At 39.0% G+C, this 124,223-nt stretch overlaps 1 protein-coding gene, 2 long non-coding RNA genes and 1 pseudogene across 4 annotated transcripts; 3 read left to right on the top strand and 1 right to left on the bottom strand.

Moving 5' to 3' along the window:
• The first annotated feature begins 5,648 nt into the window (after positions 1 to 5,648).
• On the top strand, positions 5,649 to 63,685 carry LY96 (lymphocyte antigen 96). Of its 2 annotated transcripts, none has more exons than XM_020971046.2 (5): positions 5,649 to 5,869; positions 11,274 to 11,363; positions 21,080 to 21,211; positions 26,936 to 26,988; positions 29,471 to 29,598. In XM_020971046.2, exons 1-5 carry the CDS (start codon positions 5,758 to 5,760, stop codon positions 29,555 to 29,557), a joined length of 474 nt encoding a protein of 157 aa, XP_020826705.1. In that variant the 5' UTR covers positions 5,649 to 5,757; the 3' UTR covers positions 29,558 to 29,598. The 2 variants fall into 2 exon arrangements, with proteins under 2 accessions (XP_020826705.1, XP_078009481.1); XM_078153355.1 differs by lacking the exons at positions 26,936 to 26,988; positions 29,471 to 29,598 and adding exons at positions 61,762 to 61,824; positions 63,657 to 63,685 and having other exon boundaries at positions 5,650 to 5,869.
• LOC110197276 (serine/threonine-protein kinase VRK1 pseudogene) lies at positions 22,949 to 23,700 on the bottom strand (annotated as a pseudogene).
• A 6,260-nt stretch (positions 63,686 to 69,945) lies between the features above and the next one.
• Positions 69,946 to 92,712, top strand: LOC144456963 (uncharacterized). Its single transcript, XR_013486210.1, has 3 exons — positions 69,946 to 76,128; positions 86,475 to 86,626; positions 89,071 to 92,712. It is a non-coding gene; the product is annotated as an uncharacterized LOC144456963 (long non-coding RNA).
• A 338-nt stretch (positions 92,713 to 93,050) lies between these two features.
• On the top strand, positions 93,051 to 100,854 carry LOC144456964 (uncharacterized). Its single transcript, XR_013486211.1, has 2 exons — positions 93,051 to 93,192; positions 99,436 to 100,854. It is a non-coding gene; the product is annotated as an uncharacterized LOC144456964 (long non-coding RNA).
• Positions 100,855 to 124,223: the final 23,369 nt, after the last annotated feature.

Below are 124,223 nucleotides of genomic sequence, written 5' to 3'. Positions count from 1 at the left end.
ATGTACCAACACTCCTGCCACTTTGGTCTTAGCATTATGGGCTAAAGACCTATGGTGCATCTCAACTATTTAGTGCTGATAGAGCCGCATTGATTAGTGGGAAGGACGTGATCCTAGAGAGATGGCCTGAACACTTCCATAGTATTCTCAACAGACTATCATCAATGCTGAAGCCATTGACAATTTGCCTCAGGTTGAAGTCAATCCCTCTACAGTTCCAACTGAAGAAGAAGGTTTGGATGTTATCTGGCTCCTTTTGTGTGGCAAAGTACCTGATGCTGATTCTATTCCAGCTGAGATTTACAAAGTAGGGGGGTCCATTGCTCATACAAAAGCTGAGTTCAAGGGTGCCTCCATTGTCCATCTCTGTAAAGGGAAAGGAAATAGTGTTCTGTGATAATCACAGGGACTTCTCTCTCTCTCAGTCATTGCTGGCAAGATTCTTGCCAGAGACCTCCTTAATAGGCTGATCTTCACCTGGAAGGTGGTCATCTACCTGGAGCCATTGTGGCTTCAGAAAGGGCCAAGGAAGAAGTGATATGGTGTTTGCTCCCTGACAACTCCAGAAGAAATGCTAGGAGTAGAAGAGACCAAGGCCTTTGATATTGTCATTAGTGAGGGCTTATGGAAAATTATGTCAAAATTTGGTTGCCCAGGGAGAAGTTCATCATTGTACATCAATTTCATGATGGCATGCTTGCCTGGGTTCTGAATAATGGACAATGCTCTTCTGCTTTCCCAGTTACCAGTGGAGTGAAACAAGGCTGTATGCTTGCTGCCATGTTTTTTAGTATGATGTTTTTAGCCATGTTGTCAAATGCCTTCAATGAGAATGAATTTGATAAACATCAAGGTCAGCTACCGAACTGATGGTAAATCTGACTTTTAAAATAATATTGTAGGGGCAGCTAGGTGGAGCAGTGGATGGAGCACCGGCCCTGAAGTCAGAAGGACCTGAGTTCAAATCTGGCCTCAGACCAAACACTTGACACTTACTAGCTGTGTGAGCCTGGGCAAGTCACTTAACCCCAATTGCCTAAAAGCAAAAATAATAATAATAATATTGTAATAAAGAAAAATGTGAAACATTTGAAGCCATATAAAATAGTGTTAGCTTAATTATAAGTCATTTAGAAAGAATTTTTATTGAAAGCTAGATTTTTTAAAAAATTCTGAACTTCATAAACCAAAAAAAGTTACAAAGTAGAACAGATTTACATATGGAACTGCTACATATTGTTTGCAAAACCAGATACGCCAAAAATGATAACTTTGTAGATTATATGATGCCTGCTCAAACCTTTCCCTTTCAATTATACTATTTTTGAGGTTTAAACATGATTTCTACACATCTTGTTAGATCCTAACAATGATATTATGAGCTCAGTTCACCTCTTTTTTATACTTTTTTTTGCTAAGCAGTGGGGTTAAGTGACTTGCCGAGGGTCACACAGCTAAGTAAGTGTCAAGTGTCTGAGGCTGGATTTGAACTCGGGTCCTCCTGACTCCAGGGCCGGTGTGCTATCCACTGCGCCCCTTTTTTATACATTTCTGATGATATCCTTTATATTGCTTCTGTACAATTCTTCCCTAGCGATGTGTTGTCTACTCATGCCCTCCAGATACCCCTGAGTTATCCGTAGGTGATCCACAACTTTAATTCTTCAGAGACTTTGTTGTTCCATGACAGTCAATAGCAAAGAATGTTGCTGTTAGAAAGTTGCCTTTTTATTTTCAAGTTGAAGCTTAGGAATCATCAAAACTGCTGTGTAATTCCTCTAGACAATCCAATCCATTCTGCTTCATTCAGGACCTGGTACCATCCATGCACAGTGTCTGGCCAGAATATGTGTAATGATAGATCAACTCTGGTTGTCTATTCCATGAGGTATCATAATGTGAACAATAGACATTCATTCAATTGTTTTTCCCTGCATGTATAATCATATTGAATTCTTGAGTGATGAGCTCATTTAGGAGGTTTAGAAATATTCATGTGCTTAAAGCAATCTACAAGCACTTAATGAGCACCTACTGTGTACTAGGTGCTAGGAATATGAAAGACAGTCTCTGCTTTTAGGGAACTCACACTGCTATGGGAATTCAACGTGTTCACTAATACTGGATATAGAGTGAGGAGGGAAATCAGGAAAGGCACTTTGAAAGAAGCAGTTACTTGAACTGAGCTTTGAGGGAAGTTAGAAGTTCCAAGAGACAAAGTTAAGGAAGAAGAGTATTCCAGGTAAGAGGAATGGACTGCAAAGGTTTAAATGAGGGAGATAGGATGTCAGGTGTGGAGAACATCAAGTAAACACTTTAGCTGGAGTACAGAGTGTATGAGGAGGAATAATGTGGAATCAGCTTGACAAAGGTTGGGTCTGTATTGTGGGGGACTTTAAATGGAAAACAGGAGTTTGAATTTTATCCTAAAAGTAAGGCTTCCTACTCTGGGGCACGCATACGTGTCTCCAGGGGACATGGAAAGTTGTCAAGAGGGCACAAGTAATATGTGATTTCTGACAAACCAGTTTTATATTAAGAATTTGTGGGGGGCAGCTAGGTGGCACAGTGGATAGAGCACTGGCCCTGGAGTTAGGAGGACCTGAGTTCAAAACTGGCCTCAGACACTTGACACTTACTAGTTGTATGACCTTGGGCAAGTCACTTAACCCCATTCCCTAGCCAAAAAAGAAAAGAAAAGAAAAGAAAAGAAAAATAAGTACTGAATAAAGCTTTCTGAAAAAAAAAACGTGCTTATTTCCTTTCATATTAAATAGGGTACAGGGACTAAAGAAAGTTGGCTGCAACAATCATACAGAAACCTCAGTATATGGAGGATATAACCATTTATAAGGAATCTCCCTTTTATACTCTGCTGGACATCCTCTGTGACAGCAGCAAACACTTTAGACAAGTATAATTTGTGTTTTATACATTTCTTGACAATAGTAATTAGATGGTCACTAAAATTATTGCTGTTGCATCTTTCAAAGAATCTGATTCTGATATGCACGGACCTTCTTGGAGAAGAGTCTTTAAGGTCGTATTTTCCTTACCGAATTAAATGTTTTTTAAATAGTTAATAAGAAAATGAGGTCTTGTGTTCTCTACACCCTTTGGTAAGTTGTGTAACTTTAAAGATTTGTTTTGCTGTAGAATATTGCTTGTGAAAGCTTGCCTATTCCCTTCTTATTCCTTCTGTGGATTATACTCACAAAAATTATGTAAAGATGAGAAATAGACTTATGGGTTGGGAGTTATTGATATTTTGTGGTAATAAGGTCTATTTCCCCCTCACTTCTGGTGTTCTCTAAATGAATTTGAGAATCAGTACTCTCAAAATTATATACAACCCAGTGCCGAGAGTATGTCATCTAGTTAGTTGCTCTTCCTATTTTTGTTTTCTTCAGTAACGTTTAGTGCATATAGATTGTGATTCAGTCCAAATATGGGCAATAGCAAGCTGTTTATTATAGGTCTCATCTAGTTTTCATGTTTGATGTGGGCCCTCATTATTTCACATTCATGGATGAGAAGCAGCAAGTTGATATAGTGGATAGAATGCTAGACATAGAGTCAGGAAGATGTGGACTCAAATCCTGCCTCAAACACTAGCTATGTAATTTTGAGCAAGTCACTTAACCTCATTGTGCCTCAGTTTCCTCATCTGTAACATGAGGGGATTGGACTGGCTTTTAAGGTCCCTTCTACCTTTAAATAGTATATCTAGGTATAGGTATATATACACACACATGTATATGTGCACATATGTGTTTACATATACTTATGTATGTGTGTGTGCGTGTGTGTATAGCATGACTAGAAGATGTTTTCGTGTAGCTTGTAAAGTTCTGAAAACAATTCCAGAAGAGGATTTCCAAAAATAGTTTGAGCAATGACGTTTATTGCTTTGTACAGTATAGTCTCCCGAGAGGACTACTTTGAAGGAAGACACTCATTGGGATGTGTACATTCTAGCTAGCACATTTGTTTGTTTGTTTGTTTGTTTATTTATTTGTTTTCGGCTAGGCAATAGGGTTAAGTGACTTGCCCAGGGTCACGCAGCTTGTAAGTGTTATATGTCTGAGGCCAGATTTGAACTCAGGTCCTCCTGAATCCAGGGCTGGTGCTCTATCCACTGTGCCACCTAGCTGCTCCAAGCATATTTATTTAAAAAATTAATTCCATTCTTGTAATTCATACACCTAGGTTTTGTCTTATTTTCTATGTCCATAATTAAAACAACATAAAGTTGTGCATACCTGAACAGTAAAACTCTTTTTTAAAAAGTTAACTTGCCTATGTTTCTCCTTTGGCATGTTCTGGTTAATTCCCATCTTATGTGTGTGTGTGTGTGTGTGTGTGTGTGTGTGTGTGTGTGTGTGTGTGTGTGTGTATGGATGGATGTGTGTATGTGTGTATATGTGTGTGTAGAGTAGAAGGTGGGGAGTGTTTGCTCCAAATCTGTGACACAGCAATGATATGAGAAAGTCATTTTAAATCTGTAGTCTTGGAAAGTTGCCTGGGAACTTTCTCCCAGACATAAAGCTGAAAGTTTAAGTGACTTTTCCATGGTCATGTGCTAGTACATGTTAAAGTGAATGTCCAAAGCAGGAGTTGAACCCAGGCCTTTCCGACTCCAAGGCCATCCCTTTATTCACTATGTCAAACTGCTTATCCAGTTGCATCTACATATCTTTATTTTTATTGTTTCCTTCTTGAGAACTTTTTCATTTAAATGTACTATTTTTTTGGTTTAAAAAAATTTTTTTAAATGTACTTTTTAAAAGTAGCTAATTCCTTGAAAAGATACTTAAGGTTTTGTTTTTTTCTTGCTATGTTTCTAAAAATGAAGTAAGGATTTTGGCATTTAAAAGTCACAATTACTTCATTATTAGGTCTCAAAAAGAGTGTTTAACCCAATTTGCTCTGGCTTGCATGCTTTCTCAACCCTGAAGGTGGGCACAAGAAGCAGAGCCAGGCTTACTCATAAGTACTTAGCTAGATATATTGTCTATTCTCAGCAATTAAAACTATGTAGAAGGAGAATGAATTATTCTTTTCCACATTCTCTGGCCACTGTCCAAGGTCATAGGATTTAGAGCTGGAAGAAACCTTAAAGATCACTTAGTGATTCTACTCTGACCTCCTTTATAGGATGAAAAAATTGAGGACTAGAGAATTACAACTAATTGTCCCAGGAATAAAGAGAAATTAAAACTATCACTGCCTGTCTAATGTGATTGACAGTTCAGAGAGCTGGTCCTATTGGTGAAATGAGGGAGTGGGCACAGTCTCCTTTTCTTAAACCAATTCTTACCTTGCCCAATTTCTCTCTTCTACAAAATTTCTACATGCAGTTGTGACTATTAATTTCTGGCAATGGGAAAGATTTTTCTTTTTTAAAGCTCAGATCACTATTATTTTTAACATTTAGTTTCACTAGATATGGTGAACTGTTGCATTAGGTTTTTTGCACATTCATTGTTAAGTGGCTGTTCTTTGTATATGTAAAGATGACGAGCAAATATGTAGGCATTTATTTCCTTCCCTCTCATCTTACAGGAATTGCTTACTGGAAGGCAGTACAAATACTGAAAATCAGAAAAACAGGAAATAAAATTGAATAGGAAGCCAGAAATCATGTGACTGATGACTAAGTCAAACTTTTTCTTCTTACTGCCGGACAGGGAAGAATAAGATACTAATTCACTGCTCTTCTATTTTCGTTCTGAAAGCTTTGAAAGATACTTAATTATGTTTCAGACTGTGTTTTTCTCCACCCTGTTAACTTTCACATTCATTGAATCAGTGAAAAATAGGTGGACCTGCAACACCTCAGATGGAGAGATAACATACTCTTCCTGTGGTAAGTGTATTACAAACTTCACTCTATCAATTGTTTTGAACATGAGTTTTCCCAAGAACAATATTTAGACACTTACAGGGTCAGAGATGGCAAATGCTTTGATTGAAGAAAAGGACAGCCTGTTAATTGTACCAGCAGCCCCTAATCCTGGCTTTAAGGAAGTTTCTGTCCTTTACATGAGACTATTTTTTCCAATTTATGTTATGTTTGACCCTAAATGATAATTCCCCCTCCCCCTTCTCCCCTACTCCAAACTCCAGTGGTCAGCTTGCTGTATCTTGAGCTCAGTTCAAGATTCCATCCCATCACTATAATAATCACCTGCTGTTATTTTCCACCATCCCTCCCCAACTGATAGGTTTCTATGTTCTCCAGTGTCACTGACATGGTGGAAACATGGCTAGTTCTCCACCAGTCTTGATTTCTGACCTGGGCTAGGGTTTCTAGAGGCTCTGTGAACCTTCTTACAATCCCTAATTTGGTTACTCTCCTTGTTTTTTTGCCCTCCCCATTTTAGGAGAGTGAAGAAAAAAATTTCAGTGTTTTATAGACAAACAATAAATTGTTGACAAACTCTCCTCTCTAACCATTGCAACCACCCTGACTGGTCACCCTTGGCTTTGTCACTGACCCCGAAGGTGACACTTGAACGCTTCTAGGGATGGGACTTCCTGAGGCAACTCATTCATTCTATTTATTGATAGCTCTAAATTGTGAGAAAATTTTTCCTTATATTCCTTACATTCCTAAAAAAAAAAAGAAATATACTTCCCATAATTTTCACCTACTGGTTCCAGTTCTTCCCCAAATAGACAAATCGAACAAGCATAGTTCTCCTTCTTTATGGCAAATATTCAAATATTGGAATACAGGCAACTCTTTAAGATTGAAAATTGCAAGAAGGTACTGACCTACATTGTTAGAGGGTGTTTTCTCACCCAGGAGTTCCCTAATCATGAAATCACAGGTCCATTCCTTATCCCTATTCAAATTCACATCTCTCCTAGGTCTTCTTTTCTGTAGGCTAAACATCTCCAATTCCTTCAGTTGACCCTTTTCCTTTGGCAGGGTTTCAGATCCTTTCATTGTCCTGACTATTCTGCTCTGCATAGGCTCTGACTTAGCTGTTATAACATTTGATGTCCATAACTAGATAAAATGCCCCAGATGTTCTGCCTAGGCCAAAACATAGACTTATCTCTTTGGCTCTGGGCTCTGTGCTTCTGTAACTGCAGCCTAGGATTTCATTAGCTTGTTTGGCTACTGACTTTTAGAATCATAAATCTAGAGATGAAAGTCATGTTGACAGTGAGGGTTTTGCTGCCTTATTCTCAGAAATGGTTTGGAGGTAGGGGACAAAGAATAGAATAGAATGTTGGTCCTGGGATCAGGAAAACCTGAATTCACATCCTGCTTCTGACACTACTTTGTGAACCTCTGTACCTCAGTTTCCTCACTTGTAAAATGGCAATAATAATAGCATTTACCTAAGGGTGGTGGTAAAGTTCAAAGATAGTAACATATTCAAAGTGTTTTGTAAACTTTGAAGCACAATACAAATGATACCTATTATTATTGTTATTATTATTATTGTTATTATTATTATTATTATTATTATTATCATTATTATCATTACCATCACCATCTTACAGATCATTTGGTCCAAACTCCTCATTTTATAGCTGAGGAAAATGAGGTCCAGAAAAGTGAAACTCAGAACAAGTAAATAGCAGAACTGATATTTGAGGCCAGGACCTCTGGAACAGAACACACTAAGATTTGTAGATATTTTTTACATGACCTGCTTTCTAGCCACATATTCTCTCTGTTATATGTGCACAATATAAGACTCTCACAGAATCAAAGTGTTTGAAGGACCTCAGAGGCCATATACAACCTGTACGTGAAAGAAGTCTCCTCTGAGACATACTAATAAGTGATGAGATAATTTTTGCTTGAAAAACTCTAGTAAGGGAGATTAGGCAAATATCTTTCCCTAGATCACTTCCTGAAGCAGACCATTAGATCCAGTTGTTCTAATTTTCCTTGTAATAGGTATTGACCTGTTTACATCTTCTCATCTTATCCTCAAGGCAATGAGTTATCCTACTCTAATCTACTGTTTTATTAATCACCCCCTTTTAAAAATCCCTCCCCCTTCCCCCACTCCAGAGAAATAGAAGCTAAGTCTAGAATGACTAAGGAGAACAAAAAGAGACATCATTGAAGGTCTTCATCCATGGCTATCATGAGAGACTGACAAATACCTCGCTAAAATCTATAGCAATGTTCAATCAACCTGGAGAATAAGTGATTATGACAAATTGATAGAAATGGAATCCATATTTTATAAAATTAACTAGGAAGAAACTATTAATTTTCTCTATTTTACCAAGGAGTATATGGGGCTAGAGAATTGTGTGAATTATCTGCCCAAGATTCCCCAGCAAATTAGTGGTAGGGCCAAACCTGAAATCCAGTTCTTTTGGCTCTAAGTGGTTGAATTTAGTTCATCCACTAGATGTAATTTTTAAAGTGTCAAGTGAGTGCTATTTCTTCTCTCCAATTAAGAAAAGGGTCAAAGTGCAAAGCAGACTATATGTCACTGCACTCTTGTCCTCTAGGAGTAGCCTAACCCTGGCTCTGACTTGTATTGGCCCCACAAGCAAAAGAAACTCAAAGTCCTTATGCATGTAGGCAAATTTGACTTTATAATGTTACTGAGATATGGTAGAATAAAAGACCATACATGGATTATGGTTCTGGATGGGTATATCATATTCAAAAGAAAAAGGAAAGGTAAAGGGAGGAGACTTAGCATTTATTTTTAAAAGATATGCTTATGTGAGGAAATTCAGGAAAAAGAAGGAAACATGGTAGAGATCACTTGAGTAAAGACAAATAGAAGGAAAAACAAAAGTGATTTTTATCATTAGAATATACTATAGATTATGTGGAGGACTGACAAGAGGATATTATGTTTTCAATCTGATTTTCATGAACAGAGAGGACTTGGTTATTGGAGGAAGAAATGATAGGAACTCTAGGTGGGGAAGGGGAGAAATGATAGAGGACAGATTGGGGGTAAAAGTGGGGTGTGGGGACTAGGGAGAGGGTAACCAAAAAAAGGAAAAAGAATAGAAAACCATTAAAGCATTTTTAAAATGTGCAGAATAATATACTCAGGTTTTTCTTCAAACCACATAAATCTCTCATCTTTCAAAATGTGTAGAATAAAACAGAAGGAAGTCCAGAAAGAATCAAAGTAGGTCAGCTTTGAAAGTTATGTTTTTAATTCATTATATATATTTTTAAAAATTGAACTCTATATTATGGAAATCAGCAATGTCAGGAAAAATCATCTTTTTCCATTCTACTGTGTATATGGTGAAGTCCATTTTATTTGGTATTTGTAAATTCAGAAAAAAATGATAAAAAAAAAAAAGAAAGTAGATGTCTAAAACAAAGGAAGGTAAACAGACTTTCTCCCCATCCAGAAAGAAGTTTCTTTTTTTTTTAATTTTTTAAAAAAAATTTTTATTTTTTAATTTTTTTTCCATATGCTTTTGAGTTGAAAATTTTTCTCCCTTTTCCTCCCCCCCACCCTCCCCAAGATGGCGCACAATCTGACATAGGCTTTACATTTACATACCCATTAAACATATTTTCACATTAGTGAAGTTGTAAGCAAAAATTAAAACCAATAGGAGGAACCATCAGAAAGATGAAACAGAACTCAACAGAAGGTAAAAATAAGTGATAGCGATTCGACTTCCATAGTTCTTTCTTTGGATGTGGACAGTATTTTCCATCCCAAGGCCTCTGGATATGTCTTAGATCCTTGTAATGCTGAGAAGGGTTCAGTTTAACATTCTTAGTCATTGCATAACGTGGCTGTTATTGTGTACAAAGTCCTCTTGGTTCTGCTCACTTCACTCAGCATCAGACCATATAAGCCTTTCCAGGTTTTTCTGAAGTCAGCCTGTTCATCATTTCTTATAGCACAATAGTATTCCATTACATTCATATACCACAACTTGCTCAGCTATTCCCCAATTGATGGGCATCCTCTCAATTTCCAATTCTTTGCCACCACAAAAAGAGCTGCTATGAATATTTTTGTCCATGTGGGTCCTTTTCCCATTTGTTTGATCTCTTTGGGATATAGCCCTAGAAGTGCTATTGCTGGGTCAAAGGGTATGCACATTTTTGTAGCCCTTTGGGCATAGTTCCAAATTGTGCTCCAAAATGGTTGGATCATTTCGCAACTCCACCAACAATGTATTAGCCAGAAAGAAGTTTCAAGCTTCCACAAAGCCTTTTAGTCAAAAAAGAGAAAAGGAGGATTAGTCTGGTATGGAGTTTCAGCAACAGTTTCTATTCTATCCTCTGTGCCCAAATGGTCCCCAAAGCCTTGTTCCAAGAATTCTGGATCCTCTCTTTGTGTTCCCTGAACTTTTGTTCTCTCAGTTTCACAAAGTTTTCATGATCTCCCCGTTTCAAGTTCTCTATGCCTTCTATCTGGTCTGTTATTCTTTAGCCCATGATATTGCTTCCTATTTAATTTACTCAAGGGACTTGTTTGCTTCTCATAAAGGGATCACCTCATAAAGAGCTCCAATTTTATAGTTAATTTAACACTGAGTTATCAGTCTTTTCCCCCTCATTAGATACTTGGTTTCCAGAAGCAATTCCCTTCATGTTTATTAATTTTATCTGACAAAAATAATTTAAATGTATGCTTTCCATGTATCTTGTACAAAAGAATAATGAAATGAATAAGCTAAATAAGGTAAAAAAATAACAATGGTTATTTATTTGAATGGATTGATTCCAACATGGAATAGTCATTGGAAAAGCCATTTGGGTTTGTCTTCCTTTAAAAGATGGGAAGCAGAGTCACTTATTTATTCAATCATCCGTCCATCTATCTATCCATCCATTCAACCAGCATTTGTTACTTATCTATTTAGCTGACAGTACACTTTCATTTAAGACCAGGAAGTACAGAATTGAAATAGATCCTGGGAAGTATGAAAAGGAGTAGATAAAAATAAAAGTCCAACTCTGGAGTAAATCATGTTGTGAATAAGATTTAAAAAAAATTTTTTTTTTAATTTTTAGGCAGTTGGGGTTAAGTGACTTGCCCAGGGTCACACAGCTAGTAAGTGTCAAGTGTTTGGTCTGAATCCAGAGCCAGTGCTCTATCTTCTGCGCCACCTTGCTGCCTCTGTGAATAAGATTTTTCAAACCATCCTTAACTGTCTCTGAACTCTTCTCACAGTGAAGTTTTAAATTTAAAGACTTGCTGGGTGGGTATCTGGGTGAAATTGAGAACTTAAAAAGTTGTATTGATGAGAGGCAATTTATGGCAATTTACTGGCACTGTCTTTATTCCATTTAGATGACAAGAAGCCCATACCGACAATAAATGTTGAACCCTGTGTAAGCTGGACACAGACTAAAGGAAATCTGTCTTTTTACTACGTGCCACGTAAGTCCACCTCTTATGTTGTCTTTGAGTCAAAAGGGTACAAGAAACATCTTTGGTGATGCTTAAGGTCCAAATTGTGCCATTAAAATATTTTAAAATTTTGACACATACTTAATTTCTACTATATTTAGGTGTAAATTACTAGTTTAACAGTGAGCCAAAAGTAATAGTAAGAATGAAAATTATTTTGAGATCCATAGACTCATAAGATCTTAAAGTTAGAAGGGGGCCCCAAATATCCAATTCCTTCTTTTTTAATCCCTTCTTCAATTCAATTCATTTTAATTCAGTTAGAGTCTGTTCATTTAACAAACATTTATTAGATGCTACTATGGGTAAAGCACTGTGCTAGGTACTTGAGTAAAATGAAAAACAATTCCTTCCCTCAAGGAGCATATGTTCTATTGAGGATGGATATAACATATACCCAGATAAGTAAACATACAAAGTAATTTCAAGAGGGAGATCAGGAAAGGCCTTATGTAGGAGATAGCAACTGAGTTGTATTTGAAAAGAAAATAAGGATTCTAAGCGGCAATTGTGAGGAGTGTATTCTAGATGTGGGGAAATACCCATGCAAAAGTATTTTAGTAGGAAATGAGATGTTGCATATGGGAAATAGCTAGCAGGTGAGTTTGTCTGAGACAGGAGGTGTGTGTAAGAGAGTGATGTGAAATATTACTGGAAAGGCTAGTGAGGAGCCACATTGTGAAGAACTTTGAATGGCAGGCTGAGAATTTTGTATTTTTTCCTAGATTCTGCAAATACTCCAGATTTTTAAGTAGAGGAGTGACATGGTAAGAACAGTGTTTAGGAATATAAACTTGACAGCTGTATGGAGGATACTTTAGAGAGAGGAGAGGATGGAAGCAGATTGACCAATTTAGAGGCTATTATAATGGTCAGTCAACCCATCAATCGATCACCAAAGCATGATTAATCAGTTTCTATGTGCCAGGTACCATGCTTGATACTGGGGCTCCAAAAACAAAGAATGAAACAATTCCCACTCTTTTTTTTTTTAATTTGGGAAGACAATGAGATTAAGTGACTTGCCCAGGGCCACACAGGTAGTAAGTGCTATATATCTGAGGCCTGATTTGAACTCAGGTCTTCCTGAATCCAGGGCCAGTGTTCTATCCACTGCACCACCTAGCTGCTTCCCCAATTCCCACTCTTAAGAAGCTTACATTTTATCCTGCTAGACAACACGTACTTACATAATTATATATTGAATAAATATAAAGTAAATATAAGGAATACAATAAGGAAGTTAGGAAGAGAAGGGACTATCACTTGGGAGATCAGGAGTATAGGTATATAGGAGGCAGTGCTTGAGCTGTGTCTTAAAGAGGAAAGATAAGGATAATATGAGGTAAATGTACAGAGGGAGAACATTCAAGGCATGAAACAAAGCTAATCCCAAGGCAACGAGGCCATGGCTCTGGATTGGCATACCTTTTTCAAAAGAAAAAGGCAAGTAAAAAGGAGGAGTGGGTGGGAAATAGTATGGTATAGAAGATAGATAGATATAGGTATAGATTGGTATAGATAGAAATAGAGTGGGATTTATGAAGAACGGAGACAACAGTTAGGCTAGAATGAAGAGTTCAGCAAAAACAATAAAGTAAAATGGCACTAGAAAGATAGGCTAGGGCCTGGTTGTAAACTTTAAAAGCCAAATGGAGACATTTGTATTTCATTCTAGAGGTGAAGGAAGTCACTGGAATTTATTGAGTAGAGGAGTGACTTGGTCAGATCAGTGCTTGAGGAAATCACTTTGGCATCTGCGTGGAGGGCTGTTGTGATAATCTAGGTGAGAAGTGAGGAGGGCCTGAACCAAAGTTTCTGCTAAGTAGAGAGTAATGCATGTAGAAATGTCAAGAATTGGCAATTAACTGTAGATGTTGGGTGAGGGAGAGTGAGGAATACAGCATAAGGTCAAAGTTATGAGATTGGGTCTCTGGACTCTAGAAGAATGATGGCGCCTTTGACAGTAGTAGGGAAGTTTGGAAGACAGGTCCCTGTGCAGTGAAAGAGAATGAATTCTGTTTTGCATGGATTGAGTTTTAGATGTATCTGGGACATTTAGTTTGAAATGTCTAATGAATACTTGGTGTTATAGTTCAGGGAAGGGCATGGGGCCATTTGTAGCTCTGTTAGTTATCTACATAGAGAGGACAATCAAATGCATGGAAGTTGATGGGGTCACAAGGAGGGTATAGAGAAGGAAAAAAGGCAGCTAGGTGCTACAGTGGATAAACTTGCGTATACTGAGCCTGAAGTCATTATGACCTGAGTTCAAATCTAGATTCAGGCACTTACTAGCTGTATGACCCTGTGCAAGTCAGTTAACCACTGTCTCAGTTTCCTCAACTTTTTTTTTTAAGCAATTGGGGTTAACTGACTTGCCCAGGGTCACACAGCTAGTAAGTGTCAGGTGTTTGGTCTCAGGTCGGATTTGAACCCAGGTCCTCCTGACTTCGGGGCCGGTGCTCTATCCACTGCACCACCTAGCTGCCCCAAGTTTCCTCAACTCTTAAAATGAGGATAATGATAGCACCTACTGCGCAGAGTTGTTGTGAGGAACAAATGAGATAATATTTTAAAAGCACTTAACACACTGCCTGGCACATAGTATATGCTTAATAAATGATTGTTCCCTCTCTCTTAATCATACCCCAATGGACTGCCAAGGTACACCTACATTTAGAGAGCATGTTTTGGATGGAGAATGAGCAAAAGAGACATAGGAGTGGTCAGACAGACAGGAGGAGAACCAGAATAGAAAAATACATGAAAAATCAAGAAAAAAGAAAGTATTCAAGAGGAGAGTATGGTCAGCAGCATCATATGCAGCAATTAGGTCAAGAAGGGTGAGGCCTGAGAAAAGACCATCATGTTTAGAAATTAAGAGATGATAGCTCTGGAGGGAGCAGTTTCAATTGAAAGACACATAGGAAGCCAGATCACGAAAGGTTGAAGAGTAAGTGAGAAAAAAGGAGGGGAGGTCATGAGTGTAGACAGCTTTTACTACTAATTTGCCTGGGAAAGGGAGGAAAGAGATGGGGTGACAGAATGAAGTGATGATAGGATCTAGAGAAAGGTGGTGGGTTTTTTTTTAAACATAGGAGGACTTGAACATATTTGAAAGTAGTAGGAAAGAAAACCGTAGATAGGGAGATATTGAAGATTAGAGAGAGATGGGATGATTTTGAAGGCAATGTGCTGTAGAAGATGGATGGGGATAGTATCAAGGGCAAATTTAGGGGTGTTGAGCTTGTCAAGGAGAAGAGCTACCTCTTCAGACTCATATCTCCAAGATTCTAATTGTCTTTCTAGTGAGTCATTTGTATACTGTTAATTGGTTGTCATATCTATAAAGACTTAGGAACATTCCTGGTCAGAATTTTTTGTGTTTTAAGATAGGAGGAGAAGGCCTCTTGATTATGATTTAGAAAAGCAGCTTTGGCAATGGAAATTCACTGGAAACAAAATCCAAGAAAGCAAAAAGTAGTAAAAAAAAAACCCCATTACCTCAAATATCCATATACAAATACCTGAAATTAAGGCAAGAAACAAGAGCAATTGAAGGTCCTAATGCAAAGATGCAAATGCAGATTAAACTTCCTGTTTCACTGAGACTTGGGTTGGATAAAATCAGTGATTGGACCATGGCTCTGGATTGGCATACCTTTTTCAAAAGAAAAAGGCAGATAAAAAGGAGGGGTGGGTGGGAGATAGTATGGTATAGCAGATATATTTTTGAGGAAATGCAAAAACCAGAGAGAGGAAACATTCTAGAGAGTGATTTTACCTAGTGATTTTGTCATTGGAATGATATTCAGACCACCAAGAGAACAAGAAGAAATAATGATTTTGAGAACAGATCATATGCTTGGCACAGAGGTGTGATGAGTAATGATATGGGATTTCAGTTTTCCAGATATCTTCTGTCTCTCTTTCTGAAAAAGTAGAATGGTTAATAATTTTTCTACTTTCTTCAGTTATCATTTCACTCTTCAGAAGTTGGAGGAACCAACAAAGAGAAATTCCATCCTGAATCTGTATCTTACTAACAGGGAGGAACTAGTTACTAGGGTAGAAATAATGAGAATGCTGGGAGAAAGTGACCATTCCTTCCTAGAGTTGTGATAAAGGAGAGGAAATCTGAGTATAGTTGGTCACATACTCTAAATATTGGGAAATCAGGTTTCAAGGGGTTCAAAGGAAAAATAGGTAAGATTTATGTAGTAAAATACCTTAGCTGTAGTCAGCTGAAAGATGGGGAGATGATTCAGAATGAAATTCTGAAGACACAGAAATGAATAATTCTACTGAGAAAAAATGGAATTTGTGTGAAGAAACAGATGTGTATACATGGAGAACTCATCTACCAACTTAGATTTTTTTTTTTTTTTGGTTTTTGGTGAGGCAATCAGGGTTAAGTAACTTGCCCAGGGTCACACAGCTACTAAGTGTCAAGTGTCCGAGGGTGGATTTGAACTCAAGTCCTTCTGACTCCAAGGCAGGAGCTCTATCCACTGAGCCATCTAGCTACCCTCCAACTTGGATTTAAAGAAGAAATATACTGAGGACAGAAGCACACCAGGTAATGGAGGATGAATCCATGAGAATGTGGCATAGTCCTGGGAAAAGAGTGTAATGAATGCTAAACCTCAGAATGGAACTGAGCCTGGTGAGGGAAGTTAAGCTTACCAAAAAGTATTTTTTTAAGCTATGTTAGGAAAAGAAGGAAGATAAAAGAAGGGATAGAACTTTTGCTTGGGGAGAGATGGGGCAATGATAACTGACAACAGAAGGAAAATAGAGGTGCTCATCTTATTTCAGTTTTCATTGAAAAGGAGAATGACCTTTGTGCCAGAAATAAAGGAATAAAAATGGCTAATGGAGAGTGGATACCCAAGATTAGTAAAGGGATAGTAAGAGAGCACCTAGTTGCCCTTATTGAATTCAAATCATCAGGCTCAGATGGACTACAGTCTCAGGTCCTGAAGAAATGAGCAGATGTAATCGTTTAGCCAATGTTTGAAAGCACACGGAAAACAAGAGAGGTACCACAAGATTGGAGAAAGTCAAATGTCCTAATTTCTTTTTTTTTAGTTTAAATTCAATTTTATTCCATTTTCACATCAAAATTGTTTTATTCTTCCCTTTCCCCTTCCCCTTCTCCACCCATTGAAAAGGCAAGAAAAACACAACCCATCACAAATACGTAGAAAGTTTGGACACAATGGTAGAAATTCATAGCAAGACAAAATCTTACAAAGTTAGAGCTGGAAGGAAATACAACAACCTTTTCCAACCTCCTAGTTTTAGAGAGGAGGAGATTGTGGTTCAGAATAGAAAAGAAGTTTTTCAAAGATTATGCAAATAATAATGGCTGGTGACTACTTGTACCCAATTTTTCAGACTCCAAGTCTCTCCCACCCACAGAATTCAGTTCTATTCAGCTGACTTGGATGGCTTACCTCCATTTTGTAGGCTTCAGCAACCACCTTCATAGACATCTCTCTTCCCTGACTCAAGGTATTATGTGAAACCTTGAAATAAAGTTGAGCTGTCATCTTTTATCTCTCTTTTTGATGTCTCTATGGTAGCTCTAAACCTTATCCCAAGAATTTTCTATGCTTAAGATGTTTCCTTTACCTAATTTCTTTCTCTAAAGGAAAGAGGACATAGTATGCAAACAATAGACCTGTGAACTTGACTTTGATTGCTGGGGAAATTCTAGAATGGATCATTAAAGAAATGACTAGTGGACATCTAGAAAAGACAGTGGTGATTATAGAGATCCACCATGGTTTCATCAATAACAAGTCATATAAGACTATCCTTTCATTTCCTTTTTTGACAGTATTACTAAATTAGTAGGTGAGGGGAATATTGTGAATTTAGTTTGCCCAGATCTTGGCAAAGCTTTTGTTTTGATCTCATACTGTTCTTGTGGATAGGATGGAAAGATATGAATTACATACTAATTCAATCAAATGGATTCACAACTGATTAGATGGCTGAATTGAAAGAGTAATTGGTTTAATGCCAAGATGGTAGGAGGCCTCCAGTGGTGTACCCTGGGATCTCTGGTTGTTCCTGTATTGCTTAATAGTTTTATCAATGACTCGGATAAAAACAAAGATTGTATGATCAATCAAATTTGATGACACCAAGCTGGGAAGGATGGTTAACAGGATGGATGATCTTGACAGGCTAGAGCATTGGGCTGAATCTAATAAGATGAAATTTAGTAGTGATGTTTCAGAATAGTCCTATTCTTGGCTACAATCAACTTCCTAAGTACAAGATGGGGAAGGCATAATTAGATAGCAATTGTTTTGAAAAAGATTTGGAGGGGTTAGTGGACTTCAAGGTCAATATGAGTCAGCAGTGTGATATGGCAGTCAAAAAAGCTAATGTGATTTTTGGGCCTCATCAAGCATACAGAGAGCTGTCTTATTATCTCTTTACTAATTTTGGGTATCCGCTCTCTATTATTTATTTTATTATTATTTTTATGGCTGGATGATGATTTTTTAGGTAGTTTATACAGTCCCCAATCAGTGTGAATTAGGATTTCCAAGAAGTGGTCAAATTATTCAATTTCTCACTGAGTATTTCTGCTGGGCTGGAACCAATGCCCACATTTTACATGATTGTAATTTCAAATAATGTGAATTCAAATACATGTGAAAACAACCCAAAATTTATTATTTGTGCTGATTGAGATGTAGCTTTCATCCATAGGTTGGATTAGTTGAATGCTGAGATTGCTTGCAACAACAGAAAAAAATTCTGGAGAAGAAGCAGGGTGATAAGGCTATTTAAAGAAAGTGTCCTGTTTTTTTCTTGTTATCAAATGTAGTCAGGTTAGTGAAAACAACAACTGCTTGTGGTGATGGTGATTATCGAAGCCCTAGGGGCAACAGTGAACAGTGTCTTACTGGGATGAGGGGAATGGAAGGGAATAAATATTTATATAGGCTTTACTATGTGCTAGGCACTTTTTATAAATATTACCTCATTTGATCCTTACAACAACAACTCTGTGATGTAGGGGCTATTTTCAGCCTCATTTTAGTTGAGGAAACTGAGGCAAATAGATGTTAAGTGAGTTACCCAGGATTACACAGCTATATGTATCTGAGGTTAGATTTGAACACAGGTCTTCCTGACTCCAGGCCCAGTGTTCTATCCACTGCACCACTGGCTATGTGATTATAAAGACATTTCAGCTCTGGTTTTCTCTCGCTAAGCAGTTGTCTTCATGTAGTGACTGAGAAACTAGAAACTAGATATCTCATACCTAAATATGAAATAAATATAAGCTGAGAAAATATGGTTTTGTGCTTTGTCATAATATTTCCTTACCGCAATTAATGAGAGTGAGAGAGTATGCTGAGAACCCAGGAATAATAACAAATAAGTCCACTGTAATCCCAGCCATAAAGCAGACTATATGGTTGATAGATGGGTCAGTTACCTAATAAGATGTTTTTGAATTTCTACTTGGGTTAAGAGAAAAGATACATATTTCCTTCTCAGTAACACTATCAGGATTCGTTAATATTTTTATTCTGCCTTAAGCAAATCCCTTGTTTCCAACAATATTAATCTCTCAGTCAAGGTCTACAAGGAATGAGACCCTTCATATTCTTCATTTAGCTTATTGTTATTAAAACATACTTAATATTACCATGTTTTCTCAGGTGTACTCTGATGAAAGTTGAGAAATTATAAGTAATTTCAAACACAAAAGTGGCCTTGGATATTGTACCTTGTTAAAGTCCTGATTCTAATTGTGTTTGGATAATTGGTTCCTCCACTCTGGACTTCCTCTGATTCCATTTTATTGAAAGGGGCTTAGTCTGGGTTTTTAAAAGCTATACTGGCCCAGCACAAGCTCTGGATAGTCTTACCAAGCTAGAAGGCCTTCAAGACTTGTTCTAGTGATGAGTTAGGTTTGCTTGACATATGTGAACCAGTCTCATAACTAGGATGTTGTTCCCCTGTATCATAAATTCTGAGGATCTCAGCAACTGATAAAGCATGATATTACTTAGGTAGAGACAGTATGCAAGTTGTACCAGTTGAGGGAGTATGGATCCTTGACATATTGAAGGATGTACCAATAATGTGTTTAAGACAGATATTTTATTTGTAAACTCTTTGCAAATCTTAAAGCACTATATAAATGATAGTTATTATTGTTGTTATTAATAATAATAATATTTTGTCAGATAATCTAGATATCCTGGGTACCCAAACTGCAAAATAAATAGGTCTCTAGAGTGCCAACAATTCTGAGACTGTATAGACTGTATAGAAAAGGAAGAGGAAGGTTTCTGCACTTTTGCCATGTGTACCAGTTGAGTTGAGTAACTGATTCTTAGCAAAACATGTTGTTGCCTTTGGATTATTCATGGTAATCAGGGAGGGAAAAATGTATATATGAATTTCACAGAGTCCACAAATCTAACATTAGCTAAAAGATCTTCTCACCAACTCTTTTACCATGGCTAAGAGAAGACACAGAATTACTACTGTAACAGTGACTACTCTGTTCCCCCACTGCCTGAAGGCCAGATATGTTACATTTCAACTCTTCCCCAGGGTACTTAGGTATCCTTAAGAACATTTGGGGGTATCTAGTCTGCCATGGCTCGAGCCCTCACCAACTGTGTTCTCCAATTTTAGGATTTCACAGCACCCCAGTTCCATTTGACCACTTAACAATCATATTTGCTTTTACACGGGAATGTTTACTTCAAAGGTATAGTAAGAACAAAGATACAAACACACCCCTCTCCCCATTCTTTCAGAATAGCATACAGATACAGAGCAGTGTTCTCCCCAGGAGGAAGAAAGGAAAACTTTGGGAGGGAGTTAGTGCAAGGTAGTTACTTGGAGGGAGGTAGTTTAAGCATTATCACCCCCCCTTTTAAGCATTAATTTTCAGTTTATTAGATGAAACAAACTTTTTTTCTCTCTCTCTTTTTTTCCTTTTTTTGGTGAGGCAATTGGGGTTAAGTGACTTGCCCAGGGTCACACAGCTAGTAAGTAGTAAGTGTCAAATGTCTGAGGCTGGATTTCAACTGAGGTCCTACTGACTCCAAGACTGGAGCTCTATCCACTGTGCCACCTAGCTGCCCCCAGATGAAACAAACTTGCAATGTAGTCTGCATGAATACAAAATCAGCTATCTATAGCAAATGATAAGGAAACAAGATGAGGATGGGAGAGAAATACATTGAAAAAAATTCCCTTAGCATAAAACATTATTATAAAGTATTATATTGAATTGGTATATTATCCCCCCCCATTTTCTCTAAGTCAACAGTAACATTGTGTTAAATTTAATATATGCTTAAAAACCAAGCTATGCATAATAGAGATTCATGGTTTCATATACAGTATTTTTTCCTGTTCATTGCTAATGGAAATATTTATGTTTGTTAAGTTCATAACAAAACTATTTAAAAAGAATGGTTATAAATACTTTTTAAAATTTTCAATAATTAAATTAAAATTTAATTTTTAAAATAATTTTTTTGATTAAAACCTAGCAGAAGATATATTTCTTCTTTATTCTCCTATTTGTCTTGATATTTTTCTTCTTTTTATAGGCATAGAATGTATATTTTTCACTTCTAAACACTGTGTGATAATAGAATAATAGAAATACTTTTTTTTTATAGGGAGAGACATGAGAGACCTATATTTTAACATTCATGCAGTATTTAAATCAGCTGTAATATTACCACTGAAGAAAGAAGTCATATGCCATGGGGCTGATGGTAATTACTCATTCTGCAGAGTTTTAAAGGGAGGTAAGCATTTGTTTCATTTTATTTTTACTATATGAGGCAGCATGGTATGGGATCTAGAGAGCTAGCTTTGGAGACAGAACAACCTGGATTCAAGTTCTGCCTCCTTTATCTACTGGTTGAATGACCCCAGACAAGTCATTCTAACCTTTCTGTACCTTGAGTAGCTCTATAAGACTATAAATTGGTGAGCAGTTGCTGATCTGAACTAGTATAGGTAATTCCTTCTCCTGATGAAATCACAGATCTGGACTATCTAGAACTGTATCTATAATATGTCTATCTATATTCATCTATTTATATCTCTACCATTTCCATCTCTATCCTTATCTATATCAACATCATCTGTCTACATAGCCATATCTACATTGATGTCATCTGTATTTATATCATCTCTTGCTCTCTTTCTTTCTCTTGCTCTTGCTTTCACTCTCTGAATTCCCTCTCCCAAAGAAATCACAAGTCTTAAAGGTGTGTGTTTGTGTGTATACATCTGTATGTGTCTGTGTAAATACATAAATGTAATCATGGCTCCATCAAAGCACATAGCCCTTAGGAGTTAGCAAAACAATATTTCGAAGTACATTAAAATTTTAAGAATGTAATTTTAAAAAGAATATTGAATTCAGACATAGTTACCACTAAAGAGATAAATACAACCTGTAACATATATTTATACATGTATATAGTATTATATAATAGCTGTATATATACAAACATATATGTACACATATGTATACATGCATATGTGTGTATATATATATATCTGTGTGTGTGTGTGGTGGTTGTTGTTGTTCAGTTGTTTGTCAGACGTGTCCAACTCTTCATGACCCCATTTGGGATTTTCTTGGCAGAGATACTGGAGTAGTTTGCTATTTCCTTCTCCAGCTCGTTTTACAGATGATGAAACTGAAGCAAATAGGGTTAAATGACTTGTCCAGGGTCACACAGCTACTAAGTGTTTGAGGCCAAATTTGAACTTTCTGAATCTAGACCCAGCACTCCATACTGTACCATTTATCTGTGTGTGTATACACATATATTATATATGCATGTGTGTGTGTGTGTGTGTGTGTACACACCCACATACACACACCTATTGTTTCTCCTTTGGCATAACTGATTGAAGATTATTCTCTGCTCTTTCTATTTTTTCAAATTAAATTTTAATTTTTTCCATTCAGCAAAAATCTTCTTCAAAAATCTTCTTTTGAAGGGAGAGAATTTGGAACTCAAAGTTTTAAAAATGAATGTTAAAAATTGTTTTTACCTGCAACTGCAAAATAAGATACACAGGCAAGGGGGTATAGAAATCTATCCTGCCCTACAAGGAAATAGAAGGGGAAGGAGATAAGAGAAGGGGGAGTGTGATAGAAGAGAGGGCAGATCAGGGGAAGGGGTATTCAGAATGCACATTGTGTTGGGGTGGAGGGGAGGGGAAAGAGGGGGAGAAAATTTGGAACTCAAAATCTTGTGGAAGTGAATGTTGAAAACAAAATATTAATTAATTAATTAATTAATTAGAAAAAAATCTCTTCCTCCTAATTCTCTTCCCCCCCAACCAAAACTCTGTTACTTTTTACTCTGATGCTCTGTTTACTGTTACTCTGTTATTTTTGAAGTATTTATTTTAACAAAAATCTTGAAACACTCTTCAAAGACACACAGATTTAAAAATATTTCCACCACCCTTCCTCCCAAGATTCACATGAAAGTTAAACACAGTGCAAGAGAGGAGAAAAGAAACATTATTGAAAAAAGGAGAAATGAAGCAAATTCCATTTATGGGTTTATTGTATTCATTCTACTTTAGGACTGTATTTCTGGTTCTTAAATGACTTTGAGATCCCTCCAATATATTTTGATGTGAGATTTCCATTTCTTCAGCACCTGATTCTTTGCTTTATTCCACCTCTTTCTTTTGCTTCTTTGGTCCTATTTTTGTTGGCAAATCTCCATTTTCCAAGTTACACAAATCCAGTTTGCCATCATTCTTATTTCCTGTAGCTTTTAGCCCTTGCAAAAGAATTTCTTGTAAACTCTGATAATGATGTTTTTCTATGTAGCCCAATAATTTCGCTTCTTCCATAAATTTAGCAATTTCATCTGGCTTATTTTTCTCAGGAAAACATGTGTCCATCAAACTTGCAACATTTTCTTGGTAGCTAATTTTGGAATCTCTGATATAATAAGGATCTTTCAAATTGTCCTCCCAAGGGAGAAGGCTTCTGAGCCACTGGATCATGCAATAACCTAGTATTTCCAAGTCATCCATCATGATGGTGCCACACCCTTATGTGCATCAATACTTGTATCTTCAGTGTTTCCCTTTTAGGGTCTTTTTTGTATGCTTTATGAACTCCTTCTGGGCAATATTGGTAATTGAGGCCATAATGTGCTAAATATACCCGGTTAGGATTCTTATAGCTCAAAAGAAGATTTGAGGACTTGATATCTCCACATATATAGTCAAGCAAATCAGATTTCTGCATTGTCCATGTCAAAAGGCTTACATTCATGTCTCATTCTGTACCCTGAGTCTTTCATCTCTGTGTCAGGAGGTGGTAAGAGAAACTCACGGGAAAAGTAAATGATAGACTACTAGATCTGGAGTCAAGAAAATCTGAGTTCAAAGCCAGTCTACCATAAAGACATATACCAGCTGTGTGATTCTAAGCAAGTCACATACCCCCTTTCTACCTCAGTTTCCTCATCTATAAAATGAATATAATAATAGCACCTACCTACTAGGATTGTTGTGAGGATCAAGTGAGAAAATAAAGTGTTTTGCAAACTTTAAAGAAATATAATTAGAGATTGCTTTCAGGTCTGGGGAGATTGAGGACTTTATGGAATTTTTTTTTTTTGTGAGGCAATTGGGGTTAAGTGACTTGCCCAGAGTCACATGTGAATGTCATATGTCTAAGGCTGGAGTTGAACTGAGGTCCTCCTGACTGCAGGGCCGGTGTTCTATCCACTATGCCACCTAGCTGCCCCTAACTTTATGGAAATTTTCATCTTCTATCTCTGTACCTTTATATAAGGTGTCCCCCATGTCTGGAATGCTCTCTCTCCTTACCTCTTAGAATCCCTGCCTTCAACACTCAGATCAAATGCTTTCTTCTGCAAGAATGCATCTTCTCTTGCAAGGAATATCGTCTACATACATTTTTATGTACACATTGTCTCCCCTTTTAGAATGTAAGCATCTTGAGGGCAGAGACTGTTTCCCCCCACTTTTTTCTTTGTATTCCTAGGGCTTAGTAAAGTGCTTTGTGCAAAATAAGTGCTTAATAAATTCTTTGCTGATTAATTGGTTGACTCATGGAAAAGGTGGTGCCTAAGCTGGATGTTGGAGGAAGAGAAGGATTTTAGTAAATGCAGGTGGAGGAAGAAGAGAGCAACCCTAAAATGTACAGAGGTGAGAGAAGGAAGCATGAGATCAGGGAACAAAGAGTTTGTGCTTCTGTTTGTGTGGGCTATGGAGAGCCAGTTTTTGGACAAAAGAGCAACATGGTCTAATGTGTCATTAGCAAATTTATCTTGTCCATCAGACAATTATTTTTGCAGCTCTGAGATGGATGGATTGGAGAGGGGGAGATTGTGGAGGTGGAGAAATCAGTAAGGAGATTATTACAATGGTCCAAGCAGGAGGTAATGAGGGTCAAACTGGAAATGGTGGGTATGTGACATAAGAAAATAAAGGATAAGAAAGGGAAAAATCAAAGGTGATTCTAAGGCTTTGAACTTGGGTACTTAGGAAGATGATGGTGCCATCAATAAAAATAAATATATCCAGCAAACAGTTGGGTTGCAGGTCTGGAATTTAGTGGCAACAAGAGAGCTCTGGAAGTCACCTGCACAGAGGTAGTGATTGAAGCCATGGGAATAGAAGAGATTGCCAGGAGAGAAGATTGTAGAGAGATGAAAGAGGAGGGCTGAAGATGAAATATGGAGGGATTCCCCCCACTTAAAAAGTGGAGGAGGAAGAGAAAGCCATGATGGAGACTGAAAGGGTGAAGCTGAGATAGGAGGAAGTATCAAAGACGGAATGTTCAAAGACACATGCCGTAGAAAGTTCAAGAACAAGAAGTGAGGAAAAATCTTTCGTTTTGGCAACTGAGGGAACTGGAGACCTCAGAAAGAGCTTCTGTGGGGACAGAAGCCAGCTTGCAGGAAACTGAGAAGTGACTAGGTTACAAAGGAAGTGCAGGAAGTTAGCAAAGACTGCTCTTTGGAGAAGTTTAGCAGTGATGAGAATATGAGTCAGTTTTAGTCCTTTGTGTCCAGATAGTAAAATTTCCTTTGATTAACAAATGTGGATTCTGCTCAAACTTGATCCAGGGTAGCTAAAAACCTGGGAAACTTACTGCTGGTAAGAGATGTATTATAGAGGCAGGATTTAGAACAAAGAATTTGAGGTGCAGGCCTAGAGTTTCCTGTTGGCTCTGGGGTGCAGTGGAGAGTTCTGGACCTTAAGTCAAGATTTCGGGAAGACTCTCTGACTCAGGTTTTCTTCTCTTTAAAATGGAGACTAATCATAGCTCTAACTTTTTTTTTAGGATAAAAATGAGACAATATTTGTAAAGTACATTGTAAGCCTTAAAGTACTGTGCAAATGCTAGCTGTTATAATTAGCAGTCATGGGGCATCGAGGTGGCACAGTGAATAGAGCACCAGCCCTGGAGTCAGGAGGGACCTGAGTTCAAATCCGGCCTCAGACACATAATACTTATTAGCTGTGTGACTCTAGGCAAGTCACTTAACCCCAATTGCCTCACACACACAGACACAAAAATTTTAAAAATTAGTTAGCAGTGACACCTAGCTTTTTTGTTCTTGTTTTTCCACAACTACTGATTGGCCTGAGAGCCACAGTGGGTATTGTTGGATGACGGGAAACCCATGGTGGCTCAGATTTACACATTCTCATCTTTGGCAGAATCTCCTCATTCACCCAGTGGATTTTGATGGCACAGGATCACCATAAAGGGTTAGGTGGAAATTATCAGGAATTTCTAACCCTAAATCAGATAGTTTAGAATCTAGACAGAGGCTCTAATTAGCTGACTGTCTGGCTGTTGTGTTCTAAATCCAGTTGGTTCCTGGAGGCTAAGTCTCTGGGAACTAATAGATCATTCTTCTAAAGGAAAGGCTACTTTTGTTGGCTTGATGACTCTGTGTGTGTGTGTGTGTGTGTGTGTGTGTGTGTGTGTGTGTGTGTGTGTGTGTCTGGGTGAAGGGCCTATGTGCCAAATTGAAAGAGCAGCTTAGTCGGCAGACTATAAACTAAGAGAGATATGGCAGAGCCTAGCCCTGCTCTTTTAAGGAAAAGAGATAGCACCCCAACTTGAGGACTCCAGCTGAAGCCAAATAGGTAGCAGCAGTAAGAATAACCTAGGAGAGAAAGCAAATAATGCAGAGATACCAACCAGTGGGAAGCAGCAGAGACGAGACCTGTTACCCAGATGTAGACCTAGAGGAGAACAACCTGATGATATCACGAGAAAACACTGACAGCCCTGCAGAATCAGAAGTATGAGTTTGTTGTCTTTTCATTCATGGATCCTGGTCATAAATTTTCTCTATGTGTGCGCACATCCAATTTTGTCTGTGGAGGGCTCTGCTTAAGATTATAGCCTAAAAGATATATGAAAACTATGAGATCAGTTCACTTTTCTGCAAAATCCATGTTGTTTATTAATAATTTTTTGTTTTGTTTTGTAGAGACCATCAATACAACATTGTTCTTTTCCTTCTCATTCCTAAAGTTTCCTAAGGTATTTTTCAAAATAAATTTCAATGTTTCCTACTCTACTGGAATAATGTATTAAAAATATAAAAGAATTAATTTTGCACCCCAAAAATAGCCATTAAAGATTAATGTTAAAAAATTACCTTGTGGTGGTGTTATTAGGTAGACAGGAAGTGTGGTGTGATGTAGTGGTATCAGACCATTCATGAGGATCTTTGTGGGCCACATATTGACTTAGAAAACTACCTATTAACATTATCTGTGTTCTATTGTATTTTTATTTTTTGGTTAGTATTTCCTAATTACATTTTAATCTGGCTTGGGGTTCATTCCAGAGTGAGGTGATTTGACACCTCTGATGTAGTAGATGGAGTGATGGAATTAGAGTCAACATAGACAGAATTTAAACCAGCCACTGTCTATAAGCGATCTTCACTTAATCTTTTGAGATTTGAGATCATACCAATGTAAGATTGACAATGTGAGATTTTCTCTTTTGAAAGGTGTCCAACTTATTTGACTAAAAATGATTCAGGCATATATTGGAATCATACTTTATATCCAATCATTTTGGTATCAAAAAGTCTCAAGTCCATTTTATGTAACTTTCTATGGCACCTGAAATGATCCTGAATGTTTTTTATTGCTTAGTCTGATGAAAAAGCACAGCATTTTCTTACCAAGTTAAATATAATTTGTGTATGTATGTGTGTGTGTGTGTGTGTGTGTGTGTGTGTGTGTGTGTGTGTGTGTATGAAAGATTTTATTATTAGGCATAGACTGAGGCTTACACCTTTGGGGAAGAAATATACAACCTTAAAGAATACTGTAAATGTGGATGCTTATGTATGTATATATATATATATGTTTAGTTTATAACTTCATACATTTCTTACTTTAAGTTACTTTTCTTTGTGAAGAATGGAAATTTTCTTAAGTTTCTGGCCCTTGAGTCATAAATTATTCCTAAAGTTTTGAAATTCCAAAGAATTGGTGAAAAGAAAATGGTAAAAAAAAAGATACATATTTACAGCTTCCCTTTTCTTACATTATTCAATTTTAACAGCCTTGGGGTAGAGGTCCATTGCAGTTGCAAGTTCTCTAACCCATGCAACTGGAGAAAATTCCAGGACCTTGGGTCCCTAGCTGGAGCCATGGAAGAGGCAAGGGTATAACCTCTTGGCCTTGCCCTGAGGAGGTGGCAATCACAGAGAAGAACCAAGAATCTGAGTGGTAGGGATTACCTTCTGGTAATCCTAGCCTTCTGGTGGAGCTCCTGAACTCCACCCAGTGTCATGAGTTGGTGATCTCCTGAAGAGGTGGTCTCCTGGATCTCGTTGAGTTCAAGAGAATTAAAGGACTCAGGCACATAGAAAAGACAAAAGAGAATTCTTGGGTACTGTGAGATTCTTGGGAAGAAAAGCATCATGCGTGTGCCCCTGGAATTGAAAGAGCAGCAAGGGACTGTTATGATATGCTAGAATAAATGATCTTGACTTTGCCCCACTCCATTTCCTGAGTTATTTGGACAGTATAGGAACTCTCCTCTTCATTTTCAGATACATGGTTGAGAGTACATGCAATTAAAATGTGTTCTTGCCCCAGGGCAGACATTAGAATCTGCTAGTGTGGGGCATGGGAAGGGGGAAGCAGGCAGCTGTGTATATGCACTGCCTTCTCCCCACTCCCTATTAGTGGACTTCAGCTCTTTGGCTCTGTGGTCTATGCCCAACTCTCCCAAGCTCTCCCTGAAAAAGGAGAAAGGGCCAACTCAACAACCAAGGCCCCCATTTTTTTTTGTTTGTTTTCTTGTCAGGCAATTGGGGTAAAATGACTTGCCCAGGGTCACACAGCTAATAAGCATCAAGTGTTTGGTCTGATGCCAGTTTTGAACTCAGGTCCTCCTGACTTCAAGGCCAGTGCTCCATCCACTGTACCACCTAGCTGACCCTAGAACTTTTTTTTTTTTGGCAATTGGGGTTAAGTGACTTGCCCAGGGTCATACAGCTAGTGTCAAGTGTTTGGTCTGAGACTAGATTTGAACTCAGGTCCTCCTGACATCAGGATTGGTGCTCTATCCACTGCATCACCTAACTGCCCCAAGGCCCCCATTTTAGGGGAGTTACTGGATATTCTCCAGTTGCTAGTATTACTGGGTATATCCCAATAGCTATCTCCTAATTCTCTCAGTGAGGTTATCAGTGGATATGACCACATTCTCCCTAGGAAAAAAAAAAGATCAAAGCCCCAGACAAAGGTTAACTGAGTTGTAGTGTCATCAAGATGATCAATTACCTACATTTATTTTAAAATAAAATTTATGATCACTGAATGCAAAGATATAGTTTCAGCACTTTAGGAATTGAGAAAATTATGATTAACTCAGAATTGAAATGGTTTACTTTTAATCTTTGAAAAATGAAATATTTGGAGAATGAAATAGTTTTTTAGAAAAATGTATGCACATCATGTACTGTATTAATCATACTCCACATTCTCTGTTTTAGGGATTCTATATTCTTATTGCAGAAGCCTTCTCTGGTGGTATAGAAGACTCGCTTTTTTGTTGTAATATTACACTCAAACTCAAATAATAATTTTATTCAAAAAATAAATTGATTTTAGAAAAATGAAATGACTTTTTAATCAACAAATATTTATTGAGTAGAAGATACTGTAAAGGATATTAAAAAAGTATATGACATGCTCCAGTAGGGAAAAGATGAACAAATATAAAACATTTGGGAGAATAATATGATATAGCACATAACTAAGAAATAGGTTGTACAAGTTCTATCTGCAGATTCTTTATTTGTTCAGAAAAGAAAGAGATCAACAGTTTTAGATGAGATAGGGAGGGCTGAATAGATAATGTAGGGCTTGTCCTTGGGCTTTCAAGGATGGGATGAATTTGGATAAATAGAGAGGAAGGAAAAAGGACATTCTGAGAGAAGGGAATAGTGTGAACAAAAGTGGGAGTGAACATGGTGTATCATTTACAAATTTCAAGATTATAGAAACATAGATTTAGAACTAAAAGAGAGATTAGAGGTCATCTAGGCTAATCCCTTAAATTTATAGATGAGGGAACAAAGGTCCAGGGGAATGAAAGGTGTTGTCTAGATACACTTGCATATATATATTTATATATGAATATGTATGCACATGTATACATACATACATATGAATTATATATAATCTATAATTGCTTACATATACTATTGACCTCAGTCACCTAATCATCCTTAGATAACACATTTCATTTTATATATATTTAGAATATATGTTTCATTATATATGTACACTAAGATCTCTGTCCATATATATCTTAGTGTGTGTGTATATATGTGTGTGTATGTGTACACATACATAATGTAATAGAAAGACTATGGGACATGACCTAGATTTGTCATTTAATAAACAAATTAGAGGAGCATAGCAATTTCATGTACAAGAGACTGGCTGATGGGGGACCAGTCCTTAGAGCACGTACACTGTGTTTTGCTTACTGCCAATCCATGTGTAGGGTTTATTGAGCTGACTTCTAGAAGCCAGCTTATAATGGGAGGAACCCTGCCTGCAATTAAGAACATTTGAAGATATGCTGCAACTTTCTTGTCATCTTACTGTATGGTGAAGAAAAGCCTTTCTATTGGCTGCAGAGCTGGAAATGAAAAAGCATACAAAAGATTTTAATGGAGAAAATTAGTTTTTCTCTCTCTATTATGAATTTTGAGTGAGAGAATCCCATTCTTTTCACTTGAGATGATGTACAACTGTAAACACTTTGCCTCTTTGTATTTGTTTTTCCCAGTGCTTAGATAAGTATTCATAGAGATGGCATTGACTAGACTGTGAATGTGTAAGCTTCTAAAGGTTGGTAGAATTACCAAAGGTCTAGCAACTTAGCTCAGGAATGCACTAGACTTGTAGAATGACCTGCTTGACGCTGCCCAGAGAAGGATCAACCTGGGAGCTGAGACACTATATCCTGCAAGCAAAGGAGTGACTCATCCATTGGCTATACTGTAAGCTAAAGTGAATTTGGTGGTGGGGAGAATATAGGTACTACTTTAAGTCTGAGGCCAAGCTTCCCAGGGACAGGGGTGATAAAAGAGAGTGTGTCCCTTAGTACAGGGGGATGTATTCATACTCCTGTTATAGCTCTATCTCTTCAGTAAGTATCTCTTTGGAAAAGATACTTGATAACTGCTTATTGATGATACTGAGGAAATATCAACTGGTTAAATGATCCTGGTGAGACACTAACTTGGCACTGAAAAATCGATCAATCAGTAACGATTTATTAAGCACCTACTATTTGCTAGGCACTGTGCTAAGGGCTGGAAATGTTCTTGACCAAGAAGGGAAGAGGATAAACCTTTATTTAGTGTCTGGTATGTGCCAAGCATTGTACTAAACACTTTACGAATATCTCATTTAATCTTCATAACAGCCCTGTGAAGTAGATGCTATTACGATCCCCATTATACAGTCACATCCCCTGCTCAGTAAACTCCAGTGACTCCCTATCACCTCCAGGATCAAATACAAAATTCTCTGTTAAGCCTTTCCAAATCTGCCGCTACTCCTATCTTTCCAATCTCTTATACCTTATTCCTTTCCAGGTTTTCTTCAGTTCGGTGACAATGGCATGCTTGCTGTTCCAGAAACAAGACATTCCACATCAGTTCTGGTCATTTTCTCTGGCTATTCCCCATGCCTGGAATGTTCTCCTTTCCTAACTCCAGCTATTGGCTTCCCTGGCTTCCTTTAAGTCCCACTCTACAAGACTTTCCCAACCTCTCTTCATTTTAGTTCCTCCTCTCTCTTATTTATTTATTATTTATCCTACAGATAGCTTGTTTGTACATACTTCTTTGCTTGTTGTTTCCTCCATTAGATTGTGAGCTCCTTGAGGGCAGGGGCTCTCTTTGGCCTCTTTTTCTATCCCTAATGCTTAGCACAGTGTCTAGCACGTAGTATGGTGCTTAAATAAATGCTTATTGAAGGGCAGCTGAGTGGCACAGTGTATAGAGCACCGGCCCTGGAATCAGGAGGACCTGAACTCAGACACTTGACACTTACTAGCTGTGTGACCCTACACAAATCACTTAACCCCCATTGCCTCACAAAAAAACAAACCAAAAAAAAATGCTTATTGACTGATGAGGAAATGGAGACAAATAGCATTGAAGTGACTTACCAGGGTCACATAACTAGTAACTGTCTGAGGCCAAATTTGAACTCAAGACTTCCTGATTCATGGCCCAGTATTCTATCCACTGTGCATTTAGCTTGGGGTAGCAATCACTGGCTATTGATATTGAGAAAAATACATATATATGGGGTCTTGAGCCAAGAACAATAGGAAAATTCCATTGTTCTTCAAGAGTACCTCTAGAACTCTGATAAGAGAGATGTAGCCAATTGTGCTCTGTGGTCCCAATCTGCTAGTGCACATGTGGATCAGGAGAGTAAGTCCTAAGACTTGCTACATTTGGTTATATAAAATTAAGAAGTTTTTGCATAAACAAAATTAATGTGGTGAAGAAAAAAAGGAAGATAGTTAACTGGTGAAAAATCTTTGTGGCAAATTTCTCAGACAAAGATCTGAAAATGAAGAAATATGAGGTATTGATTCAAATGTATAAAAACAGAAGCCATTCTCCAATAGATGAGTGGTCAAAGGATATGAACTGGCAGTTTTCAAAAGCTGAAATGCAAGCTATCAACAATGCTCTAAATTACTAATAACAAGAGGAATGGAAATTAAAACAATCCTGAGCTTTTACTTTATACCCATTAGATTGGTAAAGATAACAAAAAAGGAAAATAATTTCTTGAGGACTTATAAAAGGACAGACACAATAATGCACTATTGGTGGAACTGTGAATTGGTTCAGCCATTCTGGAAAGCAATTTGGAATGATGTGACTCTTCTCCATGTTCTACTGTAAATTCGCCACAGTAGATCCATACAACATATTCAGCAGAATCAAGTAGCTCAGAAATGCCCCAGACCCACTCCCAAGTGCAGCCAGACCAGATTAAAAAGGCATTAGGAAATATTTAACAAAATGAATAAAACCAGAATTTGTTCAGTTGCTTTCAGTTGTCTCTGATTCTGTAATCTCAACTGGAATTTTCTTGGCAAATATACTGGAGTCGTTTGGCATTTCCTCCTCCAGCTGATTTTACAGATGAGGAAACTGAGGTAAACAGAGTTAAGTGCCTTGCCAAGAGCCATATAGCTACTAAGTATGTATCTGAGGCCACATTTGAACTCAGGAAGATGAGTCTTCCTGACTCCAGGCCTGGTGCTCTATCTAGTGAGTTTCTTTCTTTTTTTTTTCTTTTTCTTATTAAGCCCTAATTACTGAATGGGCATTGCCTCAGTCAAACTGAGACCTTTTAAAGATCTTAGCTTGAAAAGGCCAAGGTCCTTCACTGCATCCTGGGCCATCTCTAGTTGTCCTGATCCATATCTGGCCACTGGATCCAGATGGCTCTGGAGGAGAAAGTGGTGACTTTGCACAGCCCTCCCTCACTTAAATACAATTCATTTGTATGTCATGGCATCACCCTGATGCTATGGTTCTCTTTGAGAATGAAGGACAAATAACAATAATCCAGTGAGTTACCTAAATGCCCTAAAATACAATAAAACTTAATGTTACATTTGAAAACTAAGTCAATATGTGGCCCATATCCTTATATATAGGTTAGTGGCCCTGTTTCTGTTTAAGTTTGATACCATTGATCTAGTTGTCCTGACATTTTGTAGATATGAATGGAGCAAATAATCTATCCATGTTATCCTTCACTTATGTAACATGAACAATCTTTAAAAAAGAAATCAGAATTATTTTTTCATTCATTTTACCTCCTATAGGATGTATGCTGTTTTTTGCTTCTGCCTAAAAAAAACAACAAAGAACTTTGCTTTATTTCATTAAGATTCTTCCAGATTTAAAAAATATTTTTCATATTTGCCTAAATTGCATTATAGTTTTCTATTAGGCTAGGATTGAACAGAATACAACTGTTTTGAGAGGTGAAGGGATAAGTACAGGCCCATACAACCAGTAGGTGTCAGAGGCCTGACTTAAACTCAAATCTTTCTGCCTCCAAGGCTGTTCAATACACTAAGCTGCCTTTTAGTATTCTGCAACATTGATGGTCCTTTTTTTAAAAAAAAAAAATCTGATTTGGGTGGAGAACTCCTAGAGTAGAAACTCCCCCCACTTGCAGATATGCAACTCATTAGAGAGTTGATGGGATGGAGGGGGTGGAGGTGCATTAAATCAGTTATCCTTGATTAGGAAGCTATTATTTGTCAGAGGCAATATTTGAATGCAGGTCTTCCTGACCCCAAGGCCTGCTCTCTACCTACTATGTCATTCTTCCTTGTATGTATTTTTGTACCATAACCTAAGTAATATGGTCCTTATTATATTATGTTTTATGGACCTCTATATATAGTCTCCTCAACATTTAGGTTGTTCCCAGGATTTTTGCAATTACAAATATTGCTTGTTATGGGCACCTTTTAAAAGACAGTTCTTTAAAAAAAAAAACAACAATTTTATCTGGACTTCCAACAGTAAAATTGTTGAGTCAAATAGTATGACTATTTTTGACTGTCAGATTGATCTAAGAAAAAAAAAATCCAAAAAGGCTTTAACACTACAAATTTGAGATTCTGCCAGAAGTAAATATCTCTTTTTGGTTGTTCAAATTTGTATCTCTTCAAGTATCAATTAAGATTGGGGATTTTGTCTTTTCTTTTTTTGGGGGGGGCTGCTTTTTTCAAGTGATTATTAACAACCTGTTTCCTCTTTGAAAATTACCCCTTCATATCATTGAGGTTTAGGGGTGCTGGGACCCCAAAATCACAACATGCAGGTCCTATCCAAAAGAATTTGACCCACATCTTCTTCCAAAACATTCCTCATATTGGGCAGACTCTTAAGAGTCTGAACATTAGTAAGCTATTGGCTAGAGTTTAAGAATCTGAGCATCTCAATAGAGACAAGATGGACCTTATATACAGAAAGACCATGTGGCCAAGTAAGTAGTCTATGAGGTAATAGAACTCCAGGGACTTGGACCACTTGGCCAAGGGAGAATGGAGCCCAGACAGGATTAAAGGCGTGAAGTAGCCTGGGGCCATAGGGAGGCCAGACAATGGAGGGCTAGGCCATGTCAAGGGTGACAGAATTGGGAGACTAGGTGTAACCATAACGAAAGGCCAGTTGACGGGACCGCAGCCTCATGTGAACACCAGAGACCTGGCCAGTGGGAAAATCCAGGGCTCTTCCCCCTTGGGGTCTAGCTCCCATTCTCATCAATATCTTTGTCCATTTATTCACTGTAGAGAGAGAATTAAAAATGTTAGTGGTTCCTTATATATTTTCGATATCAAGTTGATTTTTTAAAATCTGTTTTATTTGCTATAATTCCCCTCCCCCCATTCTGTTCTTTTGGAACATGAGGCCTTTTTTGAGCCTACCAACATTCCTCCATCTGTCTTCTCAAATTATTGCATATCTAAACTTATATGTATAGCCATTGCTCCCTGCAAAGAATGCAAATTCCTTGGGATCAGGGTCTACTTCATTTTTGTCTTTGTATCTGCCATAGCCTGGCACAGTGCTAGACATATAATGCTGTCTATGCCCTATAGCCTGGTATAGTGCTGGACATAGTACATGCTGACTGATTGATTATGCCTAAATTTATTTTATGAAATCAAGTATCCCTTGTACCTGACAACTGCTTTTGTTTGTTTAATACAAACATTTCTTTTTCTTCCACAATTAAATGCTATTTTCCATTTTCTTTCTTTTTAAAATAGTTCTTTTTCCTTCTTTAGGTATCTTCTTGTACAGTTTTCAGTATAGTTTTTTTTCATGCATCTTTTTGCTAATGATATTTTTAGAATAACTATCCAGATCTGACTTACTTTACTTCAATGCTTCCTATTTCATTCCATACCTTAAAAAAAAATCTGTCTCAAAGAACACTTGCACTTGGGGATTTTCCTTGTCCTCAAAAAAATTTCCTCATCTAGCAGTTCATTCCCAAGTATGCAGTGTCCTACCCTCACCCCCTTCCTTCTCCTTTCAAATTAATCTTCAATCCAGTATCAAGTTCGTAGTTAGTTCACACTGGGGATTTCCATGATGATCTAAGAACTACTGGGAAACAATACTATATTGAAGTTATTAACCTACCCACAGACAGCAGGCTGTGCTATCTAGCACAAATTATTTCAAAATTATAGGCTTTTTCTGTAGTTGTTTTGTTTTTTTTCTGCTCTCTTGCAAATAAGTGGAGGTGATGGGGTGTGGCCCAAACAGCTTGCACCAAAGGGAATCTGACTCCCATTTGTCTACAGGTCCCAGCCCCTCATCTCCCTTTGAAAGCCTTAGCCTACCTTTTAGTCTTATTCAGATGGCCTTTGCCCCTCACCCTAAAAAGGAATCTGGCTCCTTATCAACTCCCCTTGTCAACTCCCCTTATTTCCCTTTGAAAGCCCTAGCCCCACCTTTTTTATCTCATTTTGATGCCTTTCAGTTCCTTTATTATCTATTCCCATTGTCTGTTCAATTCTCACCCAGATCCTATTCCCAGACCATTTTCCCAGACCCTTCCCTGGTCACCCAAAGTCACTTTAGTATATAAGATCTACCCTGGCCCCCATTCAGGGCTGAGAATCTCATGCCCAAAAGGCTGAGCTTTCCTCATGCTCGCTCTCCTTATGGGAGTCACCTGGCCTAAGTGTATTATCACTAATAAACTTTTCCTCTGGCTGGAAGAAGATTTGAGTTGAATTCTTTCAGGCAGGGCCTGGCATCGCGATCTTGGGGTTCCCAGCACCCCAAAACCTCTAGACCTCTTCAGAGGGACAGATGGAAAAGAAATCTGCTCCCTCACCTTCCTTTTTTTAATCCCTTAGAACAAAACTCAATCAGCCATTCTTCCCTAATATCGGGGAAAAGCAACAAAGCACCGATTCTTGTTCATGACACAGTCATATGACTCTTTGAAAATTCCCTTTGCCATCAGCATTCTAGTTTAATTCCTTAGAAAATAAAGCAATAAGGGAAGGCAGTCAGTAGGTCTATGAAAAACAAATTGACACTGATAAGTTACATACTCTAAGGTAGGAGAGGGGAACCTGCAAAACAGAACAAATTCCCTTAATAAAAGGATTTGTTCGGTAAAACTTGGGGACAGCAAAGGCTGCACCCAAGGACCTAGAAGGCTAGGTGGGGCTTTGAGGCCTCAGGTTACCCACCCCTACGTAAGGGAATGAGCTGTGGCTGAAATGTTTAAGACAAATCTGAATTCACTTATAAATCAATAAGGCCTGGAGACCTCAAAGGTCATCATTAGATCAGAATTGTGCTATTTGAAAATGTGAAATTCAGATTATCTCCTTAGCCCCTCTTCAGGTTTTTAATGATATAACCTTAGGGCTGGGATTTCCTTGAAGATCTACCATTGGAAAATCTCAAAAGCCCCCATTTGAATTCTTGTGTACACCAACAAAAATACAAAGCACTTCAAATTGTATTCTTTCATTTAAAAAATTAGCTTCTAAGGATGTTGTCAAGTTGGAAAAAGAAAGAAGGGTGGAAATTTCCAATGACAAATCTCTCCTAATTTTTTTTTTTGTCCCACTGATGATGGGATCTAGACCTCAGAAATGAAAAACCCTGGACTTTCCCACATGGCCAAACCTCTGGCATTCGCCTGAGGCTATAATGCCATCAACTGGCCTTTCATTGTGGCTACACCCAATCTCCCCTCCATTTTCTTGCCTCCTTATGGCCCCTGGCCATTTCCCACACTTAATCCTAGCTAGTCTCCATTGTCCAGGTCCCAGGAGTTCTGTTCACCCCAGTTTACTGGCCACTCCCATCCAGATCTCTTAGACCCTTCCTCCCATCACCCCAAACTACTTGGCCACTCCTAGATTCCTCCCACAGGCTTTCTGTATATAAGGTCCATCTTGTCTCCCTTAAGATGCTCGGAATCTTAAAATCTAGCCAGTAGCTTACTAATTTTCAGACTCCTTAAGAGTCTGCCCAATATGACAGATGTTCTAATAAACCTTGTCTTTGGCTGAAAGAAGGCATGGGTTGAATTCTTTCAGACAAGACCTTTGTGTTGTGATATTAGGGTCCCAGCACCCATGGAACCCCTAAACTGCATCAAGACCATGAGTTACTTTTCCACTGAAAAGTTTAAAGTACTCTACCAAGAACTTTCAAAATTATACTATACCTCAGGAGTAGGTAAATTTAATTCAGGTGATCATTACATATACTATTGTGGGCAAAAATCCCTCAGAAGAAATAAAGTAGCCCTCAGAGTCAATAAAATGGTGAGAAAAGCAGTACTGGGGTATAATCTCAAAAATGACCAAATAATGTGTTTGAATCCAAGTCATTTCAACATCACAGTAAAAAGCCAGAGTTAATCAGTTTTATGAAGACCTACAATATCTTCTAGAAATAACACTCCCCAAAAAGAAGTCATGTTCATCATAGGAGATTAGAATACTAAAGTAAGAAATTAAAAGATAATGGGAATAACAGGAAAGTTTGGCCTTGGAGTACAAAATGAAATAAGACAGAAACTAATAGAGTTTTGTCAAGATGACTTGGGTCATAAAAAGAACACCCTTTTTCAACAACCCAAAAGGCAATTGTATACATGGACATCACCAGATGGCCAGTATAGAAATCAGATTGATTATACACTTAGCAGCCAAAGGTGGAAAAGCTATGCAGTCAGTTGAAACAAAACCTGGAGCTGACTGTGGCTCATATTATGAGCTTCTTAATGCAAAATTCAGACTTATATTGAAGAAAGTAGGGGAAACCATTAGGCATACAGGTATGACCTAAATAACATCCTTTATGAATATGAACTGGAAGCGAAGAATAGATTTGAGATTAGATGGAGTGAGAAACTTGTGGACAGAGGTTTACAAAAATGTGTAGGAGGTAGCAACAAAAAATATCCCAAAGTAAAAGAAGAGCAAGAAAGCAAAATGGCTGTCTGATGAGGTTTTACTAATAGCTCAGGAAAAGAGAGCAAAAGTTAAAGGAGAAAGAGAAAGATGTACCCAACTGAATGCAGAATTCCAGAGAATAGCGAAGAGAGATAAGATTTTCTTAAACAAATAATGCAAAGAAATAGAAAAAAACCCAACAGAATGGGAGAGACTGGAGATCTCTTCAAGAAAATTAGATATTTCAAGGGAATGTTTTGTGTAAAAATGGGCATGATAAAAGACAAAAATGGTAGAAATTTAACAGAGCATAAGAGATTAAGAAGAGGTGGCAAGCATACTCAGAATAACTTTACGAGAAAGATCTTAGCATCACCAATAACCGCAATGGAGAGTAAAGTCAAGTGGACCTTTGGAAACATTGCTAACAATAAGGCTAGCGGATGTGATGGAATTCCAGCGGAGTTATTTAAAATCCTAAAACATGTTGCTTTTAAAGTGTTGCACTTAATATGTCAGCAAATTTGGAAAACTCATCAGTGGCCACTGGATGGAAAAGATCAGTTTACATCCCAATTTTGAAGAAGGGCAATGAGAAGGAATGTTCAAATTACCAGACAGCTGTACTCATTTCACACACCAGCGAGATTATGCTTCAGCTAGGTTTTAGCAATATGTAAACTGAGAATTCCCAGAAGAGCAGGCTGGTTTTTAGAGGCAGAGTAATTACAGACCAAATTGCCAGCATTTGCTGAATTATGGAGAAAGCAAGGGAGTTCCAGAAAACTATCGCTTTCTGCTTCATTGACTACACCAAAACCTTTGACTGTGAGGATCACAACAATATAACATGGCAAGTCCTCAAAGAGATGGGAGTACTAGATCATCTTACTTGTCTCCTGAGGAACCTGTATGCAGGTCAAAATGATGTGATTTGGGCTCCTTAGTGAATGGGATGTCCCAGTGAAGACTTCTCAGCGTAATTAAGGTAATGAGTTCAGAAGGTAGTGTGAGAAATGAACTCTCAGAAGTGAAGGCTCCTCAAAGGGTTAAATAATTCTTGATATTATTACTTTCAAAATCCTCCCCCACTTAGACCCTGTTTTTAAGCACTTAACAGAAAGAATAAGCCCTGCCCCACCCCCAACCTGAGCTTCCAGCCTCTTTCCTCGTCTTTGAATTTCGGGCCTAGAATGTAAGCTTCACCTCCCAATTAAGAGGATAGGAAGAAACTTTCGAGCTTAGAATGTAAGCCCACCCCCAGGTAAGGGGGTAAGGGATAGTGATGGGTGGAGGCTTGTTTGTGTGGTGGGCATAGATTTGCTTTCATAAGGCGGCCCTTGTTACTCCCTCCCTCTCTCTCTCTCCACATGTATGGAAGGAGCAGACAGCCATCTTGAGAGATTGTAATAAAGGTAACCTTTACTTTCCACCATGAGGTTTCTGAGTTTAATTTGGGTTGGGGTCGCTGTCCCACACACTAGGAACCCCAGAATGTCAGGATACAGGGTGGCTGTCTGCCTAGAATGGAGTCACACACACAACCTTTCTTTCAGTCAATTGACAAGGTTTATATTAATGCCAATACTAGTGGGCTCCTCGTGAACCTGCAACTTAATGGAGGTGAAACGATGCTAATATACAAAAAGGTCAAAGAAAAGAATCTGGATGAGATTAAGGAGTGGTGAGTAGCCTGGGGTGTGCCAGGTGCAACAGCAAAAGGAATATCAAGTAGGCTAATCAGGTGATCTAGATGGGATTAAGGAGTGATTGATATCTGCAAGAAGTCAAGGGTGACGGAGAGCAACAGTGAAAGGAATGTCAAGTAAATTAATTAGGTAATCTTGGTGGGCTGGGGTGTCCAGTTGCCTTGGGCGGAAGGGCCAGTGATCTGGGCTGCTAAAATGTTTGGGAAAATTCTGGGATTGGTTGCTTTTAAAGACATCGTCTTTTCCTTTTAGGAGTCCAGGTCTCATCACCCCATCAGAACAACTGACTGGTTTAAAATTGGAAAAGGAGTATGGCAAGACTGTATATTGTCACCTTATTTAATTTGTATGCAAAGTACATCATACGAAATACCAGGCTGGAACAAAGGTTGTCAGGAGAAATATCAACAATCACAGATATGGTCAACAATCACAGATATGGGGGCAGCTAGGTGGCGCAGTGGAAAGAGTACCAACCTTGAAGTCAGGAGGACCTGAGTTCAAATCTGGCCTCAGACCAAACATTTGACACTTACTAGCTGTGTGACTCTGGGCAAGTCACTTAACCCTAATTGCCTAAAAACAAACAACAACAACAATCACAGATATGCAAATGACTCATATTCTTGGGCTCAAAGATCACTGAAGAAGGCAACTGAAGCCATGAAATTAAAAGACACTTGCTCCTTGAAAGGAAAGCTATGGCAAATCTGGCTAGCAGAGACATCACCTTACTAACAAAGGTCCATATAGCCCAAACTATGGTTTTTTCATGAGCAATATATGAGAGTTGGACCATAAAGAAAGCTGAGTGATAAAGAATCAATGCTTTGGGGCAGCTAGGTGGCACAGTGGTTAGAGGACCTGCCCTGAAGTCAGGAGGACCTGAGTTCAAATCCCACCTCAGACCAAATACTTGATACTTACTAGCTGTGTGACCCTGGGCAAGTCACTTAACTCCAATTGCCTTAAAAAAAAAAGAATCAATGCTTTCATATTGTGGTGCTGGAGAAGACTTTTTAGAGTCCCTTGTTCAGAAAGGAGATCAAATCAGTCAATACTTAAAGAAATTAATTCAGGCTATTCATTGGAAGGTCAAATACTGAAGATGAAGCTTAAATACTTTTGCCACATAATGAGAAAGACAGGACTTATTGGAAAAGACCCTGATGTTGGGAAAGATTGAAGGCAAAAAGAAAAGGGGATGGCAGAGAATGAGATGGATAGATAGTGTAATGGAAACAACAAATATGGAATGCAGATTGGAGCATACTACTTTTCACTTTATTTTTTCTTGTTTTTTTTTTGTTTGTTTGTTTGTTACTTTTTTTATTTTGCGTTTTCTTTCACAATATGACTAATATGGAACTATTGATGGGGTTGGGATCTGGACCCCAGAAAGGAAAAACCCTGGACTTTCCCACTTGGCCAAATCTCTGGTGTTGGCCTGAGGCTACAATTTCATCAACTGGCCTTTCACTGTGGCTATTCCCAATCTCCCAATTCTGTTACTCTTAATCTAGCCTAGCCCTCCATTGTTTTACCTACCTATAGCCTACAGCCACTTCCCACCCTTAATCCTAGCTAGGTTCCATTCTCCCTTGGCCACATGGTCCAGGTTCCTGGTATTCTATTACCTCACTGTCTGCCCCCCCCCCCCCCCCCCCCCCCCGCCCCCAGCAAACTATTTGGCCACTCCTAGATTCCTTTCACAGTTTTTCTGAACATAAGATCCATCTTGCCTCCATTAAAATGCTCAGATTCTTACAATCTAGCCAATACCTCCTAGATGTTCAGATTCCTTAAGAGTCTGCCCAATGTGGCGGATCTTTAATAAATCTTGTCTTTGGCTGAAAAAAGGCTTGGGTCAAATTCTTTTAGGCAGGACTCGTATGTCGTGATTTTGGGGTCCCAGCACCCCGAAATCTCAACACTATGTTTGCTTGATTGTATATCCTTAACCTATATCAAATTCATGTATCAGGGAGGGGAAGAGATAAGGAGAAAGAGAGTTTGGAACTCAAAATTTTAAAAAACAAATGTTAAAAATTATTTTTGCATGTAATTGGGAAAAAATAAAATTATTTTTTTAAAAGAAACAATGAACATGAACTTGGACAAACTTCAAGAGATAGTGGAGGATAGAACAGACTAGCATGCTGTGATCCATGGAGTCACAAAGAGTCTGATGTGACTGAATGACTGAACAACAACAAACCTGAATAATCAGTTGCACAAATAGGCATATATATACATATACACATACACACATGCATATAAATACACATGGCATACATTAATATTCATGCATACATACAAAGTACACACATATGGCAAGAGACAGAATTTGGTCTTTCTCACTAAACCCTAATTCAGGGTCTCATCCTTTCTCCTCTGGTCTATTACAATTATCTCTTTTTTCAAAAATTAATTTATTTTTAGTTTTAAACATTCACTTCCATAAGCTTCTGAGTTTTAAATTTTCACAATTATCCCTTAAATGACTATCCTGCCTCATCGACCCTCCCCTCCCTCCAACCATCTTCTACACAGCTGACAAAGTGACATTTATAAAGCAAAATTTGGACATGTCATTGCCCACTCAAAAAGCTCTGGGGAGTTCCCTATTACCTCTAGAACAGAGCATAAAACTCTCCTGTCTAGTTTTTAAAACCTTTTGCAGGGAAATGACTAAACATAACTCCAAGAAGAAGGATGATGAATCATGCTAACCATTTCCTTATAGAGAGGTTGATGGACTCAAGATGTGGAATGAGACATATATTTTTTGGACATGGCCAAAAGGGGAATTTGTTTTGCTTGATTTTACAAATTTCTTACAAGTTGTTTTTTAAAAAATTTTTCAATTGGAGGGAGAGAGCGTTGCAGATATGGTTCTCCCTACCCCCAAAGAGAAAGGAACAGAAGGAAGGCCAGTAGAAATCACAAACAAGCAGGAAAGCATTGAAAGTTATATGTTGAATTAATTAATTATATACTTAAAAAGGAAAGCAAGCTCTATGTAATGGAGATCACAGTTTCATGTGTAATTCTGTTCTGCTCCGCTGTGCATATGGAAATGCTTGTTTTATTTTGTGTTTAAGAGTAAAAAATAAACTCCTTCATTATCTGGCTCCAACCTCTGTTTCCAGTTTGATTTCATATTATCTTCCTCACCCACTCAATTTCACATTCTTCCCCTTCACTTACTCTGTGATCTGGCCTACTGACCCTCCTGGCATTTTCCGTGCATGACATTCCCATCTGCTGCCTCTCCATATCTGCCATGCTCCCTCACCTCTCCCTCTAGGAAACCCTAGGTCAATTTGTTATTCTGAGGGCATCCTCTCCTAGGAAGCCCTGATATCTTCAGTATTGAGGCTTTTCTCAGTTCCATCCCCAATCAATTACTTTGTATATATTTTGTATTCATCTTTGTACAGGTTGTTTTCTTCCCAGAAAAATGTTTCATTTTTGTCCTTGTAGCTCCAGCATCTATCTCAGTGCCTGCAATAAAAATGCTTGTTGATTGAATTCTTTGTTTTTCCCCAGCAATGATTGTTGAAAGTGATTAAAGATAAGAATGCAAATGACTTTTTATTTTTGCAGGTGACATTTTTATATCCTTATTTCTTTATTTAATCTTGAATTTTACTGGCTTTTACTTTTTGAAAGCTGCAAGAAATAGTGCCTATAGAAAAATTTAGCAACAAAAAACCCTGTAAAGACTGAAGCCTTGTCGATAGTATGTATATATATGAGACTGTATGTCAGAGTATGTGTGCTATCATGGCATTTTATGGCATCTTTTTGTCTTTACAACCCTCATATATTACTTCCTGCCACATACTCAATTGATCAGTCAGATAGGCCTACTTGCTGTTCCTTATCCATGACACTGTATTAGAGAGACAACATGAATGATGAGTTTTGGAGTTGGAGTCAAGAAGACCTGGGTTCAAATCTTGCCTCTAACTTTTACTGACTGTATGATTCTGGGCAAATCACACTCTCAGCCTCAGTTTCTTCATCTGTTAAATAGTGTTGGACTAGATGGCCTCTAGCTCTAAATCTGTGATCTGCTTGTGCCATTACACAAACTAGAATGAGCTCCTTCCTCATCTCTGCCTCCTAGAATCTTTGGCTTCCTTTAAGGTTCAGCTCAAATGCCATCTGTGGAAAGAATTTCTGGTGTCTCCTCACACATCCCCCTCCCCAGCTGCTAGTGTCCTCCCCTCTAGGGTTACTTTATATCTATTCTGTATGTGTCTTGTATCAACTGACTTGCATTGGTTTGAGGGTCCCAAAGGTAGATTCTACTTACTACTCTAGGGGTTTAAGGAGAAACCTTGAGGGCTATATTTCTAGCCTCTTGAGCTCCCAGTGATTCTCATACTTTATATGCCATACCCTCTACTCTGTGATCCAGTGACACTGGGCTCCTTGTGGTGCCTTGAACAAGACCCTCCGCCTCCCAACTCTGTGCATTTCCATTGGCCGCCCTCCTTGCCTGGAATGCTCTCTCTTCGCTCTCTGCCTCCTTGTTTCTTTCAAGTTCCATCTAAAAATCCCACTTTCTGGAGGGAGCCTTTCCCAATCCCCTCTAATCCTAGTGCCTTCCCTCAGTTGATTATTTCCCACTTAGTCTGTGTATAGGTTGTTTGTACATACTTGTTTGCATGTTGTTTTCCCCGTTAGACTGTGAGCTCACTGGGGGAGTAAGGGACTATCTTTTGCTTTTGTCTGTATGCTCAGCACTTAGTATAGTGCCAGGAACATAGTAGGTAATTAATAAATGTTTATTAACTGACCACTAATAATGTGTCAGCCAGATTGAATTAACTTTTAGAAAATGAAATTGTTAAGAAGGCTAGCTAGCAATATATGGTACAAAATATTCCCCCTCTCAAACCTGAGACACACTCTTCCACAAACACAGACGGTGTCCGTGGGGAGAGCAGACTCTGATGTAGAGTACAATGGTAGTGAGGCACACGTGTAGAGAGCAAATGTGGCAGAATGAACTCACAATTCCTGTATGGGAAGTGTTTTTTCTCACTTTGTAGAGTCCTTGTGAAGTTCATCTTGGGTGTAGGTAGCTCTCTACCAGGCTCAGTGCCCTTTTCTAGAATCCATCACTAATCATTGGTGTTGCCACAAGGGGTTGTTTTCTCTGAAACTGCCTTTCCTCAGCTAAACTATCTCTTCCACTCCAGTTGGCCTTGGCGTGTCTCTTAGCCCTGATGCAGTTACTTCCATGGCTTTTCTCTTGTATGCCGCTCTTGGTTCTGGTGGATTCTGTCAGTGATGCCCTGCCTGCCAGGCCTCCTAGATCATTTGGCTCTCATAAGGTTGCCCTCAGGGCAATTCCTTCTTGAGATACTCATTCTCCTAAAATCAGGAAATAACAAACACAGACAAAGAGGGCCATGTGCTCAAAGCTTCCATGGCCAGATGGGAGACAGGGCAGCCTTCCTCCCCCCACCATGACTCCTAGACACATGTCAAAGCTTGACTAGAAGCCACACAGCAAATAGCAATGAAGCTGCAGGTTGCCTGTTTTGTGTACCCTCTGAATTCTGGCCCAGCAACCTCTGAGTCATCAGTTCTTCTAGGTTCAGCAGTCAATGACAGAACTCTTCATTATTATACAGTGCAAACTCCTGAGTCATCATGGAAAGAAATGGGCTTACCCCTAAGATTCCACATAGTCTCTTAGAGTACAGCAAGGCAGTGACTATCTGTGTATTCTCTAAGGGCTGGCCCTGATCTCATTACATTTGTATTCTCAGTGCTTAGTACAATGCCTGGCACATATAAGTACTTAATAAATGTTTGCTTTATTTGTTGATTGATTGGTTTCACTGTTCCTTTCGCCTTTGACAGATTTAATTTGGTCAGTTAGCTGAGACCTAAATAGGCCAGCATTTGGAATAGTTTTAGGGGTAGGCAGAGTAGGACAGCAGCTATGGTACATAAGAAATCTGGTTGAGAATTTCCCATACATTCTGGAACTGAGGGTGCGAGATCAAGACTTGGGCCTTTGTGGTCTGAAACCCAAGTTTTCCTTCCTATTGTAATGGAGTTTTGACACATGCTCAGACGACCTCAGATGGAGGCATCTACCTGGGAGACATTAGGGACCTACTTCTTGGAGAAAACATTCTTCTGTCTCTTACTACATGGGTGGGAGCAGCCTTTTCCATTGGCTTCTTAGCTGGAAGAGGATGTGCTTTTAAAACTACTAGGTTGGGATAGTCTTGTTCTCTTTTTCAGCAGTATCGGAAGGATGAAAGTCCTATTTACGGGCATCATGAACTATGCTGGGTGGAGGGAAGGGAAGACTTGCCCTCTCTTTCTTAGGCACTATGGCCTAAAAAACTGGTTTTGGTCTATTTCCTTTTTCAGTTTTAGGTAGACAGTGGATAGAGTCCATAGATCTTGGGCACCTTGGAGTCTTAATTGTAGACTGGATGTGACTACTAGGACATAGAATTTTGTGGGACCATGCTATGTAGAAACTGAGTTTAATTGGGAACCTAATCCCTGTGCTCTCTTCAGAGACTGAGGTGGTACAGGGGAACATCACGCCTCATGAGGTGTTAGAGGAGGGATGTTTGTATGTTTGTTCTTGCTATACTTTTGAAGTAAAGTTCCTTTGTAAAAGCTAATCTGACTGTTAAGTGGTTAAATGGAACTGGGCTACTTGGGGACCCTCTAAAGTGGTGAACATAATTGGTGGAGGGTTTAAGCCCATGACAGAGAGACTAGACACCCCCCAAACCCCCTTGGGTACAAGAGAATTCTAGAGGAGGGATGAAATTGAACAGACCTGGCCTTCAGGTAGTGGGGGTCAAATCAGTCAATGTTACACTAAAATACTCCTAATAGTATAATAAAACCACCATTTTAGTTGTAAGATAATGACTTATCATTATCACTTTAATCTCCAGAGTTCTTTGCCTAAGTCCTGAAAATTTTTGGCCTCCAATTTTGTTGTTGAGTTGTGCCTGCTTCTTCATTACTGCATTTGGAGTTTTTTTGGCAAGCATAGATACTGGAGTGGTTTGCCATTTCCTTCTCCAGATGAGGAAACTGAGGCAAACAGGGTTAAGTGACTTGTCCATGGGTACAGAGTTAGTTAAGTGTCTGAGGCTGAATTCGAACTCAGGTCTCCCTAACTTCACTCTAACCACTGTGCAACCTAGATGCTCTTGGCCCCCAGAGGATCTTTTTAAAAATACAGGTGGAGGGGGAGGGAATAACACCTTAAGCAGACATCACTTAGCAACTGAACGAAGACAGGTTTTCTACTTGAGAGCTAGGCCTTACGGAAATGAAGCACAAAATGAAGGTGAGGGGAAGTGAGAGATGATAAGTATATGTTAGGGTAGAATAGGGAGTGAGAGACACTGACAGAGGAAGTGAGATTCTTTGAACAGCCAATTTTGCCTACTTTAAAATTTTGTTGAGCTCTGGTTTTTATAGCTGAATCCTGAAGGTGTTCAGTACAAGTCTTGAGAGAAATGAAAAAGCTCAATATCTGGTCCAAACTTTTCATTTCAAAAAATGGGGAACTGAGGCCCAGAGGGTTAAGTGATTTTTTTCCAAGTCCATACAACTTGTAAAAAGCAGAACCAAATTTGAAACATAGGGGCCTATAATTTAGAGGCCAGGACTGTTTTCTCTCTATTTTGTCTCATGTAGACATGACTGAGAGACTTGGTGAGGGCCACAGGGCAAAAGATGTATGACAATTGAAGTCCAGTTCTAAATCTGTCACTCTCTGATCCTAAGTTGGAGCACTGTCATTGTCAGTGATCATTTTCAAGGGATGGTTGAGTATGTCAGCAATTTATTGTTAACATTTGTCATTAGCTTGCCATGATTATGAACCTGAACACTCTGAAAGCACCAATTTGCATATTCTCATTTCAAAATGTTAATTAGCAAAATGTACTACTTTGATTATTCTATGAGTCCATGATCTTGTCAACTGTATGTATTCCTTCCAACATTGCAAATTGCAATCCATCCATCCTTTCCCATCCTGTGATTTTTTTTTGGGGGGGGGGCCTAGGCAATGGGGTTAAGTGACTTGCCTAGGGTCACACAGCTAGTAAGCATTATGTGTCTGAGGCTGGATTTGAACTCAGGTCCTCCTGACTCCAGGGCCGATGCTCTGTACCGTGCCACCTAGCTGCCACATCCTGTGATATTTTTATCTATGTCCATGTACAGGCATCTCATAGAAGAGCTTCTCAATACAATGAATGCATTTCCTTGAGTTTTTGCGTATAATGGATACTAGTCAAATGCTTAGGTGGTTCATGTGCTATTCCTTATTCTCGGTAAGTAACCGATTTACCTTTTCCAGACATATATGATCTATATTTATATCAATCTTTCTATCTCATGTGACATATAGATGAGAGTCAGCATTGGGTAATGGATAAAGGCACAGCCTCAGAGTAAGAAAGACCTGGGTCCAAGTCCTACTTCTGATACATATTAGCTTTGTGACCCCGAACAACTCACTTAAACTTTCAGTGCCCCAAGACCAAAACTACAAATTGCAAAAGTTATTGACTAATTTTTATCCTCAATGCCTAGCACTGTTTAATAAGTGTTAGTTGATTGATCTGTATTGGTAATTTCTTCTCTGAGAGCTGTATATTCTGATGAAATAAAGGGATTGGACATATTTATATGTGCGTATGGGACAGCTAGGTGGCACAGTGTCAGGATGACTCTTCTTTGTGAGTTCAAATCTGGCCTCTAGGTGTGTGACCCTGGGCAAGTCACTTAACCCTGTTTGCCTCAATTTCCTCATCTGTAAAATGAGCTGGAAGAGGAAATGGCAAATCATTCCAGTATCTTTGCCAAGAAAACTCTAAATGGGGTCATGAAGTCAGACATGACTGAAATGACTGAACAATAACATGTTGTAATACATATTACATCACAGGGCTGGACACATATATGCATGTACATGCATGTACATATTTGTAACATATATTCAGACCTATAATTTCATTGGTGTAGGGAGCTCTCAGAAAGAAAATTCTATCTACTAATATAGATCAATCAATCACTAGAGTTAATGGTAGAGTCTACCAGAAGCTGTAGTAATGGCTTCTCCAGAATGCCTGATTGATGACAGAGTAAGCATCTATAGAGGCATGGAGAAAGACAATCATCTGAGGACATTGGCAGCTGCAGGGACTGTGACCCCTTCATGGTGGAAAAAAGTGCTCTTTATGAACTATAGAAGGGTGCTGATCCTCAGAGCCTAGCACCACATGTTCTCTACAGGTGTTCCTGAATGCCTTTGTACTTGTTTTTGAGCTCACTTTCCCTGAAGACCTTGTATGTACAAGGGGAGGGTATATTCCAATTTGGGGGCATTGTTTTGAACCCACTGTTTTTGCTATACCTTCTCTGTAAATCCTATCTCTCAAAACTAACTGATGCTAACTAATTGCTAATGGATAGTACACTAATAGGGGCTCAGAAGCCAAAGTACTAGAAATACCAACCCTTCATAGTTACCCCTAGAATTGTGAAGAGAGTTATAGTAAGCTGCTCCCTGGGGACCCAACGTGATAGTGTGTGTCCAGTTGAAAAATTAGCTCAGAGTGGCTGCTGCTGCTCCTCCTCCTCACCACGTGTATATACATGTATACACATATGTGTGCATTCCCATTCACACATAACACATACACACATACACACATGTATATAGATATGAGTATGACCTCCCTCTAATTAAAATTTTCTTCATTGTTATCTAGTAATTATATAATAGATAATTACATATATATATATGTAAATATATACCAATCTATAAAATAAAACATTGAGTATGTGTTTTTAATGTAATCTGTGGCTCAGAACTATAGTTCTGGGTTCATACAGATCCATTTCAGACTCAGGAGCTTTTTGCTGAAATCTCTTATGGCTTTTTCCCCAAATGAAGTTTCCCTTGGGAATATCATCTCTTGGCTCATGTCTAGGGCTTCACAATCAAAAGGTCTTCAGCTGCTGTACAAGTAGTCAGTATAAAAAAACAGCAAAATTAACCCACTGAATATGAAAGACTTTGTTTTACCCATCAGAAAATGCCAAGGACAAACATCCAAGAGCATAAACAATCAAAATAACTTTCTTTGCTTCTGAGGGAGCCAAAATCTCCCCTAAGGACCTGTGTCATTCTCTTCATTTCTAGTGCTGTTGTGTATTAAGGTTTTGCAGTAAGATGAAAGCACTCAGGGTGGCTAGACAGTCCAGCTCTTTCTTGCTGGAACTGCATAATCCATTTAATTCATTACATCAGTGAAGGCCAAGGCCTGGATTTGTTCTTGCCTATATGGCTCTAGCCCTTAATGTTCCTCAGCTTTGGCTACAGTTGGATTCAGAAACTCTCAAGTCAAAAGAATGATCAGGTACTAGAACAAGCTTGAGGGAGAAAAACATTTAGGTTAGTATATGTGAATTAGTATGTTTCAGAAGTAACTATAGGTGAAATGTAGGAGTTTGAACTACTTGGAATGGAATGTAATAGAATAAGCAATTAGATAGCACCTACTGTGTGCCAGGCGCTGCACTAAGTCCTTTATGATATTATCTCATTTGATCCTCATAACAATCTTGAGAGGTAGGTGCTTTTATGATCCCCATTTTACAGTTGAGGAGACTGAGGCAAACAGAAGTCAGTTACTTGCCCAGGGTCATATAACTAAGTGTCTGAGGCTACATTTGAACTTGGGTCTTCCTAACCCTAGGCCCAGTGCCCTGTTGACCATACCACCTAGTTGTCTACTTTTTTCTGTTTTCTTATCATACTAAGACAACTTCATATGCTGTAATCACCATCACCTTTTAATTATACTCAAGAGTTGGCCAATGATTGCCATGTGTGCCAGGAGGCTGGCATAGTGAACTTTCTTTCTAGTCCTTAGCCACTGAGTAACTCAATAGCTGCTGCCAGTTGCATCTGCCTGATTTACATTATCTCTATCCTGGGCTCGTAGCCACTCTCCCCTCCGTAGCTTTGCTTGAACTTAGAGAAACGATTGGAGCTCTGGGAGCTGTCATTGCCACAGGCACTATTACAACGTCTCATTTCCAAATTTCCTTTTGCCTACCATTATCACTTGGTTTGTCATGTTGAGAGATGGATTACCTTATTTGTGGAATAGTCAGGAGGCCAGTGTCACTGGATTGAAGAATAGTGCTGGGGAGTAAGGTCTGAGAAGACTGGAAAGCAAAATGGATAACTTTGATTACATAAAACAAAGCCAATGCAACCAAGATTAGAAGGAAAGTAGAAAATTGGGAAAAAATTTTTACCACCAGTCTCTCTGATAAGGGCCTCATTTCTAAAATATATAGAGAATTAAGTCAAATTTATAAGAATACAAGTCATTCCCCAATTGATAAATGGTCAAAGGATATGAACAGGCAGTTCTCAGATGAAGAAATTAAAGCCACCTATAGCCATATGAAAAAGTGCTCTAAATCACTGTTGATTAGAGAAATGCAAATCAAAACAACTCTGAGGTACCACATCACCCCTATCAGATTGGCCAGCATGACAAAACAGGAAAATGATAAATATTGGAGATCTGGGAAAATTGGAACATTAATGCATTGTTGGTGGAGTTGTGAACTGATCCAGCTATTTTGGAAAGCAGTTTGGAACCATGCCCAAAGGGCTATAAAAATGTGAATACCCTTTGACCCAGCAATAGCACTTCTAGGGCTATATCCCAAAGAGATCATAAAAATGGGAAAAAGACCCACATGTACAAAAGTATTTATAGCAGCTATTTCTGTGGTGGCCAAGAACTGGAAATTGAGGGTATGCCCATCAATTGGGGAATGGGTGAACAAGGATAAGAAATGATAAGCAAGCAGATTTCAAAAAAACCTGGAAATACTTGTATGGACTGATGCTGAGTGAAATGAGAAGAACCAGGAGAACATTGTATGCAGTAACACACATGCTGTGTGATGACTAAGTTTGGTAGACTTAGCTCTTTTCAGCAATACAAGGATCTAAGACATCTCCAAAAGTCACATGATGGAAAATGCTATCTACATCCAGAGAAAGAACTATGGAGTTTGAATGCAGATTGAAGCATACTATTTGCTCTTTTTTTCTTATGTTTTGTTTTCTTTTTTTCTTGTGGTTTTTCCTATTGGTTCTACTTCTTCTTTACAACATGACTTATGCGAAAATATGTTTAATAAGAAAAAAAAGAAAAAAGAAAATGACCCAATAGACAGGGAGAGGATGAAAATAAGTGAAAGAGTGGGAATGACAAAGGGGACAATCTGTTGGAGGAGATGGGATGAAATGGGATCACTTGTTCAAGTAGAAGAATTAGCCTTGGTAAGGAGTAAGGCCACTTTATTATGTGAAACAAGGTAATTAGGTATGGATCATCTCTCCGAGTCATCCTAGCACAAATGATTTGTCATTGATTTGAAGAAAGCCTATATCTGGTCCCTGGATATGCAAAGGAAACTCCATGAGAACTATATAACTTCCTGATTAATGGAAAGTGCCAGCTACTATCAGTAGAGGGGGAATTCCTTATTCAGGAATTCCCCCTCTACTGATAGTAGCTGGCACTTTCTCTTCAATTTATAATCCTAGAGAGTTGCCTTGGGCATGAAGAAGTTAAACAACTTGCCCAGAATCACACAGCCTGTCTGTGTCAGAGGCAGGTGAACTCAAGTCTCCCCGACTCTAGCTCTCTGTCCATTACAACAAGGCTGTGCCTCCTGGCTAATACTGAAAAGAAAAACATTTAGATTTTATTCAGTTCCTTCACTATCCTTCCCCTTTAATGTCTATATACAGCAGTGCTCAACTCCTTTCTCAACTCCCCAACAAAATTTCTTTTCTTGGTTTCATTTCCTTTGAGAATGCCCCAGCTCTGTCTTTCTGATTACCATATAAATCAATTCTCTGTGAGATAATTTTGACTTAATGTGTGAGCCCCTCGAGCTAAGAAGATATTTACATTGAAGCAGAACTAGTCAGGGAATATAACTTTAACTCAATGAAATAATTCTAATGTGGGAATTATAATAATTCCTTCGTAGGCTTGAAACTTTTAAATCGTCTTTGACTCTTCTCTCTCACTTCCCACATCCAAGGGTGTCTGTCCTGGACGCACAACGGAAACATCCTTTTTTATAATGCGGGAGAAGGGAGGAAGAAGACCTGGGGCAGCTAGGTGGTGCGGTGGATAGAGCTCCAGGCCTGGAGTCTGGAAGATTCATCTTCCTGAGTTCAAATCTGGCCTCAGATATTAGTTATGCGACCCTGGGCAAGTCACTTAACCCTGTTTGCTTCCATTTCCTCACCTGTAAAATGAACTGGAGAAGGAAATGACAAATCACTCTAGTATCTTTGTCAAGAAAACCCCAAATGCAGTCATGAAGAGTGGAAATGACTGAACAACAAGGACACCAACAAAGAAGACCTGGAATAGACTTGGACCTTTCCCCTTCATTAGAAAAAGATTCGATGGATTTGGAGCTCTTTCCCACATTATGAAAAGAATATCTCCTCCCCTCTTCACCTAGAGGCCAAATACCACTTTCTGGCCCCAGCACAAACCTGATTATTTCAGAATACAAGGGGAGAGGCAGCATTAGCATTTGCCCCTCCTGGACCTTCATTCCAGCACTTTACTGGGACACTTAAAGACATCATAGATGATTGTTCAAGTAATTCACCATTAGAAACTGGATATAAATAAGTCAGGAAGGGTCCAGTGGAAGAAGGCTTTTGTGTCGGGATCGTGTTGCTTTGAGGACAGAGTATATAGCCTGGTACTCATTAAAACAGCAGAAGTCACAGGCAGAGGAGGAACCTGATCCCTTGGCATTGAACACTTTAAAATATTTCCCCTTTAATGCTTTTAAGAGACTATTAGCAGTGCATAGAGAAAAGGAAGAAATGTGTTCCTGAAGATAAATATGAATCTAGTCAATGAACTAAAGATGAATTTCCTTTCAGATCTCTAAATTATTACTGAGAACCAAAAGAGAAAGCAATAATTCAGGATAAGGAAGAGAATAGCTTCTTTTTTTCTTAGGGATACATCAGTGAAAATGAGATCAGGTTGACTTCAAATGAAAAGAGTTTATACCATTATTCCTTTATTGTGCTTAAATTATTGAGTGTTACCCATCATTTAGGCTTCCACTCTCTGCCTTCCTCTGCCCCCACCTCCCTTGACTCTTGGCTCAAACAGACCAAGTTGGGGGTTGACCACGAAAGAGTTATTATCTTTCTTTGCCTCATTGCCCCCTCTCCAGATTGAAACTCTAGAGAAATCAAGATAAAGCTCAGGCATGGCTAATATCTAGGTTTCTCCAAATAAAAGTAACAGGTAACTCCCGTGATAGGTATTCATTGTACAAATGGGTATCAGGTATAGGCCAGCTTTTATTTCTTCCGCCACAAAAAATGCAGGTGATTACAAAACAAAAACAAAAAAAATCCTTCCTTCCCAGAGTCCATGAACAAACACAGAAACATAAAGCAATTCCAGTGACGTTTCAGACTTATTTGGTTTTCTCCAAGGTGAAGATGCTTTGTGGGACCATTAAATAAACACTCTCCATTTGCCTTAAACCTTTATTATTTGAGTAGCTCACAGCAGCACTATAGAGGTTTGGCCCCATCCAAATCTCCTGGCCCCCTGTGACGAATGTCCTTTCTCCTTTAGCTGCAGGCTAATCTGCTGTGGAAGCTACTCTTCTCCTTTTTCCTGTGAAGGGAAATGACCATTCTGGATTTCTAGTCTCTGACGTATGTTCAAAAAAGGAAACTAAAAGGCCATTTGAGTTCCAAATACTCCCTTCTCAAGCTTAGCTGAGCAAGCACAGGCTTCTCACCATGGACTTCCCCTGCATGCTGCCATCTTTTCTAATTCTGGGAGAGGGAGGTAGAGAGAAATTCTTTTCCTGCTCTTGCTATATTCTGGTAAGCAAGTCCAGGGAGTGGAAACAAGGGAAAAAAAGGGGTGAGTCATTTCATAGCCCACCCTTAATAGACCACAAAGTGGTTGTCCCCTCTACTAAGAGTCCATCTTCCTGAGTTTCCAGTTAACCAGTCATCAGCCAGCAGCCCCAATCTTGGAAGACCAATTGGTAATATGTCAGTGTTTAGATCTACTTCTATTGAAGGCATTCCTCAGATGGTTGAAAGTCTGTCACCTGTAATCTCATCAAGTTGATTTGGGGATTCATCAAATTGATCTCTTCATCAACCCCCCATTACACTAGGATTAACATAGCTCTGGTAACAAAAGGCAAAGATAAGGATGATTAAAAGCCTGAAGAAAAGCATCATAATAGCTTCTCCAGTGGCTGCCAAGAAACAATGCCTCAGCATGAAATGTGAAGTTATTAGGCACCAGATTATCTTCTAGTTTTAAAGGTTCTGAATTAATTGTGGCAACCCATACTCCCTAAAGCAGTCAGTCTTTTCATTGACTCACAGAATCTGAGTTGGAAAGGACTCTAATGGTCATTGGGCAGCTAGGTAGCATTGTGGATAGAGCACTGGCCCTGAAGTCAAAGGACTTGAGTTCAAATCTGGCCTCAGACACTTGACACTTCCTAGCTGTGTGACTCTGTGCAAGTCACTTAACGTGTTTGTCTTTACTTTCCTCATCTGTAAAATGAGCTGGAGAAGGAAATGGCAAACCACTCCAATATCTGCGCCAAGAAAACCCCGAATGGGGTCATAAAATCAGACACAACTGAAAACAGACTAGTGGTCATCTGCAGCTACGTATTCACCTCCTCTAGAACATTTGTTATATAAATTATGTAACGGGAAGTCGCTAAGGTAATATATGAAGGCACGTGGCTACAGTGTTGATTACTTAGCATCATGGCATTTTTTTTTTTTGGTGGGACAATTGGGGTTAAGTGACTTGCCTAGGGTCACAAAGCTAGTAAGTGACTGGATTTGAACTCAGGTCCTCTTGACTCCAGGGCCAGTGCACTATCCACTGTGCCACCTAGCTGCCCAGGCATCATAGAGTTTTGATCTAGAAATTACATTAAGGGATAATCTTTTCCAGTGCCTTCATTTTCATGTATTATTTTTCTTTGTGATGGACAAAATAAGGAAATAAAGAAGCCCTTAAATAGGGCTGGTGAGAAGGCTGGAACAGATAAAGAACAATTGAGACTCTATCTCTACCACTCTAAATATTTTCCCCATACAGTACAATTCAAAGTTGATGGTATGATGGTATAATGGTATGATTATGGACAATATATGTGGTTGCAGAGCTCTTTCTGTGACTTACAATGTTCATTTGGGTAAAGTGATAAGAAATCATCAAGGGAAACTAGGTACTTTTTTAAAAAAATCATAATCATCTCCCTGCTTATCCTGGATATCAATTCCCTGTTAGTAATAATAGTACATGGTCTGTAATGACGCCATCAGTGACTCAGTTCCCCTTTTCTTTTGTTTCCTCTTCTAAGGAAAATAGCCTTTAGACAATTATCTTTGAAAGATTAGTCTAAAGACTTTTCACCTTGGAAGAAGAAAGAAAAGAAAAACAGAAGTTGAGTAGAACAAAAATGCTTAACAGAGTTGAAATTTAAGTAAGAAAATAACAAGAAAAACACAGAATCTTAGAGTTGGAAGTGTCCTCAGAGGCCATCTATTCCAACACATGTTGTTGTTATTGAGTTGTTTCAGTCATGTCCAACTCTTTGTGACCCCATTTGGGGTTTTCTTGGCAGAGGTACTGGAGTGGTTTGCCATTTCCTTTTCCAGTTCATTTTACATATGAGGAAACTGAGGCAAACAGGATTAAGTGACTTGCCCAGGGTCACACAGATAATAAGTGTCTGAGGTCAGATCTTAACTCATGAAGAGAAGTCTTCCTGACTTCAGGTCTGGCACTCTATCCACTGATCCACCTTGCTGCCCATATTTCAACACATAATTGAACATAATTTGCCTTTGCAATCTATGTGGCAAATGGTCATTCAACCTTTGTAGAGTTCCAGTAATGGGGAACACATTATTTCCTGAGGCAACCTATTCTACTCTTTCAGTCTTCATCTGGATACATTCCAGGTTATCAATGTTTTCCCTAAAAGGCAGCACCTAGTACTGAACAAAGTGCTCTAATGTGACCAGGGCACAGCATAATGAGATTGTCATGTCCTTTTTTCTGGATTCCATGCTTCTTTTAATAATTATGATTGCATTAGTTTTCTTGAATAACACATCAGATACAGATTTGATATCTAAGAGGTCTTAACAGGCTTGCATGGTAAGCCTGATCTACTGAAAGAGGATCTAATAAGAAAAAAAAAACAACGTAAAGGGATCAAAAAAGAAATTGGCTAAATACAGAATGATGACTTAATTAGTAGGCAATAGTTCATGTGAAACATCTCTGAACTTGTTTAACTTACTCCCAACTCAATTTGAGAGAACTCTAGGAGCAATAGGTAGGAAAGAAGTAGATTTTGGCTCCTTGTAAAAAATAAACTTCCTAACAAAAGGAGCTGTTCCTAAGCTGGGGCAGCTTCTGGAGGAATCAGGTTCTCCTTTACTAGAGATCTTTCTAGAAAGGCTGGGCAATCACTTGCTGCAGATACTATAAAGGAGATCTTGCTTGGTCAGGTTGTCCTAGATGACTTCTGAAGTCCTTTATACTTTTGAAGTTCTGTAACAGGATGATATGTGGTAGAGAAAGCAAGCAAACAAACCAACAAACCCCCTGCCATCTTTGCTTACATTTAAGATGCTGGTATGTACACGTCCAGAAGAAGGGAGATAATAACCTTCTTCTTTGTCTTTGTCAATCCACATTTGGAGCACTGTGCTTTATTTCTAGTCACTATACTTTAAGAAGGATCCAATAAACTCTGGAAGGCAGCTATAGAATGCTGATGAGGATGGGGAGTGGACTGGAAACCATACCATAAGAAGGTCATTTGGAATAAATGAGCATGTTTAAAGCAATTCATCTCAGTTATTTAATTTTAACAAACAGAGAGAGATGATAGCCATTTTCAAGTATTTTCAGGGATTGTTATGTAGAAGAAACATTAGGTTTATTCTTTTTGCCTAGACAGAACTGGGAGTCATAGGTAAAAATCGAAAAGAGACAGATTCTAGCTCTATATAAAGAAGAAATTACTAATAACTAGAACTATTCAAAATCAGAATGGGCTGTCTCAGGACATTTTTCAACTAAGTGGTTGCTAGATGGTTCTGTTGTTACTCGTACTTTGTCAGACCACTCTGCTGGAATGATCTCACCATCTACCTCCTCACTCCTATTCACATGCTACTGAATGGAGCTGGAGAAAGTCACACAACCAAGCCAAATGGATCCTCTACAAATTTATGTTATGCTATATCCCTCAATTAGGGATAAGACTTTTTTTTAAGCCTTTCTTCTAAATCCCACTACTCTTAGTAACTATTCCAAATCTTATTTTTTCTCCTTAATCCTGCTAAGCTAACCTCTCCCCCTGACTATCATAGCTGAGGACCTTGCCCCATACTTTACTTAGAAAATAGAGGCCATTTATTAGGATCTCTCTCCTCTCCCCTTTCCTACCTTCAATAACTCCTTGACATCATCCACCATTCACTCCTTTACTGCAGTTTCTGATGAGGAAGCCCTTCTTGTCAATATCCCTTTGATCTCATATCCCCTCATCTTTCCCCTTAATTATTCCCTCTCTTCAAATTTGGGTGTCTCTCTATCAGCTCCCTCTAACACACTCAAGTCTCCTTCATCCTTCAAAAACCATCCTGACTCTACCATGTCCTCAAGCTATTATCTTACATCTAGTCTCCCTTTCTCAGTCAAATTCCTAGAACAAACTATATACAAATATTGCCTCCAAGTCCTCTCCTCTTACTCATTTATCAGATCAGCAGCAATAACGAAACAAGAAAATAACAATTGATGGAGAGGTTGTGAGAGCACAATCACATTGGTGTTTTGGTGGTGGAACTGTGAATTGATTCAATTATTTTGGGAGACAGTTTGGCATTATAGACAAAAAGTTCTTAAGCTATACGCAACCTTCCTTCGACCCAACAAAACATGTATGTGAAGGAGATCGGGGATAGAAGGAAAATACTTATATGTACACTTTTTGTTGTGGCAAGGAACTGGAAACAATGTGAGTGCTCCCTATTTGAAGACCAGTTGAACAAATGTCAATAAAAGAATGTGATGGAATCCTATTTCACTATAACAAATGAGGACTGTGACAGATTCAGAGAAATGTGAAAAGACTTGTATGAACTAATGCAGAGTGAAGTCAACAGAACTAGGACAATTTGTATGATGACCATGATAATATAATAAAAAACAACTGAAAGACCTCAAAACTTTGACTAACGTTGCAATTAATCATGACTTCAAAAGATTAACGATCAGGTATATGTCATACTTCTTAACAAAGATGTGATGGACTACAGAATCAGACATGCATTCTCAGACAGGGCAATATCTTGGTTTTCTTTGCTTGATTTTATATTTGTGTGTATATGTATATATACATATATATGTATTTGTCATAAGAGAAGGCTTCTTCTTGGAGGGAAAGAGCATCAATAAAGAATTATTTTTTAAAAAAGCATTTCCTGAGGGCCAAGGAAAGGTTAAATGAAAGGCAGCATGTAATAGGGACTGGCAGTCCCAGGCTTTCCAAAAAAGTCAGGTTGTCCTGACTCCAAAGACAAGCCTCTAGTCACTACATCATTTAAGTATGTAAGTGTAGGCAAAGAAAATCAGAGCATAAAAATCAAATATCTGTGCAAATACCATGGCTTCTCACTGTTGCCCAAATGATCCTGGAAGCTTCAAAAATAATGAACTGTGCAGATGGAAGCTGAATCACAACATAAACAAATTCTTTCCCATAAATGAGTAATGAACATTTATATAGCATTTTAGATTTGGAAAGTGCTTTGGGTAATTTAAATTACCTAGCTCTTCCAATTACTCTGTGGGGGAGGTGCATTCTGCTGTATTTTTACCTTTTACAGGAACTTGAGGCTTTGAGAGGTAATGTGACATTCACATTGTGGCTAACACTCAAAGTCTTGGCATTCTTGTGTCTAGTGCTTATGCCAGTGACTCATAGACATCCTAGAATCTTGAATGCTGGGAAAGAAATAAGAGGTCATCCAATCTAGCCTTCTTCCTACTTGAGAATCTTGTCTGCGACATTTCTGTCAGAGCTATCCTTTGACCAGACATTTCCAGTGATGGCTACTTTTCTTTTAAAAAAATTTTTTTCAATTAACAAGCAGCTATCCTCTTTTCCTTCCATTTCCCTTCTCTTCCTTGGAGAAGAAAAGGAAAGAAAAGCAACCCCTTGCAACAAAAAGTACGGTCAAGCAAAACACATTTCTACATTGGTCACATCCAGAAATGTGATTCTCATTCTGCATATTTACACCTTTTGGACATGAGATGGGCAGCATTCCATCCACAGGTGTAAGTAAAAGGATCCTCATATAAGCAACTCAAGGTAAAAAAGCATATCAGGTATAGGGCAGCCTTCCTTTCACTCCTACAGAAAATAATTGGACCACAGAATGGCTAACACTAGTAATTTTGACTGGCAAAATGAGATGGGATACAAGCATCAGAGGTGTTTTGGAGTCAGCTTGAACCAGTTGGGGAGAGTCCATCCAAATTTTCTTTTCTTTTTTTTTTCCTTTTGGTGAGGCAATTGAGGTTAACTGACTTGCCCAGGGTCACACAGCTAGTACATGTCAAGTGTCTGAGGTCACATTTGAACTCAGGTCCTCCTGACTCCAAGGTCAAAGCTCTATCCACTATACCATCTAGCTGCCCCCATACAAATTTTCAAAGTGAGTATTTATACCATGGAAATTAGCAAGCACAAATCAAAACTTGATTTATGATTTTGTTGCTTATCTTAGACTTAAGAAAGTGATGGAGACAATATTAATAATGCAAATTAAACCTTAAAGTTGTGTGTGTTTTTTTCCCAGAAAGCCAGTTGTTAAATATTTATCAGCACACTCCTCAACACTGCTTACTTTCAGAGCAAGAAGGTAGGATTTTTCTTTGTTAAAATCAGTATGGTATAATGGAAATTGATGATGTCTAGATTCTTGGGGTTCTGGGATCCCAAAATGGCATAGCAGGCCCTGCCCAAATGAATTTGACCCAAATCTTCTTTCAGCCAGAGACAAAGGTTTTTATTAGAGATAAACCATACAAGCCAGACTCTTAAAGAATCTGAACATTAGTGATGCCCATAAGGACGAGGAATTCTCAGCATTTAAATGGGGGCTTGGGTAGATCTTACATACACTGAAATAATTTTGGGTGTTTGGAGGAGGGTCTGGGAGAATGAACTTGGAGTTGAGGTGAGTTTAGGGAGAATTCCTATGGGAAAGTCTGCGAGATTGAATAGACAATGGGAATAGATAATGAAAGGTGGGAAATACACTAGGGTCAAAGACTAAGCTTCATTAGATTTTCAAAGGGAGATAGGGAGAGTTGATAAGGAAAGGCCTTGAGTGGAGCATAGCCTCAGGTAGCTGTTTGAGACCAGAGTGAGGTGAAAGAAAATTTAAGAGCTTTCTGGGGCCCATAGACAAATGGGACCCAAATTCTTTTTGGTACAAGGGGCAGAGGTCTTGGCTTGGGCCCATACCCCATCAGAAATGAGTATTGGGTTTGATTTTTCGCCTTTTCTTCTTCTTATTTGATACTGGGCAGGTTACTTCCCCTCCATGGGCCTTAGTTTCCCAGTTTGTAAAGTGAAAGGGGTGAACTAGGTGACCCTCCCTCCTAGGTCTAAATAGGTTATCTCTAAAAGAACATTTCAGGAACATCTGCAATTACAAATATGGATAAGAATGAAAACATCCTTTATATAAAATTCTTGCAATTTTTTAAATCAATATTTCACAATGTAAAGGGTTATATTTTTTCAGGAAAATTAATAAGGGCAGGTTTTGTTTTATCTGAATTTAGCACTATGTCAGGTACATAGTAAGTGCTTAATAAATACTTTTCATTCATTCATTCATTCATTCATTCATTCATTGTATCTCTTCTAATATAATACCCTGTGCACAGTAGGAGCTTAATAAATGCTTGTTGCTGTACAAAATTATTTAGATCTTTGTCTCTAAGGCATCTTTTTTTTTTCCTGAGGTTTTTTTTTTTGGGCAAGGCAGTTGGGGTTAAGTGACTTGCCCAGAGTCACATAGCTGGTGAGTGTTATGTGTCTCAGGTTGGATTTGAACTCAAGTCCTCCTGACTCCAGGACAGGTACTCTATCTACTGCATCACCTAGCTAACATCAGGCTACCTTAAGACTTCTGTTTTTAGGATAAATTTCTTTAATTGATCCTTATACCGCCTAGTATCAAGTCAATTCTTCCACCTCCGAAGCTACATAAGATACAAAGGAGTCATGGGTGCTAGATACATACATATTTTAAATTCTGAATGTAATAAACACTAAATAAAATCAACATTTTCATATTCAAAATAAAACAGAAAAAAAGATGATGCACAAAACCAGTGTCTTTTTTTTCCAGCCTCATTCTTTTTAACCTCTTTACAGCCTTTACCACTACTGACCACCCTCTCTCCCTGGATATTCATCTGTCTACAAGTTTTTGTGACACAGTTCTTCCCTGGTTCTGACTATTTCTTCAAGTTTCCTTTCCTTTTTAAAACTTATTTGAAAAATTTATTAGTTTTTATTCTGAACTTAACAAATAGCAAATAAAATGAACACAAATTTCCACATACTAAGTAGAATAGAAAAAGAGAATTGTACATGAATCACAAATGCCTATTATCTAAAGTTTTTCCTTTTAAGTATATAATAAATTCAACATCTAACTTTTTTTTTTGGTTTTAGGCAATTGGGGTTAAGTGACGTGCCCAAGGTCACACAGCTGGTAAGTGTCAAGTGTTTGGTCTGAGTTCAGATTTGAACTCAGGTCCTCCTGACTTCAAGGCCCGAGCTCCATGCACTGAACCACCTAGCTGCCCCAATATCTAACTTTCAAAGCTATTTTGCTTGCCTGTATTTCTTTTTGGCCTTCCTCCCATTCTCTTTTGTGCATTTAAAAATGTGTCACTAATCCTTTTTTTTAAAATTTTGACAATCCTATCACTAGTCTCTTCTACTTCCTCTCCAACTGGGGGGAAAAACCAACACAAAAACTCCCCAAAAAACCTTTTAACAAATATTCTTAATCAAGCAAAATAAATCCCCACATTGGCAGTGTCCAAAAATGTTGTATTTTACACCTTGAAAATAATAATTTCCCCAGAGGTATTGCTGAATAAATATCTCCTATTCATCTTGGACCTGTAATGCCTGAACAACTCATAGCAAGATTATAGATTGTTGGCAAGGGCCAGATCTCTTGGCCCCTTATCACATGGCTTTAGGCTTTTAAATGCAGGGTTATTTTGTTCATGGTCCCCTTTTCTGAGAAGCTCCTTGTTAAGGAAAATTTTTTCCTCTAGGAATCTGACTCAACCAGGCAGGAACTCTTAAATTATGGATTATCGATGAGGAAACCCCGCAAATAACCTCCAACTTGTGCTCAAAAAAAGGGAATCAAAAAAACAGAAGTAAGTATCTAGAAATCAAGATGTCTAGGAACTCCCAATTTCGGAGTTATCTCAGCAAGTGTAGGATAGGCCATGCTTACCATGTGATCCTGCTGTAAGTCATGTATCGGAGGTAGGGTGGGGGAATGAGGGAAGAGAAATCCTCTTCCTCCTCCTTTGCTGCACTCCATTCTGGAAATCCAAGGAAGTTAGAGTCATTGAAAAGAGTCCTAAGGAGGTTCTGTTTCTGGGAACCAAGATGGCAGAGTAAAAAGGTAGTCACTCTCACTCTCCCCTATCAACCTCTGAAAATCTAGAAAATATCACCCCAGATAAAAACCCTGGAACAACTGAACTAGAAGACGGAGAGCAGCAGTGCAGCAGCCCAGCAAACGGGTCTTCCAGTGCCTCAGCAAAAATAAGGCAAGCAGCACTGCAAAGGGCCCCAGGCAGACAAGCACCTGCAGCATTCATCTGAAGGGAGCTGAAGAAAGAAACCTACAGTCTTCCTAAAGTCCCAGCCTTGCTGATTCCAACCCAACACCAGGTAAGCTGCCAGAACCCTATAGCCTCCAACTGTCAACCAGGAAGAGATCCTGAAGCCCAGGTGGTAGAGCAGGCAAACACCAACACCTGGATCTTCAAATGCCTCAGTGAGCATGAGGGAACTGGTGGAAACCAGCTCAGAAAACCACCAGGTGCCTCAGTACTATACCTCAAAGGAATCTCCCAGTGCATTAGCAAAAACAAGGGAGGCAGCATTTTTCAAGGGAGGAGATGGATATTCAATGAAATAGGGGACTTCCAAACCTTCCTGATAAAAAGACCAGAGCTCAACGAAAAATTTGATCTTCAAGTACAGGACTCAAGAAGGACAAAAAGGTAAATGGGACAGAAGATACAATATGTTGTTAATAAGGGGGGGCTGTTTAAACCGCTACAAGGGAATATGAGACTTTCAACCCTTGAGAACTGTATTGTTATTATACCTTGTTAAAGGAGTACACATAAAGAGGGTGGATATTAGTTGACTTTGATGTAATGATAAAAAAAATCTAATCAAGTTTAAATAGATCCAAATAAGTGGATGAATCTGACTGACCCTAGAAAACTCAGAAAGGAGGAGGCAGACAAGGGTAAATTGCATTACAGGAAAAGACACAAAATCCTATTACAGCAGAGGGAAAGAAGGGGGGGGAGCATTGTTTGAACCTTACTCTCATCAGATTTGGCTCAAGAAGGGCATAACATAATCAGTTAGGTATAGAAATCTAACTTGCCCTATAGGCAGTAGGAGGGAAAAGGGGAAAGAAAAGGGAGGGGGAGAAGGAGGGAAGAAGCAGTAAGTAAAGGGGAAGAAAAGGGAAAGGGATAATAAAAGGGAGGGACTGAAGGAGGCGGTGGTCAAAAGCAAAACACTAGTGAAGGGGGAAAGGAAAAAGGAGAAAGAAAAGCATAAAGGGGGAAAGGATGGAGAAAAAGACACAGATAGTAATCATAACTGTGAATGTGAATGGGATGAACTCTCCCATAAAACAGAAATGGATTGCAGAATGGATTAAAAACCATAATCCTACAATATGTTGTTTACAGGAAACACATTTGAAAAAGAGTGACACATACAGGGTAAAGGTAAAAGGCTGGAGCAGAATATATTATGTGTCAGCTGAAGTAAAAAAAGCAGGGGTAGCAATCCTGATCTCAGACAAAGCAAAAGCAAAAATAGATCTAATCAAAAGAGATAAGGAAGGAAACTACATCCTGCTAAAAGGCACCATAGACAATGAAGTAATATCATTACTAAACATATATGCACCAAATGGTATAGCATCCAAATTCTTACAGAAGAAGTTCAGGGAGTTACAGGAAGAAATAGACAGCAAAACTATACTAGTGGGGGACCTGAACCTCCCCCTCTGCACTAGATAATCTAACCACAAAATAAACAAGAAAGAAGTTAAGGAGGTGAATAGAACATTAGAAAAGTTAGGTATGATAGACCTCTGGAGAAAACTGAATGGGGATAGAAAGGAATATACTTTTTTCTCAGCAGTACATGGCACATACACAAAAATTGACCATGTACTAGGGCATAAAAACCTCACAATCCAATGCAGAAAGGCAGAAATATTAAATGCATCCTTTTCAGATCATGACAATAAAAATTATATGTAATAAAGGGCCATGGAAAGATAGACTAAAAAATAATTGGAAACTAAATAATCTAATCCTAAAAAATGATTGGGTCAAACAACAAATCATAGAAACAATCAATAATTTCATTCAAGAGAATGACAATAATGAGACAACACCAAAAAGCAGTCAGTTCAGGGGAAGTTTTATATCTCTAAATGCTTACATAAATAAAATAGAAAAAGAGGAGATTAATGAATTGGGCATACAACTAAAAAAACTAGAAAAAGAACAAATTAAAAATCCTCAACTAAACACCAAATTAGAAATATTGAAAACCAAAGGAAAAATTAATAAAATTGAAATTAAGAAAACTATTGAACTAATAAATAAAACTAAGAGCTGGTTTTATGAAAAAACCAATAAAATAGATAACCTTTGGTTAATTTAATTAAAAAAAGAAAGAAGAAAACCAAATTACTAGTATCAAGAATGAAAAGGGTGAAGCTACCACCAAGGAAGAGGAAATTAAAACAATAATTAGGAATTATTTTGCCCAACTATATGCCAACAAATTTGACAATCTTAGTGAAATGGATACATATTTACAAAAATATAAATTGCCCAGATTAACGAAGAGGAAGTAAAATACTTAAATAACCCCATCTCAGAAAAAGAAATTGAACAAGCCATTGATGAACTCCCTAGGAAAAAATCTCCAGGGCCAGATGGATTTACATGCAAATTCTATCAAACATTTAAAGAACAATTAATTCCAATACTATATAGACTATTTGGGAAAATAGGTGAAGAAGGAGTCTTACCAAATTCTTTTTATGATACAAATATGGTGTTGATACCTAAACCAGGAAGAGTCAAAATAGAGAAAGAAAATTATAGACCAATTTCTCTAATGAATATAGATGCAAAAATTTTAAACAAAATACTAGCAAATAGATTGCAGCAACTTATCACAAGAATAATACACTATGACCAGGTAGGATTTATACCAGGAATGCAGGGTTGGTTCAATATTAGGAAAACTATCAGCATCATTGAGCATATCAACACAAAACCAACAGAAACCACATGATCATCTCAATAGATGCAGAAAAAGCTTTTGAAAAATACAACACCCATTCCTATTAAAAACACTAGAAAGCATAGGTATAAATGGAGTCTTCCTTAAAATAATAAATAGCATTATCTAAAACCTTCAGCAAGCATTATATGTAATGGGGACAGGCTAGAAGCATTTCCAATAAGATCGGGGTGAAACAAGGATGTCCATTATCACCACTGTTATTCAATATTGTACTGGAAACTTAGCTTTAGCAATAAGAGAAGAAAAAGAAATTGAAGGCATTAGAATAGGCAAAGAAGAAACAAAGCTATCACTCTTTGCAGATGACATGATGATATACTTAGAGAATCCTAGAGAATCAAGTAAAAAACTACTTGAAATAATAAACAACTTTAGCAAAGTTGCAGGCTATAAAATAAACCCACATAAATCATCAGCATTTCTATATATTACCAACAAAGCCCAACAGCAAGAGATAGAAAGAGAAATCCCATTTAAACTTACTGTAGACATTATAAAATATTTAGGAGTCTACCTCCTGAAACAAACCCAGGAACTCTATGAACACAATTACAAAACACTTTTCACACAAATAAAATCAGATCTAAATAATTGGAAAAACATCAGTTGCTCATGGGTAGGCCGAGCTAATATAATAAAAATGACAATCCTACCTAAGCTAATTTACTTATTCAGTGCCATACCAATCAAACTACCAAAAATTATTTTATAGAGTTAGAAAAAATAATAACAAGATTCATTTGGAAAAACAAAAGGTCCAGAATATCAAAGGAACTAATGAAAAGAAATGCAGGGGAAGGTGGCCTAGCAATTCCAGATCTTAAATTGTATTATAAAGCAGCAATCATCAAAACTGCTTGGTACTGGCTAAGAAATAGGGAGGTGGATCAGTGGAATAGGTTAAATATGCAAGACACAGTAGTCAATGACTATAGTAATCTATTATTTGATAAACCCAAAGACCCCAGCTTCTGGGATAAGAACCCACTCTTTGAAAAAAACTGCTGGGAAAACTGGAAAAGAGTATGGCAGAAACTAGGCATAGACCCAAATCTCACACCATATACCAAAATAAAGTCAAAATGGGTTCATGACTTAGATATAAAGGCTGATACCATAAGTAAACTGGGAGAACAAGGAATAGTTTACCTATCAGATCTATGGAGAACAGAAGAATTCATGACCAAACAGGAGATAGAGAACATTATGAAAAGCAAAATGGATAATTTTGATTACATTAAATTGAAAAGTTTTTGCACAAACAAAGCCAATGCAACTAAGATTAGAAGGAAGGTAGAAAATTGGGAAATAATTTTTACAACCTGTGTCTCTGATAAGGACCTCATTTCTAAAATACATACAGAATTAAGACAAATTTATAAGAACAACAAGCCAATCACCAATTGGTAAATGGTCAAAGGATATGAACAGACAGTTCTCAGATGAAGAAATTAAAGCCATCTATAGTCATATGAAAAAATGCTCTAAATCATTATTGATTAGAGAAATGCAAATCAAAACAACTCTGAGGTACCACATCACACCTATCAGATTGGCCAACATGACAAAACAGGAAAATGATAAATGTTGGAGAAGATGTGGGAAAATTGGAACACTAATACATTGTTGGTGGAGTTGTGAAATGATCCAACCATTTTGGAGAACAATTTGGAACTATGCCCAAAGGGCTATAAAATTGTGCATATCCTTTGATCCAGCAATAACACTTCTAGTGCTATATCCCAAAGAGATCAGACAAATGGGAAAAGGACCCACATGTAGAAAAACATTCATAGCAACTCTTTTTGTGGTGGCAAAGAATTGGAAATTGAGAGGATGCCCATCAATTGGGGAATGGCTGAGCAAGTTGTGGTATATGAATGTAATGGAATACTATTGTGCTATAAGAAATGATGAACAGGCTGACTTCAGAAAAACCTGGAAAGACTTATATGGTCTGATGCTGAGTGAAGTGAGCAGAACCAAGAGGACTTTGTACACAATAACAGCCATTTGTGCAATGACTAATATTGTTAAACTGAACCCTTCTCAGCATTACAAGGATCTAAGACATCTCCAGAGGCCTCGGATGGAAAATGCTATCCACATCCAAAGAAAGAACTATGGAAGTTGAATCGCTATCATTTTTTTCTTCTGTTTAGTTTTGTTTCCTCTTTCTGATGATTCCTCCTACTGGTTTTAATTTTTACTTACAACTTCAGTAATGTGAAAATATGTTTAATGGGTATGTAAATGTAAAGCCTATATCAGAATGTGCGCGCTGTCTTGGGGAGGGTAGGGGGGAGGAAAAGGGAGAAAAATTTTCAACTCAAAAGCATATGGAAAAAATAAAAAAATTTAAATTAAAAAAAAAAGGAAAGGAGGTGGGTGCGTAGCAAGAAGGATAGCCTAAGCTTTGCACAGTTATCCACAAAATATTATAAGAGTAAGGGTCATAACCACAACCAGATATGGCCACTCACTTCTTAGCTTTCATGTTTGCCCCAAGGTTTCCTCTAGAACTCTGGGAGTCCTTCCCAGGACCAGACTTGTTCAACTACCTCCTGGCCTCCATCCTCATCCCCAGAGACTCCTTCAGCTGATCCACCTTACACTGCCGCCTCGTGCTGTATATTGAACTCCCATGGGCCTTCTTCTGCTTGCTGCTGCCTTTTGTGAAGCACACATCCTCACAGGATATATCAGTGCCTGCCCCCCAGAATGGACCTCCAGGGAGGACCTTGAAACTGCCTACCTCGATGGATTTCTCTGTAACCACTGATACTCTGACTACACTCAGTGTTCAGCTCCTCTCACCCTCCTAACACCTGCTCCATAGCTAAATAATTTGGAACCCCTGATGTACAACCTTGGTTCTTCATTCCTAAATGCCTGCTCTCTTAGGCCATCTACCTCAATATTGGTTCCCAGTTCTCTATTTTAGATCTTCCTACCCCTTCTGCTTAGCCCTCTGGAATTATTGCTCCACGATGAATAAGCTTGTTTTCATCCTAAAGACCTGAGCAGCTAGGTGGCACAGTGGATAAGCATTGGGCCTGCAATCAGGAAGGCTTATCTCCATGATTTCAAATCTGGCCTCAGACACTTATTAGCTGTGTGACCATGGGCAAGTCACTTAACCCGACTTATCTCAGTGCCTCATCTGTAAAAATGAGCTGGAGAAGGCAATGGCAAACCACTACATATTTCTGTCAAGCAGGAGTCAGACATTCCTGGAATGATAACGTCAAAGACCTACTCCTCAATCCCACTTTATCAACACACAGGGATGATTATGATCTTGCCATCATTCACTGTTATTCTACTTCCATATATATAAACTCTGAAATTGAGCACTTAGTACAGTGATTGGCACATAGTAGGTGCTTTTATTGATTAACTGAAATCCCTTTATCTGATTACAATCTTTTAGCATAACATCTTTCCTCATACCTTACAATCCTTCATCATCACTGTGACCTCCATTCCCTCTCCGCTCAGTTATTTCCTAGGATGTGACCCATACATTTATTACATAATATTCCCTTCCCTATATTGACCTTTTGGTGAGCCAATTCAATTCTAAACTACCCTCTACTCTTCAATCCATTGCCCTCTTGCCCCATGACCCATCGTGACTTCTCAAACCTCAACCCTGGATTACTTCTGATTTCCACTTCCTTCTCTCTTTTCATGTGCTACAGAACAGATTTGTAGGACAATCGCAAAACTGTGCTGATTGGGTCAACTGCAGATTTATGTTGCATTATCTCAACTGGACCTCAGTGCAGCAAGACAGCTCTTTCATACTTCCCTAAATGCTTCCTATCCCACTTACCAGCAGCAGCTATTCCAAATTTTTCAGTCCCTCATCAATCCTCTCATAACACCCTCTCCTCCCACCTATCCTTATCTCATACCTCACTCAAAAATTTGAGACCATGCACTGAGAATGAACTCTTCTCTTCCTCCTATCACATCATTCCCACATCTCCCCCTACTATCTCCTTCACTCCTTTCTCAGATGAAGAGATGCTCCTCTCCTTGCTAAAGCAAACTCCTTTATGTGTGCCCTTGATTCCATCCCTTTTCTTCTGCATCAGATTGCTCTTAGTATCATTTACTCTCTCTCTCTCTCTTTCTCTCTCTCTCTCTCTCTCTGTACATACATATGTACATATATCTACATACACACATACACACACATACATATATGTATCTACATACACACACACACACACACATATTCTTCTTCCCTATTACTTTCAAACATGCCCATATCTCCTCCTTTATAAAATCCTTGCTTGCTCCAACCATCTCCCTTAGCTGTCACATTCTCTCTGTCCTCCCTTTCTCAGCTAAACTCCTTGAGTAAACAATTTATACTAACTCCCTCCACCTCCTCTCTTCTCATTTGCTTCTAGCTGGTCCTCAATCTAGCTATCATTCAACTGAAACTTCCCTCTCCAGAGTGACCAATGATCTCATAAATGGTAAATCTTTGGCCTTTTCTCAGTTCTCATCTTTCTTGACCTTTTTCATAGCTTTTGATTCTGTCACCTTCTTCTACTGGATGCTCCAGAGTGTCCCCAAGTATCCTTCTTCCTTGCCACCTGCAAAGATGACTATGTCTCATTTATCCTAAAACAAAACAACCTTGTCACTTGATCCAACCATCCTTACTAGTTATCATCCTGTATCTTTCCTCACAGTCTTCACTAAACTCCCTGAGCAGGTCATAGATCTAGATGCCACCACTTCTTCACTCTCACTCTCACTCTCTTCCCTTTCTTTCTTTTTTTTTTTGTGAGGCAATTGGGGTTAACTGACTTGCCCAGGGTCACACAGCTAGTAAGTGTCAAGTGTTTGGTCTGAGGCTGGATTTGAACTCAGGTCCTCCTGACTTCAGGGCCTGTGCTCTATTCACTGCACCACCTAGCTGCCCCTTCTCACTCTCTTCTAAACCCTTTTGCAATCTGGTTTCTGACCTCATCATTTAACTGAAACTCCTCAGTCCAAACTTACTAATAATCTTTTAATTGATAAATATAATGGCCTTTTCTCAATCTTCATCCTTTTTGACCTCTTCCCTACTTTTGACTCTATTGATCATCCTCTTTTCCTGGATTTTCATGAGAAAACCCTTTTTGGGTTTTCATGACACTGGCCTCTCCTAATTCTACTAAGACCTGTCTGATTACTTCGCAGTTTCCTTTGCTGAATTTTCATCCAGGTGATGCCCACTAACTGTGGGTATCCACCACAGCTCTGTCCTGGGCTCTCTTCTGTTGTCTCTCTATACTGTCTTATCAAATCCTATGGGGGGGGTCAATTATCATCTCTAGGCAGATGATTCCTAGATCTACATATTCAGCCCTAATCTCTCTTCTGAATGATAGCAGCAAATCACCAGCTGCCTTAAATGCTTCCTACAGAGCCAGGCTTTGTGCTAAGCACTTAGGATATGAATACAATCAAGCAAAGACAGTCCCTCCTTTCAAGGAGTTATATTCTAAAGGGAAAAGTCAAGATACAAAGGGGAGCTGGAAATCTTGCAGGAAGATACTCACACTAGGGATGGGAGGATGGCTGCTGGCAAGGAGGGGAGAAATTTGACCAGTGAGAAGTGGAGCTGGAAATGAAATGAGCATGACATGGATGCCTCATGAAATGGGAATCTGATTCAGAAGAAACTCATCAATCAGAAGAGAGGGTCACAGGGTGGAGGTATCTCCATGGTGAGATATAAAGTCATCTGTTTGACTCTTAAAGCTATTTAGAACCTTTTTGCCTTTCTTTATGTTCCCAGAGATTAGTACAGTGTCTGGCTTGTAATAAGTGCTTAACAAATGCTCGTTGGCTGACTGACAGACTGAGATGAATATCCCTGGCATATTGGCGATCCTCTTTGGAGGATTTATGGAATAGTGTGGATAAGAATGGAATAGGATGAAGACTCACACAGACAAGATCATAGATTCATTTTTCTCTCTCTATTTTATTTTTATTTAATTTAACAAACATTTGTTTTTACCTATTGTGTATGAGATACAACATTAATACAAGCTTCTTACAGCTTAGTAGAAGGTATGCTTCTCCCACCCCAAATAACTCAAGTATAAGAATAAGCAAAAATATACAATTATTTTTGTACTACCACACAAAATGATACATGACACTTTTACACATTAAAAATATTGGTTCAGTTGTGAGACAACTCCCCTTCTTATATAACTTGTTCCTTATGAAAGCTCTTTTGTAGTTTTTAAGTTCTTTTTTCCTCTAAATCCTGTCCTTATCTAGGAATTCCCCTTTGTACAAGCCTTCAGCATGCCAGACATATTTTACATGCTGTCCTGAGAGTCCCTAGCAGACACTATTTCTCTAAGCAGTCACTAAAAATAGATCTTTCAAGTTTTCGGCTGTGAACAGTCATAGTTTTGGGGCTGTGGCTGGATGTCTTTCTTCCTTTTAACTTTCTTTTTTTTGGAAACAAAAAAAATTGAAATAAGACTCAACAAGATGAGAAATAAAGTAAAATATGTATTTTTGTACAAGTAAAGTTTAGGCTGCAGTTGTTCAAAAGTTTCAATGAGAAGCTATTACTGTGACTTCAAAGCTAGAGGCCAAATGCTACCACCCTCTGGTGACTGAAGAGAATATCGTGGAGGCCAAATGTATTTGACCTTTTGGATAGCATTGTCCCAAGGATTTGAGGATCAAGGGTGAAGTTGATAACATTTTCTAAAACTTCCTCTTCCTATCCCTACTTGTCTTAACAATGGGTGATAAATTCCCGTGAGTTAATGGACCAGAAATTGGCAACTAGAAGCACAGAATTTCTGAGACATATACTTCATGTGTAAGGTGGAGATAAATAGGCAATGAGTCTCTATAGCTTTTCCCTAATACAATAATGCTGTTGGCTGGACTTTGGATGAATACCAGGGCAGTCAACCAATGTCTGGACTGGTGAATAATTGTCCTAGGTAACACTCTAAGACAGGGGTTCTTAAACTGGGATCCTTGTTGTTGATGGAAAACTTCATAACTTTCAAAATAATTGTTTTCTTTGTAAATCTCTATATTTTATTTTCTGTTTTTTAAAAAACACATTCTGACAAGGGGTCCAGGGGCTTAAGCAGATTGCTAGAGGGGTCCATAATGCAAAAAAGGCCAAGAGGTACTCACTGCTGAGGTCCTAGAATGGGAAGTGTTGAGGATTATAGATCATGGGCTTGTTGTTGTTTATCCTGTGTTCTTGAAGAATAGCAATGACATCGCAAGGGTGATACCTTGACTCATAGGTTTATTTGGTCCTCTGTTGCTTTATTCTGGAAGAATCTCCATTAGGAGCTAGAGGACTGACTTGGAAGTCAGGAAGATCTGGGCTTAGGTCTCACTTCTGACACAGATTGACTATGTGATCTCAGGCAAGTCACTGAACCTCTAAACTATGAGACTATTGGAGAAGATGCCAACTTGTATGGATAGAGCGAGTATCTTTATTCTGCAGTTCCCAACATCAGCTCCAGTGCCTATCCCTTCTTGCTAATGTATAATGTCAAATAAATTTCATTTTTTATTTGTCTCCTGAGGGATTCATTTTAGTGGTATTATAATTTAACTGGGGATCTGAAATCAGAGAGGCTTTTCTCCTCTTTTGCTCTAAAAGTTCTTAGTACTTATCAAAACCAATTGTTTCGAAGACATTGTGATTTTCCAAGTTTTGATAAAAAACTTCCAGAGGGTTTATTTTTCCCCTTACATGTTCACTGTCATCAGGTCTCTATTCTCTTCATGAATACTCTGGTACCTGGAACAAAATAAGTCATTGATATATCTAGTTATATGTTTGGGAGTGGCCCATAATCAGTGAATTAGGAAGGGAAATTGTTTCAATGATCCAATTCCTGAATGATAAATTCACAAGTCTATCCAATATGAAAACAGTAAAATAAAGGCAACCAGGTGGTACAGCGGATAGAGCATGAGGCCTGGAGTCTAATTCCTTTCCTTCCTTTCTTTCCTAAAGTAGATTTCTATTTTTCCCTCGTGTGGCAAAAGATATCTCTGGATTTTGATCTAATTATATGTAGATTGCAGTCTCTCCTCTGGTTGAGTAGGTTGTCTTCATGAGTTGCTGTGGCCACAATTCAATCCATGGTCACCTTCTGACAAGTCTCCATGAACTTAGTTTGACTGATCCTCAGATGTTATTTGAGGCCCCCCCTCAAACCTCTTGGTAGGTAAGCCTCTTGCCAGAACCTGTACTCCGTTAGCACAGACATCCGTTATACTTTGCCACCTCTGTTAGGGGCCTGCAAAGGCTAACTACCAAAGTATTGCAACCTTTGCACCAATGGGCTGAGAGAAGAGGGAGGAGATCAGGAAGTGTCACTGACCTTGTGATCGAGGTCACCAGGCAGTCCTTGATGTCTTCTCCATCTAAAACCTCATATTGCTTACAGCACAAGACTTTCTCAGAGACAGAAGATCTAAACAGAAACACTCGGTGGGAACTAACCAGGTAACCAGATTCCCCAGATCTGCCTTGCTCTTTACTTTACTGTAACATAAAGGATTCCCTGGTTATTTTTCTCTTCTTCCTATTTATACATTCAACTCTATAGCTATGGTATAAGGGCCAGGTTGGGAATACCATCTTAATGTTCTGGGCTCTCCTTGATTTTGGATTTGCCTACATGAGTCTCAGAGTGGGAGAAAGGGTGATGCCCTCATTCAGAGCTCTGATGCCTTCCTGATCTCCTACCTCGATTTTTCTGTTTCCTTGATTGTGGTAACAAAAACTATGTGACATCAGAACCCTGGAGTCTGACTTAGAATGATAGAATCAGAGAAATGGACAGGACTTTTAGTGCTCATCTAGTGCAATCCTATCATTTTACTGATGAGGAAAATGAGGTCCAGAGGTTTAAATGATCTACCCAAGGTCACACAGGCAGGTAATGATGAACCTGAGATCTTAACGCAGGTTTTCTGACTCCTCTAAATTCAGGGCTCTTTGCATTGTATCATGCTGTCTCATTTTGGTAATGACTTTGGTGGTTTTCTTTTAAAAAGAAAATAAATTAAGCTGTAAGGCGCATTTGAATTTCCTTTTGATTAATTACTTTGCTTTTACTTTTCATTTACCAGATGCTGTTATCAATGAAAATGCAAAGAGTTGACTTTGTTTTCCATTGAATAAAAATTAATGTAGGCAAGTTGAAAAGGGTATTTTAAAATGAAAGTGTATATTAAACTCCCTACATTAATCTCTTCCCTTCCATTAAAAGAAGGGTCAGTAGGAAAAGAGTGAGAATGTTCTGTATGCTATCCATGGCAGAACTCAGTAAAAGAGGTTTTATCAGCTGGATCCTCTTTTATCATGATTTGTCTGTTTTCCTAGAAGATATGATGCTCTGAATATAGATGATGATATCTCTATCTAAAACATATACACATATATACATGTTGTTTTTAGTCATGTCCAACTCTTCGCAACCCCGTTCTATAGCTGCCTTCCAGAGTTTATTGGATCTTTCTTAAAGTATAGTGACTAGAAATAAAGCACAGTGCTCCAAATGTGGATTGACAAAGACAAAGAAGAAGGTTAATATCTCCCTTCTTCTGGACGTGTACATACCAACATCTTAAATGTAAGCAAAGATGGCAGGGGGTTTGTTGGTTTGTTTGCTTGCTTTCTCTACCACATATCATCCTGTTACAGAACTTCAAAAGTATAAAGGACTTCAGAAGTCATCTAGGACAACCTGACCAAGCAAGATCTCCTTTATAGTATCTGCAGCAAGTGATTGCCCAGCCTTTCTAGAAAGATCTCTAGTAAAGGAGAACCTGATTCCTCCAGAAGCTGCCCCAGCTTAGGAACAGCTCCTTTTGTTAGGAAGTTTATTTTTTACAAGGAGCCAAAATCTACTTCTTTCCTACCTATTGCTCCTAGAGTTCTCTCAAATTGAGTTGGGAGTAAGTTAAACAAGTTCAGAGATGTTTCACATGAACTATTGCCTACTAATTAAGTCATCATTCTGTATTTAGCCAATTTCTTTTTTTGATCCCTTTATGTTGTATACCTAGCACTTAGCACAGTGCCTGGCACACAGTAGGTGCTTAATAAATGTTTGAGTAATAATTAAAAATAATTGAATGAGTCTCTCCTGAGTTGTTCTAAGTTCTACCATACTAGAGACAAGGAGCAAGATCTACTTTTACAATAATAATAATGATAAATCAAAAATCCAGGATGAGCCCCTAAGATGTAACCCAGAGCTTTGGATGCTGAGTCAAAGATTATTGTTATTCTCCCCAGATGTTATGGATTATCATAAATTCTTCGAACCCTTCCAGAAGGAAGAAATTGTTAGAGGCTCTGCCAAATGTTCTCAAACCATAGGAATAAGCTAACCTTACTACAGCACTGAAGTATAGCTATTTATCTAATCATATCCAAAATGCCCTTTCTTTCCCAGCTTTCTTAATTTTACGTACTTAGAAATTCTCTGAGTGCTTATCATAAAAATCTTCTGAATCCTTTCAAAGTATAGCTCCAACAACAAGTTATGGACATAACTTGACCACAGCTATGCTAATTCATCTAATGAGTGTTTACTGCAGAGACAGCAACGTTGTCATGGATGGAGAGCCAAGCGAAGAGTCAAGAAGTCCTGGGTTCAAGTCCTGCCTCTTACACACACTGGCTCTGGACAAGTCATTTATCTTTTCGATGCCCTGAGACAACTCCCTAAGACTACAATAAGCCACAGGACAAGTTGTGACCTGCATTCAGAAGGAGTTTCCACCATCTGGAGTCCTTTATGTCAAAGAAAAAAACATGTAATTCCTTTTTCCCAACCTCCCCTTCATTATGTATGTACATATGCACATATATTTATGTGTGTTATCTACATATATAAAACATGCAGGTAATATACATATATGTGTACATATACAAATCCAGCCTCAGACACTTACTAGCAGTGCGACCCTGAGCAAGTTGCTTAATTCTGCTTGCCTCAGTTCCTCATCTGCAAAACAAGCTTGTTGTATACAAAAAAGACCCAAAAAACAGTCTCAGCTCTCAAGGAGCTTATAATCCAACATCTATGTATGTGTGTGTATGTATGTATATGTATACATATATATCTTCCTATTTATCTTGTGTATATATACACACACATAGGATAAATAGGAAGTAACTAAAAGGAGAAAGGTACAAGAATTAAGAGGGGTTGAGAAAGACTTTCTGTAAAAGTTGGGATTTTAGCTGGGATTTAAAGAAAGTCAGGGAGGTCAGCAGGCAGAGTTGAGAAGGGGGAACATTCTAGGCATGTGGTATGATCAGAGAAAATGGCTGGAGTCAGAGGTGGAATGTCTTGTTTGCAGAACAGCTAGGAGGTCAGTGTCACTGGACTGAAGCGTACCTGGCTGGAAAGGTAGGAGAGGGCTAAGTTACAAAGGGCTTTGAATTCCGAACAGAGCATTTTGTATTTGGTGACAGGGTCAGACCTGGACTTTAGGAAAATCACTTTGGGGGCTGAATGATGGATGGACTGGAGTGGGGAGAGATTTGAGGCAGGCAGACCCACCAGCAGGCTATTGTAATAATATAAGCATGACATGATGAGGTCCTGCACTAGAGTGATGGCAGTGTCAGAGGAGAGAAGGGGGCATATTGGAGAGATGCTGCAAAGAGGAAATCAACAAATCTTGGCAACAGATTGCATGTATGAGGAGGGGGAGGGGAGAGATAGTGAGGAGTCCAGGATGACTCCTAGGTTGGAAGCCTAAGGGACCAGGAGGATGGTGTTGCCCTCTCTCAAGATTGTGTCACATGAGTGATTTTTAAAGGGATTGTAGGAGATTCCTATTGGTTGCTGGTCTAAGAAGATTGCTGGACTTCCTAAAAACCTTTACCCTTTATAGGGAAGAGAATCTTTTTTTTTCTTTTCCTTTTTTCCATCTTATTTTTGTGGTCAGTTGTTTTATTTTGACATTTTTCTATTTTTGGTAGGCAGATGAGTTTGATACAGAACTTTGCAAACAACAAGGTAGGTATGAGCTACAAAGGTAAATGTAAGAGCAAGGATTACCCAACTTTGGGAGCTAGGGAGCTTCATGAATTATTGTTATTCCTGGAAGAGTCTAATAACTATGAATAATGGTTACTCCTGTGGACTCCTAGGGTGAGGGACAAGGTATAAAGCACTGGACATTTAGGAATGGGGGCAATTGCTACAATGAATGAATTTCCTGATGATATAGACTTCCCTGATCCTTAGAGAACTATCCAAAATTGGGGATATTACAGTGCACCCAATAGTACACTCATTTGGTTTTCAGGGGCTACAAATATCTAATAAGAGGAGAGTGCAGTGGGTTGATCTAGGATATTCCTTGATAACTTGATAAGCTTATCAGTTAGTGAGCCTTTTGGGGGCACTTTGCTTGACCTATTCTGTGCAGAACAATAGGGAATGAACTTACTGTTGCAAAAATAGTGGGATGGGTTATTATGGGAGAAGCAAAACTATTGTGCTGATCTATAAAAAAGTCTTCAATCACAGGCCTGGCTTCCCTTCCCCTCATTTTTTTTTTCTCTTTGGAGAATGGACTAGAGCGCAGGAAAGCAGATTTGGGTCTTGAGTAGAGAGGATCAGGGAAGACCTTACTTAGGGCAGAGATATATACAGGAGCTCCATGTACTTTTGCCCATACTGTCAGAGAAAAAAATTCCTGAGTTTTAGCCTTGGAGAGACAATGGCTCATGTTATCAGCTTGAAAAAGAGCAACTGTAGAGAAAGGAACTATTTGGTCTGAGTGATGATGAGAGTTTGTGAATCTCAGTTTTCTGGAAGAGGATGAAAAGTGCCTGAGCTCTAGCCCCCTGTTAGAGGAGAAGGAAATTCTTGACCAATGCAACCAGAATTCTGGCTTCTGGAGAAAGAGAGGGGATTTCCTCAGGGTTATACCACTTTTAATCCAAAGTCTGAGAGTTCCAGGATTGGCTTCTGGTTCTGATCATCAACTGAAATTGTTGTCTCCACAATTACCCATGATCTCTTCATTGCCAAATCTGATAGTCTTTTCTTGGTGCTAATTCTTCTCTGAAGCATTTGACATTATTGACTATCCTATCTTCCTGGATATGTCATTCTCTCCTAACTGGCCTCCCTGTCTTAAGTCTCTAATGAGTCCTGTCCATCCTACACATTGCTAACAAAGGAATTTTCCTGAGGAATAAATCTGACCATGTCACGCCTATATTCAATAAATTCTAATAGCTTCTTATTGCCTCTAGGATAAAACAAAAAGTTTTCTTTATTTTTTATTTTATTTTATTTTTGTTTTTAAATCACTAGAAAATCTGGCCCAAGTCTATCTTTCCAGGCTCTCTGGACACTATTCCCTCTCCCAAACACTGAAATCCAGACAAAATGGCCTTCTCTCTGGTAAACACACACACACACACACACACACACACACACACACACACACACACACACACACTCCACCCACTGTATCTTAGCAATAGCTGTCTCCCATTCCTGGACCGGACTCTGGCCTTAACTCTACCTCAGAGAGGACCCCTCTGCCTTAGATGCAGCTTGGCCATTATATTCTGCATGAGACCTTTTCTGATCCCCTCCCATGACTGTTATTCACTTCTCCCAAGCTACATTATATTTAGCTACTTTGACCAAATTTGTATGTGTTAACTTTCTGTTTATGATATATCTATATCTATATCTATATCTATATCTATATCTATATCTATATCTATATCTATATCTATATCTATATCTATATCTATATCTATATCTATATCTATATCTATATGTATGTATACACACATAAATTTACTTATATTTGCACGTATACTTTTCTCTTCCATTAGAATGTAAGCTCATTGTTTCATTTTTTGGTAGTTGTATCCCTAGAACTTCGAATGGGGCCCAGAACATTGTAGGTACTTAATAAATGCTTATTGATTGATTGAGTGATCCTTCTAGAAATGGAAGGGCATCTCTTGGCAATGTCATCTTCTTGTCCTCTTGGAGAAAAAAGAGGATTGTGCGTTGTAGTCCTAGAAGCTGGATGAACAGCAGAGGCACCTAAGCTATGTTATGGAAGAGCAAAGACTAGGACTTTGCCCTCAGTTTTTACTGTGGGTTATTCAGATGGTGCAGGTCCAATAGGAAGAGGGTTGCTTGTCTAGCAGCCTCAAGAATGCCTCACTCCTAGTCCTGTCTGAGTCCTTTGGGTAATACCACAAGGCCAGATGCCTGGACAGTTCTCTGGGGTGAAAGAAAGACACACCCAAAACGTCAGGAGGCTTTCTTGCTAGCTGCTCCAATTTTATTTATCTTCTAAATGAATTCTAAATTATAGACTGGAGCTAAGTCTGAAGATTAAAAGACTCTCAGAAAAGGTAGGAATGACTAGAGAAAGAGAATTGTACCAAATATATTTGGGCTACTATAAATACTTTGTTTTAGCATATTCTGTGTGGTGGAATAAAAGGCCTTTTGAACCTAACATGCATTATTACCTTCAGTGTAGGACCTGGGGATCTTTTCATCCACATCTGTGGGGACTTGGACATGAGCTCTATTCAAATTATAATCTGAGATTTCTCAGAATCAATGCTAGGTGGAGGCAGATGAGTCAAAAAGAAATATTGGTTTTTGGAGGTGGGGTAACCGCCATGACTGAACCTCATCCATGTAAGTCCAGGCTTGGAGGATGCTGCACTATGGACTATAATTAATCAACCTCTGTGGTTTACTTATTTGGAATGACTTCTTTCGTCTTGGTTTTCTGACGCTAGAGATAACAGGTTACCAGAGAGAGACTCTCAAGACCTCTAGACAAGAGTTAAAATAAAATTTGTTCTTCTATGATTGTCAATTTTTAAAATTTTCTTTAAGGATAGGGGAGGGGAATTGTTCCATTGTACTTTCTTAAGGATGATCCATCCCTAGCCGATGCTAACAACGGCTATACAAGTCACTAGATACACTTAGTATAAGGGGGCACTGGATTATTAAAAGCAGATCCTAAAAAAAGATGTGAATTGGAGAACATAATTCTGTACACCCGCACACCAGGCATTTTTTTTAATTTGGTGAGGCAATTGGGGTTAAGTGACTTGCCCAGGGTCACACAGCTAGTGAGTGTCAAGTGTTTGAGGCTGAATTTCAACACAGGTCCTCCTGACTCCAAGGCCAGAGCTCTATCCACTATATCACTAGCTAGCTGCCCCTCACTAGGCAGTTTGATTTTGCAACTGAGAGTGGGGCAGGAGGGGAAGGGAGAGGTGGAGTATAGAGGTAAGGGAAAGGATCCAGGGCAGGAATGCCCTTGTGCAATGAAGAGTGGAGGAAGGGGAAGAAGACTCCTGCACCTCAGCTGATGGGAACCGATGTTGCTGGCAATTATATTGAAAACATTGTACAGGAACCGTGTATCTGTGGGAAAACACAGCACTTGGAACACAGCCAAGACCTTTACAGTCTGCAGTGCCAGCTGTGTGGACCTGCCTGGGGCATTAAACAGGTCTTTTGAATGAGCTGGAAGAAAAACTGTGTTTTAATGCCTTTTGAATGGAATACTATATTCTGCCAGAATGACTTTTATTTATTCCCAAATCCCCGATGCCTCATCAAGAACTCTTTTTCTTGCTTGTGGACATGGTTAGTGAGAGTCATAAGTAATCTAGAGAAAAGAATGTCAGAAAATAAACTGAGCCTTGATGTGGTTCCCAAATGAGATCCTCACACCATTCCCCCTCCCCCATCCCCACCCCTTCTGAGCTAAGTCATGGAAGTGCCAGGAACTAGACTTTGGAAATAATTACGTGACTGATCTTGTGTAATGATGTGGGATGAAATCCTGAAAAGGCTCAGAATCAGGATTTAAATAAGCACACGATATTTTGGAAGCATATCTGGATTTTGGCTTTGATTTTTTTGGATTGGTGGGGGATGGAGATAACTTTTGGGGGAGTCACAATAGTCTATGTTCCCCTATAAATCTATTAATTTCTTTCTCACTCTCCTCTTGTTGCTCAATTTCTTCCCTTGCATCTGCCTGACCAAAGAGATCGAATTGATTTATTATTTTGCTCCTTACTCTTACCATTTAGTTGAAAGTTGCTAGCAGGAAGCTGCAAAGGCCCCATCTTGGTTGATGTGGTTTTAGATTCTTATAGACCCATTAGTCTTTTTCTTCTTGGCACCTGTAAATAATCTGGCTCTCTCAGCTCTTTTGTTCTCATTATCTCAGATTTAGCTAAAGAGCTATGTGACTTTTCTAGACAAAAGAGGAAGGGCCCTCAAAAAGAGCTTCTTCAGATCAGAGTCATTGCCCACACAGCTTGCTTACAGTTCATCTGGTTTCCTGGTCTCCTTCCTACCCCCTCGGTTTTCCCACATTGGTTATATAATTTTGTTTTAGGTAGATATGGTAGATTCTCCACAAAATCTTCTTCTAATGTTTCACTGGGACATGGAACCTCATACCTGTGTGATTCCCACTTGGACTCTTGCATAGCCTTTTAATCTGGCTCAAGGAATTTTACATAGCACTTTGAGGCTGGTGGTGCAGTGGATAGAGCGGTGGATGTGGATCCAGGAAGACTCGTCTTCTGAGTTCAATCTGGTCTCAGACACTAGCTGAGTGACCCTGTACAAGTCACTGAACACTGTTTGCCTCAGTTTTCTCATCTGTAAAACAAGCTGGAGAAAGAAATGGCAAACCACTCCAGTATCTTTGCCAAGAAGACTGAAAACATAGCATTTTAAGGCTCACAAAAAAGTACTTACCGCATATCACCTCATTTGATGCTCGAAACAACGCTGTAACTTACAAGTTATTATTATTATTTTTTGCTAGGCAATGGGGTTAAGTAACTTTCAAGTGTCTGAGGCCGGATTTGAACTCAGGTCCTCTTGACTCCAGGACCACTGTGCCACTTAGCTGCCCCTACAAGTTATTATCTCCATTTTAAGATGAGGAAATTGAGACTGAGAGGTCAGGTGACTTGCCTGGGGTCCCACAGCTAGTGAGTGTCTGAGGTAGAATTTGAACTCTTGACTCCCAGTTCCAGCACTCTATTTACAAGGCCACTTGGCTGCTTTAACTGTCTCTCTCTCTCTCTCTCTCTCTCCACTCTAGGGCTGACCACACCCTACTCAACACATCCAGATGACTTTTTGCCTTCAGGATCAACTACAAACTCCTCTATTTAATTTTTTTCCCCATTTGATTTTTAAAGCCTTTCCAGCCTAATCTCCACCTGCCTTCCCTTCTTGTTTTACCTTATCCCCTTACTGCACTCTAAGAGCCAATAACATCAACCCACTTGTTCCTTTCACACCTCATCTCTGGGCCTCTCCATACTATCAGTTCATGCCTGAAATGCATGAAATAGCTCCCTCCTCACCTTGCTTCTTGGAAGCCCTAATCTCTTTCGAAATTCAGCTCAAGTATTCAACTTTCACTGTCACTGGCAGGTTGAGTCCCCAGAGCTTGGCACTATGTTTTCCTAGTGTTCCAGGTTGCAGGATATCTCTCCAATGTTATAGTTCAAGGAGCACCCCATGCCCCACTGTTGTGCTTCTCTCAATCATTATTTTTGATATTTTTGAACTTTGAGCAAGTTCACATGGTGGTCAGAAGAAGCAATACAAGGACATTCTCGAGGTTTCTCTTAAGAACTCTGGAACTGATTATACGACATGGGAGACACTGGCACAGGGCCACACTGAGGTGCTCTGTTCTATGAGCGAAGCAGAATTGAAATAGCTCAAGAGAATCAGAAGATGCATAAATTTAAAGAGTCCACCCCAAAGGTTCACACGGACTATTTGTGTCCAACCTGTGGTAGTAGAATATTACGAGTTCTTATTGTTCTGATCAGCCATAATTGGACACACTAAAACTTGACTCTAGCATAGTAATGGCCTTTTGGTCCTCTTCGGAAACAAAGGACAACCACTGTTATTTTTGATATTAGTCAGCCAGTCTTAATTAAGTTTCAGTAAGGAATATTTACTAAAGTGGTATTGTTGGTATAAAACAACTCTCCCAAGTCTATGACACATTCTCCTACAAGTATATACAGAGTCCTGGGGAAAGTGGGGTCAAATTTAGGAAGTATATGTAGAAAAGGGGTAACTCATACTTTCTAGCTGCTTGAAATGCTTTTCTCTTTTTTCTGTGGGAGGTACTTATAAAGTGCCCTTTAGGAACTGTTAAAGACTGTAGGCCGAGGTAAAGAGAGGTTTGGAGTCAATGGAGTGAGTATCTAAGGCAATACAATCACAAGTCTTTCAAGTATTGTGTAATGATTAGATTGTTGCCAACTTGATCCTTTTGTGGCAAGAGCAGTAGACCTGGTGGCCCATGCTGCTTTACCTTTCCCTTTACTTATTTCTTGTTTTCTCGCTGGTTGGGTTGCATCTCATTTGCTAGCATTTTGTAGCATCAATTTGCTTCAACCTGTGTCAATTTCCAGGAATGGATTTAGTCCTAAGTGCCGCCCATGTGAAGTCATTTCTAATTCCCCAAATCCTGCATCCAAGGTTGCCTGTGGTCTGTGTACCAGCATGCAATGTGGGAACTGAGCAAAAATGTAAAGTTTTTTTACTCCTTTTTGGTATAACTGTTCTATCCTTTTCAACTCATTGTCCCTGGAGTTTCTCTGTCTCAAAATATTCCCTGGAGAAGGAACTTATTCATACTAATGTGAAAATGACTTATAGCAACTTAAAATGCAAATTCTTCTGGGAGATTAACACAAACAGGGATCAAATATCTAAATGAAAAGGATGAAGCTCTTGTGTTGAATTTCAGGCAGCACACCAACAGATGGAAGAGATTTGGAGACGCTTGGAGGAATTTTAGATTTAGAAGAGAAAGGGATCTCAGAAGCCATCCACTTCAACCCCTTAAAGATGAGGACCCTGGAGCCTAAGGAAGTTGCGACTTGCCTAAGATTAACACAGGTAGTATGTCTCAGAGGTAGAATTTGAACCCATGTCCTTTGACTATAGAGATAGTCCTCTTTCCATTACAACGTGTTCCTTCCCCTCTCATATCTTGAATCACACCCTGTAAGTGCTCCATAGGGTTAAGAACTGGAGGGGACCTTGGACATCATCTGGCCTAATTCCATCATTTTATTTACATATAAGGAAACTGAGGCTCAGAAAAGTTAAGTGACTTGCCCAATGTAGTAGATAGCAGAATAAGGATTCAAGCCCAGATGCTCTGACTCCAAAGTCTTTCCACTAAACTGTGTTGACTTTCTAAAAGTTACCTTCTTTTGCCTATATGTAAGGTCACCCCTAGTTTAGAGACTGATAAAGCTCTCCAACAATTCTACCTTCCTAAAGTTTGCAGTCACAGAACTGATTGACATTGAGGGTCCTAAAACACAATTCCTGGAAGTAGAGCACTTTGAGCACAGGCAGAAAGGGTAATGCTTCTGTGTGCTTACTTGGACATCTCTTTCTTGAGGTTCTCTGTCCGGGAGCCCAGATCATCCACCCAGAACCCAGAGCCATCACTACTGCTTCCACTCAGCCAGAACCAGAGACCCACCAGAATGGGCCTTGGCTTTTTGGTCCATCTGGGAAAGCCAGGGGCCCTTGACTTCACCCTCACCACCCAGAGCTTAAAAAGTGGTCAGCTTCAGTTCAGATTAGAAAATAGGCAAAGGTCCGTGGTGACTCACTGCAGCAAGACTAGTTTGCTCACGCTTAGTCGTTTTCTCCCCCTTGACTTTGGTTGAAAAACATTTTGATTGAAATGGAAAGAAGAGTGAGGATGGGGAAACAAATGTTTTCAGACTGCTTTCCAAAGCCAATCAACTGCTGTTCAGTGCAGAGGCCCTGTGTCTTTCCAGTTTAAATCCTTTCCTCTTGGTGGGAATACCTCATACTTCTGCGGAAAAGAAGCTCATGCTAATAGCTTCTTAGGAATCCTTCCAAAGTTAGGCGGTGAAAGCTATTGAAGTCTCCCTGGAAAACCAATCGGAAATTGCTGGTCTATGCAGGACAGTTAGATGATAGTATAAGTGGCAATCTCTATGAAAAATGGATGGTACCTTATCAATGCTCATTGAGCAGCTGGGTGAGTGTAAAAAGCCAGCAGACTGGGCAGCCACTGTTCAAACTCAAATGAGCTTTGATGGGTCCCGACAATATCAATAGCTCCACCATTGATCCTTTGCTCAGGCCTTAGCCTACTTTTAATATTGCTCAGGTGGACAGACTTTCAGATCTGTTAAGTCTCTCCAAGATCTGTTATGTATCTAAGATTTAAAGAACGTATTTCCTTTTTTGCTTCTTTCATATTAATCTCTTTTCCAACAAGTTAACAGTAGCTGGCATTTACTGATGTAGGGTGTCTGAAAACTCTTAGTGTAGTATTAAGCTATTAGAAGTAGCTCAAGGGGCAGCTAGGTGGTGCAGTGGATAGAGTACTGGCTCTGAAGTCAGGAGGACCTGAGTTCAAATCCAGCCTCAGAGCAAACACTTGACACTTACTAGCTGTGTGACCCTGGACGAGTCACTTAACTCCAACTGCCTAAAAAAAACAAAAACAAAAAAACCAAAAAAGAAATAGCTCAAAAAGCTATGAAAGTTTAAAACTGCACTAAGAGTTTTGGGACACCTTGTGTTGGTCTTCAAGGTTTATAAAGCACTTCTATTTCACTTTATCCTCCTAACAGTCCTGAGATATGTGGTGTTGTTGCTTAGTTGTGTCCAAGTCTTCATACCTCATTTGGGGTTTTCTTGGCAAAGATACTGGAGTGGTTTGCCATTTCCTTTTCCAGCTTATTTTATAGATGAGGAAACTGAGGCAAACAGGGTTAAGAGACTTGCCCAGGGTCACACAGTTAGTGTCTGAGGCCAGATTTGAACTCAGGAAGAGGAATCTTCCTAACTCCAGACCTAACACTCTATCTACAGTGCCATCGAGCTGGCTATAGGTATTATTATCCTCATTTTACAGCTAAGGAAATGGAGGCTCAGAGAATTTAAGTGACTTGCCCTAGTCACATAGCTAATAATTGTCGGTAGCCAGTTTGGTACCTTATTATGCTAGATTGCCCCTCAAGTAGCTCAAGAAGGGAAGGGCTGGGCAATGCATGACCTCTATTCTTTATTGATTTTTACCAGCCCCGTCTCTCTTCAGGCTTCTATGGGTCTTTGTAAATCTTCACCCATAAGCCAGGCTGAGTGCCTGATGCACTAGCTTCTCTCTCAAACAATGCTCTCCCTCCATTTCTTCCCCCTGTTTATCTATATCACAGCTGCCTTTTATAGTCCAGTTCCGTTTACATTCTCTGTAAAACTCCCAGTGACATCAGTGTCTTTTTTCTTTGATTTCCTAATGTTTTGTTAAGATAGAATGCCAATAATTGTTTATTTTGTTTCATCAGGCATGTCAGAGGCTCTGGAGGCAGAGGTCACATCTTGTACCTGTGTACTCCCCAACAACGCAGTAGCCACAGGTGACAGATGTGTTGATGGATAGATGAATGGATGGAATTGCCAGCTAAGCAATGCAGAAGAGCTGTGATTGGACGGGAGGTGGCAGCCCATGTAATGATCCCTGCTTAGCTAGTTCAAGTGAAGGACAGAAGGCAGTTGGCTGGGGGCAATTCAGGATAAGGCCTTTTTCTAAAAGCATGTTATTCAGTTCCTAGCATGGATTACCACCGGCGAGTAGCTAGCTCTTTGGCACTCTGCAGGCACCCACTGGCTCTTCCCTGTAGTCAGTATAAATCCCCTGCCCCTGTTGCCTAATTATTTGTAGAGGGCCAATTTAGGCTAGAGGCGAAGGCTTGAGAAAGGTAGGGAATGACTACATGAAACTGGTTTTCGGAAAGAAATAAATACTGAGTTTCTTTGGAGATGCTCTTGCTTCAGAGTCACAGGGAGATGGATATGATTGTTCAGGAACCGTTTCCATACCATTTTAGCAGGCTCTTCAGTTAAGGATGTGGTCTAGTAGAAAGAACCCTAGGCAGGGAGCCAAAAAATCTAGGTTTGAATCCTAGCTTTGCTATTTTTTTTTCCCTAACCTGTGATCTTGGGCAGATCATGTGAGAGAGGCAGTAGGTATTGGGAAATGAACCCTAGAAGTCAGAAAACAATACAGCACAACGAACATTTATTAAGCACCTACAATAAGTACTCTGTGCAAAGGACTGGAGGTAACATAAGGTTATTGGATGGTGATTATTGTTGAGTTGTGTCTGATTCTTCATGATCCCACCCATCATACTGTTTTCATGGCAAACAGAGTGATTTGCCCAGGGTCACACAGCTAATAGTCTGAGACTGGATTTGAACTCAGGCCCTCCTGACACCAGGCGCTGGGTTCTAACCACTGAGGCATTTAGCTACCCCCAATGATGATGATAGCTAGCACTTATATAATACTTTACATGTAATAATTCCTTTGATCTTCACAACAACCCTGTTTGGTAGATGCTTTTATTATCCCCATTTTATAGATAAGGAAACTGAGGCAAAGAGGTCAAGTGACTTGCCCAGGGTCATAGCTAAGGAATGTCTATGGCCAGATTCAAACTCAGGTCTTTTTGACTCTAAGCTCTGGGTTCTAGATCAAAGCATACTATTTTTTTTCCACTTTTTTTTTTTTGGCATGTTTCTCCCCCTCCCCCCACCCCTTTTGGTCTGTTTCTTCCCTCACAACATGACTAATATGGAAATATGTTTTCTATGATTGCAATATGTAACCTATATCAAATTGCTTACCATTTTAGGGAGACAGAAAAGGAGGAAGGAAGACAATTTGAATAAAAACCAGCAACCAAGAAACTATCAGTCGCTACTGAAAAAAAAATCTAATCAGTTATGAAATGCAGTCAACTTTGCAACATCCTTGCCTCTCTATCCCCTCTCACTCTTCTAGTCCCTAGGTTCTTTTTTTCAATAGCATTTTATTTTTCCAATTACACGTAAAGATAATTTGTTTTGATTTGCATTTCTCTAATCAATAGTGATTTAGAGCATTTTTATATGACTATAGGCAGCTTTAATTTCTTCGTCTGAAAAATGACTGTTCATATCCTTTGACCACTTATCAATTGGGGCATGTCTTGTATTCTTACAAATTTGACTCGGTTTTCTATATATTTTAGAAATGAGGTCTTTATCAGAGACATTGGCTGTAAAAATTGTTTCCTAGCTTTCTGCTTCCCTTCTGCTTGCATTGGCTTTGTTTGTGCAGAAACTTTTCTGATTGGATATTAAAAGAGTTGGGGAAGAAGTGTCAAAGATATCAACAAGAACATAAACATGAGGGACCACACAAGTGGTGGTACCTCAGTTAGAAGGAAGTTTGATGAAAGAATAGGTTTATGGGAAGAGACTTCAAGTTGAATTCAAATCAACCATGGAACAAGGTAGTCAAAAAAGTAATTGCTATTCTAGGCTCCATTAAGAGAAAAAGGATTCGGAATGAAGGCTATAATAGTCTATACTCTCTTCTGACCTGGTCAGACCATGACAGTGAAAAGACAAAAGACTATGTCATAGAACGGGTGATGTTTAGCCTAGAGAATAGATATGATAATTATCTTGAAATATCTCAAGTGCTCTTGTAGAAAAGTGATAAGGCTTACTTGGCCTCAGAGAATAGGATCAGTGTCAACGGGCAGAAGTAGTGGAGAAACAGATTTGGGCTTAATGTAAGACAAAAACTTCTTAACATCTAAAATTGTCCAAAAGTGGAATAGAATGCTTCAGGATATAAAGAGTTCCTCCTTACTAGAGCTTTTTAAGCTCTAGGTACCTTGTTAAGGGAAATCTTGTTCAGGTATATTTGTGAAGTGTTGGCACATAATAAATACTACATAAATATTAGTGATGATGATGATGATGATGATGTTGATGATGATGAGATGACCAATGAAGTCCTTTATAGTCCAGAAGTTCAATTAGCGTTCCTATAGGAAATTATAGGTGATACTGTGGGACACTCAGAACAAAGGTCAGGACTTTAAGCAAAGATTTTGGAGCCATGGGCATAGAAGAAATAGTTGAAGTCTTGGAAGTGTATGGATAGCTTGGAATATGTTACATAATCTCAACTGGGGGGGGTGGCCTCTCCCTCCCCAGCAAAGTAATCTTTCTACTCTTCCCTAACTAATTCTCTATTCCACTCACCAAAGAGGCCGCTTCAAAACTTCTCTCCAAGCTTCCTCTCTCTGTTGAGGACTGCACCTCATACTTTACTGAAAATTTGAGGCCATTTGTCATTATTTCTCAACAGCTTAATGTCATCCTCCATTCTCTCCTCCTTTATTCCCCTCTCTGATCATGAAATTGCCCTTCTGCTTGCCAAGGCCAACCTTGTACATGTATCTCGATTCCATCCCATCTTGTCTTCTTCGCTGAAGGTCTTCACCATCATCCCCAGCTGTCACCCGCACCCCCTGTTAACTGGTTCCTTCTCTGCTGCCTACAAACACACTCACATTTCTTCCCGTCCTAAAAAAACAAAACAAGACTCCAAAACAAAACCAAAAAATCCTTTCACTAGATTCTACTATCCCTGTCCTATTTCTATCCCCTCCATCTCAGCCAAAGTCTTTGAAAAAGCTGTCTATACTTGTTGCTTCCACTTCTCTTCTCTCACTTGCTTCTAAATCTTCTTCAATTTGCCTTCTGACCTCAGTATTCAACTGAAATTGCTCACTCCAAAAATTGCCAGTGAATGATCTCTCTTAATTGTCAGATTCAATGGTCTTTCTCAATCCTCATCCTTCAACCTCTCTGATTTATTTGTCAATTGTTGACTACCCTCTCCTCCCAAATGCTCTCTCCACTCAGTTCTTCATCACATTGCTCTCATCCTCCTCTTGGATACTCCTTAATTGCCTTTAAAAATTGCTTTCAAACTATTTAATTTATTTTTTTTTCTGAACTTAATAAACGTTAAATAAAATAAGAATTTCCATTTACAAAGTAGAACAGGAAAAGAGTTTTACAAATGAACTTGTGAGTCTTTATTACATGGACTTTGTTTTTTCTTTTAAATATACAATAAATTTAACACACAGCTTTCAAAACTTTCCTGCTTGTTTGTGTTTTCTTCTGGCTTTTCTGTTCATTTCCTTCAAGAGTTTAAAAAAATTTTAATTTTAAAATTTAAATAAACACACCAAATAAATAAATTTAAAAGCACCAAAATTGTAGTAGAACAGAAAAGGATTGTATATGAAACTGTAAATCTTTGTACAGTTTGCTTTTTTCTTAAAATATAAAAAAAATTTAACATTTAAGTTTCTAAGATGTTCTACTTGTCTGTGATTATTTATGGCCCTCTGTTGTCCTCTGTGAATTTTTTAGAAAAATGCTTCAATGATCCTTCTCCCTTTTTCTTTGATAACACTCACTCTTCTGAAGTCATGATGAAATGTCTGATTTTCATTTAATATGATACTATTTTAACCTTTTCTCTGACAGTGTGATGATCTGACAGCAAACAGACAACTGGATTCTGCTTTGACTCTTCCATCAGTAAGCAGGTATTTCCTGTCTGTTAAGATATAGTGAGCAATATGTGAGAGGCAGTTGAATTTAGTAGACAGAGAGGTGGCCTTTGATTCAGTAAGACCAGGGTACAAGTCCCACTTCCAACATAAGCATGCTGGCTGTGTGAGCCTGGGGAAAAACCCTTTAACTTTCGATGCCCTAGGAAACCCTCCAAGACTAAGTTGCAGGAGAGGTGCCAGTGTGCATTGGTAGACGGCATTTTCTTAATGAGAATTACCTACAGCAATGAAATCACAGATTCAGACATGGAGGACCTACTGGAACTTATGATTCTCTGTAATAGCCCTTAAGAACCCAAGGTCACCTCCATACCATTATAAAGTATTGGAGGAAGACTTTTCTTTAGAAGATACTCAAATGGACCTGTACTTTCATCAATGTGGATATACCCTCCAAAAATGAAGATTGCAACTCATCCATGTCTGCTCATCCTGTGCTACTCTTGGTCATGTCCTTCCATAAATTTACCACAACAGGTCTATCCCATGTGTTTCTTCACATTCTTTTGATATCACACAGATACCAGTGGTACATGCAGGCTGCCCATCCCTCTCTCTTTGTACATGGCCAGCTCATCTTCTTTTTTGTTCTCATGATTCTTTGAAGACATCTTTTACACTGCTTCTCCATCTAAATTCCTTGTTGGTGATATGCTGTGGCCTCTTTGTGGTCAGCTAGCTGACACAGTGGATAGAGTGCTAGGGCCTGGAGTCAGGGAGACTCCTCTTTATGAGTTCAAATCTGGACTCAGACACTAGCTGTGTGACTCCGGGCAAGTCACTTAAACTTGTTTGCCTCAGTTTCCTCATTTGTAAAATGAGCTGGAGAAGGAAATGGCAAACCACTCCATTATCTTTGCCAAGAAAGCCCCAAATGGGGTCATGAAGAATCAACTGAACGGCAACAACAACAACAAAAGTGACCTCTTCATGCCCACCAATGTGCTTCTTCTTTGTACTTTGGGTGATTCTCAACTGAATTGTTTCAGAGACTGTAAGGTTCCATGACTTGCAGCCACATAATACCAGAAGAATGTTCATATGAAAAAGATGGGCCTTTGTTTCAGGGAGAGCATTGAAAAATATTTTTCCTTTCTCAGCTAGGGAGTATCATGTGTCTGAGGCCAGATATGAACTCAGGTCCTCTTGCCTCCAGGGCCGGTACTCGATCCACTGCCATTGAAAAATGTTTTAAAAATTTCTCTCTTTTCCTCCGATTCAGTTCTGGACCTAAACTCATTGTCCATTGTGGAGGATATTTCATATAATGTTAAAAAAGAAGTGTGCTACAAGATAGAATGTTAAAGGGGCAGCTAGGTGGTACAGCAGATAGAGCTCTGAGCCTGGAGTCCAGAAGACCTGAGTTCAAATCCATCTTCAGACATTTACTAGCTGTGTGACCCTGGGCAAGTCACTTAAACACTGTCTGCCTCAGTTTCTTCAGCTGTACAATGGGGATTATAACAGCACCTCCTCACAGGATTTTTGTGAAGATCAAATGAGATAATATATGTAGAGCACTTAGTACTGCATAGTAGGAATGCACTCCCTCTCCCCTACTTCCCCCCAAGCAAAGTGTTCTAAGGATATTTTAGAAGGGAGAAAAGGTACCTGAGCTGGGCTTTGAAAAAAAAGAGTAAGGTTTTTAAAAGGTGGAAATGTGAAGAACTACCATAAAATGCACACAGATTATAAGAGATAACAAGAGGAGTTAGGTGAACAGCTAATCATGTAGTATAGCTGAACTATAGAATGTATGGTGGAAAGGGAGACTGGAACTAGATTAGGGAGGGCTTTTAATGTTAGAAATTTCTTTTTCATTGAATCATACCAATTTCAAAGCACAAACAGCCAGCTTCACTGAGGGTAGTAATCTAGCCTTTTTGGTTAGAATTCCTTAAGTTGTTCTCTGCTTTTTTGTTAAAGAGGAAGCTAAGTAATACCATAGATAGACTCTATCAGGAAGACTACTTAGACTAGCTGAATCTTGCACTTAACCACTGCTGCCTTCAGTTTTCCTACCTATAAAATGGGAAGAATAATAGCACCTACCTTCGATGATTCTTGTGAGCATCAAATAACATAGCTTGTGTAAAGTGCTTTGTAAACCTTGAAGTGCTATAGAGATGCTAGCTGTTATTGTTAGAGAAAATACAAACCCCTGTCTTTCATATTTCTTTACAAGGTTGATTTTGCCTGGTACTCACATCTCATTGGTAACTTCTCTCTGCCCCTCTGATGGGACCCTCTTACTGGAGAGAGGGCCATGGGCTCTAGGGACTCTAAGGAAAAGGCTCAGCATAGTCCTCTCCCCATGTTCCCCAGCTACACTGCTTTTGGACTTCTTTCTTTGAATTTCTCCATTGTGTGTCTAGCACCTCCCCCCCCCTCCATTTCACCCTATCTTCCTACCTCTATCCTTATTTTTTAGCTTCCATTTCCCCTATTAGATTATAAGCTCCTTGAGGGCAAGGGCTGCCTTTATTTTTATTTGTATCTGTGTCCTCAGAGCTTAGCAGAGTGTGTGGCACCTAGCAGATACTTAATAAATGTTTATTGACTGACTGATCACCAGGCAATTAAACTTACAATGCGAATAGGTTCCAGTTTGATTCTCCACCTCTGTCCCCAACCCCCCTCTCTGAGTAATACTGTTTAGTTCCAGGAACATTAGTGAAGCTTTGCCAGCCTTCCCACTGAATGAAAGGGAAGACAAATTTCTTTCCAGTGCCAGCAGAGGTCAGCTGGAGTACTCATATCAGGCCCTTATTTGCAATACTTAGGACTTTTTCTGGCTGCTGCCTGAAAAAGCAAACAACTCTGATCGCAACCCAAGTAACCCATCATTCCCTCTCTGGTCACCCGAGCAGGCCTTGCTCTAGCCTAGTCTTTGGAAGTCTGCCTATCCCATTTGGTGGATTTCACTGCCTGGCATCCACTTCCTTATTATTCCTTAGCATCTTCCTGATGCAGTCCTTTCTTCCCATTAGTTCAATGAAATATTTTGGCGCTTGAAAGCCTTTAGATGACTTCAAATCATTTCTCACAGATTTCTGACTACTAGAACTAGTCCTAAGGTTTAGGGATTTTCTTTTGGGGGGATGGCCAATTATCAGTGGGTGGAGGATAATTAAGAGATATTCTAATCAAATAAACAAGCATTTTTAAGTGCCTACTATTTGCCAGGCTCTGTGCAAGGTGCTAGGGATATAAAAATGTAACAAGGGCCAGGCCATGAAGAATGGTCAAGATGCCCTTTCTGATTCTCATTGACCACATGGAAAATTTGGGGCCTGCTTCCAAGTATGTGGTATTCCAGTACTGAAAAGACTTGGTGTTTTGTTATGGTGTGGAAAACCCTATATAGTGTCTTGGTCTTTCTCCAGCCCGTGATAGTGGCAAGGGAGTGGGGTATTGTGTCAGTAAAAGAAAAGTCAGTTTCCAGCTTGGTTTCTCTCTTTCTTTGACTTTCCTGGTGGCATCATGTAACTCCAAGACTTTCAATGAGGGGTAGGGAAGGGCGGGTCTTTCTGGTCCTCAGCAGCTGATGGCTATAAACAAATGGGCTCTAAAGTGTTTACCTTGACTAAGCGAGTCTGAGGCTAGGTTTGGACCATTTCTTTTGTATTTATTCTTTCCTGATCTTAGATAAAATCTAAGATCTAAGACAAAATGTCCATTTATTCCTAGATAGGCATGTTCAGGCTGAGAGGTGACTTTGGGTTCAAGAGGTCAGGAAAAGGCTCTCTCCAAAATGATGAGTAATCTGTTAAATGCCAAATCCAATGGTATATTCTGTCCTCATCCTTGACCTCCCTGTACCTTTCGACACTATTGAGCCCTCTCTCCTCCTTGGTACTCTCTTCTCTCACTTTTCATGATGCTGTTTTCTCTTGGTTCTCCTCCTGCCAGTCTTATCTACTCTCAGTCTCCTTTGCTGGATCATCACCCAGATCCTTCCCACTACGTGTGGATGTACCTCAAGGCTCGGAACTGGGTCGACTCCCAGACAGAGACAGACAGATACGGGAACACAGAGACAAAATTACAGTATTCCCTGCTTTCAAGAAGTTTACATTCTAAGGAAGAAAAACCCACATGTATGTGTACATATACTTATGTATGTATGCATGCATGTATATTAAATCTATAGGTAGAGATATATAACTATCTCTGTCTATGTATGTCTGTCTGCATGTATGGAATGTAGATCTATCCATTTATCTATCGTTATCTGAGAGTAGGCCTAGGACAGCACCATGAGGTATACCCACAGTTTTTGTGTGTGTGTGTGTGTGTGTAAGTGTATCTATGTAGATATATCTATCCATGCCTATCTCTCTACATAGCTATATCTACGTAGACATATTTTTCTATATCTATCTCCAGTCCTAGTTTTTCTCCTTAGTTCTAGCCCTGTAGCATCACCTGCTGCCTCAGCCAGGTGAAGGAATCATGTCCATTCTTCCCTCCACCTCAGATGGAAAGAAAGGAGAGAAAAATTACCAAGGGTGGATTGTTCTTTTTCTATGTACACTTAGCTCTGGTTCAACAACTCCTGAGTTATTGGGCCTTCTGGCTCCTAAGCTAACCGGAAGACTTTTTTTTTTTTTAGGCAATTGGGGTTAAGTGACTTGCCCAGGGTCACACAGCTAGTAAGTGTCAAGTGTTTGGTCTGAGGCCGGATTTGAACTCGGGTCCTCCTGACCTTATGGCTGGTTCTATCCACAGCACCACCTAGCTGCCCCCTAACCAGAAGACTTTTTGTCACCATGTAATGCCAGCTAATGAAAGTAAGCTCTCAAGCCTGTACACGTGGTCAGATTTGAAGCAGGCAGAGGTATCTCTGCATGCTCTAAGGAGGGGAATATCTGTGCCTTCTTCAGAGACTTCCCATACTTCCCTCCATTAGCCAGTCTGATATGCATATGTAGCCCCAAGATATATGCCTATTTTAATATACACACATATATGTGTGCATGTGTTCTTCTTTAGAATATAAATTCTTTGACCCCCAGTGCAAAGGGTGCTGGATTTGGAGTCAGACAACCTGGGTTCAGATGCCTCAAAACCAGTTAATATCTGTGTGACCTTAGGAAAGTCACTTTCTGGGTCTCAGTTTACTCCTCTATCAGAGGTTCTTAACCTAGAGTCTGTGAACTTGGCTTTTTAAAATATATTTTGATAACTGTATTTCAACAACAACAATAAAAAAAAAAGAATGTCAATGCCTTGAAGGCAGGGAATATTGTGATTTTGAGTTTGTGATTCCACTGCTTGTCATGGTGCCTGTCACAGAGTAGGCATTTAATAAATATTTATTGATTCATTGTATAGCCAGGAAGGTCTTTACAGATTGGTCATAGGAGGGGGAAAAAGCACCTAAGAAAAGTGTCTGATGTGAACTTTCAAGATGGAATGTGGGGACTCAAGAAGAAGAATAATTTTAGGCCCACGGAATGTTATAAACAAGAGCATATGAGAAAGTAAAGCAAATGAATTAGCAGTGGTAAGTAATTGGATTTGGCTACAGCACCAAGTATGTGGAGGGGAAGGGAGCAAGTCGTATGATGTAGGGTTAGGAAGATTGGGTGGTGTCAGATTGTGCAAGGCCTTGAATGCTTGCCTAAGGATTGTATTCAGTAGGCATTGTAAATAATGATTATTTTAAGTGTTTAAGCCTCTGAAAAACTAAATAATAGGAATACTCTTAAAAAACTCAAATGTATGCTTGGTGGTTTGTAGACACAGCATCTCATGTTACATGCTTTGTCCCCTCCAAATCCGCTCCTGATCAACTTTAGGAAAAGTGCTTTCGAACTTCAGTGCTTAAAAACAGAAATCTAATACTTTAAATTGTTCCATATTATAGAGGTGTGAGTGTTATGGGGGACTGGCCAAAGAGCCCAGTCCTTACGAGCATGTGCAGACATTTTGTAACTGATTGCAGTTGGTTAATCGTGTGGTTTAGTGAAGCCTTTTGGACTGGCTTACATTCAGAACTAGACCGCATTCAAAAGGCATTAGCCAGCAAGGGCAAATCTCTTGGCTACGGCTCTTTTCAGCCCAGCTGACATGAAAGAAGGGCAAACTGCTGTGGTGCTCCAAGTGGGGGCTAGGCCTTGGGCCCTCCCTCTCAGAGTGGCTAGGAAACTGAGAGTTCATGGCTCCGCTGTTGCTTCTGTCTTCTTTACGTTTATTCTTTCCTACTTTTAGGTGAAGGAGATTGGAGATGCTATGACCTCATGAAATTTTTAAGGTCAGAATGACGAGTTACCAGAGGTCTATGAGCTGGAGCAGATGATGGGAATTTCCAGGAGCCATACGGGAATGTCAAGCCATTGGAGAAGCAAACCTGGTCTACCAGTGACAGAGATGTAGAGTCCCCCGTCCGTTGGCCATGCCACAATTGGCAGTGAACCTGGTCCGTGACTAATAATTCTTGGATGTTAAGTCTGAGTCCATTCTTCCCAGGGACCGAAGTTCTATGGAGGACAATGTGCCCCCTTAGATGTGGTGGGGAACAATTTACACTTCTGTGCTTTGCTGTATCTTCCTAGTGAATATCCCTTCAAAAAAGCTAATTGCTGTTATCAGTTAGATGAAACTGAATGCTGATCACTGGCAGCTAAAATGGAGGCAGACGCTCTAGAATGAAGGTTTGATCTAGTAACACAGAAAAAAGACAATCATGGGCCCTTAGGAGTACTCCAGAATGCTGAGGACAAGGTGTACCACTCCTTGATCTGGGAGAGTGAGTCTAGAGAGTCTAGAGCAGGGGTGGGGACCATTTGGGGCCTTGAGGGCCTTCTAGGTCCTTGGGTGTGGCCTTTTGACTGAGTCCAAGTTTTACAGAACAAATCCTTTCAATAAGGGGATTTGTTCTGTGAAGTTTGGAGTCGGTCAAAGGGTTGCGCTTGAGGACCTAGAGGTGCCACTGATGATTCACAAGAGGAATGATTTTTAAAAGAATTGAATGAGGCAGAACACGTTCAGGGATAGTGTTTTATATTTATCATCTCTGTTCTTTCCTATTAGATCAATTATAATAATCATAGTTCTACAAGCATGAAATAAAAGTGGCTCCAAGATTGTACCCTAGAAGGCTGGAAAGGCTAAGCAGAATTTGAGATTGTAGCTCTAGCTCGTGGTCGGCAGGTGGCGCTGTACCTTTGATTGCCTGCTCTATTATGTAACACGTGGGAGCTGGGCTCTGCCTGGGAGGCCCTGTTTTCAGTAGAGGTGAATGTGCTAATTTAGATCAAAGGTTTCAGAGCTGGAAGGGACCGTGGTGATTATCTAATTCAATACCCTCATTTTTTTTCCAGTGAAGAAATTTAGGTCCCCAAAGGGGGGCAATGACTTGTCCAAGATCATACAAGTAGTAAGAAGAGAAGCTGGGACTCAAACCCATATCCTTTGACTCCAGATTCTCTACTCATCATGCTTATAGTGCTCAGTGGAATTTTAAACCTCTTATATGCTTTACAATCATTAAAAATCATCCCACTTTCTCTGATAATTTTCCTGAGAATCACTTGGATTTATTTGTAAGAAGGTAAAATTATCAAATGTCATTCTTTGGAAAGGTGAACATTTATCCATTATTAAAAATGGTAATGCCACTTCCTTTTAGCTTCTTTCCCATCTTTTCATATCTCCATCCCTGCCCCCTCGTGTTCATTGTGCAGGTTGTGAGTTTGGCCTGGAAATTGAGAGAAATGTATATGTATTTGTTTGCATGCTGTCTCTCCTGTTAGATTGTAAGCTCCTTGGGGTCAGAGACTGTCTCTTTCCTCTTATTGTGTCTCCAGTGCTTACACAAATGCCCAGCACATAGTAGGTGCTTAATAGATGTTGATTGATTGGTCATAGGAAATGTCTTGATAGAGTTGTGGCAGAAGAGCGACTCACTTTAAGTCAAGGTTGGAGAGGTGTGCCATGCAGTGGCAACACAATCATTGGTAGTGGCAGGCTTAATTCCTCTAGCTCCTGGCCTCTGAGTCTGCTTGCCCTGCTTTATGATGGGCTAGCTATGGCCAGAAGAGGTCAGAAATCCCTCTCATCAATAAGCAAACCAGGACCAAGAAAAGTTTCTTCTGTGGGCACAGCTAGATGGTGCAGTTGTTAGAATGCCAGTCCTGGAGTCAGGAAGACCTGAGTTCAAATCCAGCCTCAAAAATCTACTAGCTGTGTGACCCTGTGTGACCACAATCTCTGTGTGCCTCAGTTTCCTCATCTGTAAAGTGAAGACCATAACAATAGCTCCTCACAGGGTTGTTGTGAGGATCAAATGAGATAATATTTGTAAAGTACTTAGCACAGTGCCTTGAACCTAGTAAATGCTATATAAATGTTAGCTATATTACTATTCATTTCCCTGGACCACCTGGATCCAGAGTGTGTTTCCTGTTCTATGAGTCCTAAGTCCGGGATCCCTCCAGAGTTTCTGTGTTGGCATAGAAGACACTGTCCTGCTGGAATTGTGAATCCCACCTCCTGTAGGACTGTATTGTCTGACTTGGTGACCCTGGAGGGTGGACATGGACTGTCCATCTCCTAAAACTCTTGCCTTTTGTGGACTTCTGGGCTTGAGGGAAGCTGTGGGTTTACAGCTGCTTGATAGTAATTTTGTTGTTTTGTGTGCTGATTATCTTATATTGTTGATTTGCTTATCCATCCTATGCTAAAAAAGAAAAAAACAAACATACCCCAAACAAACACAAAACATCCAAAGCCAATATCACAACATGCTATCTCCAAGCATGTTTTTCAGCATCTGTGGAGAGCAAATGCTACGAGGCAAGGTTGTGTGATTAGGTCTCATTGCATATAGTAAATTAAAGACAAAAGCAGAGTTTGATCAGGAGGTGAGGGACTCAGAGCTAGGTCTTCTTTGGATGAATCCTCACATTTACACACACCCCTTGACAAGGAGGTGGTGCTGCCTTTTACAGGGAGAGGCAGAGCAGAACAAGTGGACAGTGTCCAGCTCTTACCTGGTACTTCCAGCCAGTGGGGCACGCACCAGTCATCAGGGTGAGGATGCGATTCTCCAGAACCCAGATCCTCAGAGCTGGATGGCATAGAGTGAGTGGCTGGCAATGTGCCAGGCACTGTGCTGAGAGGGGTGAGACTACTCACTGCTAGGAGAAATCAGGGAAGGCTTTGTGGAGGAAATGACCTTGTTGTTATTGTTCAGTTGCGTATGACTCTACATGACCCTATAGATTTTGTCCGTGAGGTTTTCTTGGCAAAGATACTGGAGTGGATTGCCATTTCCTTCTCTAGTGTGTCTCCATTTTTTTTTTAGGCGATTGGGGTTAAGTGACTTGCCCAGGGTCACATAGCTAGTAAATGTCAAGTGTTTAGTCTGAGGCCAAATAGTGTGAACAGTGTGTCTCCATCTTACAGATAAGGAATTGAGGCAAATATAGGTTAAGTGACTTGCCCAGGGTCACCCAGGTAGTGTCTGATGCTGGATTTGAACTCAGATCTTCCTGATTCCAGGGCCAGTGCTCTATCCATTGCAATGCCTAGCTACCCCTAAGTTGAGCCTTAGGAATAGGATATGTAGAGCTGGGCAGAGAGAAGCAGAGCATGGTAGGTAGAGGAATCAGTGTGAAGCAAAGGCAGGGAGATAAAAAATTGTGGGAGTCTATATTTTTCTTTTCTTTTCTTTTCTTTTCTTTTCTTTTCTTTTCTTTTTTTCTTTTCTTTTCTTTTCTTTTCTTTTCTTTTCTTTTCTTTTCTTTTCTTTTCTTTCTTTCTTCTCTTCTCTTCTTTCTCTTCTCTTTTTTCTTTCTTTCTTTTCTTTCTTCTTTCTTTCTTTCTTTCTTTTCTTTTTTTCTTTTCTTTCTTTCTTTCTTTTCTTTTCTTTTCTTTTTTTTTCTTTTCTCTTTCTTTTCTTTTTTTCTTTTCTTTTCTTTTCTTTTCTTTTCTTTTCTTTTCTTTTCTTTTCTTTTCTTTTCTTTTCTTTTCTTTTCTTTTCTTTTCTTTTCTTTTCTTTTCTTTTCTTTTCTTTTTCCAGTCTATATTTTTCTAGGGGTAGATAGGTAGTACAGTGAATAGAGGTAGAGTCACAGGTAGAGAGTTGTGACTGGATTTAGGAAGACCTGAATTAAAATCTGGCCTCAGACATTTACTAGCTGTGTGACCCTGGGCAAGTCACTTAATCCTGTTGGCTTAATTTCCTCATTTGTAAACCTCCAGTATCTTTGCCAAGAAAACCCCAAATGGAGGGTCACAAAGAGTTGAATGACTGAAAATGACCGAACAAAAAAAAATTTGTCTAGAATTCAGAGTGTATGAAAGTGCCTGAGTAAACTGGAGGGTACGTCTGTGAGTCAAGAGTGAGGAAGTTGGGAGTCAGGAGAACCCTGAGTTTAAATACTCTCTAACATTAGTTGTGTGACCACAGACAAATCACTTAATCTCTCTGAGCCTCAGTGTCCTCCTCTCTAAAATGGAGATTATAATATTCACACTACTTATCTTATAGGGCTGTTGTGATGCTCAAATGAGATAATGTATATAACTCATTTTGAAATCCTTAAAGTGCCAGAGCAATGTTAGTTATTATTATTATTATTACCAATGGTAGTTGAGACTAGTGAAAAATCTAAGGGCCTGAGAAATTTGGTGGTGGTGGAGGTAGTGGTAGGGTGGGGTCTCTCTTTCCAAAGCTATGCTTTGGAATAACTATCATTGAAAAGCCATTATTGAAAATGACAGGGAAAAATCGTTCCTAATCTTATGCATTTGGTACATTCTTCGTGTGCAAAAGAGTTAAGCCCAAAACTTTAGTTAAGAAAACTTCAGAGAACAAATGTTTACTGAAGCCTAGAGCACTCCAGTCTCTTTGGTTTCCAGGATCGGAGGTGGTGTGTGTGTGTGTGTGTGGTTGATGTTTTTAGAACAAGGCAATGTCTCAGCCCTGTGGGAGCAGATTGCATGAGACAAGCACCCAGAGTGGGGGAGAGAATGCCAGCCAATCTGTTAGATTTCATCATCTGCTGATCCTGGGCTGGGGAGATTCTTCATGTGTGTGTATATATATGTATATATGTGCTTGCTTCACATACCTAAGCCTGGTGAGATAGTGCTTTCGAAATTCATCCTCTAGTGGGGGCTTATGCGCTACCACCTAAAAATACTTCTTTTTGATCTATTTTAGGTTTAGTAAATAAATCTCTGGGTTTATTCTTTATTCTGGTGAGTATGGATCTGGGGTGTTTCTGCTCTGGGAAAGCATCTACAGGCAAAGAGAGAATCAAGAATATTTCCTGTACTCACTTCTTAATTCAGCAGGCAATAATGATCTGTCATGGTGATTTTCATACTGCTAGGATTACAATGATGACAAAGCAGCTCGAGAAATAATAACAGCTTACACGTGTAGTGTTGTTTATGGCTACAAAGAACCTTATCTGCATTGTCTTATTTGAGTTTTCCAAAGGGGAGCTGATCTGGGGGTAGGCTAAGAGGGAGACAAAAATCTCGTATCGTTGTACTGTCACATAAACATGAGATGCTATGTCTACAAATCACCAAGCACACACTTGGAATTTTATAAAATTCAGGTTTTAGAGGTTTAATCACTTAAATTCATTTATAATAGTGTTTTTCCATAAACATCATTCATAGCAAATGATGTTATGAAATGAAATATTTTTCCCTTTTTTTTTTTTTTGCTTTTTGGTGAGGCAATTGGGGTGAAGTGACTTGCCCAGGGTCATACAGCTAGTAAGTGTCAAGTGTCTGAGGCCAGATTTGAACTCAGGTCTTCCAGAATCCAGGGCCCATGCTCTATCTACTATGATATCTAGCTGCTAATGAAATAAAATACTTTAAAGAGGTAGGCGGGGGGAGTGCTAATTTTATTGTACCCATGATATAGAGTAAGAAACTGAGTCTCAGAGAAGTGAAATAACTTGCTCCAAGATATACAACTCCTAAACGCCAACACAGGGACTGAAATTGTATTCTGACTCCATGTCTAAGCCTATTTTTGCTATACCTCTACTTACCTATAGTGATGAAAAAGATAGGCTGGACAAATAAGATGATTAATTTCATTCATTTTGTACCCAACAAAGCTTTGAGTAGGGGACGTTTGGCAAAAAGAATATCATAAAGGCTTGTAAGTAACATTTTTGATATGACTGTGATAAGAAAATTGGGCACATTCATTTATATTGTATGTCTATGTCTATCTACAGCTCATATTTTTGCAGCTTCTATGAGATCCAAGAAAGGAGATCAGTTCATACAATAAAATTACAGTAATTCAGACAAATTGGTGATAAAGAAAAATCTAAATCATAACCTAACAAAATTGTGTAGGTTCCATTTGGGCCTATTTTGATGAATTGATAAAACTTGAAAGAATTTTTGAAGAGGTTAGAACATCTTTCCTTGACTCTTATACACATCATAATTTGTTTAGCAACTTTTTCTTCAAAGACAGCAAAAAAGTAAAGTTCAATTCAGGTTGAATGACCAGAGATTTTTAATTTAGTGGCATATGAAGTGATACTTTATAGTATTTTTTTCTCTCTTTTAACCATGGAAGTTAATGACATTTCATTTCATCAGACTACATCAGCGCAGAAGATAATTGTGTGTAAAAATAATTTCCTTAGAAATATTTTTTCGCTTCTGGATTGACTGGGGACACAGGTGAGTAGTCGTTGTCAATGAGAGTTACTGCCTGGGAATTTGAGCCCTAGGCTTTCTATTTTTTTTTTAAATCAAAAGGAAGGTGAGGTATTTGTATCATCTTGTATGTTGTGTTTCATATATGGCTGTGTGTGAAAGAGCAAGAAAATTCTGACAGTGTAATTTGGCAGGAATGCTTGCAATTCAGGGATGCTTTTCTGAAAGATTGGGCCTATGATGATGGAAAGATCAAATTTAGGATGAACATTAGCCATGGTAAATAATAGGGTTTTTTTTTCAGGCTTTTTATATAAGAAGCAGCAGCAATATTAAAACAAACAAACAAACCTTAATGCCGGTCAGTTAAACCTACACTAAAGAGGAATATAGCAATCCAACTTTCAATGATGATTCAATTCTCTGAGACTTGGTTTTCTTATTTGCAAAATGGAGATAATATCACATGTACCTCTTACTTACCAGAGTTATGAGGAGAGCACTTTGTAAACCTTTAAGTAACACATCAGATAATAATAATGATGACATTAATAATAGTAATTCCTCTTCATCTCCCTGGACCTCAATTCCCTTATTTGTTAAAATGATGGGGTCAGAATGGATGATTTCTAAGGTCTCACTCAACTCTAAATCATGTGGGTCTATGTTATTAAACTAAGCCCAGGATTCACGTACATGAACAATATATTAATTTCTAATAAGTGGTTTTAAACTTTTTTTTCCTACTTAAAAGATTAATTTCTATTTAGGGTGGAGTTAGCAAAAGGTTAAAGGAATGCTAATCCAGGAAGATAATTGCTTCATGTCATAAGAAAACGAATGCTTTTAAATGCCTTTGGATGTATAGGATGTTGAAAATATGAGTAAATGCGCATGTCCATTCAGGAGTACTTATGGCATATCATTCACATTTGCTTTCTTCACCAGCACATTGTATGAAATAACGAGGTAAATCAGTTAACATTTTCTTTTAAATCACTTCTCTCATTAAAAAATGTTTTTATGTTTTCTTTAGGCTTATTTTCCAAATCTGAAAAGCAACTCACCCGTTCATTTTTCAGAGGAAGAAACTGAGGCCCAGAGAAGTTAAGTAAGTTGCCCAAAATGACAGTTAATAAATAGCAGAGCTGGGGCTTGAACTCAGCTCCTCTAAGTCTACAATCAGAGCAGCTCCTAACTAACATGGAATTCTTATCCAATTTTCTATCATTGCCAGTGGCATTGGTCTATTTCCCCCATTACCTATCTTCCTTCTTTCTTCATTTTTCAGTAATGAAATGTTAGATACATAAAATATTGGGTTAGAATTTTGTGTGAAGGATGTTTTCCAAATATGTTAATGGTTGTATTGAGCATTTTTAATGATTGACACAATCTTAAAAATACAAATGGAAACATGAAGATGAATTTAGATGTTAATATTCTAAGGTTATTTTTAAATGTAATTGCTTCACTCTTTTTATTATTACTGGACAAACAGCAGGTGATTTTATGTGACATATTTCCTGACAATCTGTGCATCTTAAAATAGCTTAATATTCACAAGATGCAGTGTTCTCATCAAGGAATTTTATTTTCATTTTAATTTTATGCATGGTAGTCATTTTATGATCATTTAGCCAATGGTGGGATATTAAGTGAGTTTCCTTTGAGATTTCTTTCCATTTATACCACACATATATCTATGTACCTATACATGGTTATTTTCCTGATTTCTTACCCATTACACTGTAAGTTCCTTGAGGGCAAACACCATATTTACAGCTAGTATTTATATAGTGCTTTAAAGTTTGCAAAGTCCTTTACAAATATCATCTCATTTGATCCCCACAACAATTCTGTAAGGAAGGTGCAATTATCATCCCCATTTTACAGGTGAGGAAGCTGAGTCTTCCTGACTCTAGATTCTGGGCCCTCCCCAATGTGCCATCTTGCTGTACGGTGCCTGGCATGTAGCAAATGCTTAATAAATGTTTGTTGACTAATTGGAAAGCCAGAGACTGGGTTTTCTTTAGGTTATGACTTATGAAATTCATCACTTGGATATAAAATGAATGGAGGTCTGGGTTTCAGTCTGTGCTTTGCCACTAAGTAAGGTCTTCATATTTATCATCTTTTAAAACGAGGAAATTGGGTTAAATACTCACTATGACTCCTTTAACTCTTCAACAATGTACTCAGCCCAAGGTGTTCCTTATCAATGGTAATATCCTTTAAACACTTGTTTGCAAATATCCTTGTACCGATTACAAAATATGTGAACTCCTCCATGAAAGCCATGCACAGAAAGATTAACCTAAAATTACACACAAGAACCAAGATGCGAAAGCCGTGGGATGGGCAGATCAGGGTGTTTAGTCTAGCAATGCAATCAAGGCTCGTCCTCACAGACTCCAAAGTTTATGACTCTTTGATTCCATAAACGGAGGTGCCTGACTTCTCCACCTTTGGATGAGCTCCACAGAGATAGAAAATGAGAAAAGACTTGACTTATTTGGGGAATTGATGAAAAATCAAAGAGTATCTTCTTTGGTTTCTGGGCTTGGTTAGTAAAAAATTAAATTTTTGAAGCATAATTTTATTCACATCATCCTCTGGTTCAGTTGTGACCATCTCAAATGATGTTTCAGATCCACTTTTAAAGGCAGCTGGGTGGTGGAGAGTGCTGAATGTGGAATTAGGAAGACCTGAGTTCAAAAAAGGCCTCAGATGCTTACTACCTCTGTCACCCTGGGTAAGTTATTTAAGCTCTGCCTGCCTCAGTTCCCTCATTTGAAAAATGGGGATAACAGCTCCTACTTCATAAGGATATGAAGATAAAATGAGACAGTTATTTGTAAAACCATAAAGTATTATATAAATATTAGCTATTATTATTATATTAACTATCTCCAGCAGAAATAAGTCATTTGTTCCATACACAGTAGTGTGTCCCAAGAGACTTTGGCAAAGCTAACAGGGCAGGAAAGGTGGAGAGACAGAGACACTGAAATGTTAAAGGTACAAAATATCTTAGAAAGGTTCTGAGGTTTGAATAGTTCAATTGCATATAAAGAGGCCAGCAAAGACAAAGAACTTGACTCGATGGCAAATGCTGTATTCTTATCTTTTTTCCCTAGACACTCATTTCCATCAGACCTCAACAGGACTCTAGGAAATATAATTGGCTGAATGGAGACTGATCACCAAGGATCAGACCAAGAAACCAAGGAAGAGTCCTTAAGCTGAAAAAACTGCCCCTGTAGCAGATAGGGTTATTCAATGGAAGAAGATAAATGTTTTCTACCTCCTTCTAGGGGTGACAAAGCTCAAAGCTGAGGCTCTGAGGGAGTCAAAGTGAAGACCCTTTTGCCAGTTTTAGGCTAACAGTCCTGGAGTGCTTGATCAGAAAAAAGCACTGTAATACTTCTTTTGAAAAGACACAATACCACCCAGCCCAGATCAGCCAATAAACCACAGCTGCCCATCCAAGAGGTGGTCCAGGGAGTTCAGTGGACTGACCTGTGCAACAGAGACTTAGAACCCTCAGAAAAGCCCAGCAGCCAAGTGACCTGTCCAGCCCAGTCTGGCAGCAGTTGCCCAGTGGCAGAGAAACCTGCCTGTCCTTGTCCAGGACAAATTGCTCAGTTGTTCAGTGACTGAGTGATCTTTCTGGCCTAGCTCAGCAGCAGAACAGTGACTTTCCTAGCCCAGCAAAAGCCATGCTCAGTGTCTAAATATCAGTGTCTGGACCTGCCCAGTCCAGCCTAGCAGTGAGTAGTCAAAACTGGTAGGGACCTAAACCTGCTGCCACAGTCTAGTAGATCTTTCAGAATGCCAGTCAGACCTTACTTCCTAGCTGTGTGATTCTGGGTAAATAAGTTATTCTCTGTCTCAGTTTTTTCATCTGTAAAATGGAGGTAATAATTGCACCTACTTTCTAGAGTTGTTATGAGATAGTATTTGTAAAAAGCTATATAAATACTAGATATTATTATTCCTAAATGAAATGAGTTAATTGCTGCATAATGCTAGAAATGCAATGCCAAGACAGATTTATCCTTAAGGTGATTAAGATCTCCATGAGGTGAATAGAAACATTATAGAGACTGATTAGAGTAGGTAGGGTAGAAGGAGAATCTGTCTTATTTTCATATTCAATTGAATAAATATTTATTGAGTGCCTGTGCTGAAGGCACTGGACTGAATACTATGATCTGGAAGCTGCAGGCTGAGGCGTGACCATGCGGCCCTATCCAATATCAAATCCTTATTTGCAACAAAATTTGCAATGGTAAATGGAGCTTTAGGGGCCCTAGAACCTGGAGGCCATCTGTCAATTGGCCTTTTTGCTGTGTTTATCTGCCTCCACTATTTAGTCATTTCGGTCATGTTAGACTCTTCGTGACCCCATTTGGGGTTTTCTTGGCAAAGATACTGGACTGGTTTGCCATTTCCTTCTTTAGCTGATTTTTCAGATGAGAAAAACGGAGGCAGAGTTAAGTGAGTTTCCCAGGGTCACACAGCTAGTAAGCATCTGAAGTCACATTTGAACTCAGATCTTCCTAACTCCAGGTCCATTGCACTAGTGTAAGGACACAAGATTTGTAGAGGGCAGACTATCCTGCCAGCTATGCCAACTGTCAGGCCAAATCTAAGGGAGCTGATCTGTTTTGCCATCATATGCCAATTGTAAGGATGCAGACCCTTCCAAGACAATACTGAGATACCGAAGAAAGAGTGCCAGCTCAGTAGTAAATGTATGTAGATTTATTAGGGTTTGTTAGGTTAATTGGGTTGTTTTGGGGGAGTTTACTCACAAGACCTAGTCCTTGGGAGCAGGAGGACAGAATGGTATGATGGATCCCTGCACCAACCCCAGGTCAGGTATTATATAGAAACAGAAGAAAGAAAGCATAGACCAGGGATGGCCCACGGTCATGTACAAGTTTTCCCATAGGAAAGTTGGGACTTCTTTTGCTATTTACATTTAATCAAGGTAGTTTACATTTTTCTGTGGAGTCACGGGGCACCTTCCCATTCTGGCCTACCCTCATACACTTCACCCCTCATAACCTGTTCATTCAATCTTTCTGATCATATTTTCTGCAAAGTTCCCTCAGTGGTGTATGAGGGTTGTGTTAACATGGAGGAAGCAGGAACCTGCCGATGAGTTACTATGGAGCACACATCACAACAGCGTAACAAGCACAGGTAAGAAAGCAACATGAGCAATAAGAAAGTGACCATAATTGTTACAATCTGTGGGAAGTGAAGGAGAGCCAATGGCATTTGGTGATTAGTGGGAGAGCTAAATTTCTCAACTTAGTACAGGCCAGCTGAGTTTCTGAACTAGGCTCAGAGACAAATAAACATGGCTTGGGCAATTTTACAACATATTGGGGATAATAGAGAATAGAATCAATTACAAAATGGGAATAGGATAGTTTTATTTTCTTAACTTCCCCCTTTTTGTCAATGGAAGACTTGTCATAATTTTTCCTTACAAGTTAATGTAAGGACAATGTGCTTGACCAATCACAGCACAAGCCATAGCAAGAATATCTAAAGCCATGGACTAATTTTAGAGTGGAAGTTTACATGACATCAAGATAACTGAGTGAACTCAGTTTTCAGGTATGGTAAAACAAAAAAGCCAAAGTAGTACAATGATGACCATCAACCCACTCCCAATGTCCATTTAATTAGCAAATTTCATCTTGAAATTCAGACATCCCATGTAGTTATCTGGTCTCTGGAACACCTTTTCTTGGGGCAATCTGGAAAATGTCTTATCCTCAGGGGCCATTCTTCAGTAGAACTGGTTTTCTGGTTCCAAGTTACTTGTAGAGACTCCTCAGATGTTCGTGCTAAAATCTCTTATGAAACAGATGACAATACAAGTTGGCATAGCCTCTCAAATTTTCCTTCTTCAATAACTAGTTCACGTTGTGAAAACCAGCTCAAACCTCAGAGTTCTAATCTCATTAACAAGAGAGTTATAAGGGGAACATCGAACTAGGGTCCCATAGGTCACTTGAAACTTCAGAAATTTAAGTCTTTATGTGTCCCATTAGAATCATCTACATTTGATATACCGGATTATCTGATCTTGTGCTTTCTCAAAATTTTCTACTTTGATTCCAATTCCTTTAGGAGGATCAGATGCTATTGAGGATTCAGTCCTATATATGAAAACATAAGTAACAACACTCTTGCAGGTAGAGGTTTTCCACCCCTATGTTCAATGGTTACACAAATTAACTTATTTATAAGAGGCTGACAACTCCAATTATAATAAAAGACTTGGGAGGGTACTTATGTAATTAATTCCCAATTATATATAGAAAATAGTGCATATCAGCTGAGTAGAACATGTCAGCTGTTAACCAGTACTTTTTACTAAGATGACTGATGGCTCCAAAATTCTATTCCTTAAAACAGAAGAGTCTTTAACCTCACAAATTAATAGATTCATATCTGGGTTTCACAAGTTTTTTTTTTTAACCTTTGTCCAATTATTTCCATAGCATTCTGAAAGAATGAGCTATTTCAGGGATTTAATCTTATATAAGACTATGTAAGTATTAGCAGGCAGATGACAAGCCAAAGTACTAATTTACTTACTAATTTAGTTGTTGGGGACATGGAATGACTACACATTTAAACTGAAAACAGTAAGAGACCTTACCTACCTGCATTGTGCTCATATCATCTACTGACCACTTTGCTCTATTATAGAAATTTACTATAAAAAACAACAGCAAGGAAACAAAACAAGGACATGATTATAACAGCATCAAACCAGCCCTTCAGGCTTAAGCCTAATGGCACATATATGGCAGGATAAAGGATCCTTAACCCTGTTTGACTTCAGGTAAGAGTCACAGGTGACAACTAATCATGCAGTAACAATTCCACCTCCTCAGGATAGGAATAGCCAGGTGGGAAACATTTCTGTACAAAAGGAAGTTACATAATGGGGAAACCAAGCCAGAAGTTGGCTATGTCAAAGTTGTCCTCTTGGCTTTTGCTCAGACAGACTTCCACCTATGATAGTTGAGGATCACATTCCCTCTGAGAAGCTTTCGGCATTTCTCTCGAATGGCGGATTACTGACTTAATGATCCATCAGACAACTATACCTGAATTCAAAACTCAAAACAACATCAGTTATAGTCCCAAGAGATTTTGTCTCAAATAGCAAGTTTCACTAATTACATCTTAGGGATAGATACAGTTATTTTTACTCTTGTGGAGTTGTTATAAGCAATAAAAAGTTTACCGGGACTCACATACATAAAAGATTTTACTTATTCACTTGCTTTTCTTCTTTTTCTTGAGTTTAAACTCATCCTGGTGTAAAGAGCAATCATTAGAAATCACTTCTAGGGGCAGCTAGGTGGCTCAGTGGATAGAGCACTGGCCCTGGAGTCAGGAGGACCTGAGTTCAAATTCGGCCTCAGACACATAACACTTACTAGCTGTGTGACTCTGGGCAAGTCACTTAACCCCATTGCCTAGCCAAAAAAAAGAAATCACTTCTATATAATAAACAAACTTGTGAATTCTCAATAAACCCATTCCTTGTTTGGGAATTTCTTTACCCATAACAAACTCTCTTTCCAGGGCTGATAACCTTGCTTACAAGATGGTTTCAAGAAACCTGGCAAGTTTACAAATTAAGGGGAGTATACTAAGTCTTCACCATTTTTTCCCCTTTTCCCATAATTCATCCAGTATTTACCGAGTGTCATCACTCAGTAATGGACTCAATTGGTAGGATTCCCCCCCCACCCCAAACACTGGTAGTTCTCAGGAGGGCTTGGGCTATCCCCTTCTGGTCCCTCAAACAAGTTTCTCTTTTGTTTTAGGGAGGAAACAAGACAATTTTAAGAACTGTCTATTAGAACATAGATAGAACACAGTCTGTTATAAAAATGGGTGGGAGTCTCATATAATTTACAGTCAAATTTCCAATTTTAACACACACCAATTTAAAAAGTTATTCTAAAATGGATCAGTACTTAACTTTAGTTTGTAAGACTTCTTAAATTCTAACTAGATGTTCTAATCAAACTCGATCACTTTTTGGCTGTTTCACAATTCACACAAACCTTTTCTCTTTTTGTGACCCAGGAAAGGGTTAAGTGCCAGTTCTATTTCAAAGTGTAAGCCTTTTTTCCCTCCTCTGTTCACCTCAAAACTTTCACTGACACAGCCCCTAAACTTGCCTCTTGATGATCATGCAAATGCAGGCTGGTTACTGTTGGAACATTATAGTGACAGTAAACTTTTTTCCCCTCAAAAGTTTCCAAACTCAAATCTTCTATTCATGTTGTCAATGCGAACAGATTTTTATGACTTTCTTTCTGCCCAGGCTCCTCTCATTCCTACATGTTTAAACTTTCTTATTTTTCCTTCTATATATGTATCCCTCTAGCAGACTTTGAAGAAAGTCCCTTTAAAACTGCATGTCTTGTTTCTTTCCTATTCTGATCCCGACACTTCTCTTACTTTCTTTTACTTGCTTTTACCAATCATATCTCAAATAACCTTCACTTCACCGAATATATTCTCTCTCTCTCTCTCCACCCACCCCTCTGAGGCTGCTGCTGTCAGGGAGGGAAGGAGGAAAGGAGGAAGGGAAAAAAAGAGAGACTTTCTCTTTCCTCTATACCATCCTCTGAATCTTCCCTTGTATTGCTGTCTTCCCAGGGGCCCTCCAGCCTTTGCATTCCGTTCCTAGCTGTTTGCAATCAGTTTTCTCTCTCCCGGATGAGCAAAAGGACAGATAGGAGTTTCTAACTTCTCATTTTCATTTGAGCTTCTCCCTAACTACCTCATCTACCTTTCTGCTCCTAACAGGGCTTCAGCAGCCATACATAGAGGCAGCAGCGGTCAACCCACAGGGGCAGCCCACTGCCTGCTTTTGCCACTAATGTGAGGCACTCTTAATTCTTTGCTGAAGCTGCACAAGCCAATCAACATTTGTTCAGGCCAGCTGCACCCAGACTTATCTCTGATTGACTCGCCCCTTCACACATAGGTGACCAATTTGGGTATATCCCTCTATGGAAGCCTGTTTCCCGGGTCCTGGGCAGGCATCTAGCATGCAGGCCATCCCTCCCTGTAGCGATGTGAGTGACAAGCCCCAGTCTCTCTCCCTAAGTCCATTCCTCCGGTATCCTGTTCGTGAAGCCAATTGTAAGGACATAAGATTTGTAAGGACACAAGACTATTCTATGCCAATTGTAAGGCCAAATCTAAGGTGACTGATCTGTTCTGCTATCATATGCCAATTGTGGGAACACAGCCCTTCCAAGACAATACTGAGATACCTAAGAAAGAGGGGCCTGTGCCAACTTGGTAGTAAAAATATGTAGTTTTATTAGAGTTTGTAATTGGGTTGTTTGGGGGAGTTTACTCACAAGACCTAGTCCTTGGTGCGATGGATCCTTGCACCAACCCCAGGTCAGGTATTATATAGAAACAGAAGAAAGAAAGCATAGACCAGGGATGGCCTACGGTCATGTACAAGTTTTCCCATAGGAAAGTTGGGGCTTCTTTTGCTATTTACATTTACTCAAAGTAGTTTATATTCTTCTGTGGAGTCATGGGTCAACTTTTCTATTTTGGCGTACCCCCACACAGCTATCCACTCAATCATCTAGCTGCCCCTAATCTGCCTCTACTTGTATATTTTATAATCTAGAGTCAATCAGGCAATCAACTGTTCCACACTGCTTCTCATGGATACGTACATCCACATCTTTGGAGTCCATTTTAAACAACTTGTTTAAAAAAAAATGGCACAAATCAGCATATGTTTCCAGTACTGTGTCATTTCTGATTTTGGTCACGTCTGTTTCCTGTATTGCTTTATTCAAGATTTCTGTAATAATCACATTCCAGAAGTTATTTCACATTTATACATGAAACATTGCTGCTAAAGTGTAAATCATGGCCCCATTTCCTTAAGTCAAACTGAAGAGGTGGTGATGTTAGGGAACCAATGGGAAAATAGCAGTTTCCACTGAAAGATTATATTAAGTGGATGTGTTTGCTTATTGATATAAACTGACAGACTGAGCCAGTGTCCTGGAGTTCTTATTACCTACTTTAATTGAGACACTGACCTGGACAATCCTTCTGGGAAAAGAGGAGGAAAAAGACTTCTGCTGTAAGGCATTTGACAGTACCCACCTAAATACCACTTCATTTGCTAATACTTGAGAGTATTCCTTATCTTGTGGTATGTTTCATGTGTTTCACTTTAAGTGGGGGAATGATTTCTTTGCTAGCAAAAGGTGTCTTAAGAAATAAGGATAATAAACACTCCTCCTCCCAACCATAAAATGCCAAAATGGGTATGCATTACCTCTTCATGAAAAAACTGTTCTGATGAGATTCTGTCAGGATGATACTCTCAGCCCCCAGGGCCGTGCTTTGCTCCCTATGTGAATAGCCAGATCTTCAAATAACTTACAGTTTCAAGCCACTCAGCACTTGGTGGATTTAATTTTGATGAGCAGGAGCAGGTGGGCCCTGTCTGCTGCCCAGCCTTGGTGAGCTGACCCCAGATGACTTCGTTCCTGTCTGATGGCTACAAGATAAAGAGGAGGCTTCATCACGGAATTCAGGGAGGTGACATCAGTTGTTCAGGTGAAAGGTGGAAGAAGAAATGTGCTGATAGAGAAACAAACAGGTGCAATGAAAGCGTAGGATGATGTCAGCCTCCTCTTCTCACTCCTCCCCCACCCCAGTCAAAGCCGGTGGTCACTTGAGAGGATGATTTCTGGTTAGCGGGAATTGATGGCACCCAACAGGGATTGGCACCTCTAGGGGCATACCAGGGTATGGTGAGTGTGCTGATTGCTCTGGATGGGGAAGTGCCACTGGATTATAAAGAAATAAAACTTCTGATTTTGGCTAATACCTGGTCAGAACGTTCTCATTTCAGGAGAATCACCCAGGAAGTTGAAAGAATCCATAAGACTACTGAAGCAGCTTGAAATTTTAGTTTTTTAGTTTTTTTTTCTTTGCCACTTTTTTTTTATATATCAACTCTACTCCCTAATCTGGACAGCCCCTGGCCTTGGATGGAGCTGCTGGCATTAGAAATCGTGAAGGTCCAAACAGAAGTGTGGCTGCCTTTTGCAAAAAGAGGCGCAATGAGCTGCAGAGGAAAGAGTCCGTGTTGGGGAGTGAGAGGTCTTAGGCTCCTATCCTGGCTTTATCCTTACTGCTCCTCTATGGGGTTACTCACTAGCTGGGTAACCTAGGGCAAGTCCCATCAGTAAAATAAATGGTTGCATTGATGAATGCCAAGGTTCCTTTCAGCTCTAAATTTAGGAACATAGCGGCCTGAGGAAATAACCCCTTTCCCTTTACTGTCTATTATGTTAATATCTGTATGAATGAATGAATGAATGAATGGAAAGGGTTGTAGAGTGCTTCCCAAGTGCCTAGCTCTAGCTAGGTTCTAAGGCCACACCAATGCAAAAGCAGACACTCCCTGCCTTCCAAAGAACTTATATTCTAGTTAGGAGAGATAATACACAAAGGGGAGTGGCACTGAGGACTCAAAACTAGAGTGCCTGAGGCTTCGTGCCCCCCCCCCCCAACTTGCTGAGGGGGAACAGATATAATACCTGGCTATTATCCATCCGTGTTAAATGTCCGCAGGTGTTGGAGCCAGATGAGTCATTTTGGCAATTTGGGTAAATTGTTACAAATCTTTGATTAAAGCTCATTCTTCAATTGCAATAGGGACAATAGGCCCTTCTGGGGAATAAAAGTCATTGGATTAATTAATTTTAAAAAATCAAAGCCAATCTTCCTTGGTGTCATTCTTTCAAATAAACTCGTTCAGAAAATGGATTTCTTCATGATTTTATAGATGGGGGAATACGATTATGAAATTGGTATCCTGTTTATAATCTTTCTTCTAGAGCAGGGATTCTTAACCTGGGATCCAATGAAGATTTCAGAAGAGCCATAAATTTGGATGGGAAAAAATTATATTTTAATTTTTACCAACTTCTAACTGCAATTTAATATTTCCTTCAATTATGATTGTAGAAAAAACCTACAGTAATATTAGCAGCACCTGTGACTTTGTTAGCACTAGGAATAACAGATATTTTCATATCCCATTATATAAGTTGCACCTATGTTGAAATATTGTCTATACTCATCACGATTTCAAAATTAGTTATTAGTCCCTCTGCTAGATCACATATAATCACAGTCTTCCTGTTTACAGACTGCATTTCAATATACTTGATTTCCTTTATAATCCTATATATTTTATTTTATACTTTTAAAAACATTATTGTGAGAAGCAATCCACAGGCTTCACCAGACTGTCAAAGGGGTTGTTGTTTAGTCATTTTCCAGCCATATCTAACTCTTTGTTTTCTTGGCAAAGACACTGGAGTGGTTTGCCATTTCCTTCTCCAGCTCATTTTACAGATGAGGAGACTGAGGCAAATAGGGTTAAGTGGCTTGCCCAGGATCACACAGCTAGTAAATGTCTGAGTCCAAATTTGAATTCAGAACTTCTGGTCTCTAGGTGCTTTATCTACTTTGTCATCTAGCTGCCCCTAACAGGGACAACGGCACTAAAATGGGTAAAGAGCTCATGTTCATGGAGGTGTAGCCTCCATCACCTCTTATGTGAGAATTCAGCTATTTAGCTGTTTTCAATGACAGTTACTTTTCTGTGATGCTTTATAATTTAATACTTAACTGATATTAACTGCAAACTGGAAAGTACATTATCTCATTTGCTGCTTGTGATAACTCAATGACATAGACATTATGGCTATTATTATCCCCATTTTACAGATGAGGAAACTGAGGTTCAGAGTTTAAGTGATTTGCCCATAATTATATAGTTAATAAGTATGAGAAGTGGTGTTTGAACTCAGGTCTTCCTGACCCTAAGCCTAGCATTTGACCTCTATTTACTATGCACGAATATGTTCCTCAAGATAACCCTGTGAGGGAGAGTGAAGGTCAGTCTTATTACCCTGATTGTATGAATGTTGGGACTCAGTCTCAGAGAGGAGAAGTGACTTGTTTGTGGTTTATGCAGTTACTGAATGTTAGAACTAGGATTTGAACCTGTGTCTGCTGACTCCAAGTACATTTGATTTGTACAGCTAGTCAAATATTCAATTGCTTCATGTTTGTTATTATTGTTTGGTGTAGACATTGCACTAATTCTTTTCTAAAAGACATTCATGATGATTAAAGTTACTACAGTTAATATAGTAGTTAATGTTGTAGTTAATGTAGTTACTTCATCGTATTACAAAAACATTTTTCTGGAAGTGAGAAGACCTGGATTCCTCTCCTGTTGGTCAGGGGTGGGGAACCTGTGGCCTTGAGTCCACATGTGGCCTTCTAGGTCCCCAAGTGCTACCCTTTGACTGAATGCAAACTTCACAGACAAATCCCCTTAATTAAAAGATTTGTTCTATAAAACTGGGACTCAGTCAAAAGGCTGCACCCAAGTATCTAGGTCACTTGTGGCCTTGAGGCTGCAGGTTCCCCATCCCCGTCAATCACTTTACCACTCTGGGTCTCAGTTTCCTTATCTGTAAAATAATTTGTTCACATAATTTACATAGTGCTTCATAGATAACTTGTAAAACACACACACACACAAATATATGAGAGAGAGGTTTCAATTAATATGAATAATGAGCTAATGTGACTAATGAACCCCCTTGCATGCATTCAAATTCATACTATTCAAAGTTATAATTATATAAAATATGGTCATTGGTTCCAGCCCAGTGGAAATATACAGTGTGAATTTGAATAATATGACTTCAGGGCATTCATTATTTATACTAATCAGGACCTGGTTGTATATTGTCTCTATTCATCTTCATAACAGCCATATTAGACAAATAGTAAAAAATATTATTATCCCCATGTTACAGATTTGGAAATTGAGACCCAAAGAAATAAAATGAAGTGGTTGAATTAGTTGATTGTAAAACTTCCCTCCACCTCTGATATGTTACTCAAACTCAGCTTCTTTCATGAGAATCACTTGTAGAGAAGTGTTCTAAATCTTGATGAAGGTAAGGAGTCTTCTGCTTTTCCAATGTTGAGGACTTTTGTTTTTAAAAATTAAATTTTATTAATTTTTTTCTTGTTTTTACATCATGTGCATTTCTGGGAACTCCACTTCTGCCAGAATTGAGCCCTCCCTTGTAACAGAAAAAGTCAAGCAAAAACAACTGATTCAGTGACAATTTCTGACAATGTATAACAAATTCTTCCCCTGTAGGCCCCTGACTTCCAGCTAAGAGGTGAGGGATATAGTTCATTATCAATTTTCTGGAGCAAAGATTCTTGCCAATCACTTTAAAAAAAATCTTTAGTTTTTCCACATTTCTCTCTCTTTTTTTTTTTTTGGCTAGGCAATGGGGTTAAGTGACTTGCCCAGGGTCACACAGCTAGTAAGTGTTATGTGTCTGAGGCCGTATTTGAACTCAGGTCCTTCTGAATTCAGGGCCAGTGCTCTATCTACTGTGCCACCTAGCTGTCCCTACATTTCTCTTAATCCTTCATTTGTACTATTGCCACTCATATTTATAAGTCACCTTTTCCTAATCATCATTCCCTACTTAGCTCCCTTAATTAATGCTAGTATGGTCTATATTTATAAACTGAAATAATATCATAACTTCATATAGATCATATAAAAAACCCCAAACAACTTTCTCCTGACATTCATAAAGATCAATGCAAAATTTGACCTGTGTAATCATGCAATTATCTTAATACTCATTAAAATTCTTAATGCTTTTAAAAAGCATAATTGTCACTTCCCAAATAACTCTGCTTAGAACCTTTGCTTACAACAAAGGAATAAATATGGTCAAGCAAAACGAAAAAGCACATTGAGTTAGTTCAATGGCATGTGACTCATTCTATACCTAATCTTTCTCTTGTGATGGAGTAATATTTTACTATCAACCCTTAGGAATCAGTTGTGACCAGTGTGAGTTCTGATGCCTTTCTGTGTTATATTCCTTGATATCATCTTGGTCATTGAGTATATTGCTCCTCCCGTCCTTCTGCATATTGTTCCTTCTGTATCATTTCATTCAGGCCTTCTCCAAACATAATTTATTATGCTCAGTTTTTTACTTTAATACTCATTAAATTGTACATGCATAGGCACTATCAACAGTAAATACTCTTTCATAAGCACAAATTCCTGGGAAAGTGAACATATTGTTTGAAAACCAACAAATTATTAGAAAACCAAGTAGTGATAAAAGATACTGATCTTAAAAGCACACTAGGTTTGCAGCTGAAAGTTGTGGTTGTTGTTCAGACCTTTCAACTGTATCTGACTCCTCACGACCCCATTTGGGGTTTTCTTGGCAAAGATACTTGTAGTGGTTTGCTGTTTCCTTCTCCAGCTTATTTGCAGATGAGGAAACTGAGGCAAACAGGTTTAAGTGACTTGTTTAGGGTCACACAGTAAGTGTCTGGAGCTGGATTTGAACTTAGGAAGATGAGTCTTCCTGACTTCAGGCCCTGTGCTGTATTCATTGTGTTACCACAGGGTAAGAAGACCTCAGTTCAAATCCTGACTGCCATGCTTACTACCTATGTGACAGACAAATGAACTTTTTAGAGACAAATGGGGAAAAGGATGTAACCTGGTGCATTACAAAGGTCAATGAATTTGTAGTCACAAGGATTTGTGTTTGAATAGTGTAGAAATTGCACCAAAACTTTTGTGTGGCAATCATAGTATGGAAGAAAAAACCACTTCCTTGAGAGTTAGGAGATCTGGTGACATAAATGTTGTCCAAGGATTAGCTGGTGGGTACTCTCATAATGATCAAGCTATCATCTCTTTGGAACAGATAATGAAGGGGAAAGCCTATGTCAGGTAAGATAAAAATACTGGAGATAAAACTGGAATTTTCAGACTAACCAGAACAATTAACATTGGAGCTAGTTTCTTGACATTCAATCTTAAATGAACAGAGCTCAAAATTCTCTTCTCACTAATCAGTTAATCACCTGAGCTAAAATTCAACATCTCAGCTAAATCCTGTAAGCTCTAGCTAGTTAACAGTGACTCGCCAGCTTAAAAGAATGGACAATAAAATAAAGCCAATACAGAAAAATTCTCTTAGGACACTAGCTTTGACTTCTCCTCATCTCAACTCTTACTACCAGTGTGACCTTGGTCAAATCACTTAACTCTTCTAATCCGCAGTTTCCACACTTGAAAAATGAGGGGACTGGACTAGGTGACCTTTAGATTTCCTCCAGGGCAGCCAGGGGGCACAGTGGATAGAGTGCTGGGCCTGGAGTCAGGAAGACTCCTCTTCCTGAGTTCAAGTCTGACCTCAGACACTTACTAGCTGTGTGACTCTGGGGAAGTCACTTAACCCTGTTTGCCTCAGTTTCTTCGTCTACAAAATGAGCTGGAGAAGGAAATGGCAAATCACCCCAGTATCTTTGCCAAGAATACTCTAACGGGATCACGAAGAATTGGACACAACTAAACAGCAAAATTATCTTCCAAAGACATAAATAAATTTATTTTTCCTTCCCCTCCCCCTTCTTTCCCTGTTCTTTCCAGTATTCAAACTAAGTTCATGCTGAGAACATCTTCCCTTCATAGTTTATACTTTTCACTGGCTTTACTCTCAAAGAGACTTTGACTGGCTTCTTGTCGAAAGGGTCCAACCTTTGGGCTTGTACCAGGAATAGAAATGCTCATGGATCACAGGGAAGCCTATTCTTGCCCTGAAATACTTGAATTGGAAATAAATGCTGAGTGACCAGTGTTATTATTGTTTATATGATGATAGGATTATAGATTTAGAACGGGAAGGGAACTGAGAGGTCATCTTCTTCATTTTACAAATGAGGAAACTGAGACCCAGAGAGATTAAGTGAATTGCTTAAAGTCTCCTAGGTAATAAGTGACAGATCAGGGAATCACATCCTGGTTCTCTGACTCCACATCCAAGATGTTTTCCCCTGCACCAAGCAACCCCTGTCATTTTGTGAATGAAGAAATTGAGAGACGAGATAAAAAATGATTTACTCATAATAACACAATTTTGTTGTTGTTATTCAGTTGTATCTGACTGTTCATGACCCTATTTAGGGTTTTCTTGGCAAAGATACTAGAGTGGTTTGTCATCCCCCTTCTCCAGCTTCTTTTACAGATGAGGAAATGAGGTTAAGTACTTGTCCAGGGTCACACAGCTAGTAAGTGTCTGAGGCTGGATTTGAACTCAGGTCTTACTGACTACAGGTCCAGTGCTCTATCTATGGTACCACATCGCTGCCTAATAACACAATTAGTAAATGGCAGAACCAGGCTTTGAATCTCTGCCAGTTGCTGTTCTTTAGCAATCAGAAATATTTTTCCAACTAACTCAAGATAAAGAGCAATAATATGACCAGCCACCTGGCCTAGTCAGAAAAATAATAGGGTGACACAATTCATTTTGAGCCTAATGATCTTTGCTCCCCTGATTCTGGTCAGCTACATGAACTGAAACTCACTGTTGTGGGTACTGGATGTATTATTACTACTAACAACGACAGCAACCATAATGACCTTACTCTCAAATACTTTAACTTAATTATGAAAAACTAGCAAGAAGAACACTGAAAATGAAAAAAGAAGGAAATAAGCATTCACTAAACACTTACCACGTGCTAGACATTCTGCTAAGGGGTTTACAAATATTGCCTCATTTGATCCTTACAACAACCCTGGAACATAGGTGCTATTATTATCCCCATTTTGTGGATGAAGAAACAGAGGCAAAGAGGTTAAGTGACTTGCCAGGGTCACACAACTAGTAAGTGTCTGAGGCTGGGTTTGAACTCAGGTCTGTCTGCCTGACTTGAGGCCCAGCACTCTATTGCATTAGTGATGTCCTAAGGCCATTTCCATTTGAACTCCATTGACAAATATGATGATGATGATGATGATGATGATGATGATGATGATAGCTAACATTTCCTTAAGGTTTGAAAAGTATTTGGATTTTTTGAAAAGTACTTGCATTTGGAAATAATTGTGACAGCAAATTTCAAACAGGGAAATATGTAACCTGGGCTTATCTGGGCATACCTAGTTTGACTAATGGAGGTGCCCACGAGGGGCCTTTGGGGCTTGTCCAGATAGCCTAAAATGGAGGCCTCTTGTTTTCCTACCACATGGAAGTAGTTTCCTCTAATTGACTGCTTTCATCTTTAGAACTAGAGCTGTATCTATAAAGTGAAGATCCTAGTTCATTTATAGCAAAGAACCCTGCCCACCCTAAGAA

The sequence above is a fragment of the Phascolarctos cinereus genome, unplaced genomic scaffold, assembly GCF_003287225.1.
Source record: "Phascolarctos cinereus isolate Bilbo 61053 unplaced genomic scaffold, phaCin_HiC Scaffold_4;HRSCAF=312, whole genome shotgun sequence".
Taxonomy (NCBI): Eukaryota; Metazoa; Chordata; class Mammalia; order Diprotodontia; family Phascolarctidae; genus Phascolarctos; species Phascolarctos cinereus.
This window is presented reverse-complemented; position numbering and strand designations above follow the sequence as displayed.

What these genes read in the sequence shown, in the direction of transcription:
- LY96 (XM_020971046.2), top strand. Translation starts at nt 5,758, where the DNA reads ATGTTTCAGACTGTGTTTTTCTCCACCCTGTTAACTTTCACATTCATT. An exon ending in GATAACATACTCTTCCTGTG is followed by an intron (nt 5,870 to 11,273) that starts GTAAGTGTATTA and finishes TATTCCATTTAG; the next exon opens with ATGACAAGAAGCCCATACCG. An exon ending in GTCTTTTTACTACGTGCCAC is followed by an intron (nt 11,364 to 21,079) that starts GTAAGTCCACCT and finishes TTTTTTTTATAG; the next exon opens with GGAGAGACATGAGAGACCTA.